We start from the raw sequence: 143,037 nt of genomic DNA on the forward strand, positions 1-143,037 counted from the left end.
CCCTGCTGAGCCTCAGCTCCTTTCTTTCAATGCTCAGCTCAGTCTGGGCACCTTCAGCTCCTCCAAAACTGATGGTCTGGCCCGTGTGGGGCAGGATTTGGGAGGGGTGCTCCCTCCTTGCACACTGCCTGTCACCCTGGAGGGCTGGGGATGCTCTGAAAGCCTGACCAGAGTGACACGGGAGGCTGCCACTGAAAATGGGATTCTAACCCTCCCAAAAACCTGGATTAGGAATCATCCATTGATTTGGGATTTTGGGGGTTTATTTAAAGAAATATCTTTGTGCATTCAGTTTTTGACACCAGAACCCCCATATCCCCCTCACTGACTGCACTGAGGGTCTGTCCTCACCCTCATCCCAGTGGAAATAACAGAGCTGCTTGCAAGAAAAGCCTTTGAACTCTGTGATTTCACCCATTTGCAGCACAGGGGAATCTCAGATGAAGCCCTAACCCCAAATAATAAAATTGTTTCTTTCCCCAAATTACCAATTTACACAGAGGAAGAAAAATTCACATGGAGAGAAAAAATAGGAGCAGGTTATTGTGGGTGGGAGGGAGAAGGGAAGGCAAGCTAGGCACAGAACAGACCAGCTATTTTTCCTCCTTTCTTTCACAAAGCCCTGCCAATACACTCACTGTGCCATCTGGCACCCAGGATAAATTTGCCTGTGTGTAATTGCAAGCTGCAGAGAATTTCAGAGGGGTTGGACGTTTTTCTGTCTAGGTTCTCGTGCAGCCATTATCATTTTAATCGTTGAATACAGGAAAAGGAAATTTTCTTTTCTCCTGCTCTCCTGAAATGCAAAAAGCTCCTCAGACACTCCCTCTTTTCACTTGAGCAGCAAAGCCAAGGTGATGTTAGTTCCTCCCTCATCCTCCATGAATATTTCATGTAATTTCAAAACTATAATTTTAGTGAGACAGAGAACGTAACATTAATCTATTTCTAAACAAATTCCCCACCATTACAATTCCCCATTTGTAAATGAGGCGAGAATTTGAAACTTCGAATTTACATTTCAACTTTTCTCCCTTCCTTTTGCTCCGTGTTTTCTTTACACATTTCATTTTGAGTGATGAATCTTCATCAAGCAGCTTCACTCCTATTCCTAACTATTTAAGCTCCTTTCTGCTATTCATGTATTATTTTTGCATTTCTGGCACGTGAGATTTCTTTCCTCAGTGAAGTAAAGCAGAAGCAGAGAGGAGGGATTCAAAGGAAGCCTTGCCAAATCCTTTTCCATATGGATGCTTGCTGAAATGTTTTTCCTTCCTAGAATTTACCCAGATAAATGATAAAGATTTTATTAATCATAAGGTCAGGTGAAGGAGGTAGATGGGATTGAACCACTGGGCTGTGTTAGGAAAATTAATCCACAAACACCAGAGGTTTGTGTCCAAAAATGAGACAGAGGAGTCCTGGAACTTTATTTGAATAAAGGGAGAGGCCATGAGACATTCCCCTGGGGTGTCTCCAATTTTTGGAGGACACAGTCTCCTTTTTATCCCAATTTCCCTCTCTCTTTTCCCATTGGCTGAAGCACTTGAGAGGTGCAGACTTCCCAAACACCTGACACCTGAGATTCCCCTCTAATGTACAACCCTCCCTTTTAATTTTTAATTCTTACAAAATTCACAGTTTCCTCCATTGCTTCTTTGATCTTCCAATATCCAATTTCATTGATCAGCAAACCTGCAGCTTGTTTGTAAAGGCAAAAATCTTTTTCCACTCATCAATCAGTGGAATCCATCCCATTGTTTTGATCCACCAGCAGACCCACAGTTTGTTTGTAAAGACAAATCCCTCATTGCTCTCAGCTGCTGCTGTGCCACAAACCCTGTCAGGTCACTGCCACCTCTGCCTCACCTGGCTGGTTTTTGGGCTATTCCTGCAAAGATGAGCTCATTTAAATAACAGATCCCAGCTAAATTAGTGTGTTTTAATTGAAGGTCATTAAGCAGCAGCTCAGGCAAAGGGCAGTGGGGAGCAGGTGGCAGATGGTGGGGACACTTCCCAGCCAGAAGAACCTGTGTCCAACAGCATCAGTCCAGCTCTCAGGGCTGCTTTGATTTAAATCCTTCCCTCAATACCTGACTGCAGCAACCCTTCCCTGCTTGCTCAGTGGTAATGAGCAGAGAAACAAACACTAAACACCTTCCCATGAAATGGTTTTGGTGCTGAGGAGGAAAAAACCCAGGAAGGAGGGAGGGTTGGATTTTGCAGGGCTGTGTTGTGAGGTCTGGGGAAGGTGGGGAGGAAAAGGAGTGAGAATTGTGTGAGGTGCAGGGCTGGGAGCTCCCATTCCTGGGCTGTGGAACCTGTTTGAAGTGGAAACCTCTCCCCTGCTCCTGATCCTCCCAGCAAACCCTGAGCTTCGGGGAACACACTCAGAAACCATCACACAACCTCTGCGGGGAAAAGTCAGTGTCTGATTCAAACAATGTCACTGTCTCCCTGCTGATAAAGCAGCCACAGAAGTCAGGGATGGTTTAACAACCTCCTTTCTCACAAGTTCCCAACCATCAAATTTCAAGACTTGCTCCTTTGATCTCAGAAGCACCAGAAAGATTTTTTTGTGTTTTTTTTTTCTCCTTCCTTTCCCCATTTTTATTTAAATTCCTCAAGCATGCTGTGGCTCAGTACCTGATCCTGCATAGCCCACAAGACTTCGCCTGCTCTGGTTAGGTTTTGTGTCTAGTCCCTAATTATTTGGGTCTTGCAGAAGAGGGAAGGGGAAAGGAGAGATGGGAAGGAAGCTTGAGCATCTCACTAAGTGGAAAGGAAAAAGCTCAGAGGGGAAAAAAAGAAAATGGTACAGTTTGTAATTGTTTTTGTTCTTCAATCACTCAGGAAATAAATTGCTGTAGGGAAGGGAAAAAAAAAAAAGAAAAAAGAGCCTTTGAACTTCCAAAGAGAAGAGAGCCAATAAAGGCACTGCCTTGCTTTGAAAAGCAGCCCCTTTCCCTCAGCTTATTTCCACTCCTTCTCATTAGTTCAGATAACTCTCAGAACACTCATTCATTAGGCTCTGCCAGGATTATTTCCCTTCAAACAGCTGCTGAGGAAATAGGAATAATCTCCCTGTTTCTGCTGGAGCCCAGGACTGGGGCTGCCAAGCAAATTCCTCCTTGGGGAGAGGCAGAGCCCAACCCTGGGGCTGCTGGTGCTCAGGAGAGCAGAGGCAGCAGGCAGCAAACCTGGGAATTATTTCATTTCTAATTGGTCATTTCAGAATCCACCCCTGGCTGGGAGCAAGGAAAGGTTTCTGGAGGGGAGGTTTAAATGGGTTTTATGCAATGAGGGGGTTCCCTTATTTTTTCCCCCCAACTTTGAGCAGCATCTCAGTAACTATGAGGGGCATTTTGCCACCTGGGAATTGCCATTTCTCCTTCCCAGTCCTTCTTGATCCCTTGATTTCCTGGAGAGGTCCCTTGGGTTGTACCCACCTCCCAGCTGAGGAGCTCAATGCAAACCAGGAGAAAAGTGGGGATTTAAAACACCCCTTTTAAAGCCTTTTTCTTTCTCTTCTGAACCTGAAAACTGAGTCTAGAGGGATTTTTTGTAACCCAGCATAGAGCAATGGGAGTGATGGGAACTGCAGTGGGTTGCTCACCTCATATGACTTTTCTGGGAAGAAAAGGGACAGAGAAAACCAGAAAGGAACTCTCTTTTGCAGTTTATTTCTGGTCTGTATGGAAACCCTCAATCCTTGCAGCAGCACAGAAGAAATGAGGTGATTTATGTATTTATTTGGGAAATGATTTGTTCAATAGGTGTTTTTAATTCAAGGGGACATGGCCCATGGATCCAGCCATGCTTTTCCTCAGCCTCAGTTCCATCACTTGTGGAAAAAAAGTGGGGAAAACACGATGTTGAGAGTTATTAAAGGCAGGGACATGCCCTGGGAACAGGAAAATGCTGCTGATGGATTTCCTCTTCCCCCTGCTGTTCTCTCCATGAGCAGGAACCCCCAGGGCTGGGTGGCACAGGTGGCTCAGGACAAGGGACTAAAATCCTGTGAAAATCATCCCCCTGCAGCCCTTTTTCACTTCTCCACCCCATTTTCTTGCTTCTCCCTGGTGAGATCATCCAAGCCACATGGACAGATCTCGTGGCTGTGCAAATGCCAAGAGCTCCTCATGCCACACGTGCCAGCCCTTCATGGGGCTCCAGTGCATTTTGTGAAGCTGTTTCCAGCCCCTTTCCAGGCTGGAAAGACAAATTATGAAGGATCAAAAATAGCACAAAAGGTGACACTTGATATTCATTAGCCAGCCAGATATTTCATCATTATCCCACATATCTTCTACCTATTTAAGGAAGAGAAACAAGTTCATATTCCCAAACTTTTCCAGGCTTTCCTGGTCATAACCCAATGACCAGAGCATCCAAAAACTGGAATATCTTCTCCTCCCTCCCTCCCACTGTCCATTTATCCCCCCTCTTCCCAAAAAGATAAAAATAGCCCACCATGTGAGCTGCAATTTGCTGAGAGGTTCCAGCAGCTCTGGGATGTGTGGAAGGCAGCCAGGTAGCCTAGCAACAGGATGCAGCTTTTTGAGGCTGGTCCAGACTAAAAGGAGAGCAGGATTGATTTTCCTGGGGTGGGGGCAGTGGCAGCAGGGCAGGCAGAGCTCTCCTGCCTGCCCAAAAATCAGGATTTACCCATTTGCTGCTGCATTTCTGTCTCCACCCTGCTGCCAGGTTTGGTTTTTTTGTGGAGCAGAGGGATTTTCAGCTTGTTCTCATGAATTTTGGGGTGCTGATGTGCTGAAGCAAGACCTGAAAGGAGTCAGGACTGGGGAGGAGAGGGTTACACCGACAGAAAATGTTGTCACAGCATCTTGTCACTGTCCCTGTGGTGCCACCAGGACACTTTGCCTCTAATCACAAAGATTCAGGGATGGCCAGCAGGAACCTCCTGCAATTTATGGTGTTTGCAGGATGGGGAAAAATCCACGGGGCTTTTGCTGGAAGCTTCAGTGGTGCTTCATCCCTGATGGGGCTGCTCCTTCAGCTCCTCCCTGCCCTCAAACTCTCCTGGCACCCCCAAATTTCTGCTCTCCCAGCCTGGGCAGGACATTTCCTCTCACCCTCACCTGCTCCCTCTCCCCAGGTCTCCCTCTTTTGCCATTTTTAGGGAGGAACAGTGAGATGTCCCTCAGTTCCTGTGGCATTCTGTGAGCCCCCTCAAAGTGCAAATCATGGCTGTGATTTATTGAGCAGCTTCTCCACCCCAGTCCTCAGCCTGTTCATTACTGAGACTGGCAGCAGTGCTGGATGCAATATTCCCTGAATCAGGGAGTAAAGCCTGGCCCCAGGGGTGGAATTTGGGCACCTTAGGAAAGGGCTGGCCCTGCACCTGGTCCCAGGTGAGGATCTGCAGCCAGGAGAGCTGGGCTGGTGTGACAGAGCCCAAATCTGTCCAGGAGGGAGGCAGGACATGGACACAGCAACATAAACCATGGCATGGCCCAGGACCCCAAACCAAGGGGTTTATCTCTTTCTAGACAGATTGGGCCCTTTATTGTGCTGGCTGAGGGAGAGGATTCTCTACCAGGATCTGTGAGGGAGGAGCCTCTTCCCTCCTGTCCTTACTGTGACCAGTTTTACCCTCATCTAAATGCAAATCACCAGCCTGTGAATGAGCCTGAAATAAAAAGGGCAGGAGGAGCCCATGGAGGAGGGAGAGGTGGATTCCCTCATGCCAGTACTGTTAATAACCCTGCCCAGGGCCAGGGAGCTGAGCCCAGGGAGCAGGATGAGAAATCTGTTAAATGATCAATGAACTGCCCAGCAGGGAGTGCCTGGCACTGATCTGCAAAGATGAGCATTTCATTTCCCTCATCTGCCTCAGGTTTCCCTCCAAATTCTCTAGAGGTGTGTGCAGGCAGCTCTCATCCCTATTCCAAAGTGCTCCCCTGCCCAGGGAGGAGGATCTGGAGGAGGTTTGTGTTTGTGTGTTTGTGTTTGTGTGTTTGTGTGTTTGTGTTTGTGTTTGTGTGTGTGTGTTTGTGTGTTTGTGTTTGTGTGTTTGTGTTTGTGTGTTTGTGTGTTTGTGTTTGTGTGTTTGTGTTTGTGTGTTTGTGTTGTGTGTGTTTGTGTGTGTGTGTTTGTGTTTGTGTGTTTGTGTTTGTGTGTTTGTGTGTTTGTGTGTTTGTGTTTGTGTGTTTGTGTTTGTGTTTGCGTTTGTGTTTGTGTGTTTGTGTTTGTGTGTTTGTGTGTTTGTGTTTGTGTGTTTGTGTGTTTGTGTTTGTGTGTGTGTTTGTGTGTTTGTGTTTGTGTGTTTGTGTTTGTGTTTTTGTGTTTGTGTGTTTGTGTGTTTGTGTTTGTGTGTGTGTTTGTGTTTGTGTGTGTGTGTTTGTGTGTTTGTGTGTGTGTGTTTGTGTGTGTGTTTGTGTGTTTGTGTTTGTGTGTTTGTGTTTGTGTGTTTGTGTGTTTGTGTTGTGTGTGTTTGTGTTTGTGTGTGTGTGTGTTTGTGTTGTGTGTGTTTGTGTGTTTGTGTTTGTGTGTTTGTGTTTGTGTGTTTGTGTGTGTGTGCTTGTGTGTTTGTGTGTTTGTGTTGTGTGTGTTTGTGTTGTGTGTGTTTGTGTTTGTGTGTTTGTGTGTTTGTGTGTTTGTGTGTTTGTGTTTGTGTGTTTGTGTGTTTGTGTTTGTGTGTTTGTGTTGTGTGTGTTTGTGTTTGTGTGTTTGTGTGTTTGTGTTTGTGATTGTGTTTGTGTGTTTGTGTGTTTGTGTGTTTGTGTGTTTGTGTGTTTGTGTTTGTGTTTGTGTGTTTGTGTTTGTGTTTGTGTTTGTGTGTTTGTGTGTTTGTGTGTTTGTGTTTGTGTGTTTGTGTTTGTGTGTTTGTGTTGTGTGTGTTTGTGTGTTTGTGTGTTTGTGTTTTTGTGTTTGTGTGTTTGTGTGTTTGTGTTTGTGTTTGTGTTTGTGTGTTTGTGTGTTTGTGTTTGTGTGTTTGTGTTGTGTGTGTTTGTGTTTGTGTGTTTGTGTTTGTGTTTGTGTTTGTGTTTGTGTTGTGTGAGTGGTTTCAGCCCAAACCTCTCAGTGCAGGCTGCCTCAGAGATAACTACAAACCACATCTGGATCCATTTCTTCTCTCCACATTGCTGTCACTACAGCAGAGCAGGTGACATCCCCAGGGACAGGTGACAGACTCTGCACTCATCTCCCTTTGTCCCCTTCCTCCTCAGCTCCTCCCTGCCACTGTTGAATGAAAATATCACAATTCTCCACATTCAAACCCAGTGCTGCCCTCTGAACAAGCACACTCACCTCTCCTGACCTGAGCAATGGCCTCATGGATTTCACAAGAGCCCAAAAAAATCACTGAAGCAAACAACCCTTCAGCTTCACCCTGATTGCACATCAGATTTTAGGTCTGAAATGTCATCAAGTTCAGCATTTCATGGTAAAACCAGGTCCCAAGGCAGCAAAGCATTTAAGCATGAGCTCTGATTGAAGCATCTCAGGAATCTCACTGGCTGTGTGCAGAAATGGAGTTTTGGTGAGGAAAAATGACATTGTTCTTGCCAGACTGGGGAGTTGGGAGCCCAAAATGTTACTGTGTAAACCAACCAGGGTAATTCAGACATAAATCATCACCTTTAGACCTTTATAGGGGAAATTATTCAAGTATATGACTGTATCAGCACTTTGCTAACAGGTCTGGAAGCGCCCAAAATCCAAATTTTTTTATCTTTTCCTCTTTGTGCCAACACCAGCACCCAGAGCTGTTCCCTCTCCATCCCTTTGCAGCTGCAGCAAATCCCTGGGTCAATTTGCACCTTGATTCCCAGGGGATGGAGACTGAAATGCATTTCAGTGCTTTGCCTTTCCCAAATTTATTGCTGCAGCAATCTGCCTGGGCAGTCCCTGCAAGGCTGGGCTGCCACTTTGGTTGGGTCCATCCCAAAAAAATCAGCAGCAGCATCAGCTGGAGCTGGGAGAAACCCCAGTGGGATGGGAAGGAGGAAGGAAATTCTGGGAATTCTTTAATCCCTGTGAGGATTTTGCTCCTGTCCCTAGGGAGGCTCCCCTGGGGGGTTGGAAATTTTTCTGCAGTATCCATCCCTCCAGATTTGTTGTCTGGTTGTGTTTTCTAAACCTTTTAGAGCTGTGCTGCTTCCCCCTGTTCCTGTCTGAGCCCTTCAGTCACTTAGAGCCCCCCATGGTTTTGTGTAAAAAATTAGTTTTTATATAATAATTAAATCTGTGTTCTCTCAAATGGCTAATCACTATAATATCAAAACCCAAAAAAATCTGTTTCTTATTTTAAAAATATCCATAAACTAGAAAAAAGTCTCCTCTTCCAAGTAAATTAATAAAAAACTATTTAAAAATAGTAAACTAAGTTATTTTCTGTACGTGTGCAGTGTAAAAAAAGTGTGTGTGAGAAAAGATACTGTAAAATTTCATTGTAAATTTTTTTTTATAATTTCTAATAATAAAATTTCTCTTTATGTCATTTAAAGTTAAGCCTATTTTACCTTCCTCCTAATCCTGTCTCAATAATAAACACTAATAATAAACACAGTAATAAACAATAATAAAACTTCACATTAATAAACCAAAGCCACTACATTAAATTAATATTTCCACCCAGTTTCAAACTAAAACTAAAACACCAGCTCAGGTCCCTGACACACTTTGGCCACCAGCTACAAAGAAAGGCAAATACAAATAAATAAAGGCTACAAATAAATCTTTGCTGCTCTGGAAAGGATGAATGTTCTTCCAGAAGAATGCCAAATTTAAGAACTGCTCCCTTTGTTTCATGCACGTGTGTTTTTGTAGGGTTTTATAGAAAAAAAAGAAACAAACAAGAAATTAAAAAAAAATCCCAAACAAAACAAAAAAGCCAAAAGCAATCCACCCCCACCAAAAAAAAAAAAAGAAAAAAAAAGAAAAAAAATCAATTCTCTGTCCTCAACTTTGTGGAGGCAGCAGTGTCAGAGCATCCCTGGATTCTGTGGCTGCTCCTCACCCTGCCTGAGTGATGTTAATAATGATTTAGCAGTTGAGTGTGAGAGAAAAGAGTTTGGGTGTGTGTGTTGGGGGGGAGAAATAGAATTTACATGCATCACTACAGTGGCCTTTAAAAGTCTCAGCATGAAAAATGCATGGCTGCCCATGCATTATTTATTCAGCAATGAATAGAATTTCCCAGGATCACACTGGCAGGTCAAGACTGACAAATTTGGCAGAGTGGAGGCAGTGCCAGCCGGGGGGGTGGGCTCAGGAAGCACTGCAGGGATCTGCTGGGGAAGGATGCTCAGGGTTCATCCCAACCTCATTCCCTCTCCAGCCTGGCTTTGGCAGCTCAGGAGTTTTGTTTTTCCATCCATCGTGGGTTCACGTTGGAATTTCTCCCTTTTTCCACCGTGAAAAGCCTTTTGCTGCTGAGGATCTGTGGCACAATCTCCACTCTTTGATCCACTGATTTGTTTCAGCTTTTCCTGTGTTTACTCTCTCATCAGCTCCAATACAACCCCGAGGCTCTCAGCTGACAAATGCCCCCCAAATTCTCTCCATCTCTCTGATTTTGCCTTGTAATTCCTGTTTGGAAATGATCTCGTGCAGCCTCTGCCCAGCTGCCTGCAGAATACCAACGAGGGACACTGAGGCAGCAGCTCTGCCTCTGCTGCCTGCCCTGATCCTGGTTTGGAGACTCTTCCAAATTCTTCTTCCCCTCCCCATACTCTCAGGAATGCTCTCAGGCTTCCAACCAGGGGAAAGAGCTGGACCTGGGAATCAGGGGACGATTTTTGGAGCTGGATGCTCCCCCAAATCCAGCCCAGCCCTGCCAAACCCCTCAGTTAATAATTGGGAGAGCACATGTGGGCTCTGACTCCAGAAAGACACATCAGAATTCTCTCCCAACTCAGATTTTCACCCATCTCAGCAGCTGATTATCAACAAGCACTTTTAATTTGTGTGAGAGTCTCTTTACAGAGTCATTTTTTAACCCTTTTTCCTTTGAGCTCTGCTGGGGACACCCTTGGTGTAGAAGAGCTCAGGTGCAGATTTGGGTGTTTAATGAACCGGAGAGAGGAACAGATCTGCAGCCATGGTATTTCTTGAGTATTTCTTGAGCCTGTCTTGAGTTTTGAGGGAGAATTGTCCCTCCTGGAGCTGCTCCAGGAGTCTGTCCCAGCAGGACAGGACAGACAGACCCTGCCACCCCAGCAGGACCCAGTGGGACAAAAAGTTCTGGGGATGTGAGATGGGAAAAAGGTGTGGAAGGGCAGGACTTGGATGGAAATCATCGCAATTTCCATGGCAAGAACCAGGCAGGGCAGAGAAGCTGAAAAGGCTGGGGGGGAATGAAAGGGAGATATGGAAATTTGGGGAAGAAGGGCTGAGAAGCTGAAAAGACTGGGGGGGATTGAAAGGGAGATAAGGAAATTTAAGGAAAGGGAGATAAGGGGGACACGAGGGCTCAGGGACAGGTGTGTCACAGGAAGGGACAGCAAACATCTGTGTCCCTGTGCAGGGGATCTCTGTCATCTCTGCATCCAGAAGGAAATGAAAAAGGAGGCTGTGTGGAGCTCTGGGGAAGTGCAGGGTTTATTACATATCATTCCAGTGTGAGGGCAGTGGATTCTCCCCTCTCACAAGTGCATCATACACATCCCAGCAGAAATCGACTCTGCAGCTTGCCTGGAAATTGCTGTTTGCTGTAAGGGCACCCAGGGGAGCTCTGCTCTCTAATATTTGTTTAAAGCAGACTGGGAAAAGTAAAGTAATGCCCTGGCTCACTGCTCAAGGCAGGCTGCTCCCCAGAACTTGGGGCACAATTGGATTGCTGAGAGAGCAGCAGCAATGCTCTGGGGTGAGGAATGCTGAGACAACCCAAGGTGCAGGCAGAGGAGGCAAAAACCAGCTGGAATTTGGCAGGATGCTGACAGGGGGCTGCCTGAATAGACATGAGCTCCTTTCAGGGCTGAGTTTTATTAGGTTATGCTGCATCACAAAATCCTAAAACTTAACATTTTTTTAGGGAAAGATTTCTTGCAGCAATTCCTAAATAACAAGTTCTACATGAAGATCTCCAGATGTACATCACTAAGTGAGGTTGGAGGTGTATAAATATAATTATTGCCATTTTATGGGTAGGGAATTCAGATTATGAGAGGGAGAGGTGACCTACCTAAGGTCATGCCTACCTTGAGGAGGACTTGTTAACATGAAATCAAATGTAGCTCTGACCTCCTAAACCTCACTTCATTAATTTTAACCCTGAATGATGCATCCTCTTTCTCCAGAGGGCTGTCCATGGATCTGCCACCACTGGGGCTTTTTCCTGAGCATCAAAAAATCATGAGCCACGCTGAGCCTGGCTGGATTCTTGGCTACTTAATGGCTCAAAGCACAGAAATCAGTGTTTCTCTGTTTAAAAGTGTCATTTCTCATGTAAAGAACACTGAGTCATCCCAGAAATGCTTTTCTCCTGCATTCAGTGAGATGTGGGTGTTCAGGGTTCTCCCTTGAACCCTGCAGAGCTCAGAGCTGGTTTGTGTCCCCACACAGAGTCAATCAGTTTACTTTAATTCCAGAGCTATCCCTTTTGTGTCCACCTCTTTCTAACCCTCAATTATGTCTCCTGCTCCCTCTCTAATTGCCCACAAACTCAGCTGTGTGCCCCAAATCAAAGGCAGAGGCAGGGAGCTGTGTTGAGGTCAATTATCTCACACTGCAGCTCTCCAAAGTGAGCAGCTTCTGCTGTTAAACAGCAGCTTCTCCCATGCTAAACTTGCCCTGACTGTGATTTTTTCCTCCCAGGAACACTGAGTGGTCATCAGGATCCCAGAGGATTTCAGCCCTGGAGGCACAAGGCAGCCAATCCCACTGATCATTGGGAATTCATTAGGAAGGAGGAGTTGATGGTTTTATCTCCTTCACAGCCACTTCTTCTGGAGGGTCTCACATCTGAGCCTATCAAAGGTCTGCAGTATTAATTAAGCCATCTAATACCCTGTCAGATTAATGAGCATTTCCCAAATGAAATTGGAGCTCTCAAAGTCCAGTTTGTCCTAATCCACTCTGAATATCATAAAAAGCCAAGGGAGGGGAAAGCCTGTGAGAACATTGAGTCACTCCTCTTTTAATGCAGGATTATCCTCCAAGAATAATGGGCTGCTCTGTAGGCACCAGAGGTTTTTAAAATTCCTTTAAAAAAACAAATTCAAAGCCTTTGGGTGATTGTTCTGTGCTGCCAAGTGGGAAATCGATCTGGACAATTATTTTATATCTAAAAAAAATGTCCTAGAAACAAAACCTCCTCAAAAATGTGGGAGGACTTGGGTGATCAGGGAACTTCCAGACCTGTGAGAGACAAATTCTCCCTTCCAGAGATTTCAGCAGGGCATTTCTGGATTTCTCCACATTTCCATGAGATTCCCAAGAAAGGGACAGATCCTTGTGTTGAGCACAACCCCAAAAACCCCCAAACCCCTGAGCTGATGGTTCCCCCCAAGCCCAGGCATGAGGAGCTTTGCTGGAATTTGGGGATTGAGCAGCCAAGTGATGTTTTCTGCCTGGACTGGGATCAGTTTGCTCCTGTCACAGATATTCCTCAGCTCTGTTTCCAGCTCAGTGTTGGAGCTCCAGATGATTTTCTGTCTGTTCAAATCCCTTGCTGTGTGTGGCCAGGCCGTGGGGTTTATTTATCATGCAGGGAGCAGCTGCATTTCCCATCCTGCTGGGCTGGGAAGTATCCCTCAGATTTATTCCTTTTAATAAACATCACACAGATGGGGGAAGATCCACATGGAAAATGCTGCTGCTTTCATTTCCACAGCCCAGTGCAGCAACTTCTAAGAGAGAGATAAGGAAATTGTGCCACTGTGTCAAAACCTGCTTGGTAACAGAATCAGAAAATAATCAGAGTTTAAGGGAGAGCTGCATCAAATTCCAGGAATAAAGGGCACCTTTTTATGAGCTGAAGGTCTCTGAATAATCCATTATCTGGAATCTGCAGAGGATTCAATAGGAGAGCCATTGCTGTGTTTCCTTTGTACTTACTGGAATTCAATTTCGTTTTGTATTCTTCTCTGACATTAAAATATTGATGTTTGCATCACTGCTCCACCTCAGTGCCAAAACTGGGAGTGGGAAGGCAGGGACTGCAGATAACATGTAAATTAGGGGGGAAATAAGTTCCCTTCTGGGAGATTTATGGCTCCCAGTGGTTTGTGCTGCTCAGAAAAGGAATCTCCTGTTTTTACAGGATGGGAATCTCTTTAGGATTTCAGGCCTGGACTGAAAGAGCCTTGCAGTCTCTTTTAATTTCCTTGCAGTCAGTGTTTCTGGTCAGGGTAATCCTTGAATTGACAGGGTTAGGAAGTGTCATCCTTCTGACAGAATAATTCCAGTGGGATTTCAGGAATTCCTGACTGTCTTCAGCACTTGTTACAATGGTAAAGTGCCCTAGGTTAAAAAAAAATTTAATTAATAATTTTATATCTAATTTAATTTTGTATTTTTTTCTAAATTCAATGGTAACTCAATGCCTTTTCCTGTTAAAGGATCCTCTTTATCCAATGTTCTCCCTGTGTAACTACTCACAGGCTGTGATTAAATTGTCTCTTAATCTCCTTTCAATGAATTTAATTGAACATTGTAATATCATTTGAATCTCCCCAAAAAAAAGCCTTTGATAAGAGAGCAGGTCAGGGAGAGCTTTGGGGGTTAAATCCAGAATCTGGGCTGTCCCCAAGGGCAGGAAGGGAATTTCAGCTCCTTTGCTGCTGCCTGAGGGGAGGCAGGTGATGCCATCATCTCCCTCCTCACAGGGATGTTGATTTTGTGCATTTTCTGTCCAGCAAATCCCCTCTGCAAGCTCTGCCTGGCTGCAGCTTTGTCCCTTAAAGTGCAGAAACTTCAGCTCTGCCCAGAGGAAGGACCCACCTGGGGGATTTTCCTTTGGGATCCATCAGTGAGCTCTTTCCCAGTGATGTTTTGGGTGGATCAGCTCCCAGTTAATCACTGAGAATTGGCTTCCTCTGGCCCTCCCAGCTCGCTCCTGGCTGTCCCTGCATCCATCCTCTGCTCAGATTCTCATTCCACCTCTGGCTTGGGCTCCAGGTTCTGCTGGAATATGAGAAAAATCCATGGGCCAGGAGCAAATGTGAGCTCTGCACTTGTCCCAGCTGCTTGGGGAAGAGGCTGTTTGTTCCCAACTGTGGCAATCTCCTGCACAGGTGGCCAAACCTCCCACCAGCACAGCAAAGAATAATTGAATAGTCCCCTTTTTAAACTGTATGTAACCAACCATATCGAATTTATCACCAAATGTCACATTTTATCATAATCTAATCACCAGAGAGCAAGAAAAATGAGCAGGCTTGTCTTCATCAATGAACAAATGATTACTCAGACAATAACCAGGTTTATTTTCTTTATTTCTGTAAATGCCTGAAGTCTTATGAAGATGCTCTGGAGAAAGGATTGTTATTTATTTTGGCATCCAGACACTTCAGTGATGGGAGGCTTAGAAAAGCTGAAGATGTTGATTTAGAAAGGATCCTAAAAGTCTTACTGATTTTCTCTCTGCAGGAGGAATCTGGAACATCACGTTATTTATCATATTATTTACTATTTAATTATATTATTTATTATATTATTTATAATATTTATACATTTATTAAAAATTTACTGCCTGTTCCACCCTGTAGCACACAGGTCCTGTGCAGAATGGCACCCCTGGAAAGCCAGGGATGAGGAAAAAAACCCAAAATTTCTAATTTAGATTCTCTTTTTAAGATCCCACAACTGTTCTCCTGCTGGTCCTTCTCCCACATCCCATTTTTTTTGGAAGTTGCCTTGCATCAAATGCTGATGTTGCCAAAGGCAACCCCTCCACTTACAACAGGATGGCATCAGGAAAATAAATTAAAATTATAAAATACGGCATAAAAACATTTATATAAAAAATTATAAAATTCCAATGAGTCTTTAGGGTGTTCTAGCATGAGGAAAGTCGTGGCTTGTCCCCAGGGGGGTGACAAAGGGCAGCTCTGCTGGGGAATTTCACAGCCACAGGACCCAGCCAAGGCTGCCTGAGCCTCCTGTGGGAAAATGGAAGGAAAAACATTTTCCCCATGATTTTGTGGCCTCAGAGCCATTGCTGACCCCCAGACCCCAGGGGGGGTGGGAGGAGGAAATGTTGGGGAAGGATTTTTGTGGCTAAAACATCAATTCATCAGCTGGTGAGCAGCAGGAGAGAAGGATTTGTTTTCCTGGCTCAGGTAGAGACAGCAGTGACAGCAGCCAGGGGATATTGGCCAAATTTGGCTGCAGAGTGCTGGCAGGGCATTTCTGGTTAATCAGAGAATCAGGCAGAGATGATTTCTGTCTTTACCCAGAGTCTGAGAGCGTTTCCCCCTTTTTCCTGGAATTCCAGGGGGATCCCAGGAATGCTCCCCACCGTGTACCTGAGCAGGAGCTGCTCCAATTCTCTCTTCTCACAAATCCTCTCCCTCCTCCCCTGAATTTTGAAGCCTTTCCAGCCTTAGTGATGGGGAAGAGCCAAAATTACTCCTCCCTGCCCCTGCTCTATTTTTTCCCCATTTCAAATCTAAGAAGTTCTTAGCAACAACAACAAAAAAAAAATGTTATTTTCAGTGCTGCTTCTGTGTATCTCCTGCTGAGGTTTTCTGTCATTTTCTGTGAATGGTTTTCCTGGAAGTGCTTGAGCTGGAAAATAGAGTCATTAGTCCTTAAAACCAGGTTAAATTAGAACAGACAGGAATTGAAATCTGGGTCTAGAAGAGGGTCTAGATTCATGGCTTGGCTCTGCAGCTGCTGGGGATCTCTGAAAATGATCTTTAACCCCTTAAAAACATTCATTTAAAGCTTCAGGTGCCTGACTTTTCTGTGATAACATCACTGCAAAATTTCTTCTGAAGAGCTGCTGGTGGGGTCTTGGTGCCCTCAGTGCTGGTTTTGTGCAGCCCTGACCTGCAAACAGCAAATGCTCTGGATTATTTCACAGATTTCTCATCATTTCACATCATTTCACATTATTCCTACAGCCCAGCTGGTGAAGGTGACACAAGAGGGGACAGGAGGCAAAAAGCAGAGTCTGCACTCACCTGGGCCAGCAGAACAAAGACCAAGAGATTTCTGTTTCCTTTTTAATTCCTTCATGCTAAATGAGCTGAATGTCCATTTGATCTTCCCTGGGAACAATGCTTTTTTAAAAAAAAAAAAACCAGACAGTGCTTTCTTCTTGCCTTTTTCAATTAAGTTTACAACTATTTTCTACTGCATTTACAAACTACTTCAAAAGCTTTCTTGGAATTCATTCACCCCAGAGTCGTTTGGCTGTAGAAACCAAGAAATTGAGAAAAAAAAAAATAAAAAGTGCAGTGAAAAAATAATTAAACCTCCCCCCCCAACAACTTGCAGGTTAATAAGATTTCAGATGGTAGAAAAAAGCAATAGCTCTGCTGTGGGAGAGACTTTGGGCCTATTTATTTCTGTTCTCTCCCTTCTTATTTTAATGCATCAGAGTTGAAATGGAATTTACAGCTCTTTTGCTTTGCTGAGTCTTTAATGGCCCAAGTGGGCTGTGATCTGTTAATTACCTCGTGGCAGGAAAAGCTCTCCAGGGCTGCTCCCTGTGGGAATTCTTTGCCAGGATCAGGTTGGATTTGGGGTTTCTTTTCCTGTGGGGTCTCAGTGAATCCTCAGCCCTGCCAGGATTCAGTCAGCCCTTTGCAGGGTGAGACATTGGGTGAATTAAATACATCAGAGAAATCCTTGCTCCCATCCTTATCCACCTGGAATGGGTCACATTTTCCATCCCATTTTGACATTTCTCTTTTTCCCTCTTTTGGACAGTGAAACATCCTCAGCTGCTCCTTCCTAACCCAGAGGGATTGTCCTGGGCAAAGGGAGGTTTGGGGTTTTTCCATAAGGGACAAAGACAGGGAAAATGTGAGGGGCTGAGGTGTTTCCAGGGGAGGGAATGGAGCTGGGAAGGGGCTCAGAAAGAGAAAATGAGGCTCAGAGGGAATTTCTGATTCTGCACAACTCCCTGACAGGAGGGGAGAGCCAGGTGGGCATCCAGGAGGAGAGGGAATGAAATTGTGCCAGGGGAGGCTCAGGGTGGACAGCAGCAGGAATTTCCCCATGGAAAGGAAGCTCAGGGATGGAACTGCCCAGGGAGATTTGGATCCCCATCCCTGGAGTGCCCAAGGAATTCCTGGAGGTGTCACATTCCCAGCCCAGTCCAAGCCCAGGCTGTGTCCTGTCCATCCCTCTCCATCCCAGAGGGGTTAAATGGGAGAGAAAAGGGGATATTTGGGTCATCCCCCATTTAAGAGAAACACAAATTCTTTTTAAAGCACCCTGGATCTCATCCCTGGTATTTATCAGGGCTCACACAGACTCTGCAAGGCAGAACAGGCTGGGACAAAAGGCAACCAAAAAAAAAAAAAAAAAAAAAAAAAAAGGAAAAAAACCCCAACAAACCTCTCTCTTCTTCCTAACCCCCCACTGGGAGTGGGTGGAAGCACTAAAATTCCCAGCACTTGGAGAAAAGGGAGAAGGATGATGTGAAAAGGAGAGTGTCAAGGAAACATCCTCCATCCCCAGCTCCTCCCACACTTTGTACCCCCTTCCACCTCCTCCTCCTGCACTGAGAACTTTCAGACTTTAAAAAAATAAATACATAAAAAATGAGCTGTTCTTCCAAAAAAAAAAAAAAAAGAGGAAAAAAAAAGCAGTGGGAGGATTTCCTGCAGAATTTCCCAGCTCTGCACATCCTGGTTTAGCATGGCAAGGAGGAGGAGAAGGCTCCAGGTTTATAAAGCTGGAGTTTTCAGTCTGAAAGCTGCAGCAAACAGAGCAAGGTCAGAGAAATTTGTGATTTCAGGCCTCATCAGCTTTAAGTGCATCTTCCCTCTGGAATGCCAGAGGTTTAACCTTGAGCATTACTGCAATTAATATGGGATCAAAGTGTTTGCTCTGCTGCCTTGTGTTGGTGTTTTCACAAAATGCAGGTGCTGAGAGCAGAGAAGGGAAAGACTTTGATCAACAGGAGGAATAATTGCTCTTTATTCCAAACCTCTCTAAGTTTAATCATTTCCATTCAGTTTTCTCAGCTCCCGAGCAGGAAGATTGCAGAAAATGGACAAAACTATTAAAGAGAGTTATAGCTGGCATAAAGGGGCCTTGGAGGGCAGAAATGATGGGACTGTGTTAGGAAAATAGAGCTGAGTGCAGCCCAGTTTGGGTTTACATTATCATTTGCAAAAGCTGCAGGTGACTGCAGGAATAGAGACAGGGGAAAAAATCAATGGTGTGAATTATTAAAAACCAGAGGGCCTGTGCCTCTGTTAATATGGATTCACTTGGTCCTCAGCATTGTTAGGATACACAGAGAACTGCAAGGGGCTTTAGTGAGACAATTTTGAAAGGGAATACAAGAATGAGACCAAAAATGAGCTCATTGTAATTTGGGGTGAGCAGGGAAGCTGGGAGTAAATCATCCTGATCTTACAGCAAGCTGAAAATTTCCTTCAGCCACTCTGCTTCATCACATACATTGTGTGTGGCACCAAAAACAAATTTGAAAAATGTTTTATAGAAAACTTAAAAAAAAAATCCTCGGTGAGATTTGCTACTAAAGCCTGCAGGAAGGTTTCTCAGAATCAGGCAGAAAGCATTGAAACACCTGGAATTATTTCAAAATAATAGTTCTAGATCTGAGAGTAGGGTTAGATGGGATACTGGGATGAAATTAAAATTGTTAGATTTCTTTCTGACTATGGATTTCCTGATCCTTCTCTTTGTGGCAGCTCTGGGGATGGGGGCTGCTCCAGATTTCCCATCCAGGCTGCCCTGCTCTGTAATCCCTGCTCAGCCTGACCAGCACTGAGATGAAGCTCTAAAAACCCCCCTGGCTGTTCTCCAGTCCCATTCCTTCTCTTCCTATCCAAATTTCCCCCCCAGCTCCCCTCTCCCACATTTTGCTGTCTCCTGTTGGTTTTAAAGGCTTCCCCCAGGTACAATTTCATCACCTGTGCCAGAACTGAGGCAGATTTAACCATAATTCCCAGGACAGCCTTTCCTCCCCTATGGAGCTGTGGGGTTTGTTCAGGGATCTCCCTGAGGGGCTGGAGATGGATTTAGGAAATCCAGGACTCAGAGCATTACTGAGCCTTTTTTCAAAGATGTGAACACTCTAAAGGGAGGGAGAAAGGGAAATTCTATTTAATCAGTTTAATAATGAGATAGGTAAATATATATGAATACATTTATATAAAATACATTAATTTTCCCATCACAATCCCCTGCCCTATCCCTGGCAGTGTCCAAGGCCAGGTTGGACAGGGCTTGGAGCAGTTTGGGACAGTGAAGGTGTCCCTGCCATGGCAGGGGATGGAATGAGATGATCTTTGGGGTCCCTCCCAACCCAAACCATTCTGGGATTCTGTTATTAATATGTGCCCACACAAAAACCAACAGCTTCTCCATCATGTAGTGCCAAAATTTCACTGGGAATAAAAGAGCTGAAGAGCCAGGCATTCTTTTTTCACAGGCAGTCATGGCTGTGCTGTGCAGATTGGATGCAGCAGGGAAAAGCAATAAACTGAGCTGAGTAAGGCATGGAATAGATTTTTCTCCCCTTCCTTGTTTATTTAGCTTGGGGAGGTGAAAGTGGCATGTCTTAGTTGTTTTTTATTTCAAGAAAAAGCTTCACTGGTGTTTTTTTAAGCATGGCCAAGGCACAGAAGGGAGCAGATCGTGGGGTGGGCTGCAGGGAGGGGTGACAGCGTGCACAGATTAATGCAATTTGTGTGAGCCAAAGACTTTAACATCTTAATTACTCATCCAAAGGTCTCAGTGATTATGCCAATTGATGAAAACCACCAGAAAAATGCCTTCTCAAGGGAGGACAGGGAGCAAGGAGGGAATGCTGCATCTTTAAACATGAGGTGACTGCAGCACCTCAGTGAACTGAGTCTGAGTCAGCTCAGCTGAGCTGGAGCCCCTGGGACCCCTGTGCTGCTGACAGAGCCTTTTCCTCTGAAAAACCCCAAGCCCACTTCTCTCCCTCTGCTGGGCTCCTCCAGACCTTCAGCCTGAGGAGGTGTCCTGGTTTGGGGGACAGGAATCTGCCAATAAAGGCAGGAGCTTCTCCTTGAAATGGAGAATGAAAACCCCCTCCCTCCAAATTATTATAATTTTGAAATTATGGGAATCTCAGGCAAAGATATGGGAATTAGGAATAACAGTTTTTACTAGGAAAATTAAAATAGAAATGCAGTATTACACAGAATAATCCCAAACCCTGCCAGAGTCAGAATCCAAGCTGATACCCATCAGTCAGTCAGGGTGGTGGCACAGTCCCATTCAATGGTGCTGCATCCTCCTGCAGGGGCAGATGTGGTTCAGCTGGAGCAGTGCTCCTGGAGAAGGTGCAGTTTCCTCTGAAGGTGCAGGGATGATGTGGAAGGGTCTGGTTTTCCTCTGGAATCCAGTGGAAAGAAGGTGCCTTGGTGTCCAAAATGTCAGTTTTTATCTGGGTAGGAAAGGCTTGGCTCCTCCCCTGGCTGGAGCATCTCCCAGTGGGATGATGGAATTTTATCAGTCATGCACTGGGACTCAGTGGCCATGAACAGGAGATATCTCCTGGAGGGAGGATGGGCTGTGGGAAGATAAAGATGATTGCCCCAGCTGGTTTAAAGATGGCCCATTAGCAGATAATGTGTGCCAGGAGATCAGGGTCAGTGCCACACCCAGTTTGAAACAATGGCCCATTAACAGGTGATAGCTTCTGGATGAAGGGTGGGTCATGGGAAAGATCAAGATGATTGCCCCAGCTGGTTTAAAGATGGCCCATTAGCAGATAATGTGTTCCAGGAGATCAGGGGCACTGCCCCAGGCAGTGGAATTTAACAACTGGGGATAGAATCCACATTTCTGGCCACATCCTGCATTGCAACCCAAGACAGAAGACATGGGGATAAATGGGGATAAAACCCTTTACTCGAGGCATTAAAATCTGCCCCAGTGGGCTTGTGGCACCTGAAAACTGCTGAGAGCCTTCAGCACCTGCCAGCCCAGGCTGTGCTGGAGCTCTGCTGGAATCCTTGTCCCCAAATCTCTGACACAGATTCCCCATGGATCCACCCCCAGGGTCAGGTCACCATCAGCAGCTGGGGGGACGTGGCTCATTTACACCCCTGGTTGGGTGAGGCAGCTGGAATTTGCTCAGGGAACGTTGGGAATGTTGGTGTTTCAAATGTTTTTGGGAAAAGCCAGGTTAAGCTTCCCCTTCATACATGAATTTGTGAAGACATATCTGAAAAAAACACTTGGCTTAGGTACTTTCATTCCTACCACTATCATTTCAAAATTCCCTTCACCTTTATTTTTTTTTTCTTCAGCATTTATACTTGTAAATTCCCAAAGATTCTTCAGATCTACCATAAAAATCCTGTTTTAGCAGGAAAAATCTTCCTCCTTCTGCAACAATTCCATTTTTTTTATTCATGGTAGGCAGAAGTTGTTTTTCCAGCAAGCCAAAACTCCATAATTCACCCAGTAATTCTTCTGTAAAAGTAGCCCCATCTTCCCAGTGGATTAAACTCTCTTGCACACCAGACCAGCCAGTGATTGCTGCCAAATGCTATATTTACATTTCCAAACTAAAATCTGTTTCTAATATATTTTTATGGGGAGTTTTGACCCTTTATATTTATTGTTAATGAGCTCTCATCTCTATAACAGCCCTTCATCCCAAAGGATGCTGAAGAATAATTGTAATAACCTGGCATACAAAATATACAGAGAAATCAATTTCCCCAGAAGCGTGGCCATGGCTGGAGGGGCTGGCAGGAAGGGTTTAGCAGAGCCCTGAGCTGGGTGATGCCACCAGGTGACAGGGACAGCTGGTGGCTCTGCTCCAGGTGGGATAGAGGCACCCCCAGCCCTGCAGAGTCTGGAGAAGGAATTTGGGGATTGCAAAGCTTGGGAGCTTGGATTTTGGGGCTCCAAGGGAAATGTCCTCACCCCTCCTGAGAAGCCCCCACAGGTGATTTGTTCAAAACTGGGGTCAATGTTTCCTTAGGGGCTGCTCTGCTGGCAGGTTCCCACTCCTGCTCACCTCAGTGGGGATCACACTCTGTGTCAGAGCAGGGGATTTCTGCCCTGGATGGAGGCAGCACATCCAGCAGAGATCCTGCCCAGCAGAGGGATTGGCATTGGCATTGGGATTGGGATTGGGATTTGGATTGGGATTGGCATTGGGATTAGGATCAGGACTGGGACTGGGATTGGGACTGGGATTGGGATCAGACCATCCCATTGGCAGGGCAGGGCACTGGCTGTGCCAGGATGAGCTGTGTACCCTGCTGCTAAGAGGCTTTTCCATGTCCTGTCTCTCTGCTTTTCCCCATCTCTATCTGCCTGCTGCAGGACAAATCTGCACTAATCCTTCCCACCCTTCCCCAGCAACAGCAGCTCAGCCACACAGAGCTGCACTTCCCACCTTCCTGTGCTTCCCCTGGATTATTTTCCATCAGGAGGCAACCCACAGCCTCTCAAATGACTTGTCATCCACCCTCCCCGGTGAAACAACATTTTAAATCAAAAAGATTTGTCTTCTTTTGCCCCTCAGAGGGCACCAGTACAGGTGGGAAGGGGAACTGAGCATCAGAGACCCCAACCCTGCCGGGCACTCCTCCCCCAGTGCTCCCAGTGGGATCCCAGTAGTGCCCCTGCCACTGCTGGCATTTTAAAAAACCAAAGGCCAAAGGGGTGGAAGGAAAGAGCCTTTCCTTCCCCCATCTCCTCCTGTAAGTCATTTTCCCTGGCCTATTTTACAGGAACTGAAAATCTATTAGAGGAATGGCTTAATCCAGTTTGACTGTAATAATTAGGGTGCTTTAAAACCCCCTGACTAATCGTATCAAATGTGATTGTAGACAGCTCAGTGCACGACCCTCACACTTATCACTGCAGGTGTTATTACAAACCAGGAACAGCTGGCAAGCACGGGGGAGGATAAAGGGAATAAAAAATCACATGCAAAGGGACAGGGAGTGTTCCTTTCCAGATCTCAGGGCAGTGCCTTGAGCTGTCTCTGCAATCCAAGGCACAAAGTCACCTCCCAGACCCCAGGCAGGCACAGCTCAGTGTCTGTGTCCCTGTGCCCTGCCAGCCCTGGGGGCACCTCTTTCCTCACCCTGGTTTGGATCTGCAGGCAGTGCAAGAGGACTGGAGTCAGTGCTGGAGTGATTCCCCCAGGGCACTGCAGATGTTGGGAGAGGCTTTTCCAAAATCAAACAGGCTCCATCAGGCAGGGGGTGCAGTTCTTCAGGGTCATGGGCTGACAGCAGAAGAGCAGCTCTGTCCACCCCTTGGCTCTGCCAATCTCCTTTTCTCCTGCTCTCCATCTTTCCCAAGCTCCAACAGCCCCAGTTTCTTCCTTCCCTTCTCCTCCTGGGGCTGTTCTCAGCTGAGTTCCCACTGTGCCATCACCACACCTTTGCTGCAGTTCTTTTCTTCCAGCTGTTCTGCAGTTGTTCCCCATTGTGCTGCCTGTCCAGGGTGCCCTGTCCCTGCCAGCTGAGCTCATCCCTGTGCTGCCAGTTCTCCTCCCACCCTCCTGCCACTCCAGTGGGGCAGACAGACAGCCCAGGCACTCATCCCTGCAGGACTGACAACTCCAGCCAACAAGGGAATTTTGGGGGGAGTTCAAACTCTACCCTAAGGGACAAGATCACACAAAGAGATTCCTGTTGGGAAGCTGGAGCTGCTGGACTTGGCCATCACAGAAATGTTGGGAGAGGCTCAGGGAGGGCTCCTGTTGCTCAGATCCCCCAGGGCTGAGCCTGAGCCCTCACTCAGCCAGGCACAGCTCAGGAAAGCTTCACTCTCCAGAGCCCCTCAAGAGCTTCAGGCTGCAGAGAGCCTGATGAGCCCAGGCTGTCACCAACACACTCTTTAATCAGAGCTGGAAACTCATGATCAGCCTTGAAGGAGGCTTTTAAAGACTGAGATAATAAGATGATGCACTACAATTCCAATTTTCTCCCTGTTCCTGTGATTAAAATATGTAGCTGAACGTTGGAAGCTCAACTGCAGCTTGTACAGGAGCTGTAATAACAATATTCACAGTGGTGGAACTTGCAGCAGGAGTTGAGTCGAGTTGTTTGGTTTCTTTTACTTACTTTCCCTCTGAGTCTTTCTTGGGTTTTTTTTTTGGTTTTTGTTTTTTTTTTTATGCTGCTCTATACAGATTTTGATCTTTCCCTTATTAAATAGGAATGGTTATCCCCACTGACTCACTTATCTAGTAATAGCTAGAACGCTTTTAATTCAAGTGATTTGATTCCTGGGTTTTTCTGATTCAAGTAAACACAGAGTATTACTGGGAAACTGGCAATAGAATTCCATGGTTAAATTATCCTGTGACTCAATCCTGCACAGCACTGGATCCCCTTAATGTATTTCACAAGTAGTGCTGACCTCTAACACCAGAGTGGTTTCTCTCCTGTGGAAGCTCAATTTCACAACTGTGAATACACATTTTTTTTTTCCTCCTTTTTGGAAGGAAAGCTATCCAAAGGTTTTATAAAACGTTCTTTAGCCTTTGGGAATGAGTCAATTTAATGCCAGGCTATCATTCCATTTCAAAGAGCCAAAGGATTTGAGGCAACACAATCTGCTTTCTAAAGCATGTGAGATGAATACAGCTGTGGGTTTGTTACAAATGAAGCTGCAGAGTTTGGGTACAGAGCTCAACTTTCCCAAAGTTCAGCTGTAGCCCTTGGTTTGTCAGCTGGATTTCCTTTAACCCCCATTGCAAGGAATGCTTGCATCAGGAAAAGATGATAAAAGAGACACTGCTGCCAGGAAAAGTTCCTGTAATCCATTGGTTTTCAAGTGGGAAAGAAGTCCATTGGAAGGAATTTCCATTAAAATGGGAATGGAGATCCACTGTAAAGCAGTAGAAGATGAGCTGCAGTTTAATTACCATTTTCCTATTGGAAATGGGTGAGAACATGGGGAATAAAATCCAGGCATTAAAAGGGGAAAATAGGAAGCTCTGGAAATGCCTCCTGAAATCCAGTCACCCTGGGGCTGGTGCAAGGTGCAGCCTCTGCCTGGCAGCACCACACAAATCCCACCCAGCATTTCCCCAGAAAACCCAAGGCAGCCACGCTCAGTCACATCGAACTTTATTTTAATCCCGTCAGAAAAGTTCAAGAATTACACCAAAAAATACTTCAGTCTCTGCTACCTACTGACAAAAAATACACCACAAAATTATAAACTGTTCAGTGGTTTTGCTGGAGTCGGGGTTGTTGGTGGAGGGGCTGGTTTGTACATTTTGAGTGAGAAATGAATTTACAGGTGGAAAGGGGAGGGAGGAGAGGGAGTCAGACAATGGTGTTTGGCACGACAGTTTTAGCTACACTATACAGTTATTTCTCATGATGCCTGCAGGACTGGGGAGTTCTGCCCTCACACACTGCCCAGTGTCTCTGACATGGAGGACAAAACTGCCCAATGCGAGGGAAGAAGGGGCCAGTTCCTAATTTCCATCCCAGTCCAGCCAAGAGTCTGAAAAAGCAGCTCAGCCAAGGTGAGCCTTGCCCTGCCTGTGCACTCTGCTTGGCTCTCCCTGCTCTTGCAGCTCTGAAAAAAGAGAATCCTTGGGGGTTTTTCAATCCCACCAGCCTGCACTAATCTCAAGTGCCATTTGTGGGGAGAGGATGTGTTCCTCTGGGTAGGACTGGATTAAGCTTGGAGTCTGCTCTGGGTTTGCAAACAGAGATTTGATTTGTGCCTCTCTCCAGTGACCTGGAATGACAGGAAATGCTGAAGGAGCTGAAGCTGAAGGAGGGGAGCAGGAGCATCCCATTTCATGGGAAAATTAGGGGCTGAAAAGTTAGAGGCTCAATACTATCAGCATGTTTGAGATGTTCTTGTGATTATAATGGCATTTCTTTGAGTTTTGGTCACCCCCAGGAGAGATTCCTAAAGGATAAAGCCTCATGGAAATTGCCAAAGCTCATGAAGCAGAAGAGTGCTGAACTCCTGACTCTGAATCCTGAGCTCTAAAGTTTATTCAAGATTTCACTGAACAGCCTCTGCCTGCTCCCACTCTGCTCCCTCTCCAAGCAGCAGCCTGGATTTCAGCCTCAGAGCCTGGCCAGGACCAGCAGCCCTCTGGAGGCTCATTAGGAATGCCAGGACTTTCTGGATTTCCTTGGGGCACTGTGCAGGGTTTGTGTTTGCATGGGAACATGTCTGGGGAAGGAGGGGATGCTTGTATTTCTCTATCAGTGAATGAGCACTGACACTGGATTCAATCTGACAGTAAAATATCTCCCCTTTGGCAAACCAAACAGCACCACAATGTTTTTGTACCAGGTTCTCTCTACTTCTGTTGAAAGGATTCCAGCTCTTCCTTCAGTGCCCGTGGAGCCTTTGTCACAGCTTTCCAGCACTGACAAAACTTGGTGGGATTCTCTTTGCTGCTTTTATCCTCTCTGGCTGTTTACCTAACTTGCTTTTTTTGTTTTTTAATTTATTTTTCTAACAAATAGTTAAGCAATGATTTAAAAATATTTTTACATCGTTAAGGTACAGTCAACATCAAACATGCCTTTGTACAAGAGCTCGACTCGGTTACAAATCAACGAGAACAACGCACGAAAAGAAATACCCATGAAGCTGCTGCTGCCCTGGGGTGGGATCCCTCCCTTGCTCAGACACGGCACCGCCTCTATTCCTCTAGTGACCTTCTGTCTTGGCAGCCTTGTTGTCGTGGCTGGCGGCGCCCGAGGGCAGCCAGGGGGACACGGCCCTGGAGCTGGTCTGCTTGGCCATGCTGTAGTGGCTGATGACGGTGTAGAAGCGGCCCCGCGAGTTGGAGTCCTGTGCCGAGTAGTAGGCGTCCAGCGAGGCGGGGATGCAGCGCTTGTGCTGGGGACGAGAGAAGCACAGTGACGGCCACTGGCGGGGATTGCTGCCACAGGGCCACGGTGCCTGTGCCACCCTGGGGACACACCCAGCCTGCCCCGGCCACCCCTGCTGCTGCTGCTGCTGCTGCTGCTACTGCTGCTACTGCTGCTACTGCTACTGCTACTGCTGCTACTGCTGCTGCTACTGCTGCTGCTGCTGCTGCTGCTGCAGCTACTGCTGCTGCTGCCCCTGCTGCTGCTGCTACTGCTGCTACTGCTGCTGCTGCTGCTGCTGCTGCTGCTGCTACTGCTGCTGCTGCTGCTGCTGCTGCTGCTGCTGCTGCTGCTGCTACTGCTACTGCTACTGCTGCTGCTGCTGCTGCTGCTGCTGCTGCTGCTGCTGCTGCTGCTACTGCTGCTGCTGCTACTGCTGCTGCTGCTACTGCTGCTACTACTGCTGCTACTGCTACTGCTGCTGCTACTGCTGCTGCTGCTGCTGCTGCTGCTACTGCTGCTGCTGCTGCTGCTGCTGCTGCTGCTGCTGCTACTGCTGCTGCTACTGCTGCTACTGCTGCTACTGCTGCTACTGCTACTGCTGCTACTGCTGCTACTACTGCTACTGCTGCTGCTGCTGCTACTGCTGCTACTGCTGCTACTACTGCTACTGCTGCTACTGCTACTGCTGCTACTGCTGCTACTACTGCTACTGCTGCTGCTGCTGCTGCTGCTGCTGCTGCTGCTGCTGCTGCTGCTGCTGCTACTGCTGCTGCTACTGCTGCTGCTGCTGCTGCTGCTGCTGCTGCTGCTGCTGCTGCTGCTGCTGCTGCTGCTATGCTGCTGCTGCTAATGCTGTACTACTGCTGTACTGCTATGCTGCTACTGCTGCTATGCTGCTACTGCTGCTGACTGCTGCTGCTGCTGCTACTGCGTGCTACTGCTGCTGCTGGCTGCTGACGCTGCTGCTGCTTGCTGCTGCTGCTGCTGCTACTGCTGCTGCTGCTACTGCTGCTGCTGCTGCTACTGCTGCTGCTACTGCTGCTGCTGCTGCTGCTGCTGCTACTGCTGCTGCTGCTGCTGCTGCTGCTGCTGCTGCTGCTGCTGGCAGCCCGAGGGCAGCGGGAGTGGAGTGAGCGACACAGGGGGTGCTGAGCAGCCGCGGGGTGACTGACAGACCAGTGGGGTGACTGACACCTCTGCGGGGTGACAGTTCTGTGGGGTGACAGCCCTGTGGGGTGACTGACACCTCTGCGGGGTGACTGACACCCCTGTGGGGTGACAGCCCTGCAGGGTGACACCTCTGCAAGGTGACTGACAGCTCTGTGGGGTGACAGTTCTGTGGGGTGACTGACAGACCTGCGGGGTTACAGCCCTGCGGGGTGACAGCTCTGCGGGGTGACAGCTCTGTGGGGTGACACCTCTGTGGGGTGACAGCCCTGCAGGGTGACACCTTTGTGGGGTGAGCACACAATGCCCAGACAGGCAGAGGCAGCAAAAGCTGCTCCGTGCTGCTGTTAGAGTTACCCTGACCAGGGATGAGCACCAGGCACAGCCCAATGGCTCAGCTCTTCTCACAAGGTCGGCTTTGGATTTCATTCTGAAACTCATGACTCTATGAGGGACCTCAAAGCTCCTCTCATTCCATGGGCAGGGACACCTCCCACTGTCCCAGCTGCTCCCAGCCCCATCCAGCCTGGCCCTGGGCACTGCCAGGGGTCCAGGGGCAGCCTCAGCTGGTACCCTGTGCCAGGGCCTCCCACCCTCCCAGGGAAGGAATCCTCCCCAGTATCCAACTAAACCTTCTCTCTGTCACTTTGAGGCCATTCCCCTTCTCCTGGCACTCCACACCCTTGTAAAGTCTCTCTCCATATTTCTTGTAGCTCCTTCAGGTACTGGAGGCCACAATTAGGTCACCCTAAAGCCTTTTCCAGTCTCCCTTTTTATATAACCTAAGAGAATAATTTACAATGATTAATACACCAACATCTCATTCTATTTTTCAGCTCACACATTATCCCCAGTGTGGTCAAGACTCCTGTGAATTTATGAGTTTCTTCACAGTGGATTATTTTGCAAAATATACTTTCTTTATCTCAGCAGACCAGGCAAACAGTTCTGTGAATATTCAATATAAAATCACTGGCTTTTAGCAATTGTTACAAGGTTTTGTTCTTGATAGAGGCTCAAGAGCATCTAGAAGTGAACTACGTGGGTAAATTTGGATTTCTTTAACAAAGGACAGTGTCAGCACTGCAGCAGTTTGCTTTGCATTACATTGTATGCCAGTAAACATCAGTTACTTGGGAGTGTGGGAAGCAAATGCAGGATCCCAGCTGCAATAAATCCATTCACAAATATGAGGGATTGTTGCTGAACATCTGTCTGTAGTGTTCACCAAATGCTAATCCCAACAATTACACTGTAACAGTAGCTGATGGAGTCAGATGCACATCCACATTTCCCAGAACACTTTTTCCATTTCAACACATTCCTGCCAAATGTTCTGTTTGGCCTGGTCAAAAAAAAAAAAAAAAAAAAAAAAAAAAGCAGCCTGTGCTGCAACCATGCAGGCAATTAGAGCCTGTCATTAGCTCAGGCAATTCATCCTTCTGAAGTTCCTTACCTTATAAACAAATCCATCTGGGCAACTGTGGTCATAAGTGAAGGCTTTGTACACCACAAGGAACACTATGCAGGCAAGGAATGCAAGAGCCAGGCTTATGAGGATGGTGACCTAGAAAAGAGGGATAATGTTACTGTACATATGTTAAAATGGCATATGAGCAACCTCATAATTAAATGACTTATAGGAACAGACACTCTAACAGACTGCAGCCTTCACTCCACCGTGCAGAACTTAACTAAGCATGGTAATTGACTGAATGCTGGATCCAATATCCTGGATTCCCACATCACTCCCATCCCCCCACAGACATTCAACATTCCTTTGTTTATCCCCTTGCAAAAATGGAGATTTTGCTGTAGTATTTGGTGTTCTTTGTGCTCTCAGCTCTGGCCCAGCATCAGCCAGAATCCACACTCCAGGTCTGCTGTGTGTGGATAAAATGATCCCACTTTTCTGGGAGCAGAGGCAGGTGAGCAGGGAGGAGCAGGGAGGACTTTGTAGTTCATATCCCTTTGTGCCTCCTGGGTATCCACCAGGATAAATTGTGTCCTGAAGGAGAAAAGAGATCCTTCTCTATTTCTCCAAAAGGACAATATCCTGATACTGACAAAATCCCACAGCATGTCCAGGAGCAGATGCTGGTGCTGGAGGTACCAGCCCCAATTCCCTCTCTGGGACTCAAATATTCTCCTCTCCTCATTGCCCAGCAGGTCACTCTGCTGTTCCTTTGCTGGAGCTCCCTTCTCTCCAGCTGTTCCAGGTTCCTCCCAAACAGTTCAATAGTTCATCCAACAGCAAGTTTTCTGTCCCTACTCCATGTCTGGACTGAGGCCCTGATCACTGATTTTTGCTGATTTTTCCTCAAGGACTAAGCAAGGAGCTGTAAAACACTCCCATCCTCCCCTTTTCCCAAAGATTTCTTGGTCCCATAATTCCACAAATGCAGCATAAATGGCTCTGGATACCAAGTGCCTAAATTAGAGCTGGCTGCACCAGGATTCTGCAGGATCTATGTGTTCTCTCTATCTATAGAATATTTAACTTGCAGGAGAGGTGATGGCACCAAGTGGGAAAACACTGATAATTCCAAGAGCGGGGGGACAGGATTGTCAGGAACAGCAGCTAATAAACAACAAGCTTGTTATAGCTCAGCATTAATTATTATAATCTTATTTTTACAACAGTAGCAATACGTAATATCAATAAATATTATTAATTGCTTAAGATTGGTTCACATTAAAATCTGCTCTGATTTTCCTCTTGAATCATTCCAGCAGCTGCAGTTCTAGGACCAGTGGGATTTGCAATCCTGCAGGGACTCCAGGGGCCACTGGAATTGCTGGCAGGGCAGGAAAGCCTTCCCAGCAATCCCCCAGAAAGATGAACTTTGTGGGGAGGGTGTTCCTACACTCTGGGATTACTCCTGGAAGATCCAGAGCTACAATTCTGGTGGTTCAAACAAGAGTGAAAACAAATTTGTATCCTTGGTGTCAAATCTTACCCATCACATCCAAAACTCAGGGAAGAAAGAGCTGTGGAGACTCTAGCAGGAGAGATTCCTGAATTCATTGTTAAATCAATTTTTTTAGAATAAAGGGTAAAAAGGTGAGACTGGGGCTAAGAGGCTTTGCCAAGGACAAAGAGCTCACTGAAGCCTCACCTGCATTTTAACTTTCCTGCTTGGATTGAGCTCTCCTTGCTGCAAAATGGGTCCATGAAAGCAAAGGCAGCAGCAGAGGGAGCAGCATTCACTGCCAGGGAGCCCTGGAGTGCTGCTCAGGGATCTGGCACAGAAGGACTGCAGCTGTATGAACTGAACCAGTCTGACCAAGAACTTTTAGGATCCACCTCCTCTCAGTGCCCAGAAATATTTCAGAGCAGATTTATGGCAGCCCTTGGGTTCCCAACCCAGAGGAGTCTGTCCCTTTTCATGGTACTAAAGGCTCAGCTGGATTTAAAGCAGATGCAAATGGAATTTGACATGATTTGTGTCCCCAAAGAAGTTGTATTACACATGAAAAAAAAAAAAAAAAAAGTCTCTTTTCAATAGTAAAAAAGAGAGACTTCCTGGATTAAATGTGCTCTACTTTTTCCAACAGGACACTTGGGACAAACAGATCCTTGCCCATGAAGAGGCACCACAATCCTGCTGACAGGGGGGAATTTTCCCCTGTAGGACACACGTGAAAGGGGAGCCTGCCAGGCCTGGCTCTTCCTCTAATTCCAGTGTAGGTACTAAACCCACGATGACAATGTCACAAGTGTCCTCTGAGGTTCATTTGAAGGCAAGATGTACATCTTGTCCTACCAAAGCCAATGCTGAGGGGCAGAAATTCAGAAATAAGAAATGTTCAGCTCTCCAGTTTGGCTCCTCTGCTCCAAATTAAATGTACAGGGAGAAAAGGAACATTGCTTGAAACTCAGCCTTCAGAAGAAGAAAGAACTGAGCTGTCTGGAGTGAGAATAAAATCTGTGCAGGCACAGCCTATGGAAATAAGCATTAGAACTGCAATTTGAGGGGTTCTTTCCTCTTGCCACCCACTGAGTCTCTAAAAATAACAAATTCCCCTCAGCTCTGGCCAAGTGCTGACACCCAGTTGATGATGCCCAGGAGCTGAGCTCTGCCCTTCCTCCAGGGTGTAACTGAGCCCATTTTCACCCTCCTGCCTTCCCTGCACTCACAGAATTGGTGTGACAATATTACACCTGCTGATAAAAGGTGGAAAATTGCTCTGGATGAAATGTCATGGAAGATGTTAAAACCCAAAGGAAAGGGAAGAAACATCCACCCCCAGATGTTCTGCCATGCCAGAGCTAAGATCCACCTCTCCAACTATTCCAGAGCATACAAAGCTTCATTAACATTCAAACACCAAAGAATCACAGAGCTGCAATACCTAATAAACCTCCACTTTTTTTTTTTTTTTTTTTTTTTTTTTTTTTTTTTTTTTTTTTTTTTTTTTTTTTTATGATTAACACGAACCTTGGCAGTCTCTAAGCAATATAAACACTCACAGAGGGGAAATAAAATTTAGTGAGCAGATAAAACCTAGAAGTGCTGCAGGCATGAATCTGTCACATGTGACTGAGTGGGTGAAAGAAGGGGGGGATTTGCCTGCCCTCTCCTCAAAATCTCACATGATTCCCAAAAGTTCCCTGAAGAGGGAACAGAGAAGAGAGAACATCATTATCACACCAAAACACTCCCCCCACCCTCCAAAAAATGTGGGAAGAGGCTCTTAACATCCATGTCAAGCTCCCATCAGCAGCAGCACACTTGGGGTGGTTCCCCCCTTTCCCCACAGATAAAGAACATTTTTTGCATTTGCACACAGCCCAGATGAATAAAAGGATCCATCCTCAGCAGGCAGCAGGAGATGAGGTGCCAGCAGGTTTTGTGCCAGGCTCAGGATGTCTAATTGCAGTGGTGCTCCAGCTCTCCTGGCTTTCATGCAGCCCATGGAATATCCTTTGATTACATCAGCTGCCCAGGATCTCCTTTTTCATCAAAAAATTCCCTTTTTCCCTCTCTCACTCCAGTACAAAGCTTTATTTAAAAGGCAACCAGAGAACAATGGCACATCCAAACAGCAGGGCATTTATTTAACAGCTTTTTCCATTGCAAGATTTTCCCAGTTTTAGTCCTTATTTGTATAAGATTTAATCATGGAATGGCTTGGCTTGGGAGGGACCTCAAAGATCATCTCATGCCATGGGCAGGGACACCTCCCACTGCCCCAGGCTGCTCCAGGCTCCATCCAACCTGGCCTTGGACACTTCCAGGGACCCAGGGGCCTCCCCATCCCCACAAAGAAGAATTTCTTGCCAACATCCAAGCTAAATTTCCTCTCTTTCAGCGTGGATGGCACTTCTTAGATTATCAGGCATGATTTTATTTCTAGACCTGGTAAATCAGTGTTTGACCCTGTTATATACACTTAAACCAGGAGCAGAGCCAAGAAGATTCCAACCAAGAAAAGCCTTGCTGCCTACAAGAGAAGCAGCCAGGCCCAGAGAAGGGATCAAGATCATTTATCACAGAGAAATCCCTACAAAATTCTGCAGTATTTCCCTACCCTCTGCAGCTGTAATGTGCATTTGGGACCTCAGAAGCCCCTGCTACCTGTTTTTGTTCCTGCACTCTTCTCAGCCTCTTCACAAAATTCCAATTTATCAGGAAAGGATTCACTGCTGCTGCCATGTCTGGTTCTACAAGATACCTTCAGTGTTGCTGGGAAATCTTGTAACCTTTAATAGGCAATTCAGCTAAAGAAATTCTCTTGGTTTTAATTTTTCTCTTTGTAGAAGAAGAAAGGCAAAGAACAAGGCAAAATTTGTTATGAACAAAACTGGCAGAAATTCTGTCAAGGTTATTTCAGAGAGGAGCTTAAGAGCTGTGCTTGGAGAGGCAGCAAAGCTTTTCCTATAGTTTATGGCAATTCCATTACACCTGAAAACCCATCAATCCCTGACAACCCAGTTAACTTGCAGGAGAAAAAATACAAAATCATCAAAGGGCATCCAAATACATCCATGCACTCCTGAATCCATTATAAGGATTTCTGCTTGACAATGAAAAATTCAGGAGGACCATTTTTTTCCCCTTCATCCCATAACTTCCTCCAGCTGATAATGAGATGGAAGATTGACACCATCAGATTTCCAGATGGAAGGTACAGTTAAAGGATCAGCTCCTGGATCCTGGCAGCCTCTGTGTACTCCAGGATGGAATCCAAATGCAAACCACCCAAATCCAGGTTGTTATTGCAAGAAAATTCGGATGTGTTGGCAGGGAGGGAGGCACAGGCTGACAGGACACTGAGATGGATCAAGCAGGGGATGAGACATCCCCCAAACACACCCCAGGAAAAGCTGCCCCACTGCTCAAACCTGGCAGAAACTGCTGTGCTGCCTTGCCCAGCACCCTGATCCACCCTGGCAGTGAAAATGATCTGACTGCACTTCTTCAAAAATGTCATTTCACTCCCCACTGTTAAAAATATTTCTGTAATAAGTTGCTGATTTTGCTGATCTTCTGGCAACAGCTTTGCCTCTGAAATTTTGAAAGTCTACTGCAAAAAAAAGTGACACAATTGGGTCTTCAGATTTGCTTAGTACTGCTCAAGAAGATGCTGGATTTGTTCTTTATTCTTACAGCCCAGCTTTATTCCAGATGGTGTCCAGATTCCTAAGAAGCATTGTTTAGGAGATGCTTTGTAAGAGGAAAATGTCCTTACTCATGTCCCTACATTTTCAGGGCTATGGGGAAATACTCCAGTGCCAGAGGTTTCTTAATGCAGTTTGAAGGTGGATATGATTTTTTGGTCCTTTAAGTTACAATTCATAACCATAAACCAATCTATAAGAAGAAATGAGGATGGGATCATCCTGGGGGCCAGAAACTTCTGCCATCTGCTCCTGGGCTGAGCCCCAGGGAGCAGCAGGAAAGGGGCTGGGATTGTGTCCCTGTGTCCCCTCAGGTGAGACCCCACCTGCAGAGCTGCCCCAGCACAGCAGGAGCTGGAGCTGCTGGGAGAGCCCAGAGGAGGCTCCAGGATGGGCAGAGGGATGGAGCAGCTCTGCTGGGAGAGCTGGGATTGTTCACCTGCACAGGAGAAGCTTTGGGGTGACACAACTGTGACCTCAGTGCCTGAAGGAGCTGCAGGAAAAATGGAGAGAGAATTTTACAAGAGCCTGGAGAGACAGGACACAGGGAATGGCTTCAACTGACAGAGCAGGATTAAGTTGGATACTGGGAAAAAAAATTGAACTGTGAGGGTGGCACAGAGGAGCTGTGGCTGCCCCTGGGACAGTGAAGGTGTCCCTGCCCATGGCAGGGGTGGCTCTGATGGGCTTTAAGGTCCCTTCCAACCCAAACCATTCTGGGATTCTCTGCTCCACTATTCCACAGGTTCCTTTCAGCCCACACAGCCCAGCAATCAAAGCCCAAAACACTCAGACTACAGAGAGGCTCATTTATCCAAGCCTCAGCCTCAGAAGAATCCACTTGAAACAGCTCTGGCTGTCTCTGAGCCAATTTTCCCTCCCAGCCATGTCCCCCTGGGCTTTACCCATCTCTGCACACCCCAGCCCACCTGACAGCACCAGAGAACTTCTCCAAGTTTGCAAATCTTAAAAAGAAACATCTCTTTTCCAGGGTAGCCACCAGCAATTGCTCTGCTCTGCACTCCTAAAGCTGGGAGTGTGGAAGGAGCACACCGTGTTTCTAAGCAATTTGTCAAATAATTAAATTATGCACACAATAACTAGCTGGCTCAATTATATTAGCCAGTCTCCATCATGTAATATAATTTCTAGTGGCTGTTTAGGCACTAATAGCCTCAGATCTTTTTAACAGTGTCTGGTGCCAGCTGTGGGCTGCATGACATCTCCCTGTGCCAAGTCAAACCCCTTGCATGGAAAATTCATTGCTCTGTTTCCAAACCCCTTTTCCTTATGGAAGTTCTAAATGCCATTTTAAATAAGGCTGCTTCACCAATGAATATCAGTGAATTTCCATTTAGGTAAATAAAAAGCTCTGTTGGGTTTGCTTTCTCTTTTCTTCCATTTAATGCCATAAAAAATTCCTTCATCCAGCAGGCAGGTACAGTGAGATGGGGTGATGTTGTTTCTAGGAACACCAAATAAATACCTGGCCATTTTGGCAGTCCTGACAGGTTTTTAAAGCTGTTTTTCCCCTCCTCCTATAAGAATATTTTCTTTCTTTTTCAACTGTCAGAAGCCTTCCCACTAGAACCAGATGATTTTTCAGGTCCCTCCCAGCCCAGGCCATTAAATGGTTCTGTGTCTGTTACCTCCAAAAGAAACAGAGCAGACCCCCCAAATTAAACAAGTGGGGTGACTCAAGAACTGCTCAGAAAGGAGCTTTTCTTCCCAGAGCACATCCTGAGAACACCTGGCAGCCCATTCCAGGAGCTGAGCACTGCTGGATCCTTCCAGATCCCTAATTTGAGGTGTTTTTCCAATTAGTGGGGCTGCAGCAGACAGGAACATCCTCTGCAGCCCTTCCCTGCTGGCCTGGCAGAGCCTTGGCTGTGACATTTCCTCTGGTCACTGCACGTGGGACATGGCAATGGATGCCTCAGCTCATCACAGGCCCTTTTTAAATGCATTAACAGGAACACAAGATAAATCAAGTCATCAATAAACTGTCTCCTTGCCTGCCCTTTGCCTGCCAAGACTCAACCTCTGCACAGTCTCATGAATGCAAAATGTTCCCTCTCACTCCTCCCTGGTGTTGGATTTTGGTGCAGGGAAAGCTTTAGGAGCCCTGAGCAGGAATGGATTCAGGGATGAGCTGATGGCAGCACACCTGGAACTGCAGGTTGTGTTCCCTGCCCTGCTACTGCCACCTGACATCCCTCCAAACCCAGCTCCAGAGCTCACTGCCCCTCACACAGCCCAGAGAGAGCCACCCAAAGCTGCAGACACTGAATTCCCCAAAGCTGCAGACACCTGAATCCCCCAAAGCTGCAGACACCTGAATTCCCCAAAGCTGCAGACACCTGAATTCCCCAAAGCTGCAGACACTGAATTCCCCAAAGCTGCAGACACTGAATCCCCCAAAGCTGCAGACACCTGAATTCCCCAAAGCTGCAGACACCTGAATCCCCCAAAGCTGCAGACACCTGAATCCCCCAAAGCTGCAGACACTGAATTTCCCAAAGCTGCAGACACCTGAATCCCCCAAAACTGCAGACACTGAATTCCCCAAAGCTGCAGACACTGAATCCCCCAAAGCTGCAGACACCTGAATTCCCCAAAGCTGCAGACACCTGAATTCCCCAAAGCTGCAGACACCTGAATTCCCCAAAGCTTGGCTTTTTCTGAAGCAAATCACCCAAAGACAAGAGCAGCACCCTGCCACAGCCAAGGATCAGGCTGGCTCTAGGGAAAAACTGAGGTGTGAAATTATCTTCTTCTAAAGGTCAGGCTTGCATGAATTTAAACACCTCTGGTCAGTGCACTCTTGTGCCTGAAGAAAAAAAATCACCTGAAGGTTTGTTCCTTCAACAAGAGCAACAAATTCACCTGTATTTCAGCATTTATGTCTCCCATCATGAGTAGGAAATAATATTTCTGTATTCATGGTTCAGTACACCCATTTCTCCTTAAAAACTTATTATGTGGGTGCTTTATAGGAGAACAAAGTGAGGACTTGGTGAGCAAAGTGTCCCCTGGGTAACTTAAGAATTAAAAGCCTTTCCATTTTGAATTAGAAAGATGAAGCTTTATTGCTGCAAATGACTTACAAGAGCTACTCTTTTAAAAGCAAACAACAGAAATGAATAATCGAGGTGATTATGCTGCCTCCAAAGGCACCAGGCCAGTTCCATTAGCTGTGGATCCAACCCAACAGGCTCTAATACATCTGCAAGTACCAACAAGAGGCAGCTCAGCTCTGCTGAACATTCAATCACAGCCTGTGCTGCTTTACAGAGAGTGAAACATTGCATGGAGAAATTGGTGTGAGTGAAGCTTGGCACTTTTTTCATTATTATTTTTTGTTAGCATTCAGTGGTCTGGCTACAAGACTCCAAATGCACTTCCCAACAGGCAAGAACTTTGCTTTGGTTTCACTCAGCTGAAAATTCTTTCCTGCTCCTTTATCCTGCTTGGTCTTTTTTGCTACACTGGCCACACCAGCATTAAATATCTTTCATTTTGCCTCAAATGCTGACAGGAAAATTGATCAGCACAGCAGATTTCATGTGGGGTAGCAGAGGTAAGTGCAGAGTGGATTTAGAGACAGAGATGTAAGAAATCCTCCAGGCCCAATGGGAACTGCAATTACATCCAGTAATTAGCACCAGGGGTATCTCCATGTGGTCACTTATGGAAATATTTTCAAGCATTTTGCTCCAAAGCCAAGGGTCAGTTGAGTTTCTGCTCTGTGAATCTTTTCTCCTTCAATATATCCAGGTTTGAACAATGAACTTTCAGCAGGTATACCCCACAAAAATTTAGGCATGGGAATATTTTCTGTGAGTTCCACTTTTAGAGATTTTCTGCATACAATTCACTTTTTTCTTCTCTCTGAAAATCAATTAAATGGGAAAAAAACCCAAACCAAAATGGAACAAATCTCTTCAGCTAATTGCTCTTAGTGTTCAAAGAAGGCAAAAATAAAATAGAGAGGCTTCTCCTGACTTTGTAAGAATATCCATGTGTGTAAAACTAACATAAAACAAGAATGCACTGTAAGACATTTCCTATTTAAAAAACATATTTGGGGTTTTGTTCTCTTTGCTTTGTTAGTTTGGCTCCTAAACCAGTGGAGAGCATTCTAGTTAAATCAAAACAGATTTTTCTTGTGTGTTTTACACATGACCATGACATTTTGGGGCCCTTGCCTGTACAAAAAAATTAGGGAATTAGCTGTGAGTTCCTACAAAACCCCCAGACTCTGACCCAGGCAGGGGAAACCTTGCAGGGTTTATAGCAACACCTGGGGCTGTGATCAGACAGATGTGAGCCACAAACCCCCACCCAGCTCATCCTCCCAGCCCCTGATTGTCACTGGGGATCACCACGGGCTCCATCACTGTGCCTGTGCAGCCTGGGAGAGCCACAGCCACAGGTGGGAGCTGCTCCCAGAGAGCCTCAGCAGCACTGCTGAGCTCAGGCACAAAGGTGAGCAGCAGCACTGCTCACCTGCCTGCACACTCCCACCTGTGTGGCTTCTCTCTGCAGGTGTGTATGGCAGGGCTGGGCAGTGGTTTTTTGGGGAAAAGGAACCTGTGAGCTGCTGCATTGCACTGGAAAATATTCATCCTGCAAAGAGCAGCTTTGGCTCCACACTCAAATCATCCAGTCTGGAGAACACCTGGGTGCAGTGAGAGCTGCCTGACACCTGCATCCACAGGGAAAGGAGATTGCTGGAGACAGCTGGGAGCTGCCAAAGGGATGGAATGTTCCTGGGGACTGAAACCAAGCCCTCCCTCCTGCCACCTCTCCCAGTGCAGGTTCAGGAGAACAGCCCGGTCCCAGCCCTGCTCCCTGTGCCTGCCACTGCTCTGCTCTCCCTCCCAGCAGAGGGAGAAATCCCCAGAGCAGCATCCCATTATCAGGGCAATGGGATCCCCCATGGGATGTGGCAGTTGCCATGGCAACGCTGGTACTGATGGGATTAAAAACCAAGAGTCCTTTCACCAGGAGTTACTCCTGCCCTGTGGGAACTCGCAATTAAAGGAGACTTTAAAATGTATTTACCTATGAATGGCTACAATGAAAAGCCCCAGTCGTTTCTCTGGGATTTCTTTGTAGGTTAGAGGAAGAACTATCAGCCTAAAGCAAGGGCCTACAGGTGAAAGCAGAACATCCCAGGAGGAGTTTGCAGGATCCATGGCAGGGATGGGAAGTTTGGGAAGGGGGAGCAGGAATGGCACATTTGGAGCTCTGTGAGTGCAGCAAAGTGTGAATTCCCTGGGATTTGGTGGCTCACCTTTCAGTGGGGGAACCATCTTCCATTTGGCAAAGATGTTACACACTTATTCCCTGTTACCCAATTATTCCCTGGCCCAGAAAAATCTTTCTTAATTAGAGCCAGGCAGTTGAGATATTGGCTAGGGTTTGATCATGAACAATTCTTGCATCACAGTTTGTTTTGTAGGGTGTGGCTGGAGACAAAGTGATTTTGTTCTAAATCTTCCATACTAAATCAGAGGAAAAGAATTGTTCCAGTATGAACTACAGAAGCATTTGAATGGGTTCCACTACATTTCAAGGACCTGATGAAAAGTGTGGGCAATAATTGCATCCAGTGGTCCCTGGATGAGCGTGTGGCAGAGCAGCTTCAGGGTGGAGGGAGGAGAGGGGTGATCTAATGATAAATAATTGTCACTGCACACTCAACAGGGACAGATGACACAGCCAGTGACTCTGAAAATGCATCTTGCCAAACTGCAGCAAGAATAATGAAGTTCATCAATACTTGCAGATGATTTCTCCAGGTAGATAAATTGCTGGCAAAAAACAGCTTAAATATCTCGACTTCTCCCCCATACACCCACTCCCAACTTGTTCTGTTAAAGACAAGTACTGAGTTTAATTATTCCAACTCTGAAAACATAAACTTTTAAAAGAAGCTGATCCATGAAAAGGAAAGAACTGTAGAAGACTTGAGAAGTCAGGTAACTATGGGAGGTAACAATCAGCCAGCTAATAGTCAATAAATCCTGAAGATAATTAACAGTTATGTGGCAGTGATGAGAAGGGGCTCAGACTGGTATAACAAAGAGACCAGTTTGTGTAAAACCAGTAAGGGGCAGCAGTTCAGGTGCCCACCCTGGCCTGCACAGAAAGGCCATTCCAGCACCTCTTCTGGTGCTATCTAAACAAACTAATGCTGCTGGATGATTTCTGTGCTATCTGGGCTGGTTGGAAGAGAAAATGAGTCACTGGAAACCCTGTTCAAGACTTCATTTGGTGGGGAATCTGCTTGAAAAGCAAAAGGGATTAAATCTCCCTTCAGTATTGATAGAAATGAGGGCAGAATGATTACTCATATATGAGAGATTGCTCTTAGAAGCTGCAAGATGGGGTCTCACTGGTGAGGAGCAGCAGGAAGCCCCAGATGCAGAGAGTCAGAGCTGTCACCCCACAGAGGAATCAGAGACACATTTACAAACCTCTCTAAGGCACCTCAGTGCTGTCACAGGATGGCCCAGCCCAGGAGCAGGAGCTCCCTTCAGAGCACTGCAAATGAGCAGCAAACAGCAGGCACCCTTCCCCCTCAGCCTGGGAAACCTCAGCTCACAGAGTGCTGCAAAACAAGATCTCTGCAGCTCAAAAACTTCCTAGAGGAACACACTCCAAAGGTAGAAGGAGTCTGGAGAAGGCAAGGTCTATAAATCACTTCCTGTCAGCTTAGAAAAATGTTCTCTTTGCTTCTCTGTGGAGGAGTAAAACGAGAAATTTCTTTTCTGTATGGATGGCTCGAGCATAAGGTTCTTTTAACATCATTTTCTTGTAACCCATCTCCACACAACTATTTAAACAGTTCTATAAAGGATGTATGGGCTGACTCATGCAGCTGAAGAATCAGCCTAATTGGTCAAACTTCCAGGACAGGGTGTGCTGAGCTGGAGAGAATCATCATCTCATCTATTAGGGGATGTGACAAGAGGCAGGAGCTAGCTGAGATTCCTGGAAGAGCTGGTGTGAAATAAGAACCGTTGCCTAGGGACAGTCTCTTCTTTATGGTAATTAAAGAGCTCAGATCTGGGCTATTCTGGATGGATAAAAAATATGCAAGCATAAGCTTAAATTCTGGCTTGGGCTTGTTCATGTGAGAAAGTTGTCTAATAATTCATTAGTTTCTTCAATAAAAGATACCCCAAAGGCAGAGAAAAGGGCATCTGTGGACTTGGCTGGCAGGTTCACATGGTCTCAAATTGTTTTCCAGACATCCTGGTCTTCTGTAGCACAAAATCACAGAATCACAGCCTCTTTTCCCAGGCAGGGAAATGGCCTCAGGCTGGGCAGGGGAGGCTCAGGGACAGCAGCAGGAATTTCCCCATGGAAAGGGAGCTCAGGGATGGAGCTGCCCAGGGAGGTTTGGATCCCCATCCCTGGAGGTGGCACTGGGTGCTCTGGGCTGGGGACAAGGTGGGCATTACCCACAGTTTGGACTCAATGGTCTTGGAGGGCTTTTCCACCCTCAAAAGGGAATATGATGATCACAGTTATATCATCTTCTTTAAAGCTTTTAAAAATGTAGCCAAACTGAGATCATCAAAGTTAAGTATTTACAGTGATTTCCTCCTCCAAAAAACAAATGTAAGATGATTTCATCAGTAGCAGATAATAGAGCAGCTTATAACCAGAGGGCAGGGTTTTTAATAACTTCACTAAAAATATGCACTGGGACAAAAATGTGGTGCAATAAAAAGTACAAAAGGTAATAAATATTAGCTATTATCTCAGCTCATTTTGTCAGGAAATACTAGTACAAATTTAATGGGATACATGGAAGCCTTATGAAAAGGAGGCAGGGAGAGGCTTAGAGTCTTATCCAGTATTAGAGCAGAGGCTGCCTGATGAATAAATTGACATTGCAGAGCAGAGAATGAAAATCATATGGATTTCAGGGAAAGGAAATTGCTCAAAAATGAAACTGTGATGCTGCTAGGCTCTATAGGAAGAGGCCCAGCTCCCACCTCTGCCAGGGCTCCCAGCTGGAGCTGTGAGAGCAATGGGAAAACTGCACCAAAAACAGGATGGCAAGAGGAAAAAAATGCATGAAAGGAGAGGTTTGAATGCAACAACAAATTGGGAATGTGAATAGGAAAAAAACAAGATACTCAGTAGAAGGAGTAGATGAAATAGGATTTATCCATGAGCTATCTAGCTGTGTAAGGAGATGTTCTTGAGTGCTTTTTTTAAATAACAAAACCAGATCTTTCAGTGGTTTTACTCTGCCTCTCACACCCTTCAGGGCTGCAGGATTGAGTGTGAAATAGCCAGAGAGGCATTTCCAGCACCAGCCAGGCCAGGTACTGTGGGTTAGAGCCAACACATCCATGCAGACAATCTGAATTTATTGCTGGGACTTCGTGTCCCCTTCTGATTTGTGTGTGACACTGGAAATGTCTGCTGTGCTTTCCAAGACTGGGGTTTAACTGTGGTTAATTCACTTTGGTACAAAACAGTTACCACTGGTGGTAAATGGTTACTACACACAATAAGCTCAGGGAAGAATTCAGTAAATATCAATGGCAGGTAAGAATTTTTAGATCAATCTGTGATGTCCACTGGAAAAAAAAAAAAAACCCAAAAAACCAAAACCAAGAGCCATAAAAATTAATTCCCACAACTCTTAAGGATAAGTTATGCCTTGGAAGGAGCAGGAATGTCACCAGGCACTGCCCACTTTCTCTGTTTTCTACTCAAAATTATTGAGATTTCCTCTGACTCTGAAAATGAGCAGTCAGATCTCACATTTCTGCACTGCCATGCTCTGTGGCTCAGAAAAAGCACCAGGTCTTCCCAGGGAAAAGGGAGGAAAAACTGGCAGCTACACATTTGGAGTCTAATTTTAGGAGGAACTGAGCCATTCTAATGTGCTGCAGTCAACAGGAACCAATGGCACTCAATAATTCATGAGTTTCTTTCCTTGTTTGAGTAAAGCCTGTTGAAAATTTCCCAAGGAAACATTTTCCATCAGAAAAGTCCAATTCTTGTGAAGCAAAACTGCTTACAGGACAGGATATGCTTGGATATTTCTCTAATACCTTTTTTTTCTGTGAATTTTGAAGTAGTTTTTAATCTGTAGTAATATAATAATTATACTAAAATATTTAAATATTAAAAGGGTTGTCTGGCTATGAGACAAAAGGAATTTTAAAAGGCTAAACAAAATGCTCCAATCCATCTTCACTGGGATTTTAAAAAATTCTTTTTAAACACTAGTTTTTGAGAAGAAAAAGGATTCAAACTTGGTTTATTTTCAATTTGGGCTGGAATATATTTTCATCATTTTCTTGGGAGAGAAGCATTTCCTACTTGAGATGTAGCTAAGGAGGTATTTTCATGCCTGTCCTAAAAAAAAACTTTACACTCATGCAGATAAAGCTCTTTTTGACCCTGGTAATGAGTGGAGTGTTAAATTTGTTATGTCTTTCCTGTCACTGTGATTCAGTTCTTCTGAAATGAATGGCATTTGAATCAGAAGGCAGCAGAAGATCCATTTCTTACCTTTAGTCTTTCTGTTACCCCATCAGTGAAACTGACTGTGAATTCAGCAATTTTGGGCACTCTGAGTTTTCCTTTGTTCTTCTGGTCAGGCTGATATTCTGTTCTTGTTTTCACAATTACCTGGAAAATAACAACACTTTTAAGGCTTCTGCCCACAGCAGAGATTTTTGGGTTGTTATCAAAGCTTTTCTATATAAACCTTCCCCTGGACCTACACAAGCACCATAAATGAACACCAACCATCACCCCCTCAGGAATAAGAGAGGCAGATAAATCAGCAGATACACAGAACTAGGACAGTGAGTTTATCACAGTGAGCCTTAAAATAGCTGGCAGCCAAATGTTTGACACCCACTTTTGTTTAGGAGTATTTAATTTTTATATCATGCTCAACAGGTAGAAGAATAGCCCATCCTAAAGAAGAGCCTCACTAATTAAAAGCTCTGTCCAAACAAGTTCTGCTGAAGCTGATTTAAATTTAGGCCATTTGGTGACTCATTCATTCAGGCTCCAGATTATCAATATTTATCTTTTATTATCACCTTGGCTTTTCCCCTAAGATCTGTCTGATTAATCCAGGTCTTACTAATGTAATGAAATGAGGTGATTTATACCAGAAGACCCTTCCACTTTCTGGCTCCACTTTCTGGTTCCTCATTCTGAGCTGCAGCCTGGTGGACATGAAAAACTCCAGGAGTGGAGGCTGCTCCAGATGAGAGTGACAAGAGTGATCCTGAAGCTCTTAGTTAGAAACAAAACCGTGGTGAAGGATTGGAACTGATTAAGTGATGCACAAGGTTGAGTTCCCAGCTAATCAAGGACTTATTTCCAAATGAAGACAGCAAAGTCTGCTTTGGAGCAAAGAGAACCCCAGGTATTTAATCCTCCTGCATTTAATGTGTGTGGAAATCAGAGCAAGAGAAAAGCAGTGAGGAGTCATAAGCCAATTTTCTGGATTCAAATGCAAATCATTAAAGGCTGATGAATATTTACATCCTCCAGTGAATCCCTCTCAATGGTATTTATTACAGGAGCATTTGCAATATTAATACTTGGTGAGAAGAAGGGACAAAAAGCCACTCAAACACATTTCTGTGAGCATTTGGGAGATGGGGACACAACACAAAGAGGAAAATGACCCATGGGGACAAGCTTGGGAAGGTTTGGGCTGAATCCTGACCCTGCTCTGAACCCACTGTTGAATTTTGTCCCATTTTGCCCACCCTGTCCAGCACACTGAGGGCTAAATGTCTCTCTGCAGCCAAGACAAAGTGGCCCAGGTCAGCTCTGAGCTCCAAACAAGCAATAACCTCATTTTCTCCCTCAAAAGGAGGCAAATGCACCCAGCCTTGTGCAGCTGGCCAGCCTTCAGTCTTCTCCCTGGCCTTTTGTCAACCCAGTACAGTAAATTATAGAGCATCACCCAGCAGCACCTGCCAGCCAGTGTTTAGAAATTGCTGTCTTTCTGTTTTCAGACAATATCCAATTCTCCCAAATTCATGCTTCTTGCTTGATATAAATCTTAGCTGCAGACACTTTTTTAAAAAATTTATCTGAGAGCTTTTCCACAAACTGTAATGCTGTGTCTTAATGAAAGGCCATGAAGGCAGCATATAAGAAAAAAATCAAATCAAAAACTTTCATTGTTTCTAGCTATGATTTAATTTTCTTCATCATCAATACCAATTTAGTTATGGTTATTTTTTAACTGTTCCATTGCACCAATAAGTAGGAAAGTTTGAATCATGCTGTCTGCAGGAATACTGAGTTTGGAAATGAAGCCACACAGCCCTTCCTTCACCAGGCATCAGATTCAGGTCCAGCAGCAATTCTATCACATCTGGGAATAAATAAACAAGCTCAGGCCCCAGCCAGATCGGAAAGTACTTGAAATACAATTTGCTGACTGTGCCAGCAGTGAAATGGGTATGAACAGAGCCAGAGTCACCCTGGGCAGTGTTTGCAGAGGCATCAAAAAGCTTTGGTAGAAGAGGGAAGAAGCACCTTTGCTAAAGAGCTTTTAGCATGGCAAAAGTTAAAAAGCTGCTCTCCAGAAGTGGCTTTGTCAGACACTCACTGGAATCACTCAGCAGAAGAAAGGGCAGGCAGTGAAGTCTCCTTTTTAGAGGACAGCACAGAAGTGACAAAGGTCAAACAGAAAACTGAAAACCTGCATTGGGGGCACCATTCAGTATTGTGGCAGCAGCGATAAAAATGTAATTTTGCTGAGGGCACGGGGTGTACATTGAGAAGAACAGAGCTGCTTCTTGCTCAGTCCCCCACAGGCTGAATAAATCAGCCTGAGCATGGATCCCACTCTTGCAGAGTTAAAAGTGCAAATTTAGAAAAGGAGTAATGATCTTATAAAGCAATCTTTCTGCACTTTTAGCTTTTTTTTTTTAATTCTTCTTTTTCTGTTTTCACTTTCCAGCTTTTTGATTTGAGTCGGGTGGGAAAGATTTGCCTTCCCCCATTCCCTGCCATCACTCCTTTTTCACCTTCTTTTTTTTCCAGTTTGTCAGCGAGAAAAAAACCCAAATTCCTGGCAGTGAAGTCTTCCAGAAATTCTCCCCAAATTGCTGTTGAACGTGGAGTAATAAAAGGCTCCTGACTCGGCAGAGGGGGCAATGATCAGCGCTCGTTTATCAGCGGCTGCCCCCGAGCAGTTTTAGATCCCACAGCTCCCATACAAAGGAGGAACATCCATCTCACACCACGACAGCTTTCCTGGGAGAGCAGCTGCCGTTCATTACAACCCACAGAATGTTCCCCGTCCCCTCTCCTTGGCTCTTCTGCCCTGGGAATTGTTCTGGGTTGAAATCAGGAAAAGGGAAAATGGGGAAGCTGCAATTGCATGGAAGCTGAAGGGAAAGAAATGCCATCTCTTCCTTTCCTCCTCGGGGATGTTGGCACATTGGAAAAGAGCTGCTCCAAGGGGGAACTTCCAGATGGATTGGGCTCAGGGAATCTCCCTGCAGATTATCTCGCTCCTGTGATCTGCTCTTAAAGTTTTCACACTGTTTCCCAGAGATACACCACCCTAAAGTGGCAGGAACAGAGCTGTTCATTGCATATGCAGTAAAGAGGACACCAATAAATTACCTGGGACTTTCTTTGCTTTACATCCAAAATAAAGCTGTTCTTTGAAAGTTGCTTCCTAGATGGGATTTGCAGAGAGATTGTGACAATATGGGAGGAGGGAAAAGGTTTCCATGTGTTGCTGTGGGGCTGGGAAGTGGCAAAAGAATACAGGAACAGACTCCTCTTCCAAGCAGCAAGCAGTGATTCATTGAAAAGCCATGGCATTTATATAAGGGAGATCATGAAAAACAAAGTAGAAAAGACTCATTGGTCAAAGAAAGCAACACCTCTTTGAAAACATGCTTTGTGCAAAGATGACACAGGACACTCACAGGACTCAGTGGTAACATCAGGTGTTTATCTGTATTTTCTTTCTACCTTTCCTTGTTTTGTCTCTGAGGAAGATTCCCAGCCTGGGAAAGATTTAGGCTGGAGGTGAGAAAAATTAACAACCTGGGAAAAGCCAGCTTAGGTTCCCCAGGAGCCTTCTGCAGTGTCCACATCCATGGAGCAGCAAAAAGTCACACCTAACTATGGGAACCCACACTGCAGTCCTTGCAGCTCCCTCCTTAACCAGGTTCATTTAGAATTTCAGCTAATTAACCAGCAATTCAGCAAAGCACTTAAGCATGCAAGTAGTCCTATTAACATCAGCAGGATGAGCTGGATATTTCGAGTTAAGTGTGCATTTAAAGGCTTTGGCCTGTCGAGCTGGCTTCAGGCTCATCCTCACATGCTTGGGGATCCTGGGGAATTCTTCATCAATTGCTCAGGGGCTCTGCACACAGCATGACCCCAGCATCCCATATTACTCATGGAGGAGTAGGGAAAAAAGACAAAAAAGAATCTCAGTAATGTTCTGAGTCCCAGTTGGTGGCTGAGTCAGGAGTTCACACCAGGATTGGCTCATTGCTCACAAGGCAGCGTTTTCTTAGACTTTCATTAATGAGAGACAATGGCAGCTCCAGCAGATTCTCCATACAAATATCACATTTCTGGGCTTGGGGGCCAGCAGAGGATGAGGGTGGGAAGGCAGTCACACAACCTATGGAAATGGCAGCTCTCTGCAGAACTGTCCCCTCAGCCATCCCAGGTCAGAAGATGCAGTAACATCATTCCATTTCTGGAAAGGTTTTGACATTCTGTTTTCTTCCTTGGATCTTCTGGGTCCTCATTCCAGTCCCTCAAACACTTCTGAAGGCTCAGAGCAGCCTGCAGGGAATGGCCTGAGGAAATTTTGAAACCCCACCACAACAGGACCACAAGCCACATCCATCACCTTGCTCCACATAAGATGTTTCCAATGATGCAGTTTGCTAATACATTTATTGAGTCCCAATCCTAAATGCTCTTATTATTCCAGGCTTAATGCCAGTGCCAAGACTGGGATCAATAGGAAATCTTTCCTCAGCTTTAATGGATGCAGGACCATGCACCCTCTCTGTAGTGATGCTTTGGAAAATCATATGTGTGCTGAGGTGAGAAACAACAGATGAGAGTCTGCCTACATCAGCAGGAAATCCATCATCAACAACCTTGAGAAGGTAAACAGTGGGAGAGTGCTGGGAAATCCAGGGATTTGGGCTGCTGAAAGGGAAAAGAAAGCAAGCTTCTAACCAAGTGGGCTATATTAAAAGCATTTGCTGTGAGGAGGAAGGAGCAGAGTCGATGTGAAATGTGACAAATTGAAAAATATCCCATTAAGCACAGAACCTTGAAAAGGATTTTCCAGCAAAGGGATGAAGTAAGTGTTTCAGAAAATGAACTGATATGAATTCTGAGCCTTGTCTCCAACTGGCTAAATGTAACATCATTTATTGCCACTTTATATTTGCGTTCGAGCTCTATGGTTTTCCCTGAAGAAATGAGTAATAATATTTAACATAACTGGCATTGTGAAAACTTTAAATTATTCATTTGGAAAAGGACATGCAGCCCTGGTGTAATTCCCACTCCACTGCCACGGTGCATGTAATATATTGTGGTTCAGGTGCTGCAAAGCATAAACCATAAAAATTTAAAATACTACTTCCTGGGATTATTAATAATGAAGAGACTCTCAGTCGGAGTGGCTGTCAGATTGACAGAAGTGATAAACAAAATGTGTTGCTGCTACCAAGGAAAAAGGGTCCCTCCAAGTTCAAAGCTGGACTTTGTAGTCCCACAAAATGGTTGTAACACCCCCACCCGTTTCTAGGTGGATTGGTCAGGCTCACTTTTAAATGAAAATGAGACTCAGCTTCCTCCCTTTCCACACCTTCCTCCATTCCCTGCAGAAACAGAAGGGGGAATATCAGCTTCTCACTGGCACTGCTGTGGTTCCCTTTGTTACCCAACAAAGCCTCAGCAGCTGAGCAGCACCTCAGGGTGCAGCAGGGACCAGGTGACAGCAAAAGGTGCCCCCAGGCTAAAGCTGGGACTAAACCTGCTGGGACTGGGGCAGGTTCTCCCCTGGTGTGCTCCAAGCCAAGCAATTGCCAGGATGCACCAGCTGCACACACAATTCTCCAGCTTAATCCTCACAGAGACACAGCTCCAAAGAGCAAATGAGATGTGCACATTGCCAAGGGCAGCTGAAGTTAAAATGCTGAGCACTAAAAGAATAGAGGAGAAGAGATGAGAAAATCGTGTTTCAGGGTTTAAAACAATCCTGGCCTTGCAGGCTTAGGATGAAACATTGATAGGCATGAGCAGCCCCATGCAGCATCTCCTGTGCCTCCTCCTGACTGTTGCCCTGGCTACTGCCAGAAACTGGATAAAGTGGACAAATCTCAGATTGCCTGGCAATGCTCATGCTGCAAATTCCCAGATTTTTCAAGAATCTAATTTTTTAAAGCTTTCCCAAATGGTTATGGCTATGTCCCACTCTACAGGAATGAGAGCTGTGCTTCCAAATCTACATCTCAGCAGACTCCCCAAAGGCTGATATTAAAATTGGCATTTGGGATGTAGGTAATGATATGCTAGTCATTATTTGAATATATAAAATACCTGGAATATCTAGCAGCAAACAAAGTAAAAATATGAAAAATTTAAGAAAAAGATGCCTTGGATCAAATCCATAGTCCCTGGAGAAAGGCAGGTCAGTATTCTGCTATTTTTTTACCCTCTATCAGCTCATCTAATGGGTGTTGTGCTGGAAATGAGTTTCACAGAGGGTGGTAGGAAAAAAATGATCTCTTGACTCAGTGCCAGGAGGATATTCCAGGCATAAGGAACATTGCAAAAGGACAAAGACAGCAAATGTAATCAGCCCTGGCATCACCAGTGAGAGGCAGCACAGAATGCAAAGGCTGCACTGGGAGCTGAAAGCAGCTGAGAAGGACAAGGCACAGCCCCAAGAACAAAAGTGGCTTGGAATTTATTCAGCCAAGTCTCCCTACAAATCCCTGGGTGCCCATAACCACCAGGAACCCATAGGAGATGTGGTGAGAAAAATTGATTTCAGTAGGTTCATCCAGGAGAGGCTTTAGCAAAGCAGACAAAAGAATCAGTCACAAATTGGCCAGGGTGAATTAGCAGAGTTCCACTGATTTCCCTTCAGCTGCCCTGATTTACAGCAGCCAAGATTCCTGCCCAGCTCTCCTTTCCAGACCAGTAAGGAACTGCTATGTGGGGTTCAGTCTTGCTGAAATCACTTGCACCCTCAGCAGTGGCCTTTCATGGCAGAAAAAAGAACAGGCTCAGCCAAGCCTCCATAGCCCAACACCCATTCCCTGTGTCCATTGCTCTGTTTCTGCAGGATGCAGCTCCAGAAATGGCACTGCAGACAAAGCTGGGCTTAAGACAGGTAATGGAGCTCACAAACCCAGGCAGCCTTAAAGCCCCTAATTCAGGCACTGATGGCAGAGTAGTTAAGGAGGGAGATTTCTGCCCAGGCTCCACAAATCCTGGGATATTCAGAGTGAAGCTGTGCTGCAGCAGCACATTCTCTGGATGGTAAGAGGCTGCTGGAAGCTGCTCCAGGTCCCTGCGAACAGCTCTGGTGGAGGGGCTGGTGTTTGAGAGGAAGGCCAGCAGCGAGTGGCATCCAAAGAGGAGCAGGAACTGCCAAGGACACGAGCAGGGCTGTCCAAAACGTGCAAATAGCATCAAGGAGGTTTCCCAAACGCTGCTGTGCTGCAAGGATTTATTGCACTTAATGAGCCTAATGAGCAGGGGTGGTGCTCAGGTCTAATACACATCCAGAGGACAAAGAAATGTGCAGGATGTAGAAGTGGGGAGGTGTAGAAGGGGGGCAAGAAGGCTCAGACTTTGCTATTTGTGAGCATGAGGGAGAGAATCCCAAGTGGAGAAAGGATGGGGAAAGGCAACACAGCCTGTTCCTTTTTATTTGTTATTCCCTTCCTTTGTTTTATCCATGTTTTCTTTCCCTTTGCATCCTCCTCCTCCCTCTTCCTTCCTCCCCTGCCTCATCCCTCCTTTTGCCACCAGCAGAGGGGCAGGATCCGCCTGTCCCCGGCTGATCCAGAGCTCCTGCAGCTTCCCGGGAATGATGAGCCGGGAATGCTGAGTCGGGAATGCTGAGCTGGGAATGATGAGCCGGGAATGCTGAGCCGGGAATGCTGAGCTGGGAATGATGAGCTGGGAATGATGAGCTGGGAATGCTGAGCTGGGAATGATGAGCTGGGAATGATGAACCGGGAATGCTGAGGTGGGAATACTGAGCTGGGAATGCTGAGCTGGGAATGCTGAGCTGGGAATGATGAACCGGGAATGCAGAGCCGGGAATGCTGAGCTGGGAATGATGAACCGGGAATGCAGAGCCGGGAATGCTGAGCCGCCTCCAGCCCCAGCAGGAGCAGCCCCACAGTGTCCCGACAGCTCGTGGCTGCCTGACACGGGTATCCAGGACGGAGCTCCAAGCAGTCCCCGAGGTACAGGAGCACTCATCCAGCTCCTTTTCATTATTCCTGCTCAGCTGGCCAGGACCAAAGGTTATTTTCTGTTAAACCAGCAGGGACAGGCTGTGAGCACCAGGAACTCTGTGCAAATGCACAGCCCCAGCCACTCCGAGAGGGATGTGGCCAGGGGCAGGAGCACAGGGTGGGAAAGGCATTTGAACGGAACTGTTACATCTTTTTTTGTTGTTGTTTCTTTTTTCTTTCCTAGGCTGGTGGCAGGAATTTGCCTCTAGAGAAATTAATTCTCGAGCCTCCTGATGCATTCAAAATAAAGAACAATGGACCACATGATAAGCCTTCTGCAGCCTTCACCACAAAAGAGATGCCGGATGTTTTTTACAGCCTGACAAGAGCTTTCGTGCACTTTTGTGTTATGTAAAATTAGGATTTTACTGCCAGAACAGAGGTATTTCCTGCTGGATTACACTGAAGCAAGCCAAGAGACCAAAGGGTCCCCAGTTGTTGGTCTCATTTAACATTTCAGTGAACAGAATGGTCCCTGAAAAGCTGCACATCTTTCAGGATTATCGTTGCAGGGACACAATGACAGCTGAAGCTGTTTGTCTATGCCTTGGAAAACAAGGCAACAGCTCCTCTTTTTCCCTTTGGTCCTAAAAGATAAAAGACTTATGTTGGGGTTTTTTTTTTTTGCTTTTTGAATCAGAAGAAATGAAATTCAGAGATATAAAAAGCCAGGTCAAGGGCTTGTCATTGTTGATGGGGCCATTATTGCTGTTACATGGATGGATTTCACCAAAAAGGCCATGCAAAAATGATTTAGGAGCACCTGACTCTGCCTTCTGCTCCAGCAAGGGAACAGGGGACAAGGGAAATGCTTGAAGATTGTAAATAAATTCAAATGCACAGCAGGCTTAGCACCTTAGAGGGACAATTCCTGTCCTGGGTCCATTTGTCTCCTGCAGCCACACAAGTGCTGACAGAAGGATGAGAATGTTGATGCTGCAGGAGGAGCAGCACGAGGAGGGGACATCCTCCTTTGGTGGGAGAAAGAAGACATTCCACTCCTGCAATTTTAAAAAAGAAAAATTGCCAGATTGAAGCCTCCTGAAATCCTGCCTGCATTTTCCCAACAGCAGCAAGGTGGAACTCAGAGGGAGCTGCTTTGCTCTCAGTGCTTTGGAGAACAAGCCTGTTAGGAAAGCACCCCCAAAAGGACAGACAGCAAATTTAAGCACACCTTTAAGTTTTCCTTTCTGAATCCCCATATGATTTCTTCAAGGAACTATATGAAAAGAGCTGGACTTCAGGGGTTACATCACATCAGCAAAAGCCTCATTTTTATATTCTATCTCTGTATCCTTTCTCTGACAGAGGAGCCAGACACGAAAAGCACTTGGCAAGAGATGATGGAAACTATGAAACACCCACATAGGTTAATGCTGAGAGTCACTTTGAATGAGTCTCAAAGTGATTCAGCTACAAAAATGTCCATAAAATGAAAAAAAAAAAAAATCTAGAATTTAAGGTCCTTAAACCACAATTTGCAGTCTGTAGATTCCACAGGCTTTGTGGGGTGCTTTTAAGGATCCAACAAAGAACTGGTTTGATGCTCTTTAACTTGCATGCAGGTATCTAAGACTCCATTGAAAAAAAAAAGCCTATAAAGGAGCAGAACTTGCAAATACACCCCAGGTGAAGGCGGGGACAGCGGGGACAGCAGGGACAGCAGCTGGGCTGCCAGCACAAGCCTTGTGCACCCCTGGATCACTATCCAAAGCTGTTCCTCCTCCTCCAGAAAGAGCAAGAACAGAGTCCTGAGCTGCACCCAAACCTCCCTGCCCTGGTTTTGATGCACCCTGGATTGCCCTGACCCCAAGGGTAGATCCAGGTCACAAGCTCAGAGCTGCCTCAATGAAGATCCTTTCTGACAGCGCAGGGAAGCCCAGCCAGGGGAGCACTTAGCAGGGCTGGATGTTTCTCAGCTTTCACTCGGAGGGCAGTGCCAGGACAAGGCACGCCTGTATGGGGAGTGCAGGGGATGCGATACGGGAGCTGGCCGGCAGCATTGCCGCCCTGGGGCTCTGGCTGGGGATGGCAGGAGAGCCCGAGGCTGGAGAGCCCTGGGGAGCTGTCCCTACACCCCTGTCCCTACACCCGTGTCCTTCGTTCCTGTGTCCCCACACCCGTGTCCCTCATACCCGCACCGCTCGCTCCTGCAGCATCCCAGCAGCAGGCACAGGAAGCACTTTGCCTCATCGTCTCATCCGCTCAGGCTAAAAATCAACTGCTCGCAGGTTTTAGGAAGAGATGAGGGAAAAGTCAATTTTAGGTGTTTTCTCAACCCAGTCTCCTGAGAGTAAGGCAAGTCCAAACAAAAAAATACCCTGAAAGACTTGAAATCCATGTCCACTCCTCCTCCAGGGGACAGCCTGCCTGCCTTCAGCAGCAGCTTTGCTTTCTCAAGAACAAAGCTGCAATTTGCCCCTCTCACTTAACCTCTGCCCAAGCTTTTCACCTGAGGCTCAGCTCCTTATTAGCAGCTCTTTAAACAACCCCTCTGCCCCGGGGTGAACTCACCCTACCAGAACCCCTTCTACAGAGAGCAAAGGAAACAGCTCGTGAATTATTTTGCTTTTCTCATAAATAACCTCTCCTCCTGGTGAAGGGATTTCCAGCCCGTTAACTCCAGGCCTGCTGCACGGAGGAGATGAACCACAGCCTGCAGAAATCAATAGCTCTGACTCTAATGAGTTCTAAATCACGCTCAGCACGCCCGGAGATACATCCCACACTTCCAGCAAAGAAAAATATGGATGTCGGTAGCTGCATTGGCAGTAATATATGCTAATGAAGGTAATGTAACCTAACAACACGTGAATTATTGATGTGGGCATGTTTGAACAGAAAAATCAGCATGGAATCACACCACACTGATCCACGCCAGTGTTTGTTCACCAACAGGCAACTGGAACTGTGGCAATCCTGAGAACACTCGTTACCACTTGATCAGCTTGAAAAGATCTTTGTTGGGTAATCCACGTCTCACCTGCTCCACAAGTAATTTAAATTCCACTCTGTCATGTGACAATGGGTGATCTCAACGGGCTGTCAGCACTGGTACCAAAGGAGCGACTTTTACGCACCCACAGTTTCCCCTGAGCTTTTCAGAAATTCATGACAAATCATATTGCTTTGTACGAATTATTTTGCTTAATGTCATATATCAGAGTCACAGATAAGGGCTGGTTTAGCTTCTGATTCACAATTCATAGAAGTCTAGCTCTCCTGAATGCAGCCGAGTTGCTCCCGATTGCGGTGAGGCACGTGGAGAATGGAACCAGTTCCTTTGTTTGGCACAGCTCTGGTTCGCAGGATGTCAAGGCAGTTGACTCAGCTCTATCCTAAAATAAACACGGTTTGTCTACCTAGCCAGGTTTATCGCATCCATCACCATGTTCTCCTAACGTATTTAGGGAAAATTCATTTTGTACCACGGTAAAAGCAGGGTATATGTTCAATAACCATCAGTGTTAATTTTGCTGTTATTCCATTACCCTGCGAGATCTAATCATTCTGTATGTACTTTGGGGTGGGCTGGCTCCACCTCTGTGGTATCTGGGAACTACATTGCAGACAGGCTTTGTTTTGGTGAGGGCTGTTGGGGAATACGGATTTTTACAGTCTCATCATGTCCTCACCAGGTTATACTGATACGCATCATCCCCACAGGGATGTAGACAGAAGATTTCCTAGTTCACTCCGCAGTCAAAAAATCCCAACACAACCCGCAGCCAGTCGCACATTCCTGGGATTTTTAGTGCTGCATTCAGGTGTGAGAGAGTTGAGAGGGCAGGGGAGAACAATGTCCCTGCCCCCCAGGAACTCAGCCACTCTCCCCAGAGAAATCAGCATCCTCAGCGCCCAAATCAGCTTTGCAAAGCCAGAGAAAAAAGCGGAGCTTAACTGAGATAATTAAAACAGCTGCTTATTTCGGTAGAGTTATCACATTAGCTCCTCTCAAAGCAGGCCATTAATCTTACTGATAATAACATATTGCACACTGCTCCTCAGTTTCTCCAGCACTTGCAAGAGAAACACACCAAGCTTTTTTTTCCAGCTGTATTTATGAATATTTGGGGCTCTTTTTTTGAGGAGGGAGAGCACTGAGGGGGACTGCTGCGTGCTTATTTGCCACGTTTAAACAGATAAACACACAGTGAAAGATAAGCCCTTTTTATTTATTGAATAAATGTGCCACAATTCCCATCAGCAGAGCAAGGGACACGTCCGTGTGCGCAGCCATGCAGGAGCACATTCCGATTTGGTTTTACCTTTTCCGGAGCCGGGAACTGCAGGTGGTTAACTTCCAAAGGCGTGATCAAAGGAACTGTCTGAAAACCATCTTCGCTGGATGGTGGTTTGTTGTTCTTGTCGTTCAAATTACTCCCCAGCTTCACCATCCTTGCAGCCGGCTTTCCAGACCTGGCAGCGGGGGACATGAGCAATGTCAAGGGGACAATTCCTGCCGTGCCCGGCTCCGTTTGGCTTCAGGTGGCGGTCCCCGGGTTTTAGGGAATGTCACTTCAACCTGGACACCGCACAAACACCCTCGAAACCCTAAAAACACCCTCTAAATCCCACAAACAGCCTTTTAACATCACAGCCTTTAAACGCTACGAACAGCCTCTAAACCCCCAAAACAGCATCTAAACCCCCGAAACAGCATCTTAGCACAAAAAAACCAGCATTTAAACCCCGCAAACAGCCTCCAAACCCCACAAAAATTTTTTTAACACCACAAACAGCCTTTAAACAAACCCCTCGCTGTCAGCCCGAACACGGCGGATGCCGAAGAGCCGGGAGAGCCACTAGCACTGGTGGGAATGCCACCAACGCGACTGGGAATGTCACCAGAATTACCGGGAACATCACCAGTGCTGGCAGGAGAGCCACCAGTACCACTGGGAATGTCACCAGTACCACCGGGAATGTCACCAGCATCGCCACCACCGCGGGCACGCACGGGGACACGGGGACACGGCGCGTCTCGCACTGACCCCAGGAGGGTTTTTGATCGCCCTCTCCCTTTCTGCAGCCCCCTTGAGGGTTCAGATCCCTCTCCCCTGCACATCCCGGAGCACTCGGCGGTTCCCCGCTCCCCGGCTCGGTCCGGCGGGCACGGCTCCGTTACTTACTGCCAAGCAGGCGGCGAGAGGCGGCGGCGGGGCCGGTGTGGAGCCCGCGGTGTCCGCGGGGGGAGCGGTGCTGAAGGGACAGCGCTGCGCTCGCTGCGGCTCCGCCGGTGACTGAGGCGGGCGGGGCGGCGGCTCCTTCCCCCCCCTCCCGCCGCCATCCCCGCCCGCCCTCAGCGCCGCGCCCCGCGCGCCCCCTGGCGGCCCGCCCGGCCCGGCACAGCGCCCCCTGCCGGCCGCGCTGAGGGAGCGGCCATGGCCGCGCTCTGCCCGGCGCTGGCAGCGCCGCCATCGAGCTGATCCTGCGGGATTCATGGCACTGCTGTCACACTCCGGCCCTGGGTGTCGCTCACTGGGGTGTCGCATGGGATCGTATAATGGTTGGGGTTGGAAGGGACATTAAAGATTATCCAGTGCCACCTCTGCCATGGTCAGGGACACCTTCCACTGTCCAGGCTGCTGCAAGCCCTGTCCAGCCTGGCCTTGGATCCTCCAGGGATGCCGCGGCAGCCACAGCTGCTCTGGGCATCCCAGGGCCTGCCACCCTCCCAGGAACAATTCCTTCCCAATGCCCAAACCTGAATTTCCCCTCTTTCCGTGTGAAGCCATCCCCCCTGTCCCGTCACTCCAGTTCCTGATGCAGAATCCCTCTCCTGCTTCCTTGCACACACTGCAAGGTGCTCTGGGGTCTCCACACAACCTTCTCCAGGCTGAACATCCCTAATTTCCTCACCCTGTCCCCTTAGGGAAGGTTTCCCAAATTCTTTTTCAGCTTCTTGGTGCTCAGTCACCCAGTGCAGTACCTGACAGGAGGCTGAGCTGGGGCTCAGTCACTTCTCCCAGCTGACAAGAACAAGAGCAAACAGCCTCAGCTTGCACCAAGGAAGGTTTAAACTGGATATCAAGAAGAATTTCTTCATGAAAGGGTGGTCAGGCAGGGGCAGCAATGGAATCACTATCTGTGGAAGTGTTCAGAAGGAATCAGCATCCCTGGAGTGTTAACAACCATGCAGATGTGGCACTTAGAGTGGAACAGTGGAGCTGGCAGTGCTGAGTTAATGGATGGGCTCAATGATTTTGGAGTCTTTTCCAGCCTTAGGGATCCTGTGATTCTCAGTGCTGGGATGCAGGACAGGAGCACAGCCACCATCCCCTGCGGCAGGAGGTCTCTTGGAGACACAGGGTACTTTGGGATGACTTCAGCCTGATTTGTTTATAAATTTAGAATTTGCCACCAGAGCTGGCAACTTGGCATTTTTCACGAGACCTAAATATACTCCTTGCAGGCGTGAACTGTTTCCATAATAAAGCCTTTGAGAACTGACTGGTGAAAACTCATTTAAAGCTGTATTTTGGCAGAGTGAGGGGAAGTGCTGACTGCAGCTCGTTCACAGTAGAGGGAAGAGCTGAGAGGAAGGGAGTAGAGAAGGGCAGCTCAAACTACCTGCTACTAACACCACCTTACATGGCTCATTAGAGATCCTGTTTCCAACAGTTTCACCAGTTTCTCATGCTTGGGTTGGAATTTTCTCTATTACATTTCTGGATCAGGCCAAACTTCTACAGTAAATTTCACCCAAGAGGTTTTTTTTTTCTGGGTTTAAGAATAAAGTTGTGCCACAAATACAGCTTAACCTTGAAAAACTTTTGGAGTGTTACAAATTTTTGGCAGGCAGTTTTTTGGTGTTCTCAGAATATCTGGGGAAAAAATGTCAATCACATCAGAAGGTTTGGGAAATTCACATTCAGGAAAGGTTTCTTAAGCAGGGATCCCCTTAGATCTGATCCATCAGAGGTGTGTTCAGCTCAAGACTGAACAAGATTTCCACTGAAATTACAACTCCAGGCTGCTGCACACCAGACCAGGGAGAGATCCTACAAAGAAAACTGGCAAGCTGCATCCCACAGATAAGGGAAAATGTAAGATTTAGTCTCTGTAGGCCTGAGAAAGCACATAAAAACCCATTCACTAAGGATTATTGATTAAATTACTACAATCTAATGTGTAAATATTGCAGTAATACCAGAAATCAGCCATCCATGCCCACCTGGGATAGGATCTGTGCAGAGATACACTAAGTTATACACCCTGCAAGGTCCTTTTCTCGTGTCCCTGTTCTGGTTCAGCCCAGGATGATCATCAGGATCTTCAGAATGTGGATTTGACCATCCACAAAGATTAACAGCTCTGTGCTTACCTCCCACTGAACATATTTGAACTACTCTGGTTCTCTTTCAGCAAAACGGCTGTTTTTAATTGAGGCAATAGAAAATATTATTAAACATTGAAATGTTGCATTGCAACTCCATGAAAATGGCATTGGGGTTTTCCACCTTTATCTGGTAATTACCAACTTGAGGGCTCTGTTGAAAAGCAAAGTAATGTCTTTCATAGCTTTCAAATGCCTCCTGTGATCTAAAAACCACATCATTTTAATTCATGTCAACACTGGCAATTAATATCCTACTTAGCCAAAATATTACATTAATGACACCTAAGCTGATGCTCTGACTTCAGAGAGGTCTTGAGCAACACTTCACAAACACAGTGATGTGAAATCTCCAGAGTCATCTGTGCAAACCCATGGAAATTGGGGTTGCATCATGAAAAAATAAAGTTACCTGCTTGTTCCACACCTCTGCTCAGTTGAACTCATAGAATTTAATATGTTTTTTGGGTTTTTTTTTTTGGTTATGCCTGAATGCTCTTCATGGTAACAAACCTAAGGGGCAATGAGGGGAGTCCCTTCCCTGTGCATTGCTCCCACTGTAACACACCTTTCCTGTAGCTGCAAATCTCCTGATAACTAACCAGAGCTCAGCTCTGCTGCAGATATTCCATGTGCCCCAGAGAGCCCAGCACTCCAGCACTGGCACCAGGAACCACTTTTCCCCCAAAAGCCTTCTAGATCCTGTGCCAGCAGCAAGAACCTGTGAAAAATGAGCAGATGCTGCTTTTACCTTTTGACTTCTCAGGGTGGAAGCAATGTTTTTGGGTAGCACCATCTGAGAATTTTGGCAGTGTGGTGGAGGGAGATGAGCAGAGAGATATCCAAAGCCTCCCCTGGAACTACATCCAGTAATTTCCATTTCCTCCATGAGGCTGAACCAGCCCTGTGACTGCTCAGGGTCAGTGTGGCCATTTCAGTCTGAAAATACTTCTTTGCAAAATCCCTCTCTCACAAACAAACAAAGAGACTACCAGGAGTAAATTTACTTAGCAGGATGCTTCATGGCAAAAATAGATGTCTGAAGTTGCCAGCAAGATCCCAAAAGTGAGCATTCTGTAGGGACAACATTAAAGCAAGCCCAAGTGAGGATGAGAAATCAGAGTAACACACAGATTTTCTTACAGAGCCAATTCAGAGCCTGACATTTCCGCCCACACAGCACAACTCAGTGACAGGCAATAAGACACAGCAGCAATATGAGCAACATGAGACTCCAGAGGAATAAACAATGTATTTCTTCTGTCAACAAAAATATATGCCTCTCTTTATTCCTTTCATAAGTCTCTCACAGTTATTAATGCACTGGGTTTGTGTGGCAGGGGGGCTGCAGGGGTGGCTTCTGTGAGAAGCTGCTGGAATGTCCCTCATGTCCCCAAAGCAGCTCCAAGGGGGTGACACCTCTGGGAAACAGATTTAGGAATGGGGGTAAAACTGCACAGGCAGGAGGGAGGAGTGAGAATGTGTGAGAGGAACAGCTCTGCAGATATCCAGGATGGGGAGGAGGAGGGGGAGGAGATGCTCCAGGTGCTTCAGAGCTGAGATTGCCCTGAAGCCCAAAGTGAAGCCCAAGGTGAAGCCCAAGGTGAAGCCCAAGGTGAAGCCCAAGGTGAAGCTGAGCCCAGGAAGAAAGGAGGGGAACAGGGCTTGGGTATCAGCATTTCACTATTGCAAATTCTGCAGCTTGTAAACAAAACATCACTCACAGCACAGCTCAGCCTCTCCCCACTCCAAGCCTGAACACATAAATCAACTTCTCTTCAATGTTAATGAATATTATTCTACTCACTTGCTCCTTGATCTATGAAACACTTATTGTCTCACTTCATAAAATACATTTCCTGCACACCAAGCATTTTTCTCTATAACGTTCCTGCTCATTAGTATAAGGGACAATATTTTATCTGTTTTCATATATTGAAAATCTGGGAGCAGGTTTTCAATGAAAGGACAGAGAAATACATGAATGGGAAGTAGGGGTTACTTAGAAGAGAAACTACAAAACTTAAAGGCACTGAGTGAGGACAAAGTTTCAGGAATTCACAATAGTCATGGTAGGGCAATCCTAGGAATAGCATCCACCTCAGACTGTTCTACCAAAAGCTCCTGTTTGTTTCTCAAACATTCACCTGAGTTCATCTCAAAATTAGTCCAATACAGAGTGAAACCAGTACAGTGTTCTTTCCCATGGGAAATCACAGACAATTTAGCACCATACTCAGAATTTTTTACCCTTGCTGAAGCTGAAGATATTTAAATACAAGGAGGTGTAAAAAGTGACCATGTCTGTTCTAAGCTGGGTTTAACTAGTTGTAGTCAGTGCTGTGAGAGTTGATCCTTTCCACAGAGTTCCATCAGCATCCCTGGCTTCCTGTCACACACAGTAGGAACCAGAAAACAATCATAGAGCAGAACAGGGGGAAAATCTAAAAGCCATGTTAGTTTATTATTCATTTCAAAATACAGGAGATTACAAAGATTCTGTTAGAGAGGGAACATTTGTCAGTGCCATCCTGAGCCTTCCTGCTCAGCTCTTTCAATCTGCCTCTGTTCCTCCTCACACAGGACTGCCAGGAGTTCAATAAATCTCACACATTGCCAGCATGGAGGGATCCTGTCCTGACCTGGCACAAATCAAATTTGTGCCCAGCCCAGCAACATCCACAGCTCAGCTGAGCCCCTTGGGTGAGACACAAATGGGGAGTCCAAATTTAGAGAAAGAAGAAGAGATCTCTTAATCTGCAGCACAAGAGACATGATAGAAGAGGTGCCACAGCCACTGGGAGCCAATGCACTCAGTATCTCCCAGAAGGTGACAACCCTCCCAGATCAAGGCATATTCCTTTTTTTCCTTAAGGGCCTCCATAACTTTCCTTCCAACAAAATGAAACTGCAGCCACCCACATGAATTTTCCCTAGGCTGAAGCTTTCAAATGTGAATTTTTCTGCCTCAGATCAGAAGGTCCTGATGCCATCACTAATGAGTGAGAAACTTCCTGTGAATATTTATTAAAAATCCACTGTGGTTTACTATACTTCAATAAAACTTGTTCTTTTCCTCCTAAAGTAAAATTCATCTTAAACCTCTTCTCTTGCTACTGCAGTTTGCTGGAAAACCCATGATGCTAAACCCAATCATGGCTGTTTTGGTTTTTAAGCAAATTTCAACCATCAGAGTTATATAAGTGCTTATGCAATGAAAAGAAACATAATACACAAACCTGTCCATGTCACTGAGAGTTATTTACAAGAGCTACAAATCAAACTTCTGTTTTGCTTTATATTTAAGGGCCTACTGCACAGGCAAAATGTCATGCATGCCCAAAATTTGCTTTCAGTCACTTCCCCCTCCCAAAGAAAAAGAAAACTACAATTCATCTGCCTGCTGAAGGCTATTCCTTAGTCAGAGTCCATGCAAAATTGTATTAGAAGCTTTGAAGTTAAAACATGAACACTGACTACCAGGGAGGGCCCTAAAGACAAAGACATTTACTGGATGTAAATGTTCAGTGAAGACAAAGGTCACCTTCTATTTCCCCAAAATCAAACCATGTTGGAAGCTCCACATCCTGCTCTCAAATTTTGCTTCAGAGCTGAAATCTTTTCATGGTAGGAATCAGTGAAATATTATTAACCTTGGTGATTGATTATGTTGTAGTGGCCAAGTGATGATAACCTCAGGGCCATGGGACTGCAGAGTCTCAGTGGGTGGGACACTGGAATCTGATTGATCCCAGCTCCAGAGCAGAGGAGCTGCTGGGCAAGCCAAGCCTCATCCAGCCTGTAGGAAATGAGGTTTTATCTCAACTGGTGCCTTTGGGCCAAATCAAGCAGGAAACAAACCCTTCTGAAAATGCCCACAAACTGGAAATTCCCAGAAAGGTCACTTCACAAACATCCCAACACTTCCAAACCAGCATTCCCAAGTTGCCAGGGCTGCAGCTGATGGTCTCTGGCAGCAGCATCTGCACACAGCAGCTCCCACAGAAGCTCCCTGGCTGCTGCAGAGGATGCTGAGGACACCCTGGGAAGGCTGCCCAGAGCCACAGCTCCAGTGCAGGGAGTGCAGGAGCTCCAGTGAGGCCTCAGCCAAGCTCTCAGTGCTTCCAGACATGGAAATCACTGTGGAGTTCAGGCTCCCAGCACTTCACTTGCAGCTTTACAGCCTTTGGAAGTGGTAGCCCAAGGCCACCAGCTGGTGTTTTGAGCCTCCAGGCCCTGGACAGAGAACTCCAAGGCAGAGTTGCCTTGAGCTGCTCCAGGAACCAGGCAAGAACTCCTCAAATGGAATAATTTCAACCACAACATGTCAGGATAATTCTAGCTAAACTTTGACCAATTAATCTCCAGTTAGCATGGAACAGTGATACAAACCCCAAAGGCTTTACTGTCCACTGCTTACCTTCATCCAAAGTCATTTGTATTTATGGCATAGGGAAAAGAGCTTATCCAGAGCAGCTTTTGGATCATGAGATAAGTGTCTGACACCATTATTTACAGATAACAGAAATTCAGCAGCAATGCCTTTGGCTGCTCCCTTCCACCTCTCCAGCACAAGGAGCCTCCTCAGACTCCTGGCAACTGTTCACAGAGAGGAGATGAAGAAATGTCAAACTTTGAGAATAAGCTGGAGTTTGTGTTCTGTAGAGAAAGGTAAATTATGCACTGAGAGCAAGGCAAAGCAAAGTCAAAATGTGACCTCTGCATTTGCACATCTGCTTCAGTTCACACTCCAAGGGAGATGGGTTATTAAAAACTTCAGGTGAGTGCTCTGCATTTTGAAGGATGTGAAGGAACAGCCCAGGAGCCACAGCAGGACAGTGTGCCACTTGCCCTTGGCTCTGCAGTGAAGGTTGAGCTCCTCAGAGAAGAATCAGTTATTTTCTGAATCTCTGCTCTGGGATCCAGTGTCCTGAGGATCCCTAATTTAATTATCACTCCTTTGAACAAGGAATGAAGTTTTTCATGTTTATCCAACCCTTTTTCTCCTAGTTGAGCACATGATTACTTGGAATACATGAGATATTTTAATGCAACACTGCAATTGCATTTCTTTTGCATTTTACACTTAAATGATCACATGAATTAAAAAAAGAATGCACAGAGGTCTGGTTTTCAGGGCTTGGGCTGGATTCTTCTCCAGCCCCTTTTTATCAGCAGTTTAACTGCTCTGATGACCCTTGTCCCCAGCTGTACCTTTGAAATCTGGTCACTACAGCAGGAAGCTGAACTTCATTACCCCAAAAGTCAAAAATTAAACCTGAATCAGCATTTTTCCCCACTGTAACCAGCTGTTCTGGCCCAAAGTGATTTGAAAAAAATTAAGAGCCTTTCAAAGTACTGGCAAATGAAAGTTGTTGATTAGTAGATCCCAAGCAATTAATTACCTCATCATCACCACACAGACCCTTTAGACTGAAGAAGGAACATGAGGATGATTTAGGGCCCTACTTATCTTTTATAATTTCTTTTACAACAGCCCCACAGTCAGAGGTCTGTATTTATCCAAAGAATCTTAATGTGTTGGCTAAACTTCATGCAGAGATTTAGGTTAATGCACCTCATCTATCCTGGTAAAGTAGCAATTATGCATCTGGAAGAAAAGTGTTTCCAGGGCCCCTGAAGTCTGTGCCAGTAAAGTACCAACTGCAGCTGCAGTTTACAAGAAAGGAAAAGTTAGAGTAACAACTCTACAAATTACAAACCAACATTACAAACTAAATATTCCCAATGCAAATATTTCATTGATAGAACTGTGGGGACAGGGAGATCATCTCATTTAGCCAAAAAACCCTCAACTCCCCCCAAAATCCCACGTGTGACTCCAAACATGTGTTTTGAAAATACCAAAGAACTGTGACATTTTTGCTCTGCCAGAAAAATGATCACATCTTGATCGAATACTTTGCCTTCTCATTTCCTTTTCCAAGCTGAAATGTCAACTATTTTAAGTAAAATCTGAATATTACCCAACCACAAACCAGAAGAGAACCTTGATGCTGCAGCTGTCCCTGAAAAGGCACATTCCAGTTCCACACATGAAGAAAACAGAGATGAAACCTTTTCCAAGTGCTTTGCTGCCTAATGACACCATCAGCAGTGTTATTAAAGCTCAGCACTGACACTGCAGTCATTAGATCTGCAAACACCAAGACATTATGGCAGCAGAAAACAATCCTTTTATTGAAAGCCAGGATGTCTCACTGTGACAGGTGAATGTTTTACTCCCAAGATGAATCCCATATACATAACTATTTTTATGCAGTTTTCATGTTCCATTCACACAATTTGCTGGCTTAAAAGGCTTTAACAGTCAATCAAGGGTACAAGTATTAAGCTGCAGAACAGAAGAAAATGATATTGTGTTATTGAAGTCAGGTAGATAAACAACACCTCCTGATTGTGATGGTACCATTATGTGCCTCAGGATGAACAGCAGAGAGAAAATATTCAAAATATTCACCTGGTTTCATATTCCAAATACTCACTGAGATTCATGTATAAATGGATGAAAGAACAGAGAGGGATATTGTGTAATATTTTAATATCATAAAGTCAAATTTATGCAAACTGGGAAAAAAGGAAAGTGGGGTTTATGTCTTGTGTGGAATTCTGCCTTACTGAATTTGTGTTTATTATTCTGACAAGCTACAAAAATAAAATATATAAATACAGAGACAACAGTAAATGTGTATCTTTTCCTTTGCAAGCAAACTGTCACAATATTATGCTCATTAAAAAGCTTTCTAAAACTAATAGCTCAGTGAAACACCAGACTTAATGGCTTGAGATAAATATCTTGCAACAGAGCTGTTTAAACCACTGTAAAAACAAACCTCTTAACCAGCAGAAGCACAAACACCAAGCAAACAACAGAGAACCTGTGTTCCCTGAAGTCACTTTGCAGTCTTGCACTGACTCCAGGAAGAACTAGATCAAAATAAAACTTTCACTTTGTTTATATTTCCTTTGGGGATGAATCTTCCTTTATTTTCTTGCTACACCCAGCCAAAGATGGACTCATCCTAGAGAAAAATAAGTGATAAAAGTGAGTTGGTACATTCCCATTAATATAAAAAAAATGTCTCTATATCAAGTGGGACAAGTAAAAACTGTTGAGATTCTTCAGATTGTACTTTAAACCATCAGGGAAGGATTTAGCTTAAGAAAAAGGCAAAATCCACCTCTCTTTGCCTGTGAGGATGGAGCTGCTCTACTCCCCAAATCACTGAAATCTTGAAAAAATTTGAGCTCAATGTCAATAATACTTTAGAATATAAATGGCATTTATTATAATAACATTAAACAGGATCAGTGCATGTTTTTAATACTATTAATTTACTTATTTTAGGGGGGTTTTTTTGGCCTTTAATGGACTGTCTACATACCCTGTCCAGGTATGCCCCATTCTGTGACCTCTGGATCCTGTCAGAGCCTGCAGGAGAACATCAGGTGGAGAAAAATCATCATTTCCAGTCACATGGAATCTAATCTTAATTGCAACATTCCAAGGAGTAAATAGGTAGCATTGAAATTCAAGTAGACTTTTGTTCTCTCTCTCAAAAAAAAACCTATTTGTAGAGGCAATAAAATGCAGCATTAATTTTCTACTTTTATTAATCTAGGGAAAAAAAAAAAAAAGATGAAAATGAACCCAGTTTATTCAGACTTGTTGATACCTATCTAAATATCTCCTAGAATTATTCCATTTGCTTCTTGATTAATGAAAAATTCAGATCAATAGGAGACTTATCTCCTAGATTTGCTGTTGTGCAAAGTCTGCTAAGTAGAAAGAAGGTATTAGAATTGATAGTTTTCACTGAAACAGAGCTTAATAGGAGATTCTGAGTTAAAGCTCCTGAGAAAAGAGGTAAAATTACAATTAAGGACAGAGCAAGAGGGGAGGAGGAGGGATTGGTTGGTTGGTGAGGTTTTTCAAGTCACTGGAAATTATAAATAGAGAAAATGCTCTTTCTCTAAAAGAAATGAGTGGCTGAAAAGAGGACAGGCCCTGCCCATAAATCCAAAGTTAAACAGCACTTGGTGATCCATAACAAACAGAAAAGCAGCCATTGTGGTGAGATGGCAAATCCACCCAGGAAATCATATATAAGCAGGATTTTGTTGGTTTGTTTTTTTTTTTTTTCCCTTACAAAAACTTGAAATCTAATAATCTGTTAAAGATTTCTCCTCCTTTTTTCTTGACACTTCTTTAACTTGAAATCAAACAAACATAAATCCAGGAATGTTTTTTATTTTTAATTCACTGTTCCACATATCCATGGATATGTGTTTTACACATAGATATATGTCCAACATACACATAAATAACTTTGCACAAACACTTCTGCAATGATCTCAGCTGTGAGAGAAAGCACATGGAACAGTTTCCATGGGAGGAGAGATTTATTAGATTGGAACTTCTTAGCAGAGAAATATGACAGAGACCAATGGAAACCTTGAATATGAATATGAATAGCACATAATGAATAATTAATATAATGTGATAATTCCAGAATTAATCAGGAACTGGGTTTAAAGCCAACAGAAGAAGTGTTTTTGCACACAATGCAGAATATTTGCACAATAATTGGGGAAGAAGTGGTTGAAGCATATTTCAGTGGAGTTTCTTCTCCTATTCAATAACATGCACTGGGGTAGAGATTTCAGTTCTGAACCAGAATTGCACTTCTTTTGTTCTCATGAAGAAGATTTTTTAGGGAGTATTTTCTAGTCATGTGTGTGTAAATCTAATCCAACATTATTGGCAGGAATGGTCCCACATTTTGGGGAACACCCCAACATGCCCCCATGTGGAAAAAACTTAGATCAGCACCAATGCAAGGGAAAAAAAAACTGCTGAGGGCAAAAGTGGCATTTTTAAACTTGCCTGGTAGCTCTTCATGGATTAGAATATTCTTTTTCCTAATAATTCATCCAACTGTGAGGTCAGAAATTCCAATTCCATTTGTAAGCATACACTGTATTATCTTAAATTGTGCAGCAGCTACAATGCCTCTAATTGAAATTGGCTGAATGCAGAGCACCAGTTTTAATTCCCAAGTCATTTTCCAGTAATGAAAGAGCTGCATTCAGGGCACAGAGTGAGAACATGTTCCATGGTTTTGTTAAATTGTGTTACAGCAACCTTTGGGGAGCATCTAATTTATTTATTGTATGGATGAAATCAACCACTATTTTCCTACGTGAAAAAATAAATTATTATTCATACAACGGCTGCCTTGGACCCATCTGTGAATAAGTTTAATTATGTATTTCACATGTTCAGAAAAAACTTGCAGATGTTTTATGTGCATGTTTTTCATGTCAGGCTGCAGCAAACACTTCCACCATCCTTCCTCCAAATTAACACATACAAGACCCTCCATGAAACAAAATGTTTTTTTCTAAAAAAGCTTGGAGTGCCTAAAGCATGGAATGAATTCCATTTGTGAGTTGTACAACCCACTACCCCAAACAAACAGCTGAGAATGAACCTTAAACTTTGGGATATTCATTGTATTAATAATTTGTTTTCTCTAGTAAAATAAAACATTGGCAGTTTTCTTACCTTCTCCATTGAACTGGCTGCAGGTCAGCAGTCGATTTCGGAACCTTTCATTTTCCTCAAGCATTTTGAAATCACTTTCCAGACCTTGTGCCAGACTTTGGACTGAAAATAAAATGTAAAGCATGTAAAAAGTTTGCATTAAAACATCTACAGGGCAGAATTTTGTATTCCCCACAGTGGCTATGAAGTTCAGCTGGAGTTTTTTTTGTTGAGGACTGAGAAAGAAGGGAAGAAGGGATATATATATGGGATATATGGAAGATTGAAAAGAAACATAAATTCCTCCATGATTTTTCACATGAGATCTCCACCTCCTTTCTTGCCTAGGACTCTTGTGTTTATCCAGGACTTGAGAAGTGCCTTTCAGGATAAGCAAAGCTCATGAAAATGAGTCTACAGCCTTAACCTCTCTTAAAAGTCATCCAAAATGGGGGGGAAAAAAAAAAAGATTGTCTAGTTTTCCAGGAGCAAAAAGTTTCCCATGTGGTCCCTCAGCAGCAGCATAACTGAGGCCCCAAACTCAGATTCCAGAGCAGCAATACTCTTGCCTATTTAATGTAAAATCCATATTAATTTGTTTTATAGATGTTGAAAACCTTTCTTTTAGAGGCAGAAAGCTCTGTCCATAGTGGGCAGGTTTCAAACTGTGCATTGAAAAGATGAAATTGGAATTGCATTCAGGCAGAGGTGGCCTAACAAATAGAAATGGCTGTTGACATGCTGATGTTTGGACTTTTGCTAGATCTTATCTGAGAAACTTGTTTAAATCTAAAGATAATTCTCTTCTCGAGGACATTTATTGCTAAAACATTCTATATATTCCTCATTGTTTTTAAAGACTATTCAATGCACCAGGAGAGCCATATTCCAGGATGTTATTAGCTGTTCCTCTGCACTTGGTAGCATTTTGCTGTTTTTAAATCAAGTGTCTATGACAGGATTCTGTTCTAGTCCAGCTGATTGCTTGTACTTCACACATTACAGAATCTCATAATGAGTTACTGCTTAACAAATGCCCCTCTTAAAATTTCAAGCATTTGTCGAACTACTGAACAGGAACAGAAACACATTTGTGAAGCAGAAAGTAATTCTGCATTGCTCCAAGCATGGTGTTAATAGCTTGGGTTCCTGCCTTTGCCTATTTGTAACCCGTGGGATTTCTTTGTTTAAAACATGAGAGGAAGAGGAGCTGCAGAGTGTTTTCCTGCTGGGTTTCACCCCCAAGGTGTGCTGCAACCTGGCCCAAATCCAGCAAAGCATTTCAGTACAGGCTTTAAGTCAACAGCATACTCTCATTTTTCAAGGTAAGCACACACTTAAGTGCTTTATTGAATAAGAGCCAGAATTTTAAAGCCTCCAGAGAGGGAAGATAATACCATTTTTTTCTTTTCTGTAAGTAAGGTTTTCAGTAACAGGCTACCAATTCCATCTTTTAATCTCCCTCATGCTCTCACACACAGAGAACAAGCAGCTTTCTCAAATGCCAAGGCAGCTAATTGAGCTGCCACACTTTGTACCTTTTTCTTCTTTCGTTTAATGACTTTATCAGCGTTTCTTGAAGGGATGGGAAAGTCAAAGGTGTCAGCCTTAGCCTCTTGAGGGTCACCTGGAAAGAGTTCAGAAAGCAATTTTTGAGTATTTACAATGTGTTCCTAAGGAAGATGTTGATTGCTGGCACAGGCTGCCCCATCCCTGGAAGTGTCCAAGACAGGCAGGATGGAGCTCTGAGCAGCCTGGTCTATGGAAGGTGTCCCTAGACAGGGGATGGAACTTTAAGGTCCCTCCCAATCCAAACCACTCTATGATTCCAGAGGAATCCTTATTTCTGCTCCCCTTACACTCTGCAGCTTGTCCCCTTCTTTCCTCCATTATAACCACGGGGCAAGTGTCTCTCAAACAGCACAAAGCAGATTTCAAAACTGCACAGCACCCACACATTAGACAGAAGGTTTCTGGGAGATTTAATTCCCCCTCTTTCCCAGAACCGGACACAGCAATCGAGCTGTGACCTCCCCAGTGCCCAGAGCGGGGGAAGAATCACCCCCCGGGTTTTGCTGGTACCGCTATTCCTGGTACGGACAACTAAGCCACACTTGAGCCTCCTCCACCCTCAGAGAAGCCGACACGGGCTGGCCCGGGCTCTCACGTACCGCTGCTGCTGCGGCTGCCGGCTCCGCGCTCGCCGCCGCTCCCCGCTCGCCCCCCGCTGCCGCCCGGCCCCGCGCTGGGCCCGGCCCGGCCCGGGGGGCTCTGCCGGCAGCCCCGGCCCAGGCGGATCACGGTGCCGCAGCGGTGAGAGCCGAAGCTGTTCACGTACACCAGCGGAACGGGCGGCACGGGCGGCACGGGCGGCGCGGGTGGGCGGAAGCGGCGGCCGCGCTCCCTCTGCGGCGGGGCCGCGGGCATGAGGGAACCGGGCTGGGGACTGAGGATAACCGGGAACTGTGAGGGTAACCGGGAACTGAGGCTTAGTGAGGAGAAAACAGGGTCGGTGAGGGGATTAGGAGTCAGTGATGGGAACCGGGAGCTGAGAGGAGCCGCAACTGAGGGGGCGGCGAGGGGAGCTGGGGCTGAGGGGCGGTGAGGGGATCAGGGGTCAGTGAGGGGAACCGGGGGCTGAGGGGAGCCGGGCTGGGGGTCTGTGAGGGGAACCGGGACAGAGCTCAGTGAAAGGAGCCCCGGGTTGTGAGACCAGCCGAGACTGAGGGGAGCCGGGGTCAGTGAGGGGAGCCGGGGTCAGTGAGGGGAGCCGGGGTCAGTGAGGGGAGCCGGGGTCAGTGAGGGGAGCCGGGGTCAGTGAGGGGAGCCGGGGTCAGTGAGGGGAGCCGGGGGCTGAGGGAGCCGGGCACTGAGGGGAGCCGGGCACTGAGGGGAGCCGGGGGCTGAGGGGAGCCGGGGTCAGTGAGGGGAGCCGGGCACTGAGGGGAGCCGGGCACTGAGGGGAGCCGGCGTCAGTGAGGGGAGCCGGGCACTGAGGGGAGCCGGGCACTGAGGGGAGCCGGGCACTGAGGGGAGCCGGGGGCTGAGGGAGCCGGGCACTGAGGGGAGCCGGGGTCAGTGAGGGGAGCCGGGGTCAGTGAGGGGAGCCGGGCACTGAGGGGAGCCAGGGTCAGTGAGGGGAGCCGGGGTCAATGAGGGGAGCCGGGGGCTGAGGGGAGCCGGGCACTGAGGGGCTGGATGCCCCCCTGTCCCTGTTCCAGTGCTGGAGTTGAGCACACATTGCTGCTGCCCGAAGGCACGTAATGGTACATCTCATGCAAGTTATTGATCTGTTTGTACCAGTGAAAAGGGGACTCTGGGCTAAAGGTTGTTTGATGTCGTGTTTGTCTCTACAGCAGGGGAACCGCTGCCATCCCTTTGGTGCGGGTGCACTGGTACAAGGATTTCCTCTCCAAACAGTGCACCTGCTCCAGCCACGTGCTGAACAATAATGAAACATCAAATACCTGTTCTGTCCTTCAGCCAGCAGCAGGTGTGTGACACTGACAGGATGCCAGACAGGGACAGTCCATGCAGGTGCTTGGCAGAGACGTGTCCCATTGCAGCCATGGGTTTGGTGGATATGGACAGTGACAAGCGGCATCCTCAAACCACTGAAGAGCTCAAGTCACATAATCATGGAATGGTTTGGGTTGGAAAAGACCTTAAACAACATCCAATTCCATTCCCTGCCATGGGCAGGGACACCTTCCACTGTGCCAGGCTGATCCAAACCACATCCAGCCTGGCCTTGGGCACTTCCAGGGATCCGGGGGCAGCCACAGTTTCTGTGGCTACCCTGTGCCAGGGCCTGCCCACCCACACAGGGAGAAATTTACATCAGATCGCACTGATGCTTTCTTTCTCACTAAAATACTGCTCCCGATTACTTACCAGAGTTCAATTTGCACAGGGTTGCAATTTAGAAACAATAAATTCTATTAAAATACCTATTTTTCCTAATTGTTTCAGCAGCAGTGGCAGCATGAATGGTGTTGCCCTTAGGAATGGATTCAAATAGACCACGAAGAGAATTGTAGTCATTCCCCAGGTTTTGAAGAGGCTGAGGGTGCCTGTGTGTGTGCAGGGAAAGGAATGGAGATAGGAAGAGTCTGAGGGAGCTGCAAAGATGCTAATTTTGGAGAAAATGAGGCTCAGGAGGAATTTCTGGCTCTGCACAACTCCCTGACAGGAGGGGACAGCCGGGTGGGCATCCAGGAGGAGAGGGAATGGCTCAGGCTGGGCAGGGGAGCTCAGGGACAGCAGCAGGAATTTCCCCATGGAAAGGCAGCTCAGGGATGGAGCTGCCCGGGGAGGTTTGGATCGCCATCCCTGGAGGGATGAGGCGCAGGCCGGGCTCGGCGGCGCCGGGGCCGTTTCCCCTCAGCGCAGCGCGGGCGGGCCCCGCCAGGTGGCGGCCGCTGCCGCCGATCCGCCGCTGGCCCGGTGCGTGCGGGCCGCCCGCATTGCCGCTACCGCGCACGCGATGCAGCTGCGAGCCGCCAACAACCGCGCAGGCACCGCTCGCCACAGTAATCGGCTGTTTCCCCCTTATAAAAGGGCATCTCCTGCCGGCTCCAAAGGGACTGAAAGGGGGGTTGTAGGTGAGACACAACCACCGAGTCAGGAGCTTTGAGATCAAGTGTGACCTCAAATATCAACTGTGATCTCCCACATCAGGGAAGGTTATTCCCCCAGAGGGTGCTGGGCACTGCCCAGGCTCACAGGGAATGGGCACGGCCATTCCAGAGCTCCAGGAGAGCTTGGAAACTCTTCCAGGGATGCTCAGGCTGGAATATTGGGATGTCTGTGCAGGACCAGGAGCTGGATCAATGACCCTTGTGCATCCCTTCCACTCCAATTCTCTATTCCACTCCTCCACAAACCCAACCTCCCTCCTCCTCTGTCAAAACTTCAGTTTGGGATATTAAACCCAAAACCTTCATTAAAAACCGGCCTACGAACATCCCCAGGTCCACCGATCCCAAATCCCCGCTGAAGAAATCCCTTCAGTAGGCGCAGTGCTGCCCCGGTGAGTCCCGGCGCACACCGGCAGCGCCCGCGGCCGCTCCGTGGCTGCCCCGCTTGGCGCTCGCTGCTCCGTCTGCCAGGGCACAGCCGCCCGTGCCAGCTGGCAGCTCCTCCTTGCTGCGGCTCCTCGGCCACCGCGGCTGCCAAGGCAGCGGTTCCTCAGCACCTGCACTCACAGAAACGCTTCCACCCCGCTAATGCAAACACTCAGACCTCGTGGGGCACATTTTGTCCGCTTTTCCCAACAGCACGTTGCCAGCACTTTGATCTCAAATGCAAACGCGGCTCAGATCGTTTTTGGGATTGCTGCTACTCAGAAAAATCAATGCCACCTAAAATCTCTCTGCACATCTGTCAAGTTCAGCTATTTTAGCTGCACACTGCTCTTCACCCACCTTTCCACATGTGTGAATGGCTACCAGCTGCCCACTATCTCTGTATTAATCACTCTGAGCAAACATCTCAGCTTTTCAGCACAACTGCAAGTGTCTGGTTAAAAAAAGCCCAGATTCCAGCCTGCACCTCATCGTGCTTTGTGCTCCAAAGCAGCTCCTCCATCTCACAACTCGTGTCTGTTCCTGAATTCCATTGTTTCAGTTTTGCTTTGGCCAAGGATGTGTCATCATATGTGAGCCAAGATTAAAACTCCCTTTTAAAATGAGGCAGTTTTTGGTGCCTACAGCCGGTGCCAAGGAGAAGGAAGGAAGGAAGGAAGGAGCCTTTGGGACATTGCTGCACATGTGGGCAGTGATTCCCTGAAAAACCCATCCTTCTGCTGCTGGTGGAGATTGAGGTTTCTCTGAGCATCCTTAGCAATGTAAAGTACTCACATGATTCCACAGAATTCATGGAATCACAAAATGGGTTTGAGGGACATTAAAGATCATCTCATTCTGGCCTTGGCATGGGCAGGGACAGTTTCCACTGTCCCAGGCTGTTCCAAGCCCCATCCAGTCTGGCCTTGGGCACTTGCAGAGATCCAGGGGCACCCCAGAGCCTCCCCACCCTCACAGGGAGAAATTTCTTCTATACATCTCACCTAAACTTATCCTAAAATTACACATAACTCAGCCAAGGCCATTGCTCATTAACTGTAACATTATCTTGATCAAATGCAAAGGGTGAATACATCTGAATAGGACTCTGACACTGAACAGGGAAAACTGTGCTGGTTCTGACAACAGCAACACTCAAACCTTGTTAATTATGCCCTCAGCAGTAGCACAAACAATTATTCTATCACCTTCATTTTCAAAGAATATTTAATAAGTCACTGGAATGAGGGATTTCATTAGTATGTGGTTACTGCACAAAAGACACTGGGGACCATTTATTAGTGTAACCAGGAATCATAATAAAAACAAAAGTCACAACTTCTGCTAAGTCAAAGCAATGAATTTGCTTTCAGCTTCTTCTTACTTGTAAAATTTCATCATTTAGCCTGGCTCTCAGCTAATTGTGGGAGCAGTAATGGGGAAGCAGAGAGAGAAAATGGAACAGCACCTGCATTTCACAGCAGTGAACCTGCACAGCTCCCACTCTTTACAAACCACACATGTGGGAATCCCTTCCTCCACACCACACCAAGCCAGTTCTCCCATCTCTTCATGCTCTGCATAAAAATATTTAGCAGACTATATAAACTGTGTTACATAAAAGCCTGAGCCTTCCCTGGAGAGATTTCCAAATCACCAAGAAGATCCAGAGGCTTTACAACAAAATCCACGTCGAGGAGATCAAACCCCTTGGCTTAGCAGAACTTTGTGTTACAGCATTTCAACAGATTGCCTATTGCAAATAAAACTATGGGGGAAACTCAAGGAGACAAAATGACCCCTGAGATTACACCAGAATGACACAGCCTGATTTCCAGGAAAGGCTGGTAGTCAAGTGGATGAAGCAGAAGGCAGGTGAGAACTTCACTTGCTCTGGTTTAATTTTCCAAATGAAAAATTAACTACATGTGCAAGACAGGGAAACTTGACCAAGTTTTAGGCTGGAGAGACTATGATATTAAAGATTAAAAGTCTGCTATTCAGGGGAATGTGCAGTTAGATCTGAGAGAACACACAGCTGAGGAAGTTCAGCCCTACCTGCCATAACCCTCGAGATGCTGGAAGAACCCTGGCTCATGCAGGATGTAAAATGCAAAAATCACTAAATCATCCCCAGATTCAGCATTAATGTAGATAATAACCCAAGACCAGGCACAGAAAGCTCACCATTTCTTACTTCTCCTCTGAGATCCAACAGGATCCCAGGCCAAAGTGTGACCATCAACACCCCTGGCTGCAGGAGTGCCCATCCCTGGAGGTGTCCAGGGAAGGGCTGGATGTGCTCTGGACAAGGTGGGGATGGGGCACAGCTTAGATTTGATGGACTCTGAGGTCTTTTCCAACCCAGAAGGTTCTGGGATTCTCAGCAGCAAGGCCACCCTGTAATGGCACTGAGCATTCCCTCCTCCCTCCCTCCCCCAGAGACATCAGGATGCTGCCAGGAGAGGGGCAGAGAAGGGCTCTGTCTCCAGGGATTGCTCCCTCTGCAGAGAAAATGGAAGCAGTCACTGCTTTGTTCTGCCCTCTCACTCCTCCACAGACACCCCCTGCACAAGCAATGCTGGAGCAAATCCCCTTTCCACTGACTGAAGAGCCAGTGTGAACAGAGCAACATCTGTCCCTGCACAGCTGGCCCATTGCAGCAGAGCTGGGGGCTGCTGCTGCTTCCAGGAGAATGCCTCAGAAACTTCAGGAATCTCATTTAAACCCAGAAACACTTGGCATGAACTGGGTTGTGCTCCCAACCCAGCCCAGCACTGGGCATCATCTTAAAGCCACAAGCACTGCCTTGCAAAGTGACTCTTGGCCAAACTGACAATGCACAGCAAGGCCTGAACAATCCCTGAGCAAACTGATCCTGGTCTGTGAGTCAGCAGCAATGTCAGATGGTGATTTACACCCAGCAAACATTTGTTTCAAGCCTTGGGTTGGAGAAGGCTGGCAGAGAATCTTTTTTAAATGCATTGCTCTCCTTCTATGGATTGAGAACTGGTTTGGGTTACCAAGGCACACAGTGTGTGTGCTCTGCATCTACCCCATCACTCTGCCATTTAAGTGTTCTTCACTCCCATGAAAAGCAGAGCAAATCATAGTTTTTGGAAAAAAAAAATACCCCAAGTCTGAGGGTAAAAACTACATTCATTTTAAACATTAAGAATAACACAAACCCAAAAATGTGTCCTCACAGTCATCCTTAACCTGTGCTGTGCTCAGAGGATTTAATCTCAGCTTTCATGACCCATCAAAAATAAATTTCAGGAGGAAAAATGCAATCAAACACTGACTTAATACATCTCTATATTTCATGTATACCAGGAAGACTGAGAACTTTGGACCAGCAGATTTCATGGAGGAACCTTAACAGAACATAGACTCCCACACTCCACAAACAAAGTGATTGAGGCAGCTTCCCTCAGGGAGAGATGCATTCAAATAAATCAGCATTTAGTATCAAATTGTCTCTCTGACAAACCCTACAAGAAGTCAGGAAATTATAGTTCCTGTGCCATGAAAACAGGTGATATGTGATGGCATCAATCAGAGCATGGGGATGCAGGAAGACTTTCAGTGATGCATTCAGAGCACTGATTCACCCCCTTCAGTTCCTCTGAGTGCACAGACAGCTGTGAGGATATTCTTATCCCACAGGCTGTTTTTCACTCTGACAAACTGAATCAGCTGATTTCACACAGAGGAAGGGATGGCAGCGTTTCTCCTCATCTCCCCTTTCTGAGGCTGTGGCTCGTCCCAGATTCCCTGGAGCTGCAGCTGAAGAGTCAGGGCTGAGGAGAAAGTGTCCCACAGCACCCTGACAGCTCAGAGCCTGTCCTGGAGATGAGCTCAGCCTTTAAACCAGGGGGAGATTGGTTCCACCCACCAGCCTGGAATGTGGCAGCTCCTTCAGTGCAAGGGAGCCCCCGGGGACTGTGATGGGGCAGCTCCTGCTGGAAGGAAAAAGCTGGGATTCACACATGGTGGGAATTGTGGAATTCCACCCAGCAGGGCTTACCTCCATCTTCTGGAGTCTGCCTGTGGCATTTTTTTACAGCTCCAGTGCAAAGTGGAACTCAAAATGGATTTGTTGGGTCATCTGCCCAAGAAACTTCCCAGCAATTCAGAATCAGCCCATCACTGCCAACAGTGATTATGTGGAGTTTTGAATCATCCAGACCTTTACCCTTATTGATTTCAATGATTTAGACTCTGCCTAGTAAGAAAACTTAAAACATTCACCAAGTATTCTGAAATCTTCAGAAAAGGAGAATTTTAGAATGAATATACACTGTAATCCCCAAGTGCAAGTGAGAATTTGGATCCTGAGAAACTCTCTAAGTTTGCAGGACTTTGAATCGGAGTCAGGCAGGGAGTGCCCTGTTAGTGAAGGACATTGCTGATTCCACCATCCAAAAATCTTAAACCTTCCATACTCCAGGGCCAGATTTCAAGTCTGTCACCCTTGTGAAAAAACATGAACACTTAAGTAATCACATGTTGTCTAAAAGACCATATTTGCACTTGACAATAATGTCAAGAACTGTGGCTGTTTCCTAACGATCCCAGTGCAGGGAGCAGAGGGATAAAGTTGGAACTGCTCAAGGGTGTTTGGAGCTGCCTGGCTGGCACTGAGCATGAGGAATTCCTGTCTCAGTGGGCAGGCAATGCCTGATCCCAAACATCCCAGCTTTCTGCTCAAACAGAAAGGGAATTGGGAATATCTGCGTGGAACCACCAGCAAAGCTTCACATTCCTGTTACAAACCCATTTCCAAAGGTAGGAGCTGCCCCAGGTGAGCACGGGGAGAGATCAGCACTGGCAGAACTAATCCCATCAGAGCTGCAGGATCTGCCTTTCTGGAGCACCCAGACAAAGGAATGGGACTCACCAGGCACTGAGCATTTGCACCACAATTCCTGCAGTGATGGCACTCGAGATTAGCAGCACCACTCTGGGATTCCTTAAGCACCTGCTGAACAGCCCTTGGAGAGCAGATCTGTAAGGCAGCAACACTTCACAGGACTTTGCAGATATTTCAAGTTTAGAGATTTTAAATTAAAGTTCTCTAAGATGTCAGATGCCTTTTCTCTGTTACTGTCAGATCACAAGCATGAGAAGAAAGGAAATAAAAGAAGGATTCAGTGGCTGTCCCTGCCTCGCTGGCTCTGTCCTGGCCCCTCTCTGTGCTGGGCTCTGAGCCCCTCTCTGGCTGAAGGAGCTGGGATTGCTCAGCCTGGAAAAGAGAAGCATTTGGTTGAGCCAACTGTGGCCTTCCAGCACTGAAGGGAAGGGATGGAGTAACAGGACACAGGGAATGGCCTCACTCTGTCAGAGAGCAGCTTTGGGTGGGATATGGGGCAGAAATTCCTCCCTGAGAGGGGCTGTGGCTGCCCCTGATCCCTGGCAGTGCCCAGGCCAGGCTGGCTTGGGGCAGCCTGGGACAGTGGGGGTGTCCCTGCCATGGCAGGGGGTGGCACTGGCTGATTTTTAAGGTCCCTTCCATCCCAAACCAGTGCCTCAGTGGTTCCCTCCTCACCTGCTGCATCTTCACCTCCCCAAGGAACCTTTGCTGCATTTGTGAGCAGAACTTCCCCTTTCCACCACACACAGCCCAACAAAATCCCCTCCCCAAGCCCCACGAGCTTCAGCCACCAAGGAACGAGCTCCTACAGGAAACTCAAAATAAAAAGGTTAAGGAGAAACATTGAGTTAAAAGTTTTATTCATTCAACATCTCACATTACAAATATTTAAAAATTATATGCATACTGGTATAAATAGTCATTTGCAAACTATTTAATAACATTAATTTTCACTAGCACTTCAACAAATGAACTCTTTAAAAAAAGTAACTTGTGTTATATAACTTAGAGTAGAACATACAAAAATATGAACTTAAACGTGAAAATGACTTTAATAAAAAATGAATTACCCTTATTTAAAATGCTATAATAAATACTACAACCTCCCCATACACAGTAAAAACTATATGGAAATTCAGCCAAGTAGTACAATTAACTGACATACTTAAATAACTTTTCCTTCTGATAATATGAGCAATACATTGGGGGAAAAACATATTAGGGATTAGTAAAAACTAGACACCCACTTGCTAAAAGTTTCACTTCCAAAAAATATAACAAAAAAATCTGATGAAAATTATAAAAACTAATTATACTTTAAAATTTAAAAATATAAAAAATAAAACAGTTGAATACAATATTGTCCCAATTCTTACAATGCTATCACAGTAGCTTTAAAATAAGATAATAAAATAAAGCAAATGACCAAAACGTTTTATTCCATTTTTTTTTAAAAATAATCTCAAATTTACATTAGTAGAAAGATTGATTTCTGATTCTTTTCTTTAGAAACACCAGCAAGAAAGAGGATTTACTAGAACAGTAGAAAATGACATTTTTAAATGTCTGCAATTAAAAACAAAGAATTACACTGCAAAGATCTTCCAGAAGTCTGAAATAGGTATTGCACATAACTTGAAGTTAACTTGCCACAATTCATCACATTCAAGTTTTAAATCACCTTTGAACAGAAGGTTTGTACTCTTCAAAAACACAAGGGGTGAATTATCAAGTCTTTCCAACAGCATCCTTATAAAACGCTAAATTCAGTCACTGCAAGGTTGAAATTTGCATTCTGCAGAGGTTCTGTGTATGGAGAAGTAGAGACTATACCAAAAAAGCACGGGGCAGTGGGGTTCCTTTACATATAAAATAATCAGAAACACTTTATTTTACATTGCAAAAATAACCATGGAATTACTCTGCCGCTCCCCCGGGAACGCCGCCGCTGCTCATTAACACCGCCCACCTCCGGCAGCTAATTACACCTTAATGAGCCTGGGGCTACACGGTAACCCCAAGCAGCCCCAGGCAGCCCTGGTGAAGAACAGAGTAATGGAGAGAAATTGTTTATGCCCTGGAAATCGAAGTGTAACCAAAGGATCTGTAAACACGCTTGTCACACAATCACAAGTGAATATTAGTTAGAATAACGATTTCTTACATTAGTCATGCATACTAACATTACATGCCTGCCACCTAGCAGGCTCTCTTTTTATTCTTTAAATATAATTTAAAAGAGCAGACACGGTTCTGCATCAAACACCTAACATCGATTCTTTAGTAATAATAAAAATGGCTAAACATTCACCAAAAACGTCTGCATTTGTGTATAATTTTTAAAAACTCAGTAAGAAGCGGTAGACAATTTTGATGGTTCTTGATTTTTTTTTTAATTTCTACACTATATTTATGCATTTAAATTTCATGGGTCTAAAGACAAGTGTCATTTGTCACTTTCATGCTTTTTTCTTCTTTAATTCTCAACTTTACATATACTATTTCTTAAATTATATGTACACCAAATACCTGGTGCTGGGCTAAGATGTTTAAGCAACATGCTTTCTTTTCTCTGCAGATTCTAAAATAGCATTGCCAGTGCACAACATCCATAATTCAAAATGTATGCAGAGCACTGAAATGTATAAAAAGCAGAATATAAGAAAATAAAATTTATTAAAATTATTTATATTAAAAAATGAAGTATATGAAGATCTCTCAGTAATAAAAGTACAAAAAGCTACTCTTTGCAATATGAAAAATTGAGGTATTGCATAAAGAGATATCCCGTCAGTGAAAAGTGTGCCTAAAAATGCTCACTGTTGGAAAAACAAGATATACAAAAGTAGTGCATAACAAATATACATTATGTGCATGACAAAATAAGTTAGCTACAAAAACACTGTACCGAAATTCAGCAGGTCATGTACAAAGGGAAAAAATTATTATTCAAAGCTAGTTCTCAAACAGTGTTATTTTCTTGTAATGGAAACCCACCTCACCTGTTTGCTGGGTAGGATCGGCACAATAGCACACCCCAAGCCACCTACAAGCATTAAAAAAATGAAAGGAACATTCCAACTAGAATTATGTACTTCAGAGAAAAAAAAGTCCCTGACAATCTACACAAGAGCACTCTGCATTTGCATTACTGTTGTCAATATTTTCAGGGATTTCAGTAAAAGCAGCTCCCTTGCTATACTTGACTAAAAGACAGCAAATGTCTCCATTTTGACCTTTGGAACTTGGTAAGGTATCAGTTCATTAAAGCCTGTATTGAACAGAAAAACTGCTTCTCATAAAGATACTGGGGGCTGGGGGAAAGGGATGAGGGGGGCTTTGAAGGGAGCAGATGTTTTTCCAAGCAGTGCCAGGGCAAATCTTTGGTTTGGGAGACTCTCAGGTGGTCCCAGGCCCCTGGGGCCGGGCAGAGATTGCCACAGAATCACTTTGTTTGCACACTGCTACATCCTTGGTGGAGAAGTTGGCCAGGGCATTTAGTTCAAAAATATACTAAAAATCAAATTTTCAGAACTACTCCTTCATTCACGTGTTTCAAACTAAACCCTCTGCAGCCACTGGTCAGCGTTGGTTCAGTGTCCCGGGCTGGAGCTTCTCAAGGCAGGACTGAGTTCCAATAAAGCCGGCGTTAATTTGTGGTGTTGGCACTTCCACCTTTATCTCCCCACAATTAGTTCTGAAGAGCTGGGATCTCAGCTGGGATTCTTTCTACAGGAACAGTAAGAAAGGCATCTGCACATTTGCACCATCCCATGCAACAAAATTCGGCCAAGGGTGCAAAGCAGGATCTGCAAACTCCTTGGGTTGGTGCCTTTGTTACAGCAAAATTTGAGGGGATCGAAATCTGACTTTACAGCCAAGATGGGAAACCAATAAGCAGCCAATTGGAGTTTGTGTGCCACAGTGGAATATCCAGACTCCAGTAAAAATCAGTGATATCCTTGAGGTATCTTTAGGTTTTCTACTTTTTCACGTCAAAATGGAGAGCAAAGGCTGGCCCCTGATGAATGTTAGTATATTAGGATATAGAGTTATATATAGCCATCAAAAATAAAATCTATATATTTATCCTTCAGGAGAGGAAATGCCAGTTCACTAGTTGTCATTACTCTAGCTTTGGTAGGATATCTAGGGCTGTAACCAGACAATTGAGTTCTCTCAAAGGAAAAAAAAACAAAGTGCACTCCCCCCTCAGTAGTAACTTTACTCAACTTTTACATTCAGGAATTCTTAAAATGTAATCATTTTGATGAAAATATAGTAAGCTCTGCCTATCTCGTTAGTAATTTGGATGTGGGTGGTAGCCAGAGGCACGGTCTGATACACACCGAGCTAAAATTTCAGCCTCAAAACTCTTAAAAGAGTTTTTTTAAAAAAATACAAACAAAAAAGATCATTATTATAGTGCTGCTTCAACTTTGCTCATGCATTTCTGTTGCTTTAAACATGCTCTTTCCTGTTGGTAGGTAAATGCTAACTTCATCTGTTGCTGGAAAAATCCAAAGTCCAAACAAAAAAAAAAAAAAAAAGAAAAAAGAAAAAAAGAAAAAAAATAAAAAAAAAAAAAGAGGCAAAAACAGGCTTCCCTGGGGGAAAAGTGTCAGAACAGACTGATAGTGTTATTGTTACATGGTTATTTAATAAAAGTATTATTATGTTCTTTATTAACAATAATTTAATTAAAAAACCAAAATACTCTATTGTTTCAATTCTCTTCTCTTAATATTTTTTCTCTCCTCTAAGAAAAACGTTGCAGGAAATTAAGTGTTCTCTCGGTAGTAAAGGACAAGAGAATGCAAACTCGCTTGCAACATGTTATCGATACGAAAAGGAGTTCCCAATACAGTTTTCAATGACAAGATTCTATAAAATACCCATCGTAGGTCATTCTTTCGTTCGACTATTGTTAAATTACAGACTACTACAAAAGGACATGCTGTGAGTGAGGGGCGGGCTGGGGAGGGCAGTCGGGACAACAGAAGAGTGCACTTCATTGGAGACCTGCAAACGAGCGATCCTTTAGTTCCAGCGGAATGAAATATGCCTGGGGCGATCCCCTCCCTCCTTCACCAGGGGCTTGTGGAATTCCCTGCCGGCCCGGGAATGGATAGCAGCCCAGCAATATTCACAGTAATACTGCAGACACGTCACGTTAGCACAGAAGAAGGGCGCGAACTTGCCGCCGCAGCGGGCGCCCTGACACTCGTCACACAGCTGATCGTCCAGGACATATGGCTTAACTTCCACCTGCGGCCGAAAAACAGACACCGGGTCACGGGGCATTGTGCACTGCGTGTGAGCATGCAGGAGGGAATGCTGCAAAGAGAGATTTTCCCCCCCTGTGATACCCCAAAATTCACTTCAACACTTCTACCACCCCCTCCTTGATCCTTAAGAAAAGCCCCAGGAATCAGTGCTGACCATCAGTCTCACACCTGTGTCACTGATTTACAGAAAGCCTCAAACAACCTGTTGGCTGACACCAAAACCTTGGATAATTATGGGAGTTATTTCTGATGCCCAGTTAAAATCAGTTCTTTTTTTCAGGCAGGAATGGAATCTGTTTCTCCAACACTGGAACTGCTGATTAAAAATGCACGTGGGTCTGCAAATTTCAGTGTCTGAATTTCCAATTTATCCTCTAAATAAACACTTCATTTCTGTATTTTTTCCATGGCTTAGTCCTCTCAGCAAAAGGAAATCCACCTGATCTTGTTGGGATCAAATGAGAGGCTTAACACGGGACTGATGCCCTCCTACGCTGCTGGCATTAAGGGCCAGGTGATGGGCAGGAATTCAGAACAGCAGAAATAAATAGAGGTACAAATTCCTGCTCTAGAAGGGTTTGTGAACCTTCCCTGGAGTTCATTTAATGCGGTGTTTTCAGCAGCATTTTCAAACCCCCGGGCTGGGACTGGTATCTCTGCTCTTATCTCTGCATCTGGCCTGGGGCTGCTCCTCTCTGCACCTCCAAACCTGGGACACACCTCAGGCAAAGAAGAGCACTCACAAGTTCCTGGCTTTTGAAACCCACCCAGTTTTATCTCAGCCCAGATGGCACTGCAGTAGTTTGATGTCATTTTTGCTTACAGGACACATAAACTGCTCAGACACAGCACAGCAGCATTTTTAATGACCTGTTTTTCTCCTCTTTCAGCGCTGGAGTTGCATTGCCCAAAACCCCACCCTGCCAACTCAGCCCATCTGCAGAAGAGCAGAAGCAGGAAAATATTGCCAACAGCACATTCCCCATCCCCTGAGCTGCTGGGCAGTGGGAGGTTGGGCATTTTTTGGGGAGTGCTGCCTTCTCCAAGTGCTGAAAGGACAGAGATGCCACAGAAGCCTCCTTCGTGTGCTAATTATGCTCAGCCACCTTCAGGGGCCAAACTGCAGCTCAGGTGTCCTTGTCACATTTATTCTGAGTGTGACACAGCTCTGAGAATTCTGAGCATTTCCCAGTTGCAGAAAGCCTCAGTTACAGCAGCCCCATCAGCCCCACTCAGGGTGGGAGCCTCAGCCACTGAACCCTTCCTGTGCATTATCTCAGGGCACACCCTTCAGCAGCACCTCCTTGCCTAATTTCACAGGAAATCCCTTCATGTTACTGCGCTTTTTTTACTAATTACTTTTAATTACTTTTTTCTTTCTACAGAAAAACAGCATTGGAAAACTAATAATAAATTGAACTTTAATAAAAACTAGTGTTGCTGTAATTTTTACCTCCCTCATGAACCTGATCTCTCCTAGAATGAATCCTCTCTGAGGATTCTCCACACAAAAACTGCACAAAAAAGGAGGAAATAGGGAGTGGGAGGAGAGAAGGAAGGGGAAATAGATTGCAAAATTTTTTTTTCAGAATTCACAAGTACTTACTTAAATTTGCAGTTCCACCAGCTTCAATGGACCTATTCACCCAAGTGTCTGCTTATGCAAGCACAAGTTGCACAAGGGCAGCCCAAATTATTTGTTCAAAGCTGTACAGAACTTATTTCAGAGCCAAGATTAGAACAAAGACATTCCAATTCACAGGCCCACAGTCAAATTGTTGTTACAATTCTTCTGCTTTATAGCCAAGGCAGAAGTGAAATGATAATGGGCTAATCAGCCAAGTTTGGAGGTTTTCCACTGTATTAACTATAAAATTAAGATCAGCAGTGACAGTCATGTAGGAAAAATCCAGAGACAAAGGATGAATTACAAGAGGAGACGTGAGCATCTGAGTTTCCCAAAACTGTGGTCTGAAGATCACAGTAACTGGCAGTTACATTTTAGAGAGATGAAGAGGGCAGAAAGCAAAGTGCTGATCCATTTGGCATATTCCTCTAATTTAAAATAATAAGGAATACAATAATAAAGGAATGAAATAACCAAGCACAGCCTTTGCACAGGCTGTGGAGGGTGACTGCAAGGCTGCAGGGCACAGTAAAAAGTTTACAAGGCATTACCAGGATGCTCTGGGACACCCAGCACACATTGGGGTGGTTCTGCCTCTTCTCCCAAAGGATGCACAGCAGGAGGAAGAGCTGCCCCATCCTTGGCAGGCACCTCCCTCCCTGCATCTCACAAACACTACAAAAATGAGAGGGCACAGTCCTAAGGCAAATGCAGATTGGATATTAGGAAAATATCCAAAAAATAGGAAAGTAAGTTTTTCACTGAGAGAATAATAAAGTATTGGAATGGTCTGCCTGGGGAGGTGGTGGAGTCACCATCCTTAGATCTGTTTAAAAAAAGACTGGATGTGGCATTCAGTGCCATAGTCCAGTTGAGGTGTTAGGGCATGGGTTGGACTCAATAACACTGAAAGTTTCATCCAACCCAGTAACTCTATGAAATCCTTACAGTGGGAGCTCAGTATTCTTGGAAAAGACCAACTTCCCACTACACCCAGCAGCTCCAGCGAGTCACTTTCACAGCCACCTCCTACGTGCCAGCACCAGCAGCTCCCAACACTCCTTCTCCTGCCCTGAGGGCAACAGAACCGCCGTCCCGGGGCTGTGCTTATCTGTTTATCAATCTGCCGTCCCGGGGCTGTGCTCACCCGTTTATTTATCAATCCCGCGGCACTGAGGGCAGCAGTGAGCCGCCGTCCCGTCCCGGGGCTGTGCTTATCTGTTTATTTATCAATCTCCCGCACTGAGGGCAGCAGTGAGCCGCCGTCCCGTCCCGGGGCTGTGCTTATCTGTTTATTTATCAATCTCCCGCACTGAGGGCAGCAGTGAGCCGCTGTCCCGGGGCTGTACTCACCCGTTTATTTATCAATCTCCCACACTGAGGGCAGCAGTGAGCTGCCGTCCCGGGGCTGTGCTTACCCGTTTATCAATCCCGCGGCACTGAGGGCAGCAGTGAGCCGCTGTCCCGGGGCTGTGCTTACCCGTTTATCAATCCCTCGGCACTGAGGGCAGCAGTGAGCCGCTGTCCCGGGGCCGTGCTTACCCGTTTATCAATCTCGCCGTGCTGCAGCTGCACGAAGCGGGCGCTGATGGCGGCGATGTAGCTCTGCTGGTTGGAGAACGCCACCCGCCCCGCTCCCTTGGGGTATTTCAGCTCGGGGTCCGTGTCGATGCCCGCGTAGCAAACGCCGCCGTACAGCCGGTCCATGATCATGGCCAGCTCCACTGCAGCACAAACACAGCACACACAGCTCTGGGTTTGTCCCCTCCTGTCCCAGCTCGTGTCCCCCGTGTGTCACCCCAGCGCTGCAGCGTGTACCTGCTCGTAAGGGCCGAGGAACACCACCGACAAAAATGGTTTTTCTTGGGTCAAGAGGCTGGGAACCATCCATAACAAAATCACTATCACTAAGGTTCCAAGGCCGGATCTGAACCTATGGACAAAAAGCCTGGGTTTTTTTAACCATTCACAATTCAAGTGTCTCAGTAATATAAATGACAACAGCGTCCTACAGAGAAGAAAACTTCTAAAACAGCTCTACTTTCTAAACACCACTTGTTCAGCAATCATTTCTCAAAATGAAATGGTAATGAGCTCTCTTAAGACAGACCATTTGAGGATGCTAAATTTCACCACTTCCTTGTTACCCAAATTTCTGGGGAAAAAAAGCCTCACCCTCTGCTGACACATTTACTTCATGGTGACTGAGCTGTGCTGTCCAACCCTCCTGCTCACCCAGATCTGCACTGCTCCTCTTGTCCCAGCCTTATCTCAGTGCAGCAGGTCCCAAAGCTGCCTGTTTAGTTACTGTGCTGCCTTGTATTTGGTTACAGCTGGCCAAAATTTGAAGCACAGGACTGGAGCAGAATTTTCCCCAGCTATTGACAAACTTGCATCAGCCCCCCAACTGTTTGTATATTAATTATTTACAGTTCAAATCCACGATATGATTTTTAGGATTTATCTGTTACAGACAATAAGAATTCTACATGTTCATCATTAGCAAGCATGAAATACCTGTCTGTAAATACATCTTTTTCTAATAAAAACAGGCCTTGTAACTAGACTAAAAAACTTTCATATGTCTAGTTCAAAACTAGTAAGTTGGTCTTTTCTCTCGTATTTTGACACCTTAAAGAAATTTTAACGTGACCATTCTGAAGACAAGAAAAAACTGCATGTGAAGAAGCCAATTTGTGTTTTTATCACCCAGGAATTGTGCAGGCCCTGACAACTGCACCTACCGGTTTGTCTTTGATAGTGGGGCTGGAAACACACAGATAGAGCTTTCCATCTTCTTCAATGCATGCATCAATCAGTGCCTGCACAGAGCTTTCATCTTGGAACAGCAAAAATGCATATCCTGGCCAAGGGAAAACACAACCATCACTGCTGCTGTCTGACTATAGGATCAGATTTGAACTCAGAATTAGGTTTGACATCACACACAGGAAGGGAGAGGATTGAAGGTGCTCTCAGCACACATTGCCAACCCACAAGTGCTCTGGTTGTTCATCTGAGGGACTGTGCAAGGCATTTAGTGCCTTTAAAAAGCTGTTATTACATGTACAACAACAGGGGGAAAGAGGGAAAATGGAATAAAGTAAAAACAGGAAGTTAAGGAAGAATTCTTTTAGTGAATAATAACTGCAAAGCCATAATTGAAACTTCACCAGTTTAGAACAATCCCGAGGATTAAACTCTTTTTTCCCCCCTAAACATTGTGTGTCACTGTCAGACCAATCTTGTGTTTTCTTACAAAAATTATTCTAAAATGCTCATCTTATTGGTTTGCAGGTATTTACCTTTAGGAGGAAAATAAGATTTGCTCTCTGCCTTGTGTGGCCAGTCTACAATCAAAGGTCCAAAGCGCCGAAAACTCGCAGTGATCTCATCTGGAACAGGAGGGGAGGGAAAAGACATGAGCTTAAAATAATTGAACTTAAGGCATTTGAAAGACATTGATTTCAGGTAGTTTCATGCTATAAACAAATTCTGTGACCCTCCAGGTTCAGCAGCTCACAGCAGTGCTCAGAATCTTTATGACAAGGCAGTCCTTATAAAACAAGACAGGCCAAAGCTCAAACTTTTCTTTCTACTGATAATTAGAAATAAAAGCTCATAACCCACTAATTCAGAGCCACTGCATCTGTACAGTTATGATAATCCAGTTTCAACTACTCTCATGGGTGACATGAAGTTCAGGTTGCCATGTCACAGAAGTGCATTACAAGCTCTGACACAAAAACCTGGGAATTAAAATAATTCTGTGATTAAGGAAATAAACTCTTCAGCTTTATTGTTGCATTTCTTCTAATCACTATCCCAGCAGGCTCATACACACAGAACACAGAGCTCTGGTGAAATGAAGCTTCACAACACCTGGACTTTTTAATTTTATTTTAATAACAACTGCAGTATTCTGCCACCTGTGTTTTGTGATGGGCCCACCACAAGCCCCTGGTCCCTCAGGATGCCCTGCACAGATTCATTCCTGTCTGGGCTCTCACCATGCACAGGTCAGAAGCTACCACAGGACAAAAATCATGGCTGGAAACAACATCAACCTCACAGGAGCAACCAAACACAGGGTTAGGACTTGATACCCCACACAGACCTTATAAAACTATGAGCAGCTTTTCCTGCTACTGACTGCTGGGGCCTGTAAAATGATTGCAATGGGTTTATGAGCTCCCACAGGTGATATTGGCTCACTTAATTTTGCACTTTTTATCCTGCTGAAATCAGTTTAATGAGTGGTGATTTTGTTCTTTGGTGGCAGAACTGCCACAGCCTGAACTCACTTGAATTATCTGACACGTGAAAGATCCATTTCCATTTTAAAGCTTGGAAAACACCCATCCCTGAGCTGGCACACAAAAGGTTTCCTGTAGACAACCTGTAGGCATCACTTTTAGTGGGTTTAGCTGCACCACCTAATTAGTGGCGTGTTTTCATTTTCTTCTGCCTTCACTCAGAGTCAGGATTAAAAACATGAAGGAGATTAATTTCTCATTTGGACTTGGTTTTTTATTAAATCTTATTTAAAGTACAGAGAGTTCTGCAGCACTTCCAGCTACCAGCTAAAAGTGAGCAAAATGGAGCTGAATTTAGTTAGTTACAAGGTCTTTTAAAGCTAAACAGTCCAATAAAGAACTAACACCTATATTATTTATACTTTTGACCCAATAACCAAACACCTGTGACCTGGGGTGCAGAACTATTAAACTAAAAATTACTACCTGAAAATTATGAAGGAGAAGGAAAACGGAAAAAAGAAAAGGAAGATGGGGTGATGCCCAAGAATGCCCATCTTGTTTTATACCTATAACTATATGCTAAAAACCCCAAATTTCAAATCTTTCACCCTGTGAAATTCCCAATTCTATTCTAACCGCACACCCACCATTGGAACTCCATCCATCGCTCAAATTTGGAATCTCTCTCCAATCAAATCAAGAGCAGAGCTCTGCTGGGGGTCAGTGTCAGAAAGCACAGAAATCTCAACCCCCCCCCCATGTTTTTGGGGTGCCAGGGGAGGGTTTTACCTTCGTCGATGTCGGGGGGCAGCCCCCCCACAAAGACCTTGCGGGAGTAGCGCTCCACGCGCTCCCCGTTCTGGTGGGAGAAGCAGTGAGGGGACCCCAGGCTGCTGTGCAGGCTCTGATCCCCACGGCCATCATCCAGGAACCCATCCTCCATGGGGAACAGCGAGGACTGACCTGGAGAGAGGGTGGGAAAAAATAGAGGAACGGGGAAAAAAAAACAACATGCTAACAGAACAAAGCGCACGCTGTTGGAATAATTGGGGAAAATGCAGCAGTTGCTGCATCAGCAGAACTGGGAGTGATTTGCCCTGTGAATGAGCAGTTCTTGATTTCATTGCAGCTTTTAGTTCCCAGCATCATCCAGCAGCTCAAATGTTTCATTTCAGAGCAGAGCTTCCTCCTCAGAACAAGGCAGGGTTTCTAAAGGCTGCTCGAGCTGACTGCTTCCCATAATGTTTTGTGTTTCCAATGAGGTTTTCTTTGAAAAAGGATAAAAAAGGGAAGGGAGTGGCCAATTTGGTTTCTGGGCCTTTCACAATATCAAGCCATATCATATATGATATGATATTCACAATATCATATCATATAGGGCTTGATATGGCTATATATGTTCACTGTTTTACAGTGAACAGCTTCTTCCAGGGAATAGATACAATTTCAAAGTGGAAATGGGAAAACAAGAATTCTACCAGTTAAAATTATTACACATTTAAATTACCTGATATCAAAATATATTATAAACCACCCACTAGTAAGTAACAAAAATAACCTGAGGAAAAGAGGAAAACCCACTGTCATTTACTGCAAAGACTGGAAATTTTGCAACTTTATTTCAGTGTTACAACAGTTTTGTTAATGGCCTCACTCTAAGAGAAAATGTTGTAAAATGAGAAATACTCCCCTCACAGTCCAGCATCTTTCTATGATAATCCTTTATCATGGAGTTCCTTAATAATATTTCTTGTTAAATAAAGTTCTTTGTTATAAAATGCCACTGTATAATATCATAAATAGAGCACAGGAGCTGTTCTCTGCCATGAATTCCCTCTTTAGTTTCAATATTCAACTACACAACAAACTGAAACTTCTATTCATTTAAGGAGCATTTAAGGAATAAATATATATAGGGAGAGTAAGTAATGATGTGCTACAAGTTTTAGAAGATATTTCTTTTTGTCTATGAGGTGAAACACTGTGTCTGCTTTTTCAGGATTCATCCCAATCTACCACAGAAATGTACTGGTGAGGTTGATTTATCCTGGTTTTGCTTGCTCCCCTTGAAAGAAATTGATTTTTAAAAAGAGAACATCTTGAAAATAGAAAATCTGACCAAGATATAGACATTTGCCATGAAAAAAAAAAAAAATTAAACAGCTAAGAAGCTGAAAGGGAAGAAAAAAATAAAATCCACAGTCCATAGAATTGATATGAATAAAAAATGGAAGGCTCAGTCAGGTTGCCTTATTTGAAATTTCAAGAATTTTTTCCACACCTTTAATAAAAAGAAAAGTCAAGTATAATATATATATACACAATATATATACAGGCCTCTTTCTGTAGCTGGGCAAACCTCATTCCTACTATGACAAAAATATTGTAATATTGACTCCAACCCTGTTTTTCCCTGAGGAACATGGGATGTGATTTCCCAATCCTGCAGGTATTGTTGGGAGGGAGCAATTCCCAAACCTAACCCCCCTTTCCAGACCCCTCAGCTGCTCTTGGAGAACTCCACACACACTTTGAACCCAGCAGGTCTCACTTATGCTCCATCAGCACCCAAAATTCCCAAAATAAACTCCTCCACACACACACAAATACAACAACACAGCCCCCCAGGGTCACAAACCATCCAGGTGATGTCCACTGTGATCACTGCAGCCTCAGCTATTCCCTAATCCAGTTAAAATGCTGATTTATGGCATGCAGACTATGTAAATGTATGTGAAACTGCTCCCTTAGAAACTTCAAGTTTGGACTTTGCCCTCTAGTAAAAACTTAAATGTTATTTCTCCCGTGAGACATTGTCAACAGTAGAAAATTAAAGAGGAATATTGTTACCTCGCCTTCTCCCATATGTCCTTGCTGCATGTTAAATGAGAAAGAAAACAGCCTTTCAATCATTGTTATAAGGACCAAAAGAGCTTGTTTTATTGCCTTTATACTGACTCAGTGATTCTCAAGCCTTTGCAGATCCAGGTCATATTGAAAATAAGTGTTCACAAGCTGCCCCTCCCCACCCCCCATGGCCTCCTCAGCCCAGCTCTGTTACTTACTGATAAACCACGGTGACAGGAGGCTGACAGCTGGATATGGATAATCAAAGAGACTTTTGGAAGCAATTCTAGCCCCCAATTTGCACATTTGTTTATTTATTTCAGCTATTCCTGGGGGTGTGCCTATAAGCAAATGGATCTTTGCTCATTCACCAGGTTCTCTCTGCCTTGCCAAGATCCAGAATATTCCAACACTGCTCTCCACCCCAGCTGGAGGAGAAGCCCTGACACAAGGAAAGTGAAAGATTGGTGGGATACTTTCTGTTTTGAAATCAGGTTGCTTTGCACAACCCACTAAATCCTCAATTCAATTCTGACTGGCAAATAACCAGCTGAAAAAGTGGAAAATCAAGGAGAAAATTGGGCCACTAAAATTGCCTGCAATGTGTCCAGCAGGATGGATTCTCTGACACTAACCCTGTGCTGGAATACTTCAAGTTATTCCTACTTTTCATGTTTCTTAACAAAATAACTCTACCCCTAAAAACTACAGCATTTTCTGTGCTGGCTTGCAAGAACCCATTGTCAGAGCACGGCCAAACTTTCTAATCAAACTTGCACATTCTTTCTCTTTTAATCTCATTAAAATCTTTTTCTGAAAGCAGGCCAAATGTTTTCAAAACTTGGATTCTTCCTGGCAAGTGCTGTGAGAAACTCTGAGCACATCATGTGTTTGATTTTGCTTCCCCATTCAAAATTGAGGCCGGCAATTAGTTGAAGCATTTAAATATTTGTAAACCACAACAATACAGGAGTCATTTCCTCTTTCCAAATAAAAACTGTATCAATCCAATTTACTTCATGATTATTTAACATCCATAAGATCATTTCACTCCTCTGGTAGAGACTCACAATTAACACCAAGAACACAAAATAACAAAACTCTGGTCTTCAGACTGGAGCATATTTTGAGTTTTATGGGAGAATCTTAAGGGCTGAGGGCTTTTACAATTATAGTTTTTCCATGATAATTTTGAATTTAGAAATGCAGGATGTTGCTACAGCCCTCAAATGACAAATGTAAGGAAATCACAAAGCATCTGCAATTTGCTGTGTCCCTGACTGAGCCCAGCACATTTTGGAGAACATCAAGCACTCTCCAAGCCAGCTCTGCCTATAAAGCCACCCAAAAAAAATTCCTGCTGTGGTTTCTGAATTCCTGACAAAACCAGCCAGCCTCCTTCCCCATGCACCCACTGCTGGCAGCAGCACAGACCATCCCAGCACAGCTTCCCCACCTCAGCACTCAAGGTACTTTTCTCCTTCACCCCAAAAAGGCTCAGCCACCAGCTGGGAATTATTCCAGTGCCAAATATTAACTTTGGAGAACCAAATACTAGAATTTTTTTAACTCTTCCTCTTCTTAACTAAGCCACAAAATACCAACATCTGACATTTCCAAACATTTCTCAGGAGCCACAGTTGATAAAGTCTCCCAGCACAGCACAGATCCAAACTTTGCTCCCTGAATGCAGAGTTCATCACACGCCATTAATTTCACACAATGTGGAACTCTGTGAAATACAAACAGCACTGGGGCAAGGAATGCTCTCTTGGCAGGCTGAGTCCCCCCTTCTGCCTTTCAGAATTTCTGATTAAGAGAAGCTTTTGCTACAGGAGTACCCCAAGCTAAGCTGCTGCACAAATGGAGCCTTAAAATGCTACCAACCACAGGAAAAAGTTTAATTTCTACATCACAACACTTGCCCATCCCTTGCTGAGAAATGAGACAACTGCAGCCTTGGCTTGGATTCCTCAAAAATGTTTTACTCTTCCTTATTTCTTCAGATAATTGCATAAAGGGTCTTATATTTATTTATCTCCTGAGATATCTGAGCAAGAATTTTGTTACAAAACCTAAAAAAATGCAAAGTGTTCATGCAGCTGGTTTAACTGTTCATTAATAACCAATGCAGAGATGTTTTTCCAATAAAATCAGCTTGAAATTTAAAATGCTATTAGCAGCTGCTTCAATTATTTTGTCCTCTCTTTATTCCTGTGTCTGAAGTAAAGCCATAGAAAAAGTCAATGATGTTTTGCAAAAATCTGCTTTTACTGTAATTTTAAAGAACATCAGGAACAAGCAACCCACTTGTGAGCTGGATATCCTTGAATCTACCAGAGAAAACATTTCCACTTGCCTGAATTTTACCTTTAAATGACAGAATATAGCTGAAGCACAATCTGCTTTAGCCATTAGACCAGCAGAACTTTATTCCTATTTTTTTTTTAATTTTACCCTCAACTGTACTTTGCAAAGACATCAAGATTGACAATGCTGTGCACAAGGCCATTAAAAAAATGAACTCTAATATTTTAGTACCTTTCCCCCCTCTACTCCCTGAGGGCAGGCAGGGCTGGTTGTAAGTGCAGAGTGAGATTTTATCATCATCACTCTGTATTTCACAAGGAGTTTCACATGTCAGGCATGGATCACATGATTCTGCCACAGGTGAGAGGACATTTCACAAGAGGTTCTGCAAGGTCACCTCAAGCTCTGTTTCACCAATTAAACATCTCCTTAGCCAAACCAAGGGAAGAAAAATGAAAATTCTAAAGAATATCTCTATTTAATGCAGATTTGGTTAAATTATCTTTTACTAAATTTAGAGACCCAAGCAGGGATTTTGCAGAGATCTATACACACTTTGTCAAATTAAAATATAAAAACTGCCTACATGTATTATACACCAAAGTATTTCTATTCGTTAGAGCCTTACAACTTAATTCTTAGATGACATTTTCAGCATGAAAGAAGATAATGGCTTGAAAAGTTGTGTTTAGATTAGATTTTGGAAAGAAATTCTTCCCTGTGAGGGTGGGGAGGCCCTGGCACAGAGAAACTGAGGCTGCCCCATCCTTGAAGTGTCCTCCAGGTGCTTGGAACACCCTGGGATAGAGGAAAGTGTCCCCACCCATGGCAGGGGGAGGAAACTAAATTATCTTTAAAGTCTCTCCCAACCCAAAACACTCTGTGACTCTGCAGTTTTAAGGCAGGCAAAAAAAAACTTGTTCTTTTTTAATGCATTCCTTGATTTCAAAAAAAGGAATCACAAAAGGATCAGTCACCAATTCCATGAGTGTTAACATGAGACATTTGCATGGGCACTTCAGCTCATTCCAAGCACATGATGTGGAATTATTCCATGCTGACTGTGGAACAACAGCCCTTACATGGCAGAGTGGCACCAGCCCAGGACACCTGAGCCAGGAGAAATTCAATATATTCAATACAGAACAAAACTGAGCAAAATGGGAACAAATCTGTGCTGCCAGGGGATGTATCCCATGGCAGAACTTTGCATTTTACTGTCCCAGCCATCCCTGACACACTGACAAGTGAGATCCCTCTCCTCAAAATTGTTTTCCAAACCAAGTCACTAAAAGGGAATATGAGATTTCCCTTTTTTTTTTTTTTTTTTTTGTGGATTTGAAATGCTACCAAACTTCAAAGAGTAAAAACCATTCCAATAATATTTTATTAATCTTAAAACAGTCTTATAAAAATTAAGCAGCTCTGTATGTACATCTGAGGAATGTATATTTGACACACTTGCAGCAATGTCAAAGTCAGCATGAAACCAGCAAAGAAGACTAAATATTGCTGCACACTAAAACCAAGGATTAGCACCTTCAGAATTACTGATTCTGCAAAATTAAGCAGCAGAGTTGCCAAAACTTGCATCTTTTTCTCCCAATTAACTTTTAAAGAAACACAACGTAAAAAGAGAATTAAAAAAAAAAAATGTTGTTAAGGAAATACAGCTCTACCTTATGTCCAAAATGTCCAAACAAATGCTGAAAAACAGGAGTATTATTGTAGATGCAAATATTATGCTTTATTTCAAGTAAAGCCAGATGCCTGCAGACAAGTATTTACCATTCCTTCTGTCAAGAACAGGAACAAAATGAAGTTTCTGTTGTTCCATAGCACTCAAGTGCAGGTCTGACTAGAATCTTTAATTTTCAATTCCAGGTCACTGTCACAAAACAACTGACAGACAAAAAATAAACAGCTTTCTTTCCTTCAAAAAAAAAAACAAAAAAAAAAAACCCTGTGGAGAATCATCCTGCAAAAACTCCTTTGTTAAGTAACACAGTTTTACCTGTGATTATGTTGAATTAATTGGGTTCATGTGGTAGAAAAGCAGAAGCTGAGTGAGTGGCAGAAAGCAGATTCTCAGCATCATTGCCAACAGGGAGTGTTGACAACTTTTTACACCAAATAACCAGGGCTGAGAGCCCTGCAAGGGAAAGTGACTGTTCCAGGCTGCTGGAGGGAGCTGCAAGGTTTTAGGGCTTTAATGTACCTAAAGAAAATCTCACTGCAGAGATGGGCACTCACAGCCAGGGGAGAAGAAGCTCCCCACACTCTCCTCCCTGTTTTTCCAAACTCTGGAGGTGTCACCTGCTCCAGGTTGGGCTGCAGGATCTCCAGAGGTCCCAGCTCTTCTCCTGCATTGGGCAGCAGAGCCCTGGACATGCTTGCAGACATTACTGAACCCCAAAATCATCTAGGCTGGAAAAACCCATGGAGTCCAAGCTGTGACTGATCCCAATTTTGTCCCCCAGCCCAGAGCACTGAGTGCCATGTCCAGCCCTTCCTTGGACACCTCCAGGGATGGGGACAGTTCAAGCCTAAGTGTGAAGGGAAAGGGATTAAAAAAAAGGTTCAGTTTGTGTGAGGGTTTTAAAACCCAGCAGCAGTGTCACTGCCTCTGCACTGAAGGAACCTCCAGACAGGATTTTCCTACAGTTCCACAAGCACTTAACTACTCCAGAAATGTGACAAACCCCATTCAGTCTCCTTCATCTCAAAAATACAGAAGCTTCAAAGGTAACTTTGAAGTTTCTTTGCTATCAAACAGCAGAACAGAGAGAAATCTCCTAAACCAACCTGCTACAAATCCTAGACACATCCACAGCTTTGTCTTCCAGGGATCAATATTTGTTCCTTAATTCCAATTATAGTCCAGTGGGATAACTGCAAATCAATTTAAGTGGGAGCTTTAAATATTGTATGTATTTGATTACAACTCTTCTCCAGGATCCCCCACAGGGTGTGAGATAAGAAACCAAAAGCAGAAGAGCAAATCATGGAGCACAACCATCAGCTGGAGACTGGATGTTAGTTGGAATTATACTGTGTTTCAGGAAAGCAGGCACCCTGCTGCTCATGGCACTGAGCTTTATTTTATATTCATGTATGACTGCTGGAAAATAGACACCAAGTTATAAAAACATCCCATCTTTTGCCTCAATACATCTTCCCATTTATGATAAGGAATAATTGGCAGCATTTATCTTTTGAACACTTCGAGTATTGCTGTATTCACTTGAAAAATAAGAAATGAAAGGCAGAGTTTGCAGCTGGGAGAAGGAAAAGCATTACAGGAATCAGCTTCTCAGCCACAAAATTACTTCAAACGTGGTGACTTCATTAATAAGAGATTTCTGACAGGAGAAAAGGCAGGAAAGGGATGTCACATGCTAAAAATTGCTAGATAAAATTTATTTTGTAAGTGACAGGAACAATTTATTGAACCTAGTAAAGAATTTACTGAACAGCTTCTGAAAAGGTGTAAAACCTTCCCAAATCTTGGCTGTCATGGTTTGTATCACTGTGCTCCTGGACTCTTTATGTGCAGCATTTCACCCCAAGAGCTCTGCTATCTGCCCAGCCCATCAGCAATTCCTGCTGCAGGAATTCTCTCCAGCTTTTTCCTGGATCACCTGCCTGGTGAGCTGGATTGACACTGCAAGATCTAAAGCTGCAGTTCCTTAAGTACAATAATAGGTTCAAAGCAAATTATTTTTGTCTGTGGAAGGAATGATCACAAGACAGGCTGGAATGCAACACGAGGCTTTGGTTCCTTTTTTAACCATCCTCTTAATTCACTCCCAAACAAGAAGGGAACAGGAACACAAGCAAGGAGGAAAGGCTGAGAACAGTGGGATTGTTCAGCCTGGGGAAGAGAAGGATTTGGGGTGACCTAACTGTGCCTGAAGGAGCCAGCAAGAAATGTGGAGAGGGACAATTTCCAAAGGATGGAGGGCCAGGATAAGGGGGAATGGCTCCCATTGCCAGAGGGCAGGGATGGATTTTGGGAAGAAATTGTGGGCAGGACCTGGCACAGGGTGCCCAGAGCAGCTGTGGCTGCTCCTGGATCCCTGGAAATGTCCAAGCTTGGAGAGACCTGGGACAGTGGATGTGTCCCTGCCATGGCAGGGGTGGCACTGGGTGGGATTTAAGGTCCCTCCCAACCCACCCCATGGTTCTGTGATCAGCACACTCAAATTTCTGCAGTGGAACATTTCCCCATTTTTCATTTTTCCAGTGAAGAGCACAGGTAAGACACTCATTTTCCCACTAACACATGACAAAACTGTACTACACACTTCCCCCCACCCAAACCAAATGGGAAGAGAAAATGAAAACATTCTTTTACAAGAATCACCATTTCCCCTGCCTGGATTCTAGAAGTGCTGCACAGGACCAGGCACCAGCAGTAGATATTTATAAAAGTATCCCCACATTCCATGCACAACATTTCTCCTTTTCTCACACCCAAGCTGAGTGCTGAGCTGGGATTCCTGCTAATGGGATTTCTGAGTAAAGCTGAAATACTCCCTGCACCTCATTTGACATGTGCCCATCTGGAGGCAGCACGTCACTGCTCCACTCACCTGACAGCCCAACCATCAACAGTGCAGTGGAAAAACCCTCCCCTCCCAGCTGACCAATCTGCATTCCAACACACAAAGCATTAAGCCAGGAATGGAGAAATCGACTTTAAAATATGTTTTTAAATTCACCTCAGCAATAGTTGTTAGCATCTTAGCTAATGCTGGATTAAAATAAGTGGATACTCAAGACATAAATTCTATAGGCATTGTGATTCTTTCTTGAAGTATCTTAAATAATTGATGCAAAATTCAGATTTTAGTCACTCTTGGGTATAAGCAATGACTGCCCACAACTAAAGAAGTTATGACTTTGTTAAGACCAAATTTTTCCATTTTACACACACACACCTCAGCACTCACCTCCTTATTTTTGCTCAAAATTCATCCCTTTCTCTTTATACCCATTTCTCCTTTAACTCTAATTTTAAGAAAAGCACTTCAGGCTTTTCATTCTGCTTCTTTCATGCCATTTGAATGCTCACAAACATGACTGCAGAGATCATGCAAAACGTGGCTGACAAAAGACTCAAACGATTCAACATCAAGGTAAAAAGTGAACAAAGTGAGCAAAAAGCAAAAAGACAGGTAAGTTGGAGCAGTTTGGGAAGGGAGGCAGGAGAGTTCAGTGTCTTTTGAAACAAGGAACAGACACTCCTCATGAAATACAGCTCCAAATTAAAGGCAGCTTTGAAGATGATCCAGAATGGTCAGAGATTATCAAAGCAAGAATTCAGAAAAAAAAAAAAACCAAAAAAAAAAACCCAACAAAAACCAAAACCTACTTGGTGGACAGTGACATTAAACAAAGCAGAAGATTAAACACACTTCTCAAAAAAAAAAAAAGGGGGGGGGATGGAATTAATTTCACGAGGCCACAAATATAAAAAAGCAAGCAAGAAAACCTTAGAAAGGTTTTAATCAGATTAGTCAGGCTGCTGTCATGGCATTCAGAATGATTTTGTTGGCTGTACCATTTCTGAAGATCAAATCACCCAGTTAGACATGAAAATATTCAGCACTATTTCAATGTTTTAAAGAGCTCTGGCTGCCACATCATTTACAGCACATACATTCTGAGGAAATATCTTGTCTGAGAAGTATGAGAGGTATTTAATTTTCCATGCAGAATCTGGAGATGGGACAGCATGGACAGAAAACACAGGTCTGCTCAAGTGGATTTCCCAGGAATCCTGACATTCATTCCCAAATTGGCTTAAGATCAGAAAACCCTGGGATTTTTGTACTGCTCTGAGGTGGCAGAAAAAGGAATTTCCTGGTTTCCAGAGGTGTTTGCATCAATTCCCTGTGGCTCAGTGCTAAATGGCTCCATTTGGAGAGAGCACAAATCAACATTCCCCAGCTCCCAATCCTGCAGGGCTGAAGTAAAGGCAGAGTTGGGTGATGATTGTTGGGTATTTCCCTGTCCCAGCATTTCTGTAACAAACAGGTGTTGTCAGGAAGGTTCAACTGCTCAGAAATTCTGTCTGTCCCCATCCTCTGGCACCTGGAGCTATTTATGGGGATTGCCATCCCCTCTCAGTCTCCCCTTCCCTGAGCAGCACCAGCTCCTGGGCTCTCTCCTCACTGGACATCTTTCCTCCTAAGGCAAATCCCCCTTTTTGCCTTTTTTCCCCCTTTTTTTGCAAGTTTCAGACATTTTTTTTTTTCCCTTCCCAATCCACTTACACCTTTCTAATCCTCACCAAATCCAGCATCTCTTCTGAACAATTTTATTGAAGCCACAAACCCAAAAGTCCATTTAAATGACTGGAAGTTTATGAGGTAATGAGTGTAAAATCATCCATTATGTATGGTTTGTATCCATTATTTCTGTGGCAGGTTACAATCCAATCTGTGAATCTGATCTCAGTGTTTATTAATAGAAGATTTTAGTCCCTTCCTGTTGCCCAGGTGATTTCATTCCCTTACAAGATTGTTGGCTCTTTCTAAACAAAAGCTGTGATCAATCCCAAATATTGGAAAAGCAGGGATAATTCAACAAACACTTAAAAAAAATTAAAATATTGAGCATTGCCCCTAAATTTTGAATATTGGCTGCATTTGGAAATAAAGTGGGCCCTTGGTTATTAATATTTTAGAATATAGAATAGCAGAAGTTGTAATACTTCTACTTTAACCCACCTGAAATCAGTGGATTGCAACAGGAATGGGAACAGCTAATTTCAAATAAAATTCCCCCAGAATTTCCTCCATCTCAGCTCTCTGCAGTTCAGTGCTATTGGACCCAGTTCTGCAATATTTTGACATAGTAAAACAATTGATTTTCCTCTTAATTAATAGGCACTCAAGTCTGCAAATCCCATTAGCCTTTCCTGGCATGGGAGGTAAAATTCAGGAAGATCCTGAGAATGAAACATTCACACAGTAATTCACCAACAGTTCCCAGAGAAGATGAAGGCAAATCTGAACTGTCTGAAAGGAAGGGTTTGTTCATTTTATGAGAAATTGGATACATTAAAAAATTGCAAATTAGTAACTCTTATGTTCTGGCCAAGGAGATCAACCCCAAAGTCTGAGGTGCAACCACCACAGCAGCTGTAAAAAAACCTCAAAATCTATTATTTTACATTTTAAAATAAGTCAGATTTTGTCCTGTGCATATATAAAGGACCCTAAACTTCCCTAAAGAGAGTTGGGAGTGATTCTCAGCAGGTTCTTATTAATATCCTGGACTAAATGTCCCACTCTACTCCATTAATATCAATATGCTGCATAATCCATACAGCTCAAAAAGAAACAACCAGTTCATATTCTTATCCAATATTCAAAAAAGCTCTCAAAACTATTTGGATCCCTTCCATCAAAGAACATTTTATAAGGTTTACATATTTTATTCAATTTTGCCATGGTTTTCCAGGTTAATATTAAAGGGCTGATGATTGCTTTAAAAATCCAGCTTGGTCTCTGGGCTTGCTCAGAGAAATCCTGAATGGTGCAGCTTTTCAGCATTCTGGCTTTTCAAAATTAAAATTTAGGGTTGCTGTTCAACCTGACCTTACCCCACTCTTAAACCTTTCCCTTTTGTGCAGAAGTTTGGTTTTTCAGACTGTGCCACAGGATTCCTGCAGACACTGAGCTGTTCACACCCAGATTTTACAGGAGTGCTTGGCAGTGCTGGAAGCAGATGTCCTGGCCTGCTGCTTTCATCCATCCCACCTTGCATCATTTCCAGGCAATAACCTGATATTCTGAAGTGAAACATTGCATATTTCAGTAGCAAACCAGTCAGAAAGCATTTAAAGACATTTCAGTGTCACTTAACAAGGAAATATTTAGTCAATCTACTACTATTACAGTAATGCTCAAATTGCCATCTGGAAGACCCAGATTCAAAAATCAGGCTCTGGATCCCAGGCCCAGCTCAGGGAGGCTGAGCACATTGTAAAGAAGATGCAATTAAGTCTCCAGGGAAAGGCTTCTGCAGGCTGACATTGGCTGTGCAGCACACAGACACTCACTGGGCTGGATAAAAATAACATATTGAAATGGCAGCTGCTCAGCAAAGGAAGAGGATTTGAGCAGGGATAAAAATATACCTTAAAAGAAGGGGAGAAACTGGTAAAATGCCTACTCAAAGCATTAAAAGGTAATACTGAGTGGACTGAATCACTGTAAGATTCACCTTTTAACCTCACACAGAAAATATTATTTATTTCATGCAGCAAGACAACCTAAGAATGTAATTATCACTGACCTAAACAAATGCAAGGCTAGCACAGCTTAATCACCTCAGACACAAAGAACACACTATGAAATGATTTTGTTACATTTGGAAGAATTCCTACTCCTGATTTTATTACAGAATTCCCAGCCTGCTGCTCTGAACATGTCATTTAAAGATGGAAATGATGTCCCAGAGACAGCAGGTTCCAAACTGTGACTGATTTCTATTGCCATGTCCCTACTCAGGTGTTTTGAAGGGACATTTCTCACAGTACCTCTGGCAGTCCATGGCAATGTGAGGGGGTGCTGTTAGTGTTACACACTAAACCCATGCTGAGGCAGGATTAAACCTCCCACAAGATTGCAGTGAGACCTATTAGATCATCTGAATTATTTCCATGCCATTCTGAGCTTGCTCTCCACAGTATGTTTTATTACTGTCTTGGCCAGGCTATTTTTAAAGTCTCAAAGCCAGAAGCTTTTCCTTTCTGAGAGTATCCAACTTTAGTTCAAAGCACTGCATGCACTGATTAACCCATTTAAAATGCAAACCCAAAAAAAAACTTCTTATGGAGCTGCTGATTTAAATGCAGGTGTTTGAAACAGCAAAACAAGATTTGAGCTGACAGCCATAATTTGTCCTATTTAAAGATTTGGAGGTTGAAATAAAGATGGGGCAAGAAAAGAGAAAACATGAGAAAGGATCTGTGCTAGCAGATGGAAAATAAACACAAAGGGCTCGTGATCAGCAGCCCCACTCCAGGCCTGATGAGGAATGTTTTGTCCCAGCAGTTGACAGTTTTTTTCCAGCTGTATCAGTCGGTTGAACTGAAGGTATTTCCTCTCCCTGCAGACCCCACCCTGCTCAGGGATGATCTCTGCAGTTAGCAGCGGATACTGCCTTGAATAAAGATCCATTCCTTAAATACCCGGCAGGAACTCGGGCACTGAGGGCTGTGCCAGAGCAGCACAGCCAAACCCGGCCTCTGCTCACTTCACTGCAAGCAAAGTTCACCTTCTTGCTGAGGAGATCCTTGAAAAATGAGGCTTCACAACAAATGTCTCATCTGGCCCTTAGAGGCTTTTTTTTCTGTACAGTTATATAACTGTGAAACAGAATATTTCACAAGGAATTGAAGCAATAATTCCCAGCCCAGGATCTGATTGATATCCCTGTGTTTCCATCACTGTGTCACAAGGCACACAGAATTTTAGAGAAGCCACAGATGACTCTGCAGAGGGGTTTAACACTCAGGCTAAAGCAGGAGTTAATGTGGGTCAGAACTATTTGTATTCTTTGCTGACATACTTATTCCATCACTCTTAAAACATGCTAAGCACTCAAAAAGAAATATTTCAACTGCAAAGAACCTTTTCAAAGCAGTTAAACTAAACATCAAGCCACTTCCAGAAGTAGCCTTGCTTAGCAGCTGACCATAAATACATATGAAGCTGACTTTGTTAAACTCAGATTTAAAGGGAGATCTTATTTATGCCATGGCCATGTCAGAGCTGTAACCTGGTTTGGGAGTGCCTGACAGTTGGACAGAAGCTTTTGGGGCAAATCCCAGGTGCTCAGTCAAGGAAGAGCCTCATTCTTGGTTCTATATATAATTCTAGGGAGATAGGATGTTGCCAGACAGAAAAGAAACCAAATAAAACTGTTAATAGTCATTAATAAAAGCCTGGTCTCCATTGCATAAAGAGAGAAGGTATTTTGGGGGTTTAAATTAATTTGGCATCACTTTTAGCCACATCAGGCTCTCCCTGTCATTTTTAACAGGGAAATATTTCATGGTGTTTCTCACCACACTGAATTTCTGCACAGCACTGGGGATGGGAAACTTGAGCTGCATTTCCAGACCACAGAGAAGGCAACAAACACAAGTTCTTGCCAGTTTATCAAGGGTTGGTCTTCTGAGCAAGAATCACTATTAAAACAAGTCAGATTTCATTACCACCACAAGCCTTGATATCAAAAGGAATTTACTTGCAGAAACCACAAGTGCAGGTTTGTTTTTTTTTTTAGTGGTCTCATGACTGGTAACAAAAGTGAGTGGTTAGATAAGAAGCATGTGTGAGTGTTTGTCTACTCCACTCATACAAGTAACCACTGAACTGAAATGGATTATTCATCCTACAGGACCTGAATCTACAGCTCTGAACTGTTGACCATAAGCAGTTTCTAGTCAGACAAAATTATGCACAGACAATACTCTGAATACTTTGTAAGCTGAGGTATTTCCAAAGCACAACTACTTTTGCCAAAAAAACAAAAGGGGAAAAAAAGAGATAAATCCCAAATGCAAGTCACTTCAATCTCCCTTTTCTTTTCCCAAAGGTTCCAAAAAGGTAAAAAAGACAAAACAATCTGTTTTTCTCAAAAGGACATGGATAAACCTTATTCTTTCCCAAGCCACAAAAAACTAGGAGTTCATAAGGAAAACCCTATTAGGTAAAAAGTTATTTCTTGCACAAGAGAGCTGAATCAAAGCTCTGGTAAATGGCAGAGGAGCTCAGCCTGGGGTTTGTTTGTGTTCTGCACTGCTCTGCACAGGGACAGGCACCTCCAGTGCTGCTGTGCTCTGACAGCTTCACCCACACAACATCTGCTTTGCCCATCCCAAACTGCAGCCTCAGTGATCCCCTCTCCCCAGTGACTGACTGCAGGAAACACTCTGGGTCTGAATTTACCTTTCAGTGAATCATTTTCAGCCCTCATGATGTCAATTAGGGAGTTCTCCAGTGAGTGCATGTCAAAGGTCCTGGTGCGATCCTGCAGGAAACACAGACACATCCAGGGTCAGAGCCAGCACCTTCCAACTTCTGCTCAACCACAAAGAAGCAAAAAAAAACCATAGAACCCAAGAATATTAACAATTTCCTCTGGTAGAAAAATGGTAAAAATGACAGTATTATTAAATTTGAATCTGACCTGTAATAATCTGATTATAATCAATGAAGTTTAATACTAACTATTTCTCCTTTGATTAACCAAAGCCATAATTAACACATGCACAGGTCAGAATTTCTCAATCATACAATAAATTCCACATCATACAAATCTGATGTTGTAGAAGCAAAACAAAGTAAAATATCCTGGCAATTGGCAAATTCAGAATAACTGAAATTTCTTGTAATCTCTGAAATGTTTACAGTATCATAAAAGGTTCCAAAGTGAGGCAAAAATCATTTTAATTCCAAATATTATTCACATTTCCATGCTGTGTATTTTATACATTTGGACTTGAATAGAACTTTTTACAATTACATTAATCCACCCTGATTTTAATTTTTTTTTCCTCTCCAAGGAGCTCTCTAAAGATTTTATTTCATTCCTGTTCCAAGGAATCTCCTCTGAACTGAGCTCAAGCATTGGGAAGTCTCTGTTCAAACAAGAAAAGAGAAACGTGAGCAATTTAGGACATTTTTGCTCTTGACTCCTTCTCCACAAGGAGATTGTGCTTGTTATTCCAGCACTGAGTGTGTTTTTTGTCCCTAACACCGGCTGTGAAGCTGAAATTTCTCCAAAGCACACAGATATTGGAATATTTTTAAAGGCAGTGGTGAGTTATAAAGTGCTTTATTTCAGTGATTGTGTGCAACTCCTGATTTCACTGGACTTTAAATACTTCCAACTATTCCAAGAGCGGGAACTCACCAGCTCCTGATCCATTTCCAAGCTGTAAATTACATTCTGATCACTAAAAAATACCATTTTTCAATCGAATTTCCTGGTATTTTTCCTCTCTTCAGAACAGTTTATGACTGAGACAGAACAGGCCACGTATTCCAACCCGGATGTGCTGTGTCTCAAATAGCATTAAAAAAGGCCAGAGTTTGGAACCAGCTCCTTTATTAAGTCCAGCAAATATCAAATTTGCTATAAAAAGCACAGCACTGCCCTGTCTCCCCACAGGATTGATTTCCTTGGTCATTTCTATTATAAGATAATTGAGGCACCTTAAAGAAAACATCAGGAGTGTTTAAATTCTTAAATGTTGTGGTTTTCTTTCATGTATTTCCTACAGTTTTCTGCTTTTCCTAGCAGATTTGTTGGTTTGGTTTAAATATTGCTACTTTCTACCTATTTCAAATTTTAGTTAGATTAGAATCCCTTAGCAGGAGAAAGTACAAACCCTCAGGTTTTGGATCCATTAGGATCAGTCAGAAAGGGACATTAAAAGGCAAATTCTGCATTTCCAGCAGTCCTCACAAAATGACAAAAATAGCCTAAAACCCAGGTGGGAGCATTTCCTGCAAACCTGATGTCCCTCAGCAGCTTCTGCTTCCTGAATTCTTGTGTTAACCCCATGAACAGCTACAAAACTCCAATTTCAGAGTGCAGAAGCTCAGTGATTCCAAATTTTGGTGGAATTGTGGCACTTCACATTTCACTTGGCTGAGAGACACAAAGGAAATGACCCTGGCCAAGTAATTCCCAGTTTTTTTGTGCTGAGCACCTGAGTCTGAAACAACTTTATTCTCTCTAAAATATCTGTGTTATGTTGGCTTGAGATGTACTAACAAAAGGTTTGCTGCTAATTTTTAATATTGACAACAGAGAATTGAAACATTTGAAGGGAAAAAATGGAATTGAACTGGTTTGGCTCAGAGTGAAACGTTCTCCAATGGAAGTTTTTGGAGGAATTTATTTTCCTTTCCTGCAAATCCTTTAAAACACAACTTTGCACAGTGAGACAAAATTAACTGGTGATATTCCCACCTGCAGTTATCAGCAATCCCCAAAAAAGGAGGAATGGCTAAAATGGCTAAAAACTCTGTACATCACCCAGTGAAAAGATGTCAGTTCTCAATAAAGACCAGCCAAGATGCCAAGATTGAATATTATTTTTTAAAAATTCCATTAGTTTGGTTATTATGTGCCCTAACAGGTTGTACACTACTAGGGAAAGCCACCATTGCTAGTTTTGAGAATTTTTATACAAATTAAAATCCTTTTTTATAGTGAAACTCCTTTGAAAACAGATTTCATCAGCCTTATCTTCCAAGACATTTTACCAGAAATACATTTGAAATATATCCATTTATTATGCACCTAAAGAAAAAATAAAGGCTGGTGGAAGTGGCCAAACCCCTGAAGAAATGCATAAATCTGCATTTCATCCCAAAACATCAAAAATATCTCTAATAATCAAGATATTGATCACAAACCAGTAACTAAATGTGAGCTTATTATACTTAAAATTTATTATTTATAATGCACATAAACCACACTGAACTAAGGAAAAAAATATTTTCTTTAAAAGATTTCATGTGGAAAAAATTAATAAGAATATGGTGATGGTTTTAATGAAGCAATTCACAAAGTTACAGTGTTTTGGAGCTGGATTGCTACTGTACACTTATTTATTTATAAATGAAATATACAGGGGTAGTGACAACCCTGGACTAAAGCAGAGTAACAAAATTCAGTAACAAAATGTGGCAACCACAGCTTGGTGTTATTTACCTGGGTTCTTAAAATTTAAAATGTTGCTTTTTCAGAAGGCTCAAAGGCTACACACTTTTATCCTTGGGAAACAGAACTGAAGCAAAAAGATACCAAGAAAACACAATAAAAATAAAAATAATAAAAAAAAAAGAAACCCAAACAAACAAAACACAAAGCAAATTAAACAAACTAAAGCCACATGACAACCCCAAAGAAAGAAATCAACGTGCAGTTAATGTATGAGCATGTTTAAAATGTCAGCCAAGATTTCAGAAAATATTCATTAAACAGAATTTTTGGGATAAGCAGTGCTGTTTGCACAATGTGCATGAGGTGACAGATCTGGTGAAAAATGAATTATTGAGTCTGTAAATGTCCTACAATAACCAACAAACCACTTCTGGACTCTACTCTGGCCATCTCTGCCTACAAAAAAAAAAAAAAAATTCAACTCTAATCCCTATTCTAACTTTAGTTTTCAAAGTCCAAAGACTTTCATCCCAAAAAGAAAGTCACTTGGTGCATAACATGTGTGATACACACTGGGTCATCTTTTCATGTAAAAGAAATTCCATGTGAATTTTTCTTGCACTGAAAAATCATACTTTGAATTTAAAAATTCCATACATCAATTCTCCTGCACGTCAGAAAAATGCATATTTAATTTAACTATTGATTCATTTAATCTGTACTCACAGCATGACCATCACCTGAAAAATTAAGATATCAGAACCTGAGAGCACTTCCCAAGATGGGCCTCCCAGTGGTAAATCCCAAATTACACCAAAAAAATCAAGGTATGAACATTGCTGGTAGCTAAGGCTGAGCCTGATCTCTTAAAATAAAATTGATCTGAACTCCAAGGCATCAATAAAAATGCAAGAGATGCCCTGGCATGAAGCAATTTATTGATCAACATTTATGAAGCAGGTGTGGTTGTAAAAGTGGGGCTTGTTTTAGACATGAAAATCTTTGTCAAACCAGAAGATTTGTGCAAATTGAAAACCTCACAGCTCCATTTGTAGCTTCATTAGAGCAGGAAAATCCTGAAACTTTCTGTTCCCTTCTACAGCAATCCCAAAGCCATGTCTGGCACAGGAGAGCCAGGATCACCATATTTATCACCACAAATAAAAATCCCACACTTCTCTTTCAATTGTAACATAAATTTGGACTGGATTGTGTTTCTGGGGAAGCTTCTCCTCCTTCCCAGAACTCTGCAAATGTTGTATTCCAGCTCCCAGTGAATTAAAGGCTTTGAATAAACAGGTTTTTCCTGAAAGGATGTTGCTGAATTCTGCTCAGATCATCTTTTAGAGCTTCACCAGGGAACAATATGAAAGAGTTGGAAAAGTGAAGTGGCACAAACCACAAAGTTTAGTCCAATTTGAACTTTTGAAGTGTTAGAAATGATAAAACCTTTACTGGAAATGTTTGTAACACGTGCTATTCTATTTTAGCTGCACATTAAGTTTATCATGTATCTTCCAGAAATGATTTTCCACTATATCTTCTGTTCCCTATTCTTTGCTGGGTTGTTAAGTATGCAACTTTCAAAGCAAAATGTTTAATAAGAGTACACCTTTTAATCTTAGGGAAAAAAAAAAGACAAACATAATTCAAATAGCTTCTTAACAAAAGCTCTCTTTAAACAGAAACCCTGAGGTCAAAACCACACAGGAGGGCCAGAGCCCAAATATTAACATCAGTAGTAAGTTTATAAAACAAGAACAGTGTTAACTTCCCCAGCACTTAACTTGTGCATGTCATACCACATTAGAGTGCTGCTAATCCCACCCATCAGGAGCTGTGGGGAACAGCACACAAAAAACTAATTACTGCACAGCTGATGGAGTTACAGAAAAAAAAAATAAAAAATGGGGGGACAGGTTTCAAAACCCAACTTCAAGGATTTGCTCTGTTTTCAAATGATATATTGAAATTATTGGGGAAAATTGCTGTTGCTAGAATAAAAAAAAAAATTAAAAACAAATAAGCTCTTTTTGTGCAGCCAGCCATGGTGAGTTATGAAAGGGTTCCTCAAAACCCAAATATTAAAACAAAAGGCAGAGAAAAAAAAAAAGAAATTTATTTGCAAGATCCCTTCAAGAGGAAAGTTTGGCAAAGGCATTCAAGAGGCTATTTTTTTTTTTAATTCCAGCTGCCTGTGAATTTGTTGAATGCACTTCTTAAATCAGGCCATTTCTATGGGCAAACAAATGCTGACGTCGAGGTCGGAATTCAAACACGTTTTGTAATCACAAATGTGTTTTCTCAAACATTCCATATCTGCCTGGGGGAAGAGCAAGTCTCCCTGGCACAGGCATTTGGAAGGGGTTATATACCTGGAAACCAGCCACTGGGGAAGAAAGGAAAAAACATTCTGAACAAGTGGATACAATGAACTGCTCTCATGTACAAAATTCTTTGAAATGGGCAGTTATTTTCGAGCCTGATTCCAGGAAGAGACACTAATTTTTTTTTTTTGAAAGTGTTTTTACAGAAAGTTGAGCACTATTGCTTCACTTGCTTGTGCTTTAGGAGAGCCATTTGAAAAAAAAAAAAAAAAAAACAACAAAAAACCAGCATCAGGCACTGAGGATGAGATCTGGAAAGCTGGAAATGCCTATCAAAGCAAGATTTATGCATTGCATAACAGGCAGGATGTTCCACTCATGAGGAAGTGCAAGTACACAGGCAAAGGAAAGGCAAAACAAGCTTGAAGGCAGCACTGCCATGAAATGAAATTACTGAGCACCAAGTTTGTCAGTGCTGCTGGGAGAGAAGGACAAGGAATTATTCTTTAAAATCATTAACTTGGTAAGGTGCCACAGTCACAGTGAAAGCATTTTCAGAGATTAATTCTCAGGGAAGGCCGTGAGAGCCAAAAGACTCCGTTTTTTTGCTTTTTAATTTTAATTCAGGAACCATTTTTTCATTTGGACACCATTTCCTTTTCAAATGAACACACAAAGAACAATGGCTTTTCTCTTTTCAAAAGATCTTTGAAGGGGGGAGCCTGCCCAGTGGTTAAAGCACAACATCAAAACTTAATTTCATTAACAGATCTGCTAAAGTCTTCTCTGACCTTGCAACCAGTTCCATCCCTGCAAGAGGTTCCTACAGATATTGTCATTTGGGAATTGCAGGAGACAAGATTCCAAATGGAAAACACTCAGAGCAGAGAGCACAGGGTGTGCATGCAGCTCTCAGTGCCAGGGCAAAGCATCATCAAATTGCAAGCTTATCAAACAGATCACCACAGTATTTTCCTTTCATCTGCACCATTTGCAGCACCCATTTCATCCCATGCAAGGGATGTTTGAAGGGAGCAGGAGTTCCCATCAGTGAATCATAGGGAAATTATGCAACACCAGCCTCTCCAAAGAGGAAAAGAGCTCTTACTCCTGGTTACCCCAGGATTTCCATCAAAACACAGCAGGATCCTGTGTGTCATCAAGAATCCTCTGTGTCACCAAGCCCTGGAACAGACACAACCTCTGAGGAAAAGAAAAAAGAAAGTGATCCCCAAATATTTGCAATTGCTGGTTTACATTTTGCCTTCTAAAGAAACTCATTTTCACTAGATTGCAGCACCACTTGTTAATGATTTAAGCAGCAAAACATAAATATTAAATGAAAGGGATTGTTGTATCAAATTACTCCATTATGTTGCTGCAGCAAAGACAGCTTTCAATTATTTCCTAAACAGGAATCTAAGAAGATTCCAGTAACAAAATAGCCTTGTCCAGTACATGATTGCATCAGCAAGGATACTTCAGGGGCAGAGAGAGAGAGAGATGCATGAACACAAATATGTAATAAGCAAAATTCTGCTTTGAGTCAGGAATATAATCAGCATAGTCAAGAAAAAAAACAAGAAGATATCAAAGGTCAAATTTTACATCATTTGTTTCCAGTGATTCAAAAATTCACTGTGCTTTTAACACTCAGCTAAAGTGACCAAAGGAGCTAAAGATTTTTATACAAAAAGAAAAATAAAAGTTGCAATAAGAGGTTGTCCAAGATGGCTTCGAAATTAATCAGCATCTTTCTAGGGCTGCAGTGCTGAAGTCCTGCTCTGCTGCCCTGCCCTTTTCCTCCCAGAAGTGATAGGAACAGACTGGAAAGCACTTCCCTGCACACTTTCCTTTTCTTGGCATGAAGGAGTGTCAGACTTGGTCTTGACATGTACAGCCCCATCAGGGTGTTTATGTAAACAGACACCAGCTTGCTACACCAAAATGATTTCTTTACCATCATCAAACGACGTGTGGCTGCTGTTCTGTGCCTGGAACACCATCCAGAAGTCAAGGTCGACTTTGCCAGTTTCCTGAAATTTCCTTGATGCCAATCCAAGCCCATTGCTCTGCCTGTGTGGATATTTGGGGCTTGCACACAGCAGCAAGGACACACTTGATCTCATTCTGTCACTCCAAACATCAGCTGCGTGTCAGGGAACAGAGTGAATCAAACCGTGAGCCAAGGCTCGCTGCACTCAGGCTGAAAAGAGACCAGCTCCAGCTGGGTCCCTTTTTCTGATGCTTTCCCTGGATAAATTGGGTATGCTGGACGTGGCTTCATTATATTCATTACAAATCCTGACATTAAAATCAATGCTTGCTCTGCATTCTAAATTTGGAAGGGCTCTACCTGATACTGAAGCAGTCAGTAGCACTGCAGTAGGAAAAAAAAGGGATCTAAAGGAAAGTTATTGCCAGCAGCTGCTGTGCTGTCAGCAGGGCCTGCACACCACCAAAAACCTGCAGTTTGCAAAGAGCCCAACTATCCCCCCAAATCCACAAAAGTCACTGTTAAATGTATTTCTGTTTCTTTACATCATGAGACACGTTGCACAGTTTGTATCTTTGAAATTGTGTTTAAGTAGGTCACCCCAGTTCTTGCAGCATGACAAGAAATACTGCAATCACGTTGAGAATTTTACTTTTGCCCTCATTTGAAGAGCTTGAAAAACAGCCCTGGAAATGTAAAAGTACTCTTGGGTCTTTTAATTCACCCTAAAGGAGTTTACAAAAGGCACACACACACATAAAAGCTGGGTTTAACTGGTGGTCAGATGAAAAGAAGGGGACTTCTGGTTTAATTCCCACTGCAAATTAGGTTCAATATTATACAGTTCTTTTCAAATTCATAACAAGTCAGCCCAGAAGGAGAGGCTGAGCTGCCAGACAACCTGCCTCCTGCCAGGAGAAGGCCACAGCAAAATATAGGAGACCACCAACTGATCTCATCCACATCTATTTTTAGTGCTGATTTAATGGTCTGTAACCAAAAGTTGCTGCCATTCCTGAGGAGAGCAAACTGCACTTATTGCCATTATTTGTTAAAAGCCAAGTTCCCCCCCCAAAATGCTACAAAAATTATGTTGCACTGCAAGCCCATGTGATACTGTAAAACCAAACACAATCACTCCATACTTTTTCTCAGATGTGGTGCATAGTTGAATACTTTAAAAGGCCTCAGATCTCTCATATTCCACCAGGCACTTCTTTTTTTTTTTCCTTTTTTTCATCTTTGTTGAAATACTTGTCAGTGAATTTCTTCATTGGCTATTTCTGGCTGTGATTAAGTATTAAGCTGAAGCAAAGTGGCCAATACAGATAGCTGGTGGGCAGTAGATATTTATGACCATCACTGTTAAAAAAACCCCCATGAATCACAGCTTGGAGGATCATTCCCACTATGACATTTCAAGTTAGCCATATGGTTTTTTTTTCACTTGCAAGCACAGAAATCCCACAACCAGGGCGTTTTAATACTCTTTGGGGAGCTTTTTTTTTTTTTTTTTTTTCCCTTACAGATACAACAGAGTGCGCTCACCTGAAAAGGAAAAATGTTGTCAGCTCTATTCAAGCTGTCATCCATCCAGGATTTGGGAGCGAAGGCCGAGCTGGGTCGTGCATACTTCTGCAGCTGGATATGATTACTTGCAAAATTCTTCTTCAAGGGCGAGATGGAGTTCAAGGGGGTGATGCCTCCGTTGAGCCCCCGGCGATGGTCCCGGCCCTGGGAGCCGCCCCAGCCGCCGTAGCCGCCGCCGCCGGGGCTCCAGGAGGACGGGGTGGGCGATGGGCTTTGGTAGCTGCTCCACGGAGAAGGTGGCTTGTTGAGATTATTGGCCAGGTGAGGCAACTGATTGAAAGCAGCATTTCTGTGGGTGAATGGAGGCGGGTGAGGACTTGCAGGAGACCTCCTCTGTTGCTGATGCTGATTGTGATGATGCTGGAAATGGGGGTGATGAGGGTGGTGCTGAGAGAGGGGTCCGATCTGGGGGGAAAAGCTACCACCAAAGCCAGGGCTGACGTGATGTGGGAAATTCTGAAACAGCAGAGCACCATTATTAGCTGAGGCAGTAGGGACCCCTCCCTGGTGGAAAAAACTTGCATCTTCATTGATTATTGTAGAAGAGGAAGGAGCGATAGCTGCGGACCAGTTACTGAAACCAGTCAGAGAAGACGCGGTGGATGTCAAGGGCTGGGTGGAAGTACCGAGCCCCGAAGCCTCTTGGTAATCAAATCCTGTTAAAACCGGCGATTCTATTCTTATTTTCTCCTTCCCGCTGCCGTTCTCTGAAGAATTATCGCCCTGGTTTTCTTCAGTTTTAGCTTTCTCGGGTTCAGAGAGCATGCCTGCTTCCTGACTTTGACCAGGGGAAAGCTGCTGTTTTTCTAGGGACTCTTGCTTTTCCTGTTGCTGAGTTTTAGATTTTTCTGACCCCAGAATCTCATCCTGAATATTATGGGCAGCTGGAGCAGGAAAGAGCCAAGCTGACCCAGCACTACTGCCATTGGCAGCTGTGTTATTATTTATAAAAGCAGCAGGGCTGGGGGTTGCATTTTGATGATGGTGTGGAGGCTGCAGATGCGGATGAAATCTGACTGGAAAAGCTGACTTATTTCCAGTGTTGTTTTGCACTAACACTCCAAACCCGTAATCCCCCATTTATTATATTTAGGGTTTGAATCCTCCCTGTAAGAACAAGTTGATGTTTAGTGTTTAGCTTGTCCTCTTGTGAGGCAAGATGATTAGCAAGTATCCTGGTTTTCACTAAATGTTCCAGTGTCTCCCTCCACGCTATTTATTTCAATTTGAATAAAGATGTTTGCTTTTTTTTTTTTTTTTTTTTTTTTTTTTTTTTTTTTTTTTTTTGCAAAAGATAGATCTCTTCAACTATTTCAATGTGTCAATTTGTGTCCGTTTCCTTCCTTTGGCCAGGAGGAAGGGAAAAATAAATCTTTGGTTCACAAAATAAGAGGTTTCCTCTTTCTAAAGGAAATGCACAGCAATGAGAGAATAAGCTTCTGGGAAATAATGATAAAGAGATTCTAACTATCCTGTTTTTTTCCTCCTCAGCAGCCTTGACTCGCCCATAAATGAGTTAAGAGGGAAGGAAAAAAAAAAATACAATGACGTCTGGTCCCTCAACCCCTTGGCAGCAAAAAATAGATTTAAATCTGGAATAATTTAATACATCTCTATAATCTAATATATATTTGTGTCCTGTTCAAAAAGAGTCTTTGCTGTGGACAAGGGAAAAATTTACCTCAGGATCTCAGCATTCAAAAGGGTGAAATGGGGGAGTGAGTTGCAGAAGAGGCTTTATCCCGTGCTGCTGGGTTTAACCTATTATATTTAGCAATAATATACACCGTGCGTGTGCGGTTGTTTAAAGGGGTAAGATCTTATCTCAGGAAATCAGTATTCTCTGTGTCTTGGGTGGGGAGTGAGTTGTGCAGGAGAAGGGTGGATTCTTGATGCTGCTCCTTCTGGGCTGGGTTTCTGAGCTCGCCAGACTCGCTTCTTATTTATGATCCAATATTTGCGTGTCCTTCATACGAGTCCTGGCTGTCCGAGGAGGAAGGTTTTCATCTCAGAAATCACCGTTCGGGAAAGGGAAGGGAGGGGACAGCGAGTTGTGCAGGAGGAAGGGGAAGGAGGTTTTTTTTCCTCGCTCTCTGCTGCCGGGAGGGTGTTTTGCGGTGCGGGGCTCGCCTCCTTCCCCGGGAATCGCGGCTCCCGCTGCCCAGCGAGCCCCCGGAACGCGCTCCCTCCTCAGGCACTCGGCATCCAGCGGGGCCGGGCTGTGGGTGCCCCGCGCGTCCCCCGCCCTCGCTCGAGCCGGGCAAGGCAGGAGGGGTTTTACCTCAGCAGCGCAGCAGCCTCCGGCAGGGAGGGGAAGGCGCGGCCGGCCGGGCTCCTCTCTCCCCCATGGAAGGTGTTTAAGCGGCTCTCCCGGGTCGCCCGGCGCGGTCGGGGCAGGCTCTGTGTCGGGGCGCAGCGCTCGGGGCTCCGGCGGCGGCTCGGGGCGCTCCCTGCCCTGCGGCGGCTCGGCTGGGCTGCGGCCGGGCCGTGCCCCTCATGTACCGGCCGCACCGGGGGGATTCTCCGCGGGCTCGATGCTCGAGGCGATCGACAGCTTTCGGTAAAAGCCGGCGACGTGTCCCCGGCGCGCAGCCCCCGCTGCCGCCGCCTCGTTTTGCGTCTTTTTTTTCCGTGTGTTTTTTTTTTTTCTCTCTGCCGCCTTCCCCGCCCCCCACCCCCCCGGCGGCCGCCGCAGCCGGTGCCTCGCTGGTCCCCGCGCGGCCGCTGCCCAGCCCGTGCCGCCCGGACCGAGCGGCCGCACCAAATGACAACCAGCTGGCGGGGGCCGCGCGGCGCTTCCGGGGCGGCGGCGGCCGCGCCCCCGGCCCGCCCCCGGCACCGGCTGCGGCTCCGCCCGGCGCCGCGCCGCCATCTTTGGTGCGGGCAGGGATCCCCGGCCGGGGCCGCCACCCCGGGGCTGCGAGCACCGCCCGCGGCGCCGCCGCCATCTTAGGTGTGGGCGGGAGGTCAGCGGATGCCGCCGGCGCCGCCATCTTGGAGTGAGGAGCGCGGCGGCCGCCATGTTTGTGCAGGGCAGGGCGTCACCTGTCACTGTCGGGGCCGCTGTCACGGGCAGCGTTGGCGCTCCGCTGCGACATTCAAGAGATTCTCATCCCGCCCTCAGCCGTGGCAGGGACACCTTGCGCTGTCCCGGGTTGCTCCAAGCCCCATCCAACCTGACCTTGGACACCTGCAGGGATGGGGCGGCTTCAGCTTCTCTGGGCGCCCCGTGCCGGGGCCTCACCACCCCCAGATCAAAGATTTTCTTCCATACACGCAACCTAAGTAGCATCAGAAAGTCTGACTACCACACATTTACTACTATATACTACTTCATTTTGGGGGTGAACGCTGGTTTTGTACACTGACAGATTCCAAAATGTAAATGGAAATACATTTCAAAAGTTAATACCAAAATATAGTGACATTAAAATAAGGATATGCAGGTACACCATTAGAAAAATCAAGTTTAGAAGGGAACATGCAGAGACATTTCCTCAAAAGTTTTTTCTTACGCTGTCCTCTACTTGCTCCGAGGCTTCTTCAACTGTGATTTGGACGATACTTTCACCAAACCAAATATTTCCCAACAATTTTATTAAATAACCTTTTTTTTCACAATTACATACACCTTGTTTCTGTGTGAAAACAGCCTTGTTTACGCATGCTGAAAACATCACTGTGAAAATGTAATTGCTGGGTTATAATTTCCCCTTTTGCAACTTCTACGAGTCCACCTGACACTGAATATTATTTTCCTCCGTATTTTTCTTGTCGTGTTGTTATCATCATCAGGGTTCAGGGTTAACAGGCACTTCTGTCCAGAATCCAGAAAATTGCAGTTCCATGAATAGTTTGGGAAAAACTGACTAGATGGCCTCAATTTAATTTCAGGCACACGGTGCAGATGGGCTGCAGTGATACCAGCAGAATTTCTAAAATCTGACTTTAATCACTTTGCCTGACAAACATTGTTTGCTGAAACCATGGGAGGTTCCTCAACTGCTGGTTCAGCTGCCCAGCAGGATTTGTGGCTATTTATTCAACCTCTTTGAGAAAAAGTGTCTGGCCAATATGCAGGGATTGCAAGCATTAGTTAGCAAAAAGAATGAATTAGTGAAGAAAGTCAGGATTGTCTATAAATGAGTGGATTTAACCACCTGTGAGGAAATTCTCACTTTGGTGAGATGTAAAGTAATGTAAAATTCTCACTTTGGATGATGTAAAGAGAGTCCCGAAGAATACAAAGGATGAAAGTGTCACAGAATCACAGAATGGTTTGTGTTGGAAGAAATCTTAAAGACCCTCCAGTTCCAACCCCTACCATGGCAGGGACACCTTCTACCAGACCAGGTTGCTCCAGTTTTTGAAATCACTCAAGCCATAAGCTCAAATAAGCTGTAGAGTCAAATTAACCCCTTTATCACACTGATTTTGGTATAGCTTATGCCATGAACTTTTGGACAAAATTTGAAACATGATTCAAATAATTAGAAAACCTTCACCACAACAGTAAATATTCAGGAATTTTGGAATGGGATGGAGAGGGGAGAGTTCTCTCAGTAGCATGTGCTCAGACATGGTGAGATCCATGCCCAGATTTGTTGCCACATCCACCAAATCCGTCCCTGCAGCTCAGTCCTGATGTATCCAACGCTTCTCACCTGCAAGAGGTTTCAGTCTGAATGACACTTGAAGTACTTTAAGTCATCACAGTACCTTTTGCTAATCACCATCAGCATCTAATGGGTTCATTTCTGGAAGCACTTTAACTCATCTGGGTTCCTTGGAGGAGAGGATTCCTCTGGCCACTCCAGCTGCCATCATTAGGCAGCTTTAGCTGACAACTGCCAAAGGCTCTGTGCTCCACCAGGCTCTCCCCAGCATCAATCCCCAGGATCACAAACCCCTTAACAACCTCTTCACTGCAAGACTAAACCACAAGTGGGAACATATTGCTCTCCTCTGAGGATTAGATTTCTTAGCATGCTTTTATTCTGCCAGTCTCATTGTGAATGTCACATTATAAGTGCTTGACCGTGACTCAGGTCACAGGAAAATCTGAGCGTGGCTGGGCTGGTGTGGAGGAATCCTGTGCTTGCTTTTGCTCAGTCAGAAACAACCTGAGGTCTGTGGTTTGCTTGGCCTTTCAGCGAGACACAGCAAAGGGAAACATCTTCCCTTTTGTCAGGTGCACTCAAAAAGCCGTGTGCCTCGCAGGAGGTGGGATTCCTAATGATAATTTAGTAGGATAAGCTAGCTGACAGATAAACTGAAGCTGAAAGCAAGTGGGATCCCCAGGATCAGCTCTCCAGCTCAGTCACAGGGCTCAGCCTGGCAGAGCAGATGTGCCATTTGTGATACTCTCCCCCAGTTATCAAATCAAGGTCCCATTGAGCAAAGAAGTGAAAGGACTTGCCGAGCTGAGAAGGAACTCCTTGTGAAAATGCCTTGCCAGCAACCCTCTCACTTTTAAATGAAAGCAGTGCCAGCTCTCAGGCAGCTGCTGCTTGCAGCTGTCACGGTGTCATCCGGAGGGAAAGGTGAGCCCTGGGTGACTCAACACCCCAACGTCAAACACTGACACTGCTCACGCTGCAGAACGTCAGATTGCTGCAGCTATTTCACACTGCTGCTGGGGAAACAGAGAATTCCGGTCTCATTTCAGCCATCTTCTGCCTCAGAAGAAAAGGAGCAGAAAGAGGATAAAAATCACTTTTCTAAGGGTAAAATTATCAGCTGTTTCTTATGTCTCAAAAACGGTAACTGATGTTTTCTTGAATGTCAAAAGATCTGTTAGGATGTTCATATCTCCAGTTTTATACCAAGCATTGTTGCTGTATCTTGTGTACCCAACAGCATATTAACACACTTTAGTAAATCAAATTTAAAGCCTAAATTAACCCTGTACTTACAGCACAGGGATTTTAGGAAGGGTGCAGTGGGATATATTAAAATTCAAAGGGATCATTTATGGGGTTGTTAGTCACTCAGATGTTCCTCCACATTCCTTTTAGGTCTGGTGTATCATAGAAGACACAGGACTTGCTCATATTCAATGGTAATAAAAGCAGCCAACAGACCTGAAAAGCTGCATCGACATTTTATCCTAAACAATTGCTCCAGGAAGGCTGAGCTAAAAACCCCAGGCAAGCTGTCAGTAGCTAATATTAGCCTACACATACAGAAACTTTTTAATTCCAGAGCAATTTCCAAAGACTGCAGAAAATGTTCTCTAGACTGCAGAGAAAACCCAACAGTTCATTTTTGTGCTGATGCAGCTGCAACTGCTGTTTGCTAGATCCTATCTCAGCTTGGTCATTGCAATATCAAAGTATGATTTTATAAACCTTTAAACTCTTGTGTAAAGCACATTATACATGCTAATGGCTTCATTTGACTAAGCTGGCTTTGTCATTTTGCTGCAGCTGGGTGAAGGCACTATATATTGATATACCCTCATATGTTAAGCCACCCTTTAATGGAATACATTGCCTTGGAGTCTTTGGTCTTATGAAAAAAAATCCTTATCACTGCCCAGAGAACTATTTTGTGTTGCAGTAATTATGTAATATTAATGAACAGTATTCCATACAACTATTTTCTAGCCCTATTCTTTGTATGGCATGTACTTTAGAATGACCTGACACTGCAAAAATGCCTCTAGCTTCCATGGCTCATGTAAAATACAATAAATACATAAATAATTGAGAAGAGGAAATAGGTAGTGTTGCAAAGGCTGTGGTGTTCTTACCACTGCACTTCAAAATCTGTCGATGTGACCTTTGCAAATGCGCTTTTCTCCTTTCATTTAAGGGTAACGCTTCCTTGAGCTGGCCAAAAAAAAAAAAAATCCACACAGGCACAGAGTTTTAAATTAGAAAACTCCCTTTGTAATCTTATTTCTGAAATTGTAGAAGCAAAAAAAGCACCCAGGGGATGAGGCAGGACAGCGTGTCCAGGGACACCAGCAGAGGCACCTGGAAAGAGATGGCCATCCGCTGAACTCCATGGGAAAGAAGCTGTTTATCCCATGGAGACTAAGCTGCTCAATCTCTTGGGGTTTGGAAGTTTTTTCCCCCCCCACTTCTCAAATAAATAAGTGCTTATTTAATTGCTCTTAATAAAGGAGGAATGCGGGGCTGTGTCAGGGGCCGATTAGTCAGGGCTTGCACAGTTCGCTGGTGCCGAGTGTAATTTTTACAGCAACTCGGTGACACCTTCATTTCTCAAAGTAAGATTGTAAGATTTCATACCCTGCTCATTTACAAAGTGGGCTAGTGCCTTTGGGTATTTGGGAAGGGCAAAAAGACAAATTGAAAAGCATCAAATCATTTAATTTCAAAGTGCATTAAGCGCACGTCTTCCAATTTTCTGACTAAAACGTTCGTTGGCTTTTTCCAAAGAGGTTTATATTCAGGGCACAGAAATAGTTTGTGGATTTTAGATTCCTGAAATACTTAACAATGTTATTCAGGGGAAAAAAACATAGGCTTCTTGTCCTAAAAAACCCAGATTCACGTGCAAAGTGTTAATGAACCCAAGTGGCAGCTTAAGAATAAAAATAGCATAACCCTCCCTTCCCCCCCGCAAATGTTAGCTAATCAAACATTTTCTAGAACAGAATTTCTGACTAGTCTGGGATATAATAATAAAAAAAAAAAAGCAGAAAGAACAATATTAGGAGTCCAATTCAGAGGGACCAAATTGAGGTTTGCCTTTTTTTTCCACCTGGGAGCCACAGTACCTCCAGCCCCTGGATCTCCTGGCTCTTTTTGGAGCATTGCTTGCTGGAATCTGTAGTCTCCAGGCTGCATCTCCATTATTAAACAGGAGAGCAGTGGTAATCTGCTCCATTTTAGGCAAATTAAGTGCAGCCCTTTGGCACATTCCCAGCACGGCCCTGAGATGAGCATAATTCCACAAAATCCGTGAGATTCAGAGCCCATGACTGCCACTGGTCCCCCTTCCCGTGCCTTGCAGGTAATGGGAACTCCTTTGCTGAGGTCCTTGAAGGGGACAAATATTCTAGATTAGTTTAATGAATATTGGGTTTCTGTGTGCTGAGGGAACCAGTTCAGGAGAGACTTCCAGTTCTCCTTTGGAGCTCCTTACCTGATGGGTTTCATGTCACATTTCTGCTGGCGAGGGAAGGGGGGGATGTTGCATATTCAGTGTTCCCCTCCTCGTGCCTTGCAGGGGGAACGGGGTGTGTTTCCTCAGAATAGAATGAACTGGTGCTTTCCAATTTTCCCCCATGTTAGGAAATAGGTCCTGTCTCATTACTGGTGACAGCACATATTGGTAGGTCATAGAGCAAAGGGAGAGCCTTGCGTAGAACAGCTGGGGCCCAGAGCCAGAAATCTCATTAAAGTAAGCTGCTGCTATTTCCAGCCTGTAATAGAGCTTTGGAGCTTGATTATATTCAGTGAAAGCAGGTCATTACAAACACACTGCTTTTTGCATATTATCTAAATTGAAATAATAATATGTTCTCTCCTTTCATGTGCTATATTGATAAATCCCAACTTATGAATGAAACATGTTGATTAGTTAGTTAAAAATAATTAGTTCCGTATTATGCCTCCAAGTTTAAGGCTTGATTAGTGCAAACAAATAACTTTTCTTGATAATAAGTCATTTACAGAGTATTCTCTTAAGTGGAGCACACAGGCATAAAAATAATCTGCAGCAGTAAATTATGTTATTTGTTCTCTCTTTTCTCTTTGACTTCAAATGTAACAGTACTTTTAGAACTTGAGAGACACAATATCTATATGCAGATTCTGATCTCAACAGCAACTGCTGCAGTGCCACTCTGCTGTTGTTTGAGGGAGGTGGCAGAGCACCAGATAAGAATGTGACCCATAAATGATTCAGCCTTTCTGGCCACAGAGCCCCAAAAGAAGAACAATGATTTTTTTCCAGTAACTGAGAATATCGCTCTGCTATTAACTTGCATTTAAATATTCTGATATTTGCATCAGAAGTGAGCTAATGAGTGAGTTTCCTGAGCAGTGGAAGTTCTTTTGAAGGAAAACAAAAAACCTTGCATGAACATTTTTTTTTCTAGTCATCAGTTCACTGAAACCAGCACTATTCAATAATGCTCATAAAGCTTAAACCTCTTCCTGAATACGAACATTTTCCTGAACATCATAAAGTCATTTTTTTGAGGATTTTTCTCACATAGGCCAAAGATGGGTCAGGAGACAAAAAACACATGGGAGACATCCCTTGAAGAAAGGCTGTACCTTGATAGGATTATGGGATAAATACTGCAATAAAATTAGATAACATCCTGATAAAAAGCCTCTGCTCTGTTGATACTGCTGTCTGTGCTGCTGCTCCCACCTACAGAGCCTCTCTGATGGAAAGTTATGGCTCTCAATTATCTCTGTGAAAATCCAGCCCTATTTTGGGAGTGCTCAGAGCTTGGAGCAGTCATCGAGGTGTGGGAGTTTGACAGCGTTGTTGGAGAATAACAGCCTTGGTGTTGAGGCTCTGAGGGAGGCAAATAATCCACCTCTGGAGAGCACTTCTGGAAAACTCTTCCCTTCCTGCTTGACAGGAAAACTTGCAAAGCCTGGGAAAGGATCAGGTCTGTGCTTCCAGGCTGCCAGGAAGGGAATTAACCCCATGGCAGCAGCTGTGGTCTCTGATACCACCAGTTTTCTGACTCCATGTAATCACCAGACAGCCATGAGGTGGAAAAGGCTCTCTGCTAAAAATAATAAATCTCTACTCTTTTGTGAAAGAGCTGAGGTGACTTACTGGTTAAAAACTCCTCAATCCTCTCCAGTCCTCTCAGAGGGCACTTACTGAGAAATGGTAATGGTTTACAGTCTCAGAGTGCTTTTAGAGTACTCAGTGTCAGAAAAAATGGCATTAACCCACTCCCCTCCCCATATTTTGGACCTGTTTCTCAATGCTAATCAGGAGTAATTTCACTGAGGTGAAGGGAGTTGTACAAGACCTGTGTGAAAGTGGAATCAAATCCATGTATCATATATTTTAGATTCCTGGCAAAATATGCTCTATTTACTTGAGGAAATTAAAACATTTCAGGGTTTGGATGATTTAAGGGCTATGTTCTTACTTCCTAGAAATTAGAACAGTACCTCATGTAATCAATAAATGTATAAAACTGTCTGAAATGCAAGCATTGCAGAGGTCAGGAGTGGAAAAAACACAGCTGAAATCACTTTACATGACATACTGGAAAAGCAACATTATTTTTACCAACAGCACAAGGAAGCCATTACAAAAGGCAAGAAACTGATTGAATGCTATGGCAAAGAGCATTTCTTTGATAAAGTCACTTTTGCCACTTCCATGGCAACTGAAACACAAAATTAGACTGTTCAGGGAAGCACTTTGGTTCCAACCTCCTTTGGACTTTAAGAAATTTTGGGGAAAAAAGGCCCATCTGTGTGGGAACCACCACACTGCATTCACACCACACCAGCAGAGTTATTTTCACATCAGATCACAAGCACCAGGCAGGGTGGGCTGTGTTCTCTCCTCTGTGGCCTGGAATAGAAATTACTCAGTTCCACGTGAAGCCTTCCCAGTGTCTTCCACAAGAAGCAGCTCCACTAGACCCACAAAAGTGCTGATTGTGCAACAGGGATGCTGCAGATCCTCCAGGAGAGCTGTAGGACAGAGATGGGCTCTTAAACACCTGGAGAGTCACTCAGCTCCAGCCTCAAACCTCAAAGAGCTGCTTGAGGAGGTTTTGTGCAAGCACAGAATATCCTGAGCTGGAAGGGATTCTCAAGGATCATCCAGTCCAGCTCCTGGCACAGCCCCAAAATCCCACCCTGGGCATCCCTGCATAGGTGTCCAAACACTCCTGGAGCTCTGGCATTCCCTGGAGAGCCTGGGCAGGGCCCAAAACCCTCTGGGGGAACAAACCTTTCCCAAAATCCACCCTGACCCTCGCTGGGTGTTGTCCCTGCCAGATTGGAGCTGCCCCTGCTCTGTCCCTTGGAAAGAAGTTGCAGGTTTGATGAAACTTGGAGATAAATAAGAAATGGAAGGAAATATCCTGGATTTTGAAAGCACAAATAAGCAGCACGTAGTTTTCTGACTGGTGATAACTCACAGATCACTGTATCAGCTCCTGGGCTGCTGCAGGAATAGAAGGAGTTTGCTGGAAAGAGGAACAAACCTCTGTGCTGCCCCTTCCCCCTGTGTTACAATAACCAAGGCTTGTGATGTTTGGCCAAAGAATGGTGAAACCAGGAATGACTTTGGACAGCACTTGGTGATCCTGAGTCACTGCCTCATGCTGAAGTCAGATGTGGGCTGTGCCATGGGGACTTTGCTTTATGCCTGAATTCTGCACCACAAACACTCCTGAAGGCATTAAAAGACATTTCAGTGAACATCCAGTGAGGGGAACTGACCCCTGCAGGGCCAGCCTCAGATTTGAATGGCTTGGCTTTTTTGGCTTGTCACATCTTCCCAGTCTCCAAACCTTTGTATTGTAACGTTGAGTGCCGTAAATATCGGCAATGGAATGGATTACATCAGCCACCCTCGTGCTGCCAACCTCAATATTAAACTCTGCAGCAGCAAGGAGCCCTGCCCAGAGGACTATGACAACTATTCAGCTCCATTTGTATTGGAATACAAAGTACAGAATAAACCCACAGCGTTTCTGGCAACTGATACTACGTGTCAGATAAGAATGGCACAGGGGAGAACAATGCCAGAGCACTGAAGTTCCTTCTTAGATTAAGAGCTGAGGGTACTTGATATGTGCCCTTCCAGAATGTGCTGTAGGTCAGGCATTTTTAATTTTGATTTTTAAAACAGTAAACCCCCCACAACCTAAGCAAAAGCAAAATGTAGTTTCCTATTTCTACACTCACTGACTCTGTTTTGGCTGCAACAAGAGAAAGAGAGGGATCTGATTGGGTTTTAATGTATTTTCACCTCATTTCATATCTCAAAAGATGCTGGTTTAAATGCTTAAAAATATGTTTGACATTTCCTGGCACTTTCTCTTTGCCCATTCAGCTGCACATTGGCTGTACTGCCCTCACTGCAATTTCAAGTTTGCTTGAGGTTGTTTGGCCCAAATAAAATCCCATTCTTATGAGATAAGCCATCATTAATTTCCAGGGAGTTTGACCAGAACTATTGTCCCCATGTAAAATTGCTCATCAGAACTTTTTCTTTTCCAACCCTCATTGTGAATATTTTTGGGAGATACTGCTCAAAGATTTAGGTAGCAAGTGTGAATAATTAGACTCAGTGGAACACAGGTTCTAAAGAGCAGAAGTCATGATTCAGCATTTCATCTTCTCAGTATTAATGATGTGTTGTTTATTTTTTGCAGATCTTCAAGGCAAAAACTGGACTGACTTCTCTGCATGGAACTTGGAGATCCTGGAACTGGAAAGAGAAAGGAGTTGGCAAGAACTTGTTTTATCCACCATGCTGCTCTGTGACTGCTGCTGGCCCCACAGAGATGGCTTCATTCCATCAGTATTTATTGCATGTAATTTGCAAACAGCTCGTTGAGATGCTCTGAAAGACGCAATAAAAACCCAGAAAATATGAATGCTGAAAAAATGGCGTTGTCTGCTGTAGGAATATGGAACCAGATCCCTGTGTCCTGTGCCTTTATTTCAGTGAAGGAGCTGGGCTATTGTTTCTATTTAAAATTGGTTGCCATGGTGGTTTCATCCGGGCTTGTGCCCTGTTGAAAATTGTTTGCATCAGTGACGCAGCAGCACTGGCAACCCAATGTTTGCATCAACCTCCAACAGAGCAGCAACTGCAGAACTGCAACCTGACACTTCACCTGTGCCCCCCTGACAGGTTCCTAAAGCACCCAGGGACCCCTGGCTGCCACACCTGGGGGCAGGTGGGACAGCAGCCACCACGCAGGTGCTTCGAGTGCCTGCAGCTCCTGGGGCTGCAGAGACCTCAGACAAGATGGAAATGCTGAAGTGCAAGCCCAGGGGGATCTTTCCCCAGGTGTGACCTTGCTGTGCTGTTTGGATTTTGCAGGACCACCTGGAATTTCTGGGAAGTTTCAGGTCTCACTTTTTTGAGAGTGATGGGAAGCCCTGCCCGACATTCAGATCTGCTGATACAAGAGTCTCTCCCGTTTGCCTCAATCATTGTGTCACAGGCAGCCAGTGATCCCATTAATTTGGTGAATGGCAGCCACCAGGACACTCAGGAATGTCTATGGACAATACAGGTTTAAAAAGGAACTCTTCATATCATATGCATTTATTTCAGGTGACACTTCAACTTCTGGCCCAAAACTCGAGTGTCCTCCAAAATGCTTCCCACTTGGTGTTGGCTCTGTAGGGCACATTCACAGGGACAAACCCAAGACAGTCTGAGATCTCAAAGAGACCTTTAGGCTTAAAGCTTTCTCTTTAATGAAAAAAAATATTTTGCAAGGGACAGAGGGGGTTAATGCTCCTCCCTGCATTGTCTGGCAGCAGAAAACTGCAGCGCTGGAGCAGTGCTGGTTAAATTGATTTCGATCTGGAACATGAGTACCAGTCCCTTCTCTTCACCTTTATTGGGAAATCCCCCTTTCCAGCAGATGTGGTAAGTGGGGGAGGAGGAACCCAAGAGCAGCTGTGAACAATGAACAAGGACCAAACGTTCTCAGCAGGAAGGAGAAGCTGGCAGTGCCAAGAGCACGATGGCAGCTGGCTCTGTGCAGAGAGAGTGCCCGGGGTGCCAGCTCTCCATCCCTTCCAGGCTGCAGAGGAAACAGCCTGGCAGTCTGTCCTTCCAGCATGGGGATTGTGTTTCAGCTGATGTGCCTGCAGTGCCTGCTCTGCTGAGCTGGAAGTGAAAGATCTGCTGAATAAGAGATTATTAAAGGCCAGCAAGAGCCTCGTTGGCTTTTGGTGCTGTCGGTGCAAACTTTATTGATAATGGAGCAGCTTTTCCAGGAACACAAGCAGGAGAGCCCAGGCTGTGCTAGCACAGCTCTCCACAGAGGCAATGCTGTGCTGCTCCTTTATTGCAGATGCCAGAGCTGAGGCAGTGCTCCAAGTGATGCATCTCCTCCCCCCACATGCTTGCAGGTTTAAAAGCATCACAGGCTCAAAACTGGGACTGTTTTAGAAGGGGCTGGTCTGTCTGCAGCAGCCTGGAGCCCAGGGGGTCTTTGGAGGGAGAGCTGAGGGTCTTGCACAGTCCTGTGAACCTGCAGTGCTGACTTTTGCATTGGAAAGAGGAAAGCTGCAGGTGGGAGCTTCACCTCATCACTATCAGCAGGATTTGGCAAGAGTCAGATCAGAACACCTGGATGCTTCAGCCAGGAGCTTTGTATAAAACTGAGACACAGATTCCTGAAAATTCCCTGTTAAAAGCTGGCACCCCAAGGATGGGAGAAGCCAGGTGACTTTGTGTTTGCACCACTGCAGAACTCATCTTTCTTCTAAACCCTTTAAATCAATACACCCCTCTAAAAAAGGCCAGCCTCTAATAAATGCAGGAAAATATCAGCATATGAGAGGAAAATATCAGAGGTTACACCTGGTTAGGCCTCTCCTACATGTACAATCCGAGTGATAGAAGCTGAGAGCTGCACTCTCCTGGCAGCAGTTTTTCTGGGACAGAATTTCATCCCTTACCATGGATCCTGTGGGTTACTCTGAAGGCATAAAGGGGGAAGGAACTGTGCCCTGCAAGGCTGTGCTGCCCTGGCACACTTTGGGTAAGGCCCTGACCCCTTCTCAAGCTCAACCTTATCACTGGACTGCAATCAGGAGAGGCAAGAGAGATTTCTGCAGTAAATATTGTATCAGGCAGTCTGGGATGCTTCAAATGAGAGCAGCTCATAAGGAGCTACTAAATATAAAATCATCCTCAGGGCAGCTCCAGTTTAAGCCAGGGCATGTCAGCCCTCAGAGAAGCACAGAATCTCTGGGATGTAAATAAGAGAAAGGCAGGGTGAAGGGGAAAAATAAGAAGCTCACAATTGAAATTCTGAAAAATAAATGGAAGGTGTGCCATGCAAAGGAAGAGGACCAGAAAAAATCCCAGAAACTAACCATCAGGAACATTAAATGTCCTAGTTTGGAATTTCAAGTGTCCTCTGCCACAGCTTCATTCATTTCTGCCTCACACAAATCATCCCATGTACCATGGTGGCTTCTCTACCTTGGAGGACCTTTCAGCTCATTCTAACCCTTCTCTCCTCTCTGCTTTCTCCAGACCATTCCTTCCTCTGTGTCTGTACAAAACCCACAATGTATTGATGTCCCCAAAGCCTCTAGCAATAAGCAGAAATGCAATAATTAAATGTCTCAGCAGCCGAGCTGAGTTTCCCATTGCTGCAGAATAAACTCCACCTCCTAAAAAGGCAGAAGATGTTCTCTGTGGTTTTCCTGTTCTGTGGATGGGAGATCTGGGCTCAGTTTTGCACTCGCTGTGGGTAAAACGTGGTGTGATGGAGGTGCAAGGGAAGCAGATCCAAAACCCTCCCAGGACAGACACGGACTCTGCTGGGGTCAGGTTCCTGCTGGATGTTATTGAACTAGTTCAGTGATCCAAAACTGGATCTGAACTTTGCTGCTCTGGCCTATATCTGAGGGAGATAAAAGCTGCTATCTATATCCTTGGGGCCATTTCTGAGCTGTATTGTGTTTCCAGGTTATGTTACCAGCAGCTGACTCTTCTGACTTCTTGCATCTGATTCATTCTTCACTTTTCAGAATACAGCTAATTCCAAAACACAGGGAAATGAACAATTATCAGTAAATTTAACAAGGTGGCAGCAGGACACCCTGACTGGCAGTTAATCCTTTGAGCCAGACCATGCTGACAGGTTTGCAAACACCTTTGCTAAGCTTCAGTGTCAACACAATTTTATATTTTGGAACAGGTCCTTTCTTGAAGGGCACTTGCATCATCCTCAGGGTTGATGTCCTGGTGCTTTTTGAACACTCTCTATTCCAAAGGCATGTCTCTGAAATGTTTTCCAAGTTCTCACCATACCTGGGCCAAGTGCACTGCATGTCATTAATTTTCATTCTGACAATAAAATTCTTTTAATCACAGTATTAAAAGCTTAAAAGAAAGAAGAAAAAAAAAAAAACCACCCAAACATATTCTACTGTACAACACCAGAAGGAAAAGTAGCCACATCCCACTCTGTTACAGGTCAGCCCAATTTGACCTGTGGTTTTCTCATCTCCTGCTGTATCAATTTCGACCTATCAGGCCTATTTTTGTACACACATCTTCTAAATGGCTGTTTACCCCTGCAGCAGGTGCCTCTCAGGCTTTTATCCCTGGCACCCTGTGAAAAACGAGCAAGGAAATGAAGCAGGACACATCTGACAAGCTGGAGTGGAGGGAGATTAGGTGAGCACCTAAACAGGACCTGGGAATTTAATCTGTCTTGGTATCAACTGTATTCAAGCCTCTAAACATCTTTTACTGCCTTGACCCAATTGACTTGGACACAGTTCACCCAATAAATCTGTAGCAAAGTAATTCAAGTGTCCCCAGGTCATCTGCTGGCACCCAAAATAACAAACCGAGGGTTTGGGTTCCTAATAAATGGTTCTTCAGCACAGTGGAGGTGTTACATTTGACCTGCTGGGCCAGCAAAAACCCAATTCTTGTGCAACCTTGACTTAGTTCTGGCAGCTTTCCTGAGGCTTGCCCTACTGTAGGCTGAAACTCCTCTTGGAGCCAAACTCTTGCTCTTTGTGCAAAATGTGTCGCAACAGTCGAGCCCTGCCGAGCCTGGGCTGGGAGCTGCAGCCCTGGCTGTTGGGATTGGTGATGGGTTGTGTCACCTGAGCTGGAAACAGCAGCACCAACCTGCAGAGCAGCCAGCAGGGAGGCTTCACAGCTGCTTTCTGAAGTTCTCCTCCAGTGATGGGTTGCTTTGTTTGGAGTTTTTAAGCAATTTTGGGAGCTCAATACATCACCGTAGAAGGGAAATTTGGTGAACCTCCATTTCCTAAGAGAAGTATTTTCTGGGCACAAAACAAGTGTTTGAATCTGTCTCTGAAAGGTTCAAGCATGGAAAACAGGGGGGTTGGCACTTTTATTTGCACTGAGATTGGAGCTGAGTGTCTCAGTCCAGAATTATGGAGCACACACACAGTATATCCTTCTGTCATCATTAAAGCCACTGGTGTATATAAATGTATTTCCAGAGGATACAAACAAACCTGGTTTTACATTCAGGTGTGTGGTTTAGCTCTCAGAACACTCCCAAGAGAGCCAGGCACAACCTAATCTTCCACAGTCCCTGGTCACCAAAAACACACCATCAATTTACACTTTTGAATGTCTCAACCACAATTCAGATTGTTTGTCAACATGTTACCCTAATTTCTAATTTGAGTTCCTCAGAAAATCCCTTCCCATCCTTCTGGTTGGACAGTAGAACCTGAGGACATCTCTGTTTTACAGACATTAAAAATAGGTGAAAATAGATCCAGCAAATTGGTTTTCCTCAGGACCTTTGCTGAAAGGAAGGCACAAAATTCTTTGCTGCAGTCCAGATCTGGGGGCTTTTACTCAAATATTTTCTGTACAGTCTTATGAGAGAGAAGGCACTGCCTTTTTTTCCTTAAAACTCAATTGTTTCCTTATTGACAGCTTTTACAACTAAGTTATGACTGTTATGTGCATGATGGCAAAAGGAGGGAAGAATGGATTGACTTTTGAGAAAGACAGAAGTTTTAATAAATCCAAGACTCCCACTGGCAATTCAGACATGAGAAAGGCCATAAAAGTAAGAACACACACAAGTATTTAAATAATACCCCCAAAAGCTGAGTTATCACATAAAGCTCATGCTCTATAATTTTGCACAAAATCCCTCAGCACTGTGAAGAGAAGTTGACATCTTTCTTAGAGTCCAGCTAGTCTGAGAGCCACTCATTTAAAGTAGATTTTTTAGCTCCATTGCCACAGTAAATCATCAGGATGAATGGAAAATGTGTTTAGACGTGGTAAACAGTGATGAATCACCAAATCTGCTGCCTGGGTGAGATGGATCAGCCCTCACATGGGATCTGCTCCTCCTGCCTCTGGCTGAGGTGCTGCTGATTCTCACTGAGAGTTCAATAAAACCAGGGCTTTTTTACCTCCAAGAGTAATTTGTATATTTGATTCATGTTTCAGGAGTGGAAAAATCATTAAGCCCATTAAAGGAATAGTATTGAAAGGCACAGTGCAGGGGAGGGGGGGGGGGGAAACTCAATGGCTGCAGCTGGGTTGGGAGGAGAGGGAGAAACCTGTGCATAAAGCAGCACATTTTTAGTGTGGCTGAAGCATCTGCCTGTGACAGAGATGCTCTCACTGAGGACAGAGAGAAACGTTCATCAACAGCAACAAAAGACCTTGGAGCATCCCTCCCCAGCCCTTTATTTGCTGAGAGTGGAAGCCATGAATGATGAGAGCACCGAGGGTTAAAGGAAAAATAAAAAATCACTCTCCAGGAAAACACATGAGAAAAGGGCAGCTAAATCTCTGACAGATGAGAATGCTCTGGGGGTGTCAGCAACAGGAGTTCTGATTTACACTATCTGGAGGGAGAGATAAGGACTCCACAGCACAGCAGCATCTAATAAATGATGCCTGCAGCACAATAACGAGAGCGAGCTCTTCATTTTATTTATTTATTTCGCAGTTAATTTAGTGCTCCTGAAAGTCAGGGCTTTTTGTATACCTCTGGTCAATGGCAGTGCAGCCAAGTCCTCCCTCCCTCACAGCTCTGTCAAAAGACTCTTTATAAATAACTGGAGATGAGGATCTCCCCCCTGACCTGTGGGATCCAGCACTTGAAAAGAAGGATGAGCAGCAGTGGTGGGCACAGCACAGCCCTGCCCTGCCTCAGACCTGGCTCAGAGCAGTGAGCAGCAGGGTCAGGGGATGTGGTGAGCCCCTGATGCACAGAACCAGCAGCTCCTGCTGTCAAACTGAGCCCATCTCCACCTCTGGGGTCTGCTGTAATGGTTTGAAGTGATGGCTCGAGAAAAAATGATCAGATAAAAATTGAAGTGTAGAATAACAGCTCCTCCATTCTCACCTCACATCCCTCCCAATGGGAAAAAAAAATACAACTGCTAATTTTGGGGGACAAGTTAAAAAAATCACCCAGACACCTGATTTAGGGTCATTTCTCCTGCTTTGCAGGAAGGATTGCTGCATGGCAACGATTTCAGTGCACTTGTTCAGAACAAGAGGTGCTGCAAACACCTACTATGTTTTTGCTGCTGCTTCCATGTTCCTCATTCCCTGCAGTCTGTCCCTGGCTCATTAGTCATGTTGGGGCAATGATAAGGTGGAGAATGATTACATAGTTGGCTCAGACTTTTCCCTTCCCAGTACAGAGTGTGCTTGGATCCCTCCTGGGTGGAGACTGACCTGAATGCCTTCTTTTAAACCAAGCACATGCAAGCCTGGAGTGTAATGATTTCCACTTTGGTTATGTACCTGTTCCTGTTCCCATTCCCAGGGCCCAGCTTTCCAAACAGGATGGTCCTGATTCAGGCCCTGTTGTTGGCTTTGCTGATTTGAGTGAAAAAGCTGCAGATCCACATTGAAACTACTTTGTCTTTGGAAGAAACTTTATTCTGTGCATTCCTCACCTGTTATTACGTGTAGTGAACTGGTGAGTGAATGTGTTGGGACAGTCCCCTGAGGAATATTGCCTCTGGGAATAACTTCCTGAGCTCTTCACAAGGGGTTTTGTGAGTGACTGCATTAGGAGATGCTCAGTGGGGAGGTTCTGGGTTTGTCTCTCTGTCTTTTTTTAGGACAGGGCTGGGTTTTACCCACTCAATACAGGTAACTCCTACCCTGAGACAGGCCAGGGCTCACTTCAGGTAACAGTCACAGCACAGGACAACTGTCCTCAGAGGCCAAGAATCCAAGGATGTGCTCAAACCTTCTCTCCTGGTGAGTTTTTATTTTGCAGAAGTCACTAATATCCCTTCTGCCCCAGTCTGAGTCCTCCTTGTCTCAGTCTTTGACTCACCATGACGTTGAACCCACGTCATTTCTCCTGCCATATGTTCAAATCCAGCCTTTCCTCTATTCCCACACTGCCAAGAGTAACCCAAACACCAACTGCCTCGTGACTTGCCTGTAGCAAACCCCTCCTTTCTGCCACTGGAATTACCTGTTCAAAATTCAGAGCTGCCCCGACCGCTCCTGCTGTTGCTCCACAGCCTCCCACTGCTGACGCCCTCACATCTCTGCACTTTGCATGCAGTGCTGATGGAGAAGCAGGTGAGAGATGCAGGGTGAGGAGAGGGGGGTGCAGAGGAGGATTTGGGCAGTGAAACACAGAGCTGCTGGCAGCAGGGGCTGCCTCAGCCCTGCCCAGGTACCCCCGAGCTCCTGCACAGCCCTGAGCTCCACCTGCTCTGCCAGTTCCCAGCTCTCAAAACACTTCTGCCAGGGAAAGGAGCTCTCCCCCACCTGCCTCTGGACCTGCCCACGTGGCTTTCGTGTTTTAGTCCTTGTCTGAAACTTCTCCTGCTGCTTTGCAGCTCCTCATCCTGCCCTGCTGTGCCCCAGCCTGGTGAGCTCTGACCCACTGGGGTCTGTGTCCCCTCCTGACCCCTCTGTGTCACCTGTGGACATGGCACTGCCAAGGAGAAGCAGATCCACCTGGTCTGCTCTCCACCAGCTTCATTTCTTTTTCACATCGATTTCAGTGCCCCCAAATTCTCACACTGTTGCCCAAACACCAGAGTAGGTCTGAGCCCTGCTCAGTGAACCCACTTGCTGCTGAGGCATCCATCCATCCACTGAAATACATAAAAAACACAGAACTAACATAATCTAAGCATTAATTCAGGCACCTGAAGTCATCATCAACTTATTCTGCTTTTGAGTCCCTTAGTGATAAAAGGAACATTGACAGAGATGTTTCAGAGCAGCTTTGGGATTTAGATTAATCTAATTTGGGGGTTTGGGCACCTACACGTCTTAGGCTGCCCTGAAAATCCCAACCTAAACTGATTTTTTATGTGGGAGAAGATGCTGCTTCCCAAAGCAAAGGGAACTGCTTGCCTTGAAGCCAGAATCCACAAAGTCAAAAAGGCTGGAGGGGGCTGGAGAAGAAGGAGGGGAGGCACATTCCCAGTGGAAAATGCTATTGATCCTTTGCCCTAACAGCACTAGCCAGTAATGCTGCAACATGAACCAACCTGCCCACCAAAGCAAAGCGCTCAGCAATTTGTAAAAATCCCCTCCAGAATGTAAAGAACAAGACCACAAATGCTATTTAAGATTTGCAGGTTTCCTTGGGCAATGAAAGGAGCAGAAGCCTGATTAATCTCTGATTTGTTCCCCTGCAGGAGAACAAACACATCCCCTGTGCTCACCCACAGCTCGCTGGTGTTGGGTTTGTCAGTGCACAGGGAGAACGTGCAGGGAGAGGGGGAGAAGCAGGAAAACATTTTTCCTACCATGAGGAACATTCCCTCAGCTGAAGGCACAGTTCTCCATCCTGGGCTCACACAGCCAGCCCCAGCAGGATGAGCTTGGGGGAAAAACATCCTGACTTGGATGCATTTTGTGAGAGGGAGGAATCATTTCTGATAAATAAAATAAAAACAAAACCCTGATAAAACTTCTTGGGTTTTTTTCAGAGCTAGAGCTCACTAGGTGTATTCTGAAATGCTGAAGAGGCAATTTCTGCTGGTGCAGAGGAGCCAGTAATAGGATTTGGGATTGTAATGTACCAGATAGAGGCTGAAATGAGAGTACCACTGCTGCCTGCTCCCAGAAAACCCCTCTGGAGAATTATTGGGAACCATTTCCAGCCTTCCCAGCCAGGACTCAGCTCTGGGCCAGCAGCTGAGGAGCCCTGGGGAAAAGCTGCAGGAAAGTGAGAATTCCTCAGGCCTTTAATGGTGTGGCTTGATATGGGAAGAGCCACAGTGCTGGACATCTCCTGGATCAAATCACTGAATATTATTATTGTAATAAACAGAGCCCAATGTGCCTTGGGAATGAAGGAGGCTCCATTGAGGTGCATCAGCACTTCCCAACCAAAATGTGGCAAGGATGGATGAGAGGAGAGAGTGGGTACAGACAGATCAGGCAGGGGAGAATGGGAGTTTTCAGATGGTTGACAATTCTGTAAACAGGAATGAGTAATTTTGTTTGATATTTTAGAAGTTATGAAGAGGCAGCTTGGCACTGGGCAAAAAAATGTTTCCCACTGGACTTCATAATAACCAAACTCCAGAACATTTTTAAATGAAGAGTCAGCCTGAATCAAAACAAGGATTAAAAAACAAAAAAAGAAATTAAAAAAAAAAAAAAAAAAAAAAAAAAGATGTGTTTGAAATGTCAGATGAAATGGTCTGGACATTTCAAAATGAAGCCAAAATGGTGTTTTGGAAAATCTCATCCTTCCAAATTTCATTTTCTTGCAAGAGGGAACAACTGGGCTGGAGACAAAGCATCTTATCCCACTCCCTGCAAAGATCACATGGAAAGAAGCCTTGCTATCTACATGGCAGCTGCCAAACCTCTGCTGAGGTTCTCAGAGCACTGCTGGGCTGAGGAGGATTTTGAGGAAGAATGAGGAGAGGGAGAGGGAAGCCCTGAAAGTACCAACCACCCTGCTGGGCTGTGAGTTCCATTTGAAACAACCAAAACAGCAACAACAAAAGCAGTGCTTTTGTCTATTATTCAAAATAATTTCACAAGCTATTTACTTTTCACCCTCTAATCATCATTATTTGATATTCAGGTATCGTCTGGAATTCATTCCTGCTCTGTAATGTGAGAAATGAAACTGCTGGGGAGTTTTCCCTCTGTAAAAAAACTCCCCATCCAAAGTTTGTTCCTCTTGCCTACGTGAGCTCAGTGTTTCCACCCCTGCAAGGAGGACGTGGCAGTGTGGGAATGCCTGGAGAAGGCCTTTGAAGAGGGGCAGATCCGACTGGAATTTCAGTTCTAATTAATTGCTGTAGAAAATGTCACTGCTATTATTCAGCCAGCTGCACTCTTATGCCATGTTTGCCTGAAACAAAGTTCTCCCGTGCTCTGTAATGAATCATAATATTTAAGATGAGCAGGCAGCAGTGACATTCCCCAGCAGCTGGAGCTTGGGATGAGCTGCACAGAGTTGGATGGAGCCATCCCTGAGCCCCTTCCCTGCTCAGCCCCCAGCCCACCTTCACAGGGACTGTGCACTGGGGACTGTGCCCTGCTGCAGCCAGGGGTCTGCCAGCTGAAGGAAGTGTTGGTGGGGCTGAAATCATTTTCCTGCTGAGCTCCAGAGCTCTCAGAGATCAGGCTGCTTTCAGGCTGGGGAGGCTGAGCCAAGGTGGGAAGAGGTGGCTGTTGTGTATGATCAGCTTAGGCTGCAATTAATGCTCTTTTTTTTTAAATTTTTTTTATTTAACATCCCTTTGCAGAGCAGGTTCCTCTCTGCTCTCTCCTTTGAGTTAAACCTTCCACCACTCCCGTGGCTGCCAACACCCACTGGAAAGGAGCACTGCAGAGAAATCTAATCAGAGAGGAGATCAACTCATTACCCTGAGAAGTAAACGTGTCTCTCAGACAAAGCAGCAATTTTGTCTGAGTCATTGCAGCATCCCTGAGTGTATCCAAAACAATCAAAAGCTGGCTGAACCAGTCCATTTGTAGCAGAGCCATCACCTTCTTTCCTCTTGCAGAGTCCCAAGGAGAAGCCATGCTCTGCTTGCCTTATTCCTGGACAGAAAACCTTTATTAATGAATAATCCAGAGAAATCCCATACCCTGAGCATTCCTGTTTCCTCTTTTTTTAGGAGAAGGGGCATTTCTTCATTTCATTTTCATCAAGGGGCATTTCATTTCACCAGCCCCAGCTGGTGAAGGGCTAGGAATGGTGCAGCCAGCGTGGATGGGGATGAAGAGGAGCAGGAACAGGAGCAGGGTTTCCATAGAAATGAGGAGCTGCTGACAGACCTCCTTTGTGACAGCAGCATCCCCAGCCCGGGCTGTGGGCAGGCTGGGCAGCCCGGGGGTGTGCAGGGCTCCAGCTGCTCCTGGGGCACCTGGCAGGGCTGATCCCAGCTCTGAGAATGGCTGGGAGCTCTGGGGAGGGAGCAGACAGGAGAAAGGGTTTGGAGCTGGGGATGGAAACCAAGAGCTGGACACCTGGGCAGAGTGGGGCTGGGAGATTTCAGCCCCTCCCTTGGTGTCACAAGGAGCTGGTGCAATGGTTTAGGATCACTGGATGGTTTGGGTTGGACTTTCAAGCCCCTCCAGTGCCACCCCCTGCCACGGGCAGGGACACCTCCCACTATCCCAGGTTGCTCCAAACCCCATCCACCTGCCCTTGAGGGTTTGCCTGGGGATTGACCAGCCTGAGATGCAGCTGGGAGCCTGTGCTGGCCCTAATTCAGCCTCCTTCACACCAAGGTTTGGGGTGCACCAGGGGTACAAACCCTTCCTCTGTTCCCCTGACAGATCCTCACTTCACAGCCCCAGTTTCCTCACAGCCCTCCCCAGGGGATGGCTGAGGTTCACACCCCCAGCAATTTTCCTGCAAGCCTTGTGGAATTTGCTATTTTTCATGAAGTCTAAACTGCTGGATTCTTCTCATTAACTAAAAGTCTTAGCTGTCATTTTTTTTCCTAAAAATCATGACTGCAAAGAAAAGCTTAAAAACATGACCCTTAAGGCTCATAAATCAGAAGTTAAATAATTTCTTTTTTAAACTCAGCCCAAACATCCTTATTAAAGAGGGAAAAAAAAAATAGAGAAAGAGAGAAGCTAAAGCTCATGACATATTTTAATCAGAAGGTTTTTATTTTTTTGCAGGAGAATCTGGGGACCACAGAGCTAAATGTTGGTGTTTCAACATCCAGAATATGTATGTGTCACACACAAAAATAAACATAATGCAATGTGCACAACAGACATTTCAGGTCTGACCTTGCAAGAGTTTCTGACAGAGAATTTATTGTCAAGACATGGTCTCCCCTTGGCCTCTGTGAATGCTGCCAGCAGAATGGGACATTCTTGGAGAGAGCAGAGGAGCTAAAATCATAAACATCCATGACACAGCCAGCACAAACAAGCCTAGAAATAAATCTACCTGAATGCTGACAGCTTTCAGTCAAGAAAAACTGTAGTTGACCACTGGCTGTGGAAACAGCCCTGTCTGACCCCCCAGGCTGGGATGCCTCTCACACCCCACGAGCAGGGACCAGGCTCCTGCTTCTGTCCCTCTGGATGCTGCCCCAGTAAATGATCTTCCTTGATCAAGCCTTAATCCAATAAGGAAGACACAATAAGAATGGAAATGTCAATTGTAGTTGAGAAATTTGACCTGCTGGTCTTAGAAGCAGCTTAATTTAATTAGAGCTGCTCATTGGAGTCAAATGGATGCTGCTGTAGTGAGACTCACAGGCACTGAGGGGAACGTGGAGGGGAGGGAAAGAGGGATCTGACCCACAAGTGAGAAGCTGTAGGGTCAGAGGCAGGACAGAGCCTCTGTTTGCTCTTCTGCCTTTGGGGCACAGCAGCAGCAGCAGCACCCCAGGCTTGGGAAGAGTTTTCCAGGTTTTCCATTGAGAGCTTTGCTGGCATTGCTTGAGGCTTGGATGGAAAAGCTGCAGCTCCAAGAGGTGATTTGGTCACTCAGGGAGCCCTTGGAGCAGAACCCTCCTGACCTGGCACCTCTTTGCTCCAGCTCTGTGCTGGTTTTTGGAGGCAGCCTGAGAGCACAAGTGTTCAGAAGTCAAATCCTCCTCTCCTCTCCTCTCCTCTCCTCTCCTCTCCTCTCCTCTCCTCTCCTCTCCTCTCCTCTCCTCTCCTCTCCTCTCCTCTCCTCTCCTCTCCTCTCCTCTCCTCTCCTCTCCTCTCCTCTCCTCTCCTCTCCTCTCCTCTCCCTCCTCTCCTCTCCTCTCCTCTCCTCTCCTCCTCCTCTCCTCTCCTCTCCTCTCCTCTCCTCTCCTCCTCCTCTCCTCTCCTCTCCTCTCCTCTCCTCTCCTCTCCTCCTCTCCTCTCCTCTCCTCCTCTCCTCTCCTCTCCTCTCCTCTCCTCTCCTCTCCTCTCCTCTCCTCTCCTCTCCTCTCCCAGTGCAAATTAAACTCAAGTTTTGCTGCTTTCAGCTCTGTGTGTAGAATATTTGGGGTTGGTTGTGCACATTTCCTGCTTCCTTAAAGGTGTGGTTAACACCCTGTGAAGGGCTTGGAGTGTTTAAGCCCTGACAGGGCCCTGGCAGACCAAGTATTTCAGTGTACAAAACCCCAAAACCAACAGGGTGAACTCGAGGCCAAGCTGATTTGGTCCCACAATTGCCTAGAGGTACTAAAGCTTGGTCTCCATGCCAAAACCTTTAGTTTCTCTCAATCACTGAGACTTTTCAAAGTTTGAACTGTTCCTTGGCACGGCGACTCTTGTAACACTCAGTTTTCAAGTGTTTATAAACAGCCCTTCAAAACCACCTGCAATTAAGTAAGCAAGTTTTCACACTTACAGGTCCAGATCTCTGTTTTGCATTTTGATGTGGTCTCAACAAAACAGTCTCAGAAAATGTGAGTGCCAGAGACAAAGCAGGGTTTTGTCTCAGCCTGCTGCTCAGCACTCAGGTCTGCACTCCTGGTCCAGATGCAGCTCCAGAAATCAGGATGTCCAACCATACATTTAATCAATGGAGCTGGAGGAAATCTGCTTTTTGATGCTAAGGAAAAAGGATGGGGAAAATGAGAAAAATACTTATTTCAAAGCCAAGAAAGTAATGGCAGCAGAGCACAGTAAGCAGTGCAAAACATGCCTGAGAAAGTTATGGGATTCCAAGATGTGGCTTCCACCCAAGAATCCTACAAGCATGGCACAAGAAAACCCAGATAAAGACATTTTAAAACAGCCCCTCTAAACAAAAATTAACAGAAGGAGCTGAACTAGAAAATGCTCACATGTAATTCCAGAGCAGATGGACTGTAAGTCTCTCAAACAGAAGGTCTCACCCACAGAAGTTTCTCCCCTTCCTTGGAGTGGAGCGACAACAAAAGCAGAGTTTGTGGGGCTGGATGTGCTTCTGTTCTCCTGCTCTGTGAGGCTCAGGGCCCCAGACACCAGTGGAGGTTTCACTGTGCTCTCTGTGGCACAGAGTGTCCCTTCAGCCTGCCTGGGGTCAGCTCCAGGTGCTCTGTGGGACCAGTGCCCAAGGGGGGACCCTGCCCTGCCCAGGATGGGGGACACTGGGACTCTGCCAAATCATCCTGGCACATAAAACTGCAAAGCAGGAGTTCAGATCCAATATTCCTTGGTATCAGGAGCTGAAATCACACTTTAAACCAGCTCTTCATTCAGAGAGAGCTGGACCATTGCTGTGCAGCCCAGTTTGGGGAGGGAGGGAGGCACAGCCACGTTCTGAACTCTGTTGCACAATAATGGTGCTCTGGGGCTCTTGTGCAAAGCAGAAAGAAAACATGTTTTTCACTCTAAAAGCTCTCCACAAACAGGTCTCTGTTGACCTGGAGAGCAACCTTGTGAAGTGAAAGCTTACAGGTGATGTAAACCTGTGTTATGGATCTTACTGGGAGGACAGATGGGATGTGAAACATCCAAACTTCTCTGGGAAGCTGCCTGGATTTTTATCTTTCCATATAATTTAATTGCAGGAGATTAGGTAACATGCAGCCCTGTGGTTTGGAAACCCTAAAAATCCTGCATGAATTCAGCTAGCTCTGGGCATGTCAACCTTGTTCTGAACAGATGAATGAAACAGTGCTGGGGTGTGAGCAGGCAGGACCCTCACAGGGGATGGGAAAGTCTGGATTCCTAAAGGATGGAGGAGCTGGATTTGGGGATTGCACAGAGCAGGAGCTGGCAGATAGAGATCTATTGAACTGGTTCTTCCAGCACAGCCTGAGTGCCTGGACAGCTGGCATTTTTGTGTGCAGCACATCCCTGAGTGACAAGGAGTGGCTGGATGAATGAAACACTGCAGCAGGAGCAAGAACTGAGGAG

The 143,037-nt window shown here is 44.8% G+C and overlaps 3 protein-coding genes and 1 long non-coding RNA gene across 7 annotated transcripts; all 4 read right to left on the reverse strand.

The window, feature by feature from the left end:
• Positions 1–25,186: 25,186 nt before the first annotated feature.
• Positions 25,187–57,536, reverse strand: NSG2 (neuronal vesicle trafficking associated 2). The gene is made up of 5 exons (XM_079320014.1): positions 57,416–57,536; positions 56,552–56,702; positions 44,275–44,394; positions 29,554–29,664; positions 25,187–26,955 (listed from the first exon to the last, which is right to left on the reverse strand). The coding sequence occupies exons 2-5, from the start codon at positions 56,678–56,680 to the stop codon at positions 26,764–26,766; spliced, it is 552 nt and encodes a 183-aa protein (XP_079176140.1). The 5' UTR covers positions 56,681–56,702; positions 57,416–57,536; the 3' UTR covers positions 25,187–26,763.
• LOC306809068 lies at positions 52,163–53,506 on the reverse strand. The gene is made up of 3 exons (XR_013776157.1): positions 53,456–53,506; positions 53,139–53,284; positions 52,163–52,870 (listed from the first exon to the last, which is right to left on the reverse strand). It is a non-coding gene; the product is annotated as an uncharacterized lncRNA (long non-coding RNA).
• Positions 57,537–66,167: 8,631 nt separating the features above from the next.
• On the reverse strand, positions 66,168–79,326 carry LOC306809034 (uncharacterized protein C5orf47). 4 transcript variants are annotated; one of them, XR_013776145.1, is made up of 5 exons: positions 79,160–79,326; positions 70,729–70,817; positions 69,212–69,313; positions 67,029–67,075; positions 66,168–66,665 (listed from the first exon to the last, which is right to left on the reverse strand). XR_013776145.1 is itself a non-coding variant. In XM_079320132.1 (5 exons), the coding sequence occupies exons 1-3, from the start codon at positions 71,615–71,617 to the stop codon at positions 69,236–69,238; spliced, it is 423 nt and encodes a 140-aa protein (XP_079176258.1). In that variant the 5' UTR covers positions 71,618–71,914; the 3' UTR covers positions 66,168–66,665; positions 67,029–67,075; positions 69,212–69,235. The 4 variants fall into 4 exon arrangements, 1 of the variants encoding a protein (XP_079176258.1); XR_013776146.1 differs by lacking the exon at positions 79,160–79,326 and adding an exon at positions 73,141–73,472; XR_013776147.1 differs by lacking the exon at positions 79,160–79,326 and adding an exon at positions 72,658–72,957.
• A 649-nt stretch (positions 79,327–79,975) lies between these two features.
• On the reverse strand, positions 79,976–117,840 carry CPEB4 (cytoplasmic polyadenylation element binding protein 4). The gene is made up of 8 exons (XM_079319995.1): positions 115,039–117,840; positions 106,437–106,518; positions 91,096–91,269; positions 89,353–89,442; positions 88,792–88,910; positions 87,866–87,980; positions 87,590–87,771; positions 79,976–84,400 (listed from the first exon to the last, which is right to left on the reverse strand). The coding sequence occupies exons 1-8, from the start codon at positions 116,158–116,160 to the stop codon at positions 84,173–84,175; spliced, it is 2,112 nt and encodes a 703-aa protein (XP_079176121.1). The 5' UTR covers positions 116,161–117,840; the 3' UTR covers positions 79,976–84,172.
• Positions 117,841–143,037: the final 25,197 nt, after the last annotated feature.

The sequence above is a fragment of the Erithacus rubecula genome (genome assembly GCF_903797595.1).
Source record: "Erithacus rubecula genome assembly, chromosome: 16".
NCBI classification, from domain to species: domain Eukaryota; kingdom Metazoa; phylum Chordata; class Aves; order Passeriformes; family Muscicapidae; genus Erithacus; species Erithacus rubecula.

Coding starts and splice junctions, on each gene's coding strand:
- NSG2 (XM_079320014.1), bottom strand. CDS start 56,680: ATGGTGAAGCTGGGGAGTAATTTGAACGACAAGAACAACAAACCACCA. Junction 29,665..44,274: donor GGGTAACAGAAAGACTAAAG/GTAAGAAATGGA, acceptor CCTCTTTTCTAG/GTCACCATCCTCATAAGCCT. Junction 26,956..29,553: donor CAGATGGATTTGTTTATAAG/GTAAGGAACTTC, acceptor TCTCGTCCCCAG/CACAAGCGCTGCATCCCCGC.
- LOC306809034 (XM_079320132.1), bottom strand. CDS start 71,617: ATGCCCGCGGCCCCGCCGCAGAGGGAGCGCGGCCGCCGCTTCCGCCCA. Junction 70,818..71,361: donor CGGCAGCCGCAGCAGCAGCG/GTACGTGAGAGC, acceptor AACTCTTTCCAG/GTGACCCTCAAGAGGCTAAG. Junction 69,314..70,728: donor TTAAACGAAAGAAGAAAAAG/GTACAAAGTGTG, acceptor TTTTATTTTCAG/TCCAAAGTCTGGCACAAGGT.
- CPEB4 (XM_079319995.1), bottom strand. CDS start 116,160: ATGGGGGATTACGGGTTTGGAGTGTTAGTGCAAAACAACACTGGAAAT. Junction 88,911..89,352: donor ATCTTATTTTCCTCCTAAAG/GTAAATACCTGC, acceptor TCCCTTGGCCAG/GATATGCATTTTTGCTGTTC. Junction 87,772..87,865: donor TCCTCGGCCCTTACGAGCAG/GTACACGCTGCA, acceptor TTTGTGCTGCAG/TGGAGCTGGCCATGATCATG.